The sequence below is a fragment of the Neopsephotus bourkii genome, unplaced genomic scaffold, assembly GCF_033783945.1.
Source record: "Neopsephotus bourkii isolate Nb327-2 ecotype Australia unplaced genomic scaffold, CSIRO-AGI_Nbou_v1 NB_316, whole genome shotgun sequence".
Lineage (NCBI taxonomy): Eukaryota > Metazoa > Chordata > Aves > Psittaciformes > Psittacidae > Neopsephotus > Neopsephotus bourkii.
The window spans coordinates 1-103,968 of NW_026900824.1; the positions used below are offsets into that span (position 1 = coordinate 1).

At 38.8% G+C, this 103,968-nt stretch overlaps 1 protein-coding gene across 1 annotated transcript; it reads right to left on the bottom strand.

Moving 5' to 3' along the window:
- Positions 1-16,439: 16,439 nt before the first annotated feature.
- On the bottom strand, positions 16,440-85,710 carry LOC133208976 (EGF-like repeat and discoidin I-like domain-containing protein 3; the record flags this gene model as incomplete). Its single annotated transcript, XM_061347266.1, has 5 exons — positions 85,560-85,710; positions 81,570-81,698; positions 55,302-55,331; positions 34,620-34,748; positions 16,440-16,566 (listed from the first exon to the last, which is right to left on the bottom strand). Coding segments are annotated over exons 1-5 (566 nt in total), but the record flags the coding sequence as incomplete, so codon positions are not given.
- Between the last annotated feature and the right edge of the window lie 18,258 nt (positions 85,711-103,968).

Below are 103,968 nucleotides of genomic sequence, written 5' to 3' on the forward strand. Positions count from 1 at the left end.
CAAAGCCTAAGTCCTCTACATTCGCTGTCACACATAGGCAGATCTTCACTTGAATGAATTCTAATGTGTGCAAGATCTGTGTATGGAACACTGACTTTTTACATTTTGTAACTGCAGATTTGCAATATTAATATCATTGACTAAAAGAGATGGTATAGATCCAATGTTCTGATCTGAGTGATACTGAGTAACTCAGTTGTAGCAACTCATCTTAATTGTTGTTCTGAAGACTAATCCTACTGGCAAGACCAAATCAATGTTTTCATTCCCACTGAAGGAATTTAATCAGCTCTTCCACTGAGACAAGGTAATAGATAATGTGTTTCTCTTTCTAGTCCATTGCAACACAAAATAAAACAACAAAATAGAATTTACAACCCCCCATTTTATTTTGCACTTCAGTAGACTTGCAGAACACATAATGTCAGTGATTATTTTGTATACATAAAAGATAAAAGTCACAGGTTTTATAATTTCAGGCTGACTCCTAATTAACTACACAAGGGAACAGAACATTTTTACCCAGCCCTGGTAAGTTTATAGAGCCATTCAGCCCTGAAATCAGAAGGCTTTTATCTCCATGTTTTCTTCACAGATTTAAACCAAAACAAAATGGATTTTCTTGACCTGTTAGCATTCTAATTATTATCGCTCTGATTTCTGAAGCGTGATTTCGAGTATGTTAGTAGACAGCGTGGTACTGAAGCACTGAGGTGAAGCATATGACTAATCTTGTTTCATGCCTTCACATAAAATACCGTATGTCAAAGGCAACATCTTTACTGATTTGCATCAGTAGCGGCTAATGAGCATGCAGACACTTTCAGAGAAGCGAACTTTTCAAATGATGTTTTGTGAAGCTTCAAGTCTCTAGGAAGTGACATGAAAATGAAGTGATTAGTTATGTTCCATGAAACAGAAGACAGCTTTTCAGACAGTAATGGGAAGAACTGCTACCTATTTGCTGATATGTCGAAAGAAATTAAATGCTTTTTATATGCTGATGTGGCATTTCAGCCAACAGCAGTACGTTATTCTGTTATAATACTGGTCAACATAGTTCATGTGTGTAAGCAATGGCTATCAGAAGTAACCAAATATAAAGAAATTGGACATTATGTTCTACTTCCCAACAGAGCCATTACTGCTAAGTGAGTATCTTGCACTTCCATTATCAAATCCTGTCCTTCATACTTTTATAGTATGGTTGTAAAACTCACTTTGGCCCTTACATGCTCTACGAGCTCCATGATGAGAACACAAACTGAAAATAAAGTTAGGCAACTCTCAGACAGTCTGTTTAAAAAAATGGAAGCAAAAGGATTTTAGAGTTCTTTCAGCACCTAATAATGACTTCCTTTTTTTACCAGTAATGTGATTTCATGACGTAGTATTTTTAAGAACTGTATCTAGATGAAAAAGCTGTATTTAGGGATTACAGAAGTACGCCAACAGATCAGTGCTCTTCTCCCATCTACAAAAAGCAGCTGTCGGGTGCACTGTGGGAACTACAGGAAGAGAAGTCTACTTCAACATCTTATAAGCTGCTAAGTCTATAATTAAGATCACCAAATACCTGGATAAAGATAACCTGTTGCGAAGACACCAACAGTCCTGTTTCATCTTGCTGAGCTCTTTAATGGTGACAATACACGTAGGGATAAAGGAAATATAGTTGAAACTGCACACTTGGATTTTTCAGAAAGCATTTAATAAGGGTCCATGTGAAAGGCTCTTGCCAGGCAGTAGGTAAAACGCCCTGCTACAGACAAGCTAATATAACTATATATATATATAGTTATATAAACTATATATGTAACATGCTATACAGAGAAGTCTAATTAATGAACAGGACGCAGCTTTTCAGGATGAAATGTCAGCAGTGGGATCCCCCAAGGATCATTGCTGGAGTCAGTTTTACTATCAGCGACCTGGAGGAAAGTATAAATGGGGAAATTGTCCATTTTTAAGCTACTAAGCTCTCTTGATCAAATACCACTCTATCAGCAGCTCCAGAAGGACATAGAAAACTGGAAGAATGATCAAAAAGGGGACAGATGAACCCCAATATACAGAAATGCATGCATGAAGAAAAAAAATGTGCATGCACACGTAGACTTGAAGGAGATAGGAGCGGAACAAATGACAGAAACTGTCCAAGCCTACATTCTCAAATGATGTTTGTCATTGCCACAGAGACATGATGCTTAGCCATCCAGACTGCTGAACTCCCTGAACTAAACTGATGGGGTTTTATGCTCTTAAGAAATAACCAATGAAATGGTAGTTAAATTTAGCTAAGAATCTATGATGTTATTAATGTAAATAGTCTATTTAAAAACAACTCCCCAGGGAAACACACTGCATACATATTAAGTATAGCTGTTCAATTAAGAACAAACTAGACTTAAAAAAGCTGGAGTTTTGAACTCATCTCCTTTAATACCATTTATAGGCTCTTTACTCAGTATTCTGTAGGAAACCTAATTATCCAGTAATTTAATATTATAAAGAAAAAAGTTTGTTAGGGGATTACCAAGAAGAGAATTGTATTTGTAAGCTGACACACTGAGAAATAATATCCCCTTTCCTGAAATTCCTCCTCCATAAACATGGTCAATGAAGCTATCAGCTGTGACTTTTTCATTCCAGTGCTTTATATAAGAGATGGAAGGTATTAGAGAGCACCATCAGCTGACCAAAATGCAAATCTTTTAGCATTTTTTCTTTGATAAATGATGCATAAATATTTTAATTTATTGTGGATAAAATCTTCTCACCTTATTTACCAAATTCCTAGATATTTGAAAAAAATTGATTTAGTAACTGTCACTTTCAACTATGTAAAGAGAACTATTCACAAAATGTTGTAACAAAAGGCAAATGGGAAGCTATCTGTCAGTAATAATGAATAAGCACAACTGTGTTTACACATTCATCTTGATGCATTAGACTCTGATAGCCGAGTAAGAGCCAGGAGACCCCACTGTGCTGATGTCTGTATTAAGAAATTCCAAATAAAGTTGCACATGGCAGAATTACAGTGCAATTAGCACAGTGAAGGTCTTTCTTTGATTGTTTTAATTCAATAAAGTACCAACAGAACTAAACTATGATTTATCCATATGAGTTCTGAAAATAACTTTATGTTATAAAAATTTACACATCTATTAAAATCCCCAATTATCCCTCAGTACCTGCACAGAAAGCTCACATGACCCTGGAAACTTCTTAATGTTTATCTTGTCTAAGTCTCCCTACCTAAGATTTCGTGTAACTTCAAATCCCTTTGGATTAACACAGACCATAATTTTGCAATGTGGGATGCTGATCTGCTAACTTAACTGCAGTAGCATTAGCAGAACAAGGGAATTTATCAACTTCTTGTCTTGCACAAGAGAGCTAATTCCAGCCAAACTCACAACAAGGAGGAAGGTGTGCACTGAACTACAGTATCTCTTCAGCAGGCATGCATCTACAAGTACCTAACAACATCAATAAGAATGAACTGCAGTCTGGAAAATGAAGCAGCTTGGTTTGGAGGTTTACATGTCTTTCAGAAATCATAAAATTTATGTGAACAAGACTAGTATCTACTTAGAATGAAATTCCTTCCTAATATGATTGAATTTAAAATCACGTTATTCATACCCCACAGAAGCCTACTGGTGTATAAGAATTATGGATTATGACTCTCACACAGTAGTCCACCTTCAGAAGACTTGCATGAGAATTGCATGAACAATGAGAGTTACACCAGAGACCAGGAATCTTTTTTAACTTAGGCCCTTTCTTTGGTCACAGAGCAGCAGGGTGGTATCTCTTCTTTCCCAAGAGAAAACACTCCTCTGCATTACATCCCTTACACATGGCCACTGCGGCCTGAAGCATTTTTGGCTGTCCACAAAATTTACAGTTTTCCTCAGCTTTTCATGTTGGCTAACTTATGCAACTCCCTAGCCAGTAACCAATCTTGGTGAACTCCCTAGGGTCAACTTACTGCTCTTTGCAGCATGGCAAAGGTAACACAAATTACACTAGGCCAGATGATGACCAACAATTAAGCTTTCCAAACTGAATCAAACCCCATTTCTAAAGTCTGTTAAGGTGTCACTCACTCAAATTCACACTTGTTGGAAAAGTTAAAGGCATTGTGAAATAAAAAGGTGGAATGACCAGGAGGTAAGAAGAGGAAGAGGTTTCAGTAATCACAAAACAATCCGTTTTCAGCTTCCTGTACAGTTGTGTTACTGCTATCCAGATGAGAAAAGACATGTTTTAGAAACACTGACGAAAAAGAAAGAATCTTATTTGCACACAGTGGATGCTAGGATTAAGATTTGCTTTCAGACTTGTAAGAATACCAGAGAATATTCCTCTCATTAATATTTGCTTTTATCTAACTTTAATTCAATGAATTACAACATGGCTACTTTTTATGCTGTGCCCAGGATAAAATTTCAAAACATGGATACGTAAAACTGAATTGCATAAAAATAGGAACACAGTAATCATTAAATTAGATTTCAGCAACAGGAGCATAAATGGAATTTGATATTATTAGAATAACAATAGATACAATGTTAAAAACTACACACTGAAACAGATCTTAACTGAAGGCATGCAGTACTACCATCAACTGCAGATTTGCCAGCAGAGGAAAATCATATTTATGGGTGAGCTCTATCAAACAGGTTTTGCTGGATCAGTAATCTGGATATTGCTGGATATTAATATGCCCATCAGTTTTAAAGGATAGTTTTGTATAGTATGTTTCTGCAAATTAAATTTTTAAGTAACTGCACCAAACCAAGAGCTGGCCAAATTAAATTTAGCATTAATACCAGAAAACAGTCAGTAACTGAACAGGACTTTGAGCAACTTGTTCTAGTGGAAGGTGTCCCTGCTCATGGCAGGAGGTTGGAACTGGATGAGCTTTAAGGTCCCTTCCAACCCAAACCATGATACAAAGAAAAAGGGCTTGAATTAAAAGAGTAATTCCATCAGCCTTTCCTGGCATCCATGCACGCATGTCATTTGCCTTTGGCTGACAGGCAGTGAATGACAGTCCCATGCTGAACTCTGAAAAGGCTAGAAAGCAGGTTGGGCTGTGACGAACATGCTGCTTCTCCTAGCACAACGATCAGATGCTTGAGATATTTGGAATTTCTTGTAAGATCATTTAATGGAAAACAACAAATGAGCGTGGTGTTGTTCAGGGACTAAAACAGATGTAACCTGTTAGCATCACTCACTGCCCCCCTACCTGTCTTACACAACACTGCACCAGTGCCTGGGACCTGAGTTTGCTGGACTCTCCGTCTGTCCAAAGCAGCAGGAGCTGTGGATCTCGCCCCCGTGGGAAGTTAACCACTGAACATATTCTATTTCCTTCTCCTTCTGAAAACTGCAGGTGAGAGCTGTGATGATCCTGGGGATTTTAGTTCATTTAGGGCTCATGTTACCACGTCTTGTCCTATTCTCTCTTTAGTTCATTGGATTTTCACAGCTTGGCTTGAGTTCCAAGTCCAAATGAATCTCCAAAATATGAATCAGCTTTCAAATCTCCAACTTTTGTAAGGTTTATCCCACACTTGACTGTAATTCTGCTTTCCTGGTTTGTTAACTACTGCAGACCTCAAGGAAGTTTCATTATGAGGAGTTTGTAAGGCTCTAAAGATGATTTTCCTCTCATTGCTCATTTTCACCAAAGGGTAGCAGCAGACTGGACCAGTCTGACTCAGATGGCAAGACACCCTCCATGCTTAGTCTATTTTGAAATAAATTCTGTATCTTAAACATACTAAGACCTGAAATAAAGCACTTTCCAACTGGACAAGTATGTGAAATATAAATATGGCCCTGTGATTTGCTACTGAGAACTTTGTTGAGCCCACTGCAGCTGTAAATGGTCCTTTTCTTAGATTTATAATCATTAGATTTATAATCATTTTATTGAAGGTTTTTTTCCATACTTTTAAGGGGTTTTTCTCATCTTAATAACTGGTGATTTGTTTTCAGCTTGCTTTTACTGGCTTTTAATTACTTTACAGTACCAAATATTTACCTGCAAATTATTTTCCATTTGTGTATGGTTGTAAAATAACAACGGGCATTATTGACCAGACCAGGAACTTAGGAACCATAGAGCCTACTTTCAGAACAACAGTAATTTTTCCGTTTTTTTCAGCTGTAATTTTTCTTCTAAGGCTTAAAAATGCTGAAATACAGACTGTAGGCTTTGCCATATATAAAAATGCACAAAAAAGTTCTTCCAACACAGGAACAGTAGAACATATTTACAAGTACTTTTTCTCCTCTACTTTTTCTGAATGTCTGATTCTATGCTTCTGAGAAAGTAGGGTCGTATCACTCACTTGCACAGAGAACTGCAGCCAATGGCTCAATGTCCAGCTGGAGACGAGTGGAGTCCTTCAGAAGCTGGTGTTGGGATGAATCCTGTTCAACATCTTTGTTGGACACATGGATCAAATTAAGTGGGATTGAGCAAGTTTGCTGATGACACCAAGCTATGTGGTATAGTGATGTGCTGGAGGGAAGGGATGCCATCCACAGGGACCTGGACACATTTGAGAGGTGGGACCATGCAAACTCCAGAGTGCAAGGTCCTACACCTGGGTTGGGACAAACCCAGGCACAGCTACAGGCTGGGCCAAGAAGAGATTCAGTGCAGCCCTGCGGAGAAGGACGTCAGGGTGCTGGCTAATGAGCAAATGAACATGAGCCAGCTTCGGTGTGCGCTCGCAGCCCAGAAAGCCAACCGTATCCTGGGCTGCATCAAGAGAAGCGTGACCAGCAGGTCGAAGGAGGTGATCCTGGCCCTCTGCTCTGCTCTCATGAGACCTCACTTGGAGTATCATGTACAGTTCTGGTGTGCTCAACATAAAAAGACATGGAACTGTTGGAACAAATCCAGAGGAGGGCCACGAGGATGGTCAGGAGACTGGAGCACCTCCTGTATGAAGACAGGCTGAGAAAGTTGGGCCTGTTCATCCTGGAGAAGGCTGCGTGGAGACCTCATAGCAGCTTTCCAGCATCCGAAGGGGGCCTACAGGGATGCTGGGGAGAGGGACCCTTCATCAGGGACTGTAGTGATAGGAGAAGGGGTAATGAATTTAAATGTACATGGGTTAGGGCTAGGTTAGATTTAAGGAAGAAGTTCTTTACTGTGAGGGTGGTGAGGCACTGGCATAGGTTGCCCAAATAAGTGGCATATGCCCCATCCCTGGTGGTGTTCAAGGCCAGGCTGGACAGGGCTTTGGGTGGTGTGGTCTAGTGTGAGGCGTCCCTGCCTGCGGGAGGGGGGTTAGAACTAGATGATCTTAAGGTCCTTTTCAACCCTAACCATTCTATGATTCTGTGAATATAGGGTTGAGTTCATGCTCTAAGTATGGACACAACGCAAAAGCTGCTATAGCACTGTATGACTTAACTTTTAGTAAGAAGATGATTAAATGTGTAAAATATGCCTGTTGGGTCCTAAGGACTTACCTGAATATTTTACAATGAGTTTCTGTCAGGTGTCTGAGTATGGATTGTATCCTCTACTGCCTAATCAAAGTAAGATATTGAGAAATTAATTTTCAAAGGGAGACATTGCTGTAAAGTACAGCTGCAGCAAGACTAAAATGTACCCAAAGCCACAGGGCTCATGACTTCATTTTAACATCAAACACTGAGAGATAAGTCTCATTTTCCTACTGTGTTGAAAGGAGGAACTACAGTTCTGCTCTGTTTATCCCAATTTTGCACAATTTTGCATCTTACATGGGATGTCTGGACAAAGAAGGTCTGCAACAGAAGGGCCAGAGTGTGCTTCTGTTCTTTAAAGACTCAATATGAGAAATGTTAGAGTTTGATTAATATTTCTCACTAGGTCATCTAAATGCCTGGAAAACTTTTCAGTGTTAAATATGTGTTCTGTTATTTCTATAACATTTTCTCCCTCTTATGCTATTAAAACAACACACTACAAAGAAATGTTAGCCAGATAATATTTCCAGAACAGTGTAGCCTCAGCAAACCTTAATGGTTTCAGCAAGAGATTCAAGATAGATTTGCCCACTGCAAAAGTAGAAATTGTGTTCCATCCACAGTTAGCTGAAATAATAGTTAAAAATGCATATAACGCACCACTCTCTCTACTGATATATTAACCCTGTCTTTCAGCATTTATATAACATCTTTAATAATTTCTGGTTTTATTCTTACAGCATATTCAAAAAAGTAAAAAATTAACAAGACTGAATTAAATTGCACAGATTAAAGTTGCATTTAACACGTAAAAGTTTTCCCTGTTTCATTTTCAAAATAAGTTTGCAGTATGTTTTTGTTTCAAGATTTTTCTGTAATCCATGGAGGTCATAAATCTAGTGTTACCATTAACTTTACATTAAATTGATATATTGCTTTTAGGCATTTTTTTTCCATTCTTCCTTTTGATTGAGGTTTAACCACACATTATTCCTAAATCAGCAAGGACATCATAGGAATGATTTGTGATATGAATCTACCCTAAGTGGATTAGAAACTGAAATTATTTCTCTAAGGGTAATATTTGTGTGTGTGTGTATATATATGTATATATGTGCCTACCTATATACACACACACATATATATATATACACAATATACATACACACACATACCTATAAAATCTCTTTTTTTTTTTCCCCATGCAAGTCCTGAACTTATTATCTAAATAATGACAAACAGGACTATGCATATTTACTGAATATTTATTCATTGTATCCTTGACAAATTATTTGAGGATTCTAGCTCTTAAATCTTATGATCTTTGAAAAAAAACAAACCAAGAGGTGTATAAAAATTAAAAGAAGTTCTTATCTTGGCTGCCCTGCCTTAAACATGAATTAAAAAAACAGTTTCTACTCTCTTGATTAACATTCTCAACTGGTGTTAGGTCTTGATTTCATGGCCAGGCTCTATTCCCTGCCATTCCTCTATACCAGCCCAGTAGTTGTGCAGCTGTAAATTTCACCAGATCAAAGAACTGATATGGTTCATTAATTACCTTTTTCATTTCCTGGGTCAGGTTTTGCTGAGACAATGAGGTACATGGGTAAAATGGCAGCAAGAATGAGCAGCCGCAAAAGCAGCAAGACAGGTAAAGAAAAGCTGAAGCAGGTCTCCTTCAAGCAGCAATTGGGCTGGTTTATGTGTTTTCAAGGAATTATTACTCTACAGTGTGATGAAGTGAAAAACAGGGGTGAGGGCTTTCTGTCCCAATTCACTGACAAAAATAGAAAATCTGCTGGGAAATTTCTGGAATTTGAAGGCTTCAAGGCTTATAAGAGCTTACTTATTTAATAAATTGGAAAGAGAGTGACAAGCAACCTGTCTTGATTCAGGTGAAGTTCATAACTTACAGGTCATCTAGAAACCCCTCAGGTTTAGCACATGCCTTAACAGACTTTCAGTACATACTGGCAACATGAATGAAAATGGAGCAGAAAATGTAATATAAAGAAATAAATTATTTTTGTACCAGTGAATGTGTATCTTCCACTCTTGCACATGGCTATAATACCCTTAGACTGTATTTCTAGAAATTTCAAGTAATTCTGTAGTTCATTTTTTTTCCCTAATGAAAGCTGAAAACCTGAACCAATTGACTGAATATGAAAGGTTGGAAAATATCTATATGAATTATGATATGAATCTATGATTGACACCATGAACTATAGAGCAATTTCAAGAATGCAGAAGAGAAATTTGCATGTTTGGCCAGTTTTAACAAAATTTTGCTACATTTTATATATCACCAGTATTTTAGGTCATAAACCTGTCAGATTTTCAAAACAATCAAGAATATGCTTGCAACCACACTTCATATTGATTATTCACAGAATTAGTCAAGCTGATATTTTAAGCTGTAAAGAAAGTTCTCCTAAATCTCAGTCAATGAGATCTTAACAGTAATCAGTACTTTAGGAAACTTCAAGTCCATATTGAATCTTACCAAGTAAAGTGTTTAACAGTGGCTCACTACAAGGTTTAAGCCACAACTTGCTGCTAACTAGAGGTGCACAAAAAATCTCATGCTTTCAAACCTAAGTTCCCCAGCAGTTAATCTGGAAATGAGGTATGGTTCTAATGGGATCATGTTTACCATTTAACAACAGTCCACCGCTTAAGAGGATCATTTTTACAGTGCACTTTTATGTGCTGAATTCACAAGAAAGACTTACCATGTTTATTAACTTAAGAAAATGGTTAAGCTCTGATTCCTATTCATATTTTTAAAACACAGACTTCACAGGAGACAAATTTTAGCTAGAAGTAAAGCTTCCCCATAAAAACATAGCTTTTAACTGTTTCATAAATTGTGGTGAGGTGTTTTGGTTTTTTTTGTTTGTTTGTTTGTTTGTTTGTTTTTTTCCTTGGGCAGTTTTTATGATCTCATCCTGTGATGTTTCTTTCTGATAGCATTTTTCTGAACCTAAGAATGGAGCCTTTCTGAACCCTGAGCCCTCCTAAGCCAGGGCTGGCAAGAGTTGGATGTCAGAAAGACAGACATACCCAAGACTCACTGAAGACAATGACCATCAAACAGAAAAGTTCAAAGGACAAGCACCTGAAGCCAAAAAGTCATAAAATCACAGAATAGTTTAGATTGGAAGGAACCTTAAAGCTCATCCAGCTCCAACTCCTGCCATGGGCAGGGAAACCTTCCACGGGCAGGGACACCTTCCACTAGACCAGGTTGCTCCAAGCCCCATCCAACATGGCCTTGAACACTGCCAGGGATGGGGCAGCCACAGCTTCTCTGGGCAACCTGTGCCAGGGCCTCACCACCCTCACAGGGAAGAACTTCTGCCTAAGAGCTCATCGCAATCTCCCCTCTGCCAGTTTAAAGACATTTCCCCTTGTCCTGCTACTAAATGCCCTTGTCAGAAGTCCCTCTCCAGCTTTTTTGTCAGTCTCTTGAAGTCCCAGGAGGCTGTTAAAAGTTGGAATGATTGAGGACACTGCCGTGAAAAAAAACACTTTAAAGTGAAATACAGAAGACACCAAAAAAAGCAGTATAGTCTCTTAAAAAAAACTACCCCAAACTGTGAGACTAGTTATTTCTCCTGTGCTACAAATCATTAAAGTCGCAGGTGTCCTGTATTCTTGGGAACAATTTCGAAAAAATCTCTAAAATCACAGTGCATCAGGATGCTTTTCAATGACACCATTTAGCCTGGGAGTATAAGGCTGCATGTAAGCAGAAGTCTTGAAAGACTCTTTTAAGCCTGGAACTGTCAGATCGCTAGGTAATTTTTAAGTAAAAATGACACTGAAAGAAGAGGTGTTTCCATTTAAATGAAAAAAATGTCACTTTGAGTTCCACAGAGAGGAATGCAGAAGGTGACCAAGTGCAGTACAAACATTACAGAACTAAAGCATCAAGCACAGGAAACAAATGAAAATACTGTGAAGGTGCACTGCTTATCAGGATTTCTGACATGCTAGACAAACTGAATTGGTGCATTTGCTCTGAAATCAGTCCTCCTACATATGGGCTTGTCGAATATACAGAAAAGGGGGTGAACGGGCCACAGCATATGTAAACATATTTACAGTGATTAATCCAATCTGTAGCTTTAAAGAAAGAGCATGAGAAAATATGCCATATGCTTTAATGGCAGCAACTCTTGGCAATCAGCAAAATACAGCTTGGAAATGCACACTCGTGAAATTATAACATGTCCACTGCATAGCACCATCTTCTAGATAAAGAAACAACCAAATAGTGATCAAAAATTACCTGTGGAACTATTCAGAAATTACTGCAATTCAGAATCCAAGCTGCTCATGGGAGATTTTAACAATACAGATTTGTACTGAATAATGCAAACAGCCTGACACTGATGTAAGTGGCTCCCTGGTGCCTGGAGGAGAATTTTGTGATCCAGAAAGTAAAACCTTCAACCCCACGAGAATCTGTGTGGGAAGCAGTACTTATTTATAGAGACTCTGACACTAAGGAAAGCTGTAATGAAGGTAATCATAACTGATAGCTAGAATTCAGCACAGAAGCAAGAAATGGGCTCACAGAGTGCAAGAACAGAAGGAGATGCAGCTGCATCAAGGAAATGCTGGGGCCTTAACTGAAAAGTAATATGGAAATAATACAACTTAGGTTTTGCTTTCAGAGGATGGGAAAAGGTGCTCTCTTTCCATTATGTGTTTACTAAACATCTGCAGACAAACTTTGTAAATATCAGATGCTCAGTGAAGCATCTCTTAACAGATCGATACGCCTATTCCATAACAACTGAGCTCTTGGGCTCAACATCACTCTGACTTTGCTCAATCTGTGCTTTCCAGCAGTGAGAAGCAGCTTGTTTACGTATTATTTATGCCTGAACAGCTAAAGATAGCAGTAAGGTATGATGAAAGAAAGGTTTAATTAAAGCATTTCCAGATGAAAACTAAGAGGTCAGGCCAATGCTTCAAAATGAGAAGGGTATGTAAATAAAACACAAGGAAAGCCCAAAGAAGGAGAAGGATTGTTAGGATGTGAAGCACATTGGCTGGCTAAGGAAATAATCTCCGTGTCTTCTGACAATTTTACATCATGGTTGAGACCTTACAAAGCATTTCCATACCTCATACATGCCAGAAGGAGATTCAGAAGATAATCAAGGTGATACAAATACAGTTCCAAGCCCATTAAGCATTTTAGTGCTATTTTCATACTCAGTTCTAGACGAGCCTTTCCCCCTCACTTCAGCTGCACTAGTTATTAGCAAAGGGTCTTGGGACTAGTCAGGAGGATTTTGGGTGGGTGTCCCACAAGGCTTGCAGGACCTGGGTGTAATACAAATCACACCTGGAAAGTACTACACATGAGATAAAATTTAAGGGAATTACTTAGGAGATTAAATATGGTGGAATTAAAAAGAGAGAAAAAACATAGATGGCGCATTAGGAAAAAAAAAGGCTGACGTAAACTACTTCAATCTGGTAAGTAACACGAAAAGTCATTATTACAAAGTACAGGTATTCAGGATATACCAAACTAGATATAATGTTAGAAAATACATCCTGGAAGAGCTTAATGGGCAGAAGAATAGACTGCATGGTGTATTTTTGCCTTTTTTGTTCCTGATCTAGACTATTTCATATATTCTGTGATGTGGATTTGCAATCTTTTGAGTTTTGCGAGGTAATTCTGAAATACAATCACTAATTTACATAATTAGCACAACAGTAATTATATGATTACTGTAAATATATGTAAAACTAATGGTGTAATTAGAATGTGTAATTACTACTTGTAATTACATAATTAGGTATGATGAAATAACTAAAACTCGTGAAAAAATGAAGATACTTACAAGCCCAGCTATAGAAACTGGTATAGTGCAGAATTACCCTGGTGTATAAAAACAAAATTTATTATTTTAATGCTCACTGTGTTAAAGTTAGCTCAAAAGTAAACGAAGGCTAAAAGTTTGTGAACTGTGCCATAGTAATAGAAGGATTTATTGACTTTCCTTAACGGGGTAGTTCAATGACTACAGGCAGTAATCAGACACACATTATTGCCACCCTTAATTATTTATTATTTAACAATAAATCTTCATATGCTTGAATTCATATGCCTGAATAACATGAGTATAAAAAGTAGTAGAACAAAAATATTCAAATATTGACTTTGTGTGGCATTTTGCAATTACTGATTTAAGCAATATACTACTTTCCTCCTAAGTCTTCAAACCATAGGTGTCTATATTCGCATTGCTATCCAGAGGAAGTACAGAATAGAAGCTTTTTACCACTGCACTCCAGTGCCATATTGCCGTGTCCCCCTCATTTACCACACTACAAAATCACAAAATGGTTTGGGTTGGAAGGGACTGTAAAGCTCATCTGGTTCCAACACCCTTCCATAGGCAGGGACAACTTCCACTAGACCAGGTTGCTCCAAGCCCTGTCCAGCCTGGCCTTGAACACTGCCAGGGATGGGGCAGCCACAGCTTCTCTGGGCAACCTGTGCCAGGGCCTCAGCACCCTCACAGGGAAGAACTTCTGCCTAAGAGCTCATCTCAGTCTCCTCCTCTGTCAGGTTAAAGCCATTCCCCTTGTCCTGTCCCTACAGACCCTTCTCTAAGGGGCAGCTGCTCTAAGGTCTCCCTCGCGCCTTCCCTTCTCCAGGCTGAACAAGCCCAGCGCTCTCAGACTGTACACACTTTGCAGCTGATGAACAGTTATTGCAAAGCTAACTCATTTTTTAAAGTTTTAAACTCACTGTCCTTGATCTCTACACCAAAACAATCTGATTGTTTTACAGAGGCTGATCATATTTATAAAAAATCTTTAATACTCAACATAATTATCCTTTGAAATAACTTAGTGTTCTTCTCTTGTTGATGAAGCCCTGGCTCACAGCTGTCAGTATTAATCTACAGAAGCACCTCCAGAAAGATCATGTGTCTACATGATTGGCTTACCAGTGTAAATCTCCTAAGTCTGACCCAGAAACACAGACTGTAGATACAGTTTGCAATTCAGTAACACTTTACTGACATAAGCAGAATTCTTTCACTATTTCAATATACTGGAAATATCTATTTTATCTTTTATATATATAGGTATGAAAAAGATATGTATACATATATATGTATTTATATATGTCTATGAATTTTTATATATATACAAAAATATATATACACACATAAAATAAAATCCAATATAACACACAATATATGCAACTTCACACACAAAGATTATTTTTATACACAATTATATATATATGTCTATAAAATGGAAAGAAATATGAAGTTTCTGAACCACAATGTGCAATGATTACTTCCAGTAATAGCTTTGACTATCCCATTTCTAGCTAAACAGGAAATTGGTTTTATGTGATCTATAATACACGCAATGTTCATGATGTAGCCAAAAAAACAGAAGGGATGAACTCTGAAGAAATGGATGAGATTCCTGGTAGAATTTCAAATGGTAATTCAATTGCACGCTATGAAGAAATACACCAAGTAATTCACCAGCAACTTTTACAGAATAATAGATGCTCATGTTTTACAACTTATTTCAGGCTGCCATATAGCCTGTAAAATTTCTCAAAGTATTAAACTTTTACTTCTCTCTCTAATTATATACACATTATGTTGGATGCTCAAATCTTTTCCTTGCTGCATATACAAATCTAGTAATTTACTGAGGCTACTTAAAAAGAATCCCATTCTGTCATTTGTATTTGTTGGTCCATATTGTTTTCTTCTGCATTCTGCCCCATGCACTCACAATGTGAACACAAAAAAAGAATCATATTCTTCAGCTTTGCCATGGTTTCATTTATTTAGTATTTGACTTGCAACATTCTTTAAAATTTTTTTCTCCTACACATAGCAGATCTTCTTAGAACCAGAAATTCCCATTCTTCAGTGTGGGTGACTCCAGTATTTCAGATACTATTACACACTATTTTGAATGCAGTATCTAATATTACAAATGCTAATCCACAAATAGTTTCTTTTTTTCTCCTTAAGGCACCATATCATATACTGTAAATTATCTTGGGACTTTTATTAGCTTTTTGTAATTTTTCTTATTATATTTTAGTATTATATTTTATTATTATACATTCAATAGACATTCACCTTATAGTACATATATTATATAATTTATAGGTATTGCATATTATTTTATTTTGATATTTTTATTATATTAGCTTTTTCCACAAGACCTTCAGCATCCTTTGGCTAAAACACACTGGCTTTCTTCTCTGCAACACTGCAAATATATCAGCCTCTAATATCTGTTATTAACTGTTAATGCAAACTGCATTTCATACCATAGCAGTTTATTCTACTTTTGTTATTTTGGTCTTCAAGATTGCCTAGTCTTTCATAAATTAAGAACTCCTTTGTTAGCAACAACTTTAGAAATTAGATCTTTATAATGCATTTGTAGTTGTTATTGGTAAAATCATGGGAGACTGTTCCCAGGGCAGACGCTGGATCAACTCCACTAATGAATTCTCCAAACCAGTGGTCCTACTTTCAGAGGCTAGAAGTGTAGCCCCTGAAAGTTTATCATCTGTTTTTGCCCTGCTCTTCCACTTGTTGATATCTGTGAATAATTACTCTTTAAGGCGGGATGCTTAGGCAGATAAACCCCTACCCCGAATTGTTTATTGTATTTTTCTACTTTACAATATTTTGACTTGTTTGACTTTTACATAATAATTTTGCATTTTGCAATTTTTTTCATCATATCAGATGACAGATTTGGTCTTTTAGATTTCCTCCACCTTGAAAAGAATAAAATGGCTATTTTGAGCATTACGTATTTGTAGACTAGACAAGTATCTCCATATGTATTACAGTTGTTTCTGCAAAACAAGTATTTATCCTATTAAAAAGAAATATATATATAAAAACATGCAGTACTTACTCTGTTGGCAGTTCCTTCCCATAAATTCACCTGGACATTCACAGGAATAGTTGGCAACAAGATCTGTACAAATTCCACCATTCTTGCAAGGTTCAGCCTCACATTCATTTACATCTGCAAAAAACACACAAGATATTGTCAGAATTAGCAAACAGAAATTGTAAAAGCAATAACCACGTGTTTTTAAAGCACTAAACTACAATGTAGTTATGCAACTCACATTAGAAACAAACATGCTCTGCAAACCATGTGATTAGACAGGGCGTTCTTTAGGGAAAAACACAGCAATCTCATAAATGCAAATAGTTTCATATGCCTACTAAAATTTTGCTATGTCCTGTCATGCAACAGGATTTAAAGTCTTGCTGAGGGATTTTCACAGTAATGCCTTGAAAACATCAGGGCCACAAGTCACAATCTGGCCTTAAAGAAACAAATTCAAGTAGTTCTGACAAAGTACTCATCAGCGATCCTTGCAACTTCAACAAATGTGGCTAGTTCTTTATCAACAGATGCCAGCTAAGAATGTCTCTCAGTTCACCTTAATTCATTAAACATCTAACTGACAAGATTGTTTAACTGTCTAAAAAACTTTCTTTCTATGCATGAGCTAGCAGGCAAACTGAAACTAATAGCTTGATCCTGAAGACTGCAAATTTTATTAAAGTCAGAAGACAGAAAAGGTGGTTAATTTCATTTGCATTCCCCTTTTCAGGTACTCTTATTTCAAATGCTGTGAGAATAATACTCCCTAGCGTTTTTCAGGGCAATAACATGTAATATCAGATTCTTTTTCTCAAATGCAATATAGCATTTTTTAGTCATCTTAAATAGGCAGGTGAAGGATAACAGTATCTCCTAATTAAAATTCTCTATTTCTGCATTTATGTTTACTCTGTATGGAGTAGAAACATAATATGGATTGTATGCATCATTCTCAAAGGGATGCATGAATGCACACAGTTAAATATTCAAAAAACAGTAGCCCACAATAGCTTCATGAAGAACTGAAGTCCTGTTGCATTAGACACCGTAAACAGCAAACGGAAAAGCAGTCTTTAGCTTGTACTACCATTTTTCTTCACTCAGTTTTGCTTAAGTGCATATTCATTCTGGATACAGTTCCTGATAAAGCACATGTGCATAGCACAGAAGTAAGTTCAAATGATAAGACAGAGATGAACTAATTGCATCCACAAGTAGGCAAAATGTCTTATGAATTGAAGTAACACTCCTCACTTTTCTGCTCAATCTGCTTCTGTCCCCAAAATACCAACCTGCTTTGCGTTGTCATATACAGTCTAAAGGAAATGCTTCATAAATGCCTAAACCTGATGCAATAAGGCTGGTGCAGAAGAAGCAGAATTCAACTGTCAACAAAGCTGCTTTATTTCTAGTAGTTGAATATGTAATTTTTGTACTTTTAATTTGGATTTTCACATTTACTAAGAATCTACGTACAAAAAATCGATGTTTTAATACACAAGTTGCCTAGATCTGATTGATTTTGTGATGTCTCCAGGGAAGTTTGCACCTCCAAGTCGTCTCTGCAGAACTGAAGAGCTGTGTAGCTTTTAAACTATATGTGCAATGTACATGAGGTAGGTTGAAAACTGGTTGAATGGCTGGGCCCAGAAGATGGTATGTGGTCTGAAGTCTAGTGGGAGGCCACTATCACTGTACTTCTGGAGCCAATACTGCTCCGACCCTGTTCAACATTCTTTATTAATGATCTGGACAGTGGAGCAGTATGCATCCTCAGCAAGTTTGCTGCTGACAAAAAAAACTAGGAGGAGTTGCTGACATGACAGAGGGTTGTGCTGCCATCCAGAGGGACCTCAACAGGCTGGAGAAATGCGATGAGCAGAAACCTCATGAAGTTCAACAAGGTGAAGTGCTAAGTCCTCCCTCTGGGGAGGTACACTAGCAGGCACCCATACACTGGAGAAGGCTGCCCAGCAGGAAAGCATCTTGGCAGACAAGGGCCTGGGGATCCTGGAAGACAGCAAGTTGACCATGGGACAGCAATGCATCCTCACGGCAAAGAAGACCAACAGCCTCCTCGGCTGCATTAGGCAGAGCATTGTCATCAGGTCGAGGGATTTTCATCCTTGCCCTCTGCTCAGCACTTGCAAGGCTACACCGAGAGTATTGCATCTGCTTCTAGGGTCACCAGTATGAGAGAGACTAGGACATCCTGGAGACAGTTCATTAAAAGGCCACTTAGATAATTAAGAGACTGGAGCACCTTGCCTATGAAGAAAGCCTGAGAGAGTGAGAGAGGCACTGCTCAACTTAAAGAGGAGGGCTAGGAGGAAACTCAGCAATGTAAAAGACTACTTGATGGGATAACGTGAGCACATGTAGTCAGGCTATATTCAGTGGTGGGTAGCAACAGGAAAAGAAGCAGTTGGCACAAACTAAAGAACATTCTGTCGCAACATCAGACAACACTTTTTCACTGTGAGGGTTACTTTTTTTTTTTTACTGAGCAGTGGTGTAGGTTGCTCAGGATGTCTGCTGAGTATCCTTGGAGATACTCAAAACACCATTTTGAGTACTGTCCTGGGCAACCAGCTCTAGGTGGCCCTGCTTGAGCAGGAGGGGATTGGACCCGATGGCCTCCAGAAGTCCCTTTTACCCTCAAGCCTCCTATGATTGTGATAAATCTTCCCACTGCTGTGAACAGAAATGCAGGGACATATCTTCAGCTAAATGTGGAAGCTAGTTTCAGTTCCCTGAAGCAGAAAAAAATTAGATTTTTATACGGAAATTAGTTATGGTTACTGATCTCTGAGCTTCTTTTTAATCCTTCATGTAGTAGTGTTTGTTGCCTATAATAATACCACATACTGGACAAATAAATATTCACAGGTTTAGCTGAATTTCTGCCTATTAAAGAGAAAGAAGTAATAGCTTAGGGTACAAGAAATAAAACCTGCTAAGGGAAACAACCAAAGAACAGGCCTGCTCAATTCTAAATTAAATTCTTTATATGTATTTATAAAATTTAACAAGATTCTTCAGCTCTCTATTTGCCTTTTTAAGCTAAGCCCATTAACCTTATGTTTTCACCAGGTTATTCATTATTTTAATACAGGCTAACACGTTTGTGGGGATAAAATACTAAGGTCACTGTGATCTAAAAAGCATTAAGTGAATATATGAACTATCTCTTACTTGGTGAAATAAAGGTAGTAATTTATCCTCCTAAAAGCTTTTCTGTGTAAAGCTATTTTCTCAACGTATTTAATTTTTTCTAATTTGTCGTTCCTATTGAAATATGTCGGAAAAAATGCACAGCTTTCCAGAATATTTCATGTTGTCTATGCAGTGATGTAGAAAACAGACTGAACCTTAAGTACCAGACACCTCTAAAGCAATCCTCATATTCTGTCCCTATGGAGCAATTATCTATGATCAGTGCAGAAAATATGTAAATTCTTTATTATTATCTTTGTAACTTGTATCCCACAGTGATTTTTTTCCAGTAATTTGAGAACCTTTAGTCCCAGCAGTTCAAACAAACATGTCATATTTGATGAATGAAGAAATACTAGCTAATTGTGGCATCATATTTGATATTAGAACAGGTGTTTAGTTGGGAAGATAATGAACTGAAATGTGTTAAAGAAAGGAGCATAAGTTCTACAGAATTATTTAATTTATTATTATTTCATTTGATTGAATGTGAAGATGTAGAATATTTAATTAAAAGTAGTTCCTGCAAATTGTGGTCAGTTTTTATTCAAATTCCTACACATGCCAATTAAGATACTAAACTTTACACCAGCTAGTGTGGTTCTTTCTTCTCAAACACATATATTCCCTTTTAAACTTTGTTGTACCATCATGATTAGAAATAACTTCAAATAGAATTTTAAAATTACATTTTCTGGAGTAGCTGCTCCTAAAGGCAATAAAGACTCCTAAAGAAAACCTCTGTATGTTGCCAGATACAAATTCTTCACTGACTATGCAATATACCTACTTATGTGGGAAGAACATGCTTTTAAAGTAAATAAACTAATACAAAGTAAAATGACTGTAACTTACTCATTATTTTTCAGGTAAACTTATGTTTTGTGCCAGGTCAGATTTTGAAGTGCAATTCACATGAACAGTATTATGCATTGCAGTGGCTAAAATGCAGATACCTGGGTACTACAGAGAATTCAGTTACTCACAGAGGAAACTAGTAAGACTTAGACGCCAAGTGAAATGGACTTCTGAAGAGTTTGAAGTGCCAAACAATTTCTACAGTGTCCAGATTGGCTAAAAACCCCCAAATCCATATAAACCCCCCCAAGCCTTGAAAACCCAATCCTGTCTATGCCCAATCCCCCAATATTTCTCTACTGAAGATGGATTATTAAATGAATAGTGGTTCAGGAACAAGGAAACACTGACCATTTTTTAAAAAATAGCTTGTCCTTGAATACTAATAACTTGAAAGTCTAAGCCAGTTGATTAATAAAGAAAGGCTATGTGAAGGTTTCTTTTTATGATGAAGATGATTAAATTTACATTTCCTCCTCCTAAAATCAAAACAGAACTACAAAACTATTAAGCACACTTCTGTTTGAAACACAGTCATTGTGCACCCTGGCACAGAAGTATGCTGACAGAAACTGGGCAAGTAAAACAGAACTCTGCTATATTACATAGTGAGTTGCAGAATCCATCATGAGGGCTTTTCCCTTTGTTGAATTATATATATATTTAAATCCTTCAAGTATTTAACAAACACGAATGAAAACTAGTACTGTCCTTGCAAAGACAATATAATGAAATATACATAATTCTCATTTTGGACTTTACCTAAATAGAGTCACATCTGTTTTCCTGAAAAATCACCCCAGATTAAATGGATATATAAATTATTTAACTGTTAGAACAAAAAAAATTAAAAAAATTCCAGTAATTTGAGTTCTTCAGGAAGCTACTTGTTGTAAACCTGACTTTCTGTGATGAAGGAACTGATAAGCTTGATCAGTTGCTTTTGCCAATACAGCTTGTGTTTTGGCTGCAAATGCACACCATTATCTTGCTCCTGTTCCCTGCTTAGTTGTTCATTACGTAGCTAAAATTCCTGGTTCCTGCCGTCTGAACCCTTGTTTCTGATCCAGAACTATCTTTTGCATTAGTGGCTTCCTGAAGTTCCCTCCTGCTGACAAGCACACTCTTTCCTTATCCTTTGATTTCATACACATTTTGGCTTTCTGATTACACTTGGTCTGCTCATGTCATCTCAACTCTTAAGTCATGCTTTTAACCAGTCTTCTGTCTTCAGAATGGCTGGCCTATAGGTTCAAGTGTTCATTATGGAAGACTGCTTGGCCTTTATTACGAGCATTGATTAGACAGGATCCTGTTATGCCTTACTAATATTGCTAATGTGCTTTTTTTTTCTCCCTAAGAAAGCCAATTCAGTATATAGAAAACAGACAGGAGGAGAAGATCAATTGGTTATAAACTATGCATCATAGTCAGCTTCCTTGAAGACCCAAAGCCCTACACTGCATAAAGATTCTATTTATGGCAGCTGGCCCATACAATGTCACCTTTGCTTGATGATCCAAATAGGTTTATGCATTTTCCACAACTATGTTTAGCAGTTTAGGAATTGCCTTCTAGTCTATACATATTATCTGTATCACAACTTAGGGCCTTGGGTGGCACAATGCCTTTAAAAGATTCCTGTATTTGCTGAGAAATAGCAGGAGTTTCTCTCTCTGTTAGAGTTCTGAAATAATGAAGTCAGACTGTAAACTCTGAATTTTACGTTCAGGCAAAGGTTCTTTTCACCTTTCACTTTTTTCCTAAATTTGGGGTATATCTCCTGCAATATTATTCTGAAGGTCCCTTAAATATTAAGTATGGCTGACAAAGAAAATGGAAAGGATGAGAAAAGAGCAGACTGATTTCTTTCTAGCAATGAAAAGTACTGGTATGGAAGAGAATATTGCTTCTAAATAAACTCTATGAACTACATGAGAGTAATGACTACATAGATAAACAGCTCTGCTAGATACACAAAAGGATCACATTGAATACATTTTCAGAACCAGATGCTTTGCTGACTTGTGTAGAGGATAAAATGAAATCTGACAATATTACAAATCCTGTGTACTATTTGCAGGTGAATAGCTATTTAAATTCTCTTTTATGGGGTAATGTGTACATATCTGGACCACGGAAAAATTACTGCTAATGTTTTGTTGCAAAAGGGGCAATTTCTGAATGCTATCATTTTTACTTATTCATGGCCAAGCACAGACCCCAGCAGAAGCCCTTCTGAGATGATAAGCAACTACTAAGCTCTGTGCATCTGAGCAAAAAAGTACTGCAGTAAGAACTAATAAGCTCTTCTAGAAAGGCTTAGGAGTATGTATGTCTTTATTAACAGTAGTTATTGAAGGGGGTTTATCACTTTCAGCATTGTATCTCACCTGCTGGGAATGCAGAACTCGGTTCTACCTTTATATCCCTCTGGATGCTCCTGCCTCTCTACTTCTCAGGACTTAGTACTAGGTACATTAGGTGACTTGATCCCACTAAAAATCCCTTCTTGTGGTTTAGTCTGTACACTTTCAGACCAGCCGGGTCTGAAAGACCATTCAGACTGAAGTTTGATGGGATATATTCTCAGGAAGGATGGACATTTTGGCAGTATCAGGTAATCATACTAGAGGATTAAACAAAATTCAGGCCAGATCATAAGACTTTAGAAAACCACGTGCCTCTTATGATGTCAGACATTAGTAAGTCATAAGAAAAAGAAGATAACCAAGATCTATTCATTGTTTTCAGTGTACTTGGAGAAAAACATAGGCGAAACCAGGTTACAGTACAGGGGCAGGATCACCTCCTTCGACCTGCTGGTCACACTCCTTTTGATGCAGCCCAGGATACAGTTGGCTTTGTGGGCTGCGAGCACACACTGAAGCTGGCTCATGTCCATTTTCTCACCAGCCAACACCCCAAGTCCTTCTGGGCAAGGCTGCTCTGAATCTCTTCTCTGCCCAACCTGTAGCTGTATCTGGGATTGCTCCGACCTTGCACTTGTCATGGTGAAACTTCATAAGGTTGGCATCAGCCCAGCTCACAAGCGTGTCAAGGACCCTCTGGATGGCATTCCTTCCCTCCAGCGTATCAACCGAACCACACAGATTGGTGTCATTGGCAAACTTGCTGAGGGTGCACTCAGTCCATGTCACCAACAAAGATGTTGAACAAGACTGGTCCCAACATCGATCCCTGAGGGATGCCACTCAGGGATGCTTTCTCTGTTCTAGGCTGGTGGGTAGATGGAATGCCCAGTGTGTACACAAGGAATTTTAACTACCAGATAAATTTATTTTAGATTTTTTATCTCAAAGGGATCTAGTTCTTGTTCTCTGAGACTGCTGTCACATGAAGCAAAGAACAGTAAGTAGTGATGATCCAAGAGGTTTTTTTTAAAAATGTAATCTTGATTCAAACTAAAACACTCATCCAGATGCCTTACAGAAATAATGGTATGTTATTTAACACATCAGAATAAATGCAGGTGAGAAGAATATCCTGCATATTCATTTGCAAATGTGACAGCACTGAGTTTTGCTTGAGATATTTTATGAACACAAAGGGAATACATTTGTAATGCAGACTGATATACACAATTAGACTATTATCTCATTATGTTGAGCTTCAATCCAAATCCTGTCTTCTTAAGGTTTGCACGTGTAAGTGATGAGTCTGATGCTACGTCTTCCTTCTCATTCTCAGCATACTGCTTACTTACAAATAAACCCACTGATCTCCTAAGTGTATACACATGAATAAATTTCAGAAGAGTTGCTACACTATTGAATATGGTATTGGATCTTCCCTTTAAAATGTTCTTTGACTTCTTCAGATTGTTCACTGGCTCTGCAATATAAAAAAACCACACCTGATTACTAAATTTTTTTCTTTAATTTTTAGAAAAACTGCCATGTGAACTGTTCAAGTTCCAAAGATTGAAGTCAGTCATGCAATATTCAACTTGTTCAATGAACAATGGAAATACTAATATTCTGTATACTAATACGGAACTGCAGAGCCATGTGCCAGCATGGGTTCCTAAACCAAACAGAATATTTTGATTCTGCATCCTTGACACACCTACACACAGATGGTCGAGCACAGTCGTTTCCATGGCAGCAGAACAATAAAAATTAAAAAAAAAATAAATCTAAATTACAAAGCCCATCTTTTTTTCTAACAGCTGCCTCCTACACAGATTAGAATTTGCCACTGTGTGACAAATTCTAATGATAAGTTTTGTCTCATTAAATAATGAGATTTCATATAAAGATTTCATTTATCTTAATTATCTTCCTCACAGAAATGTTCTGGTGTATCTGCAATGAATCTGTGAGTGCAACAAAGACTAAAAGCAGTAATTTCCTTAAAACTGTGATGTGGCTGTGCTGATCCTAAACCATCACAATGGCTGAGCCTACCCAAATGAGCATAAAAAGCGGGGAAAGGGAACAAAGAACAAATTCTTCATTCAGCTCCAGTTTTCCTGTGTTCATCCTCTAGCTGACCATAATTCTACAGTGGTTCATTGACTGTTCTCTTGCGTGAGACTGAGTGCACCTTCAGCAAGTTTGCAGTTTCTCCTGGAGAAACTGGCTGCTCATGGCTCCTGCACAGTATACCGTTCACTGTGTAAAAAAACTGTCTGGATGGCCAGGCCCAGAGTGATGGGGAACAGAGTTAAACCCAGTTGGTGTCAATACATAAGTGGTTTCTCCAGGGCTCAGTATTAGGTCCAGTTTTGTTTAATATCTTTATTAATGATCTGGATCTGGAGATCGAGGGCACCGACAGTTTTCAGATGACACCAAATTAAGCAGAAGTGTTAATCTACTTGAGGGCAGAAAGGCTCTGCAGAAGCAGGTCAGGCTGCATGGATGGGCTGTGGCCAGTGGTATGAGGTTCAACAAGGCAAAGTGCCAGGTCCTGCATTTGGGCTGCAACAGCCCCATGAAACTAAATGATTTAGGATTCTATGAAGCCAACTGAGTGGTGTAGTTGACATTCTTGAGGGAAGAGATACCATCCAGAGGGATCTTGAAGGGCTGGAAGAGTGGGCCAATGTGAATCACATGAAGGTCACCAAGACCAAGTGCAAAGTAATGCACCTGTGTTTGGGCAATCCCCCATAACAATACAGATTGGTGCATAAATGGATTAAGAAAAGCGCTGCAGAGAAGAACTGGGAATTCTAGTGGATGAAAAACTGGACATGAGCCAGCAACGTATGATGACAGATGACAAAGCCAGACACATCCTTTGCTGCATAAACATAGCCAGCAGGTCAAGGAAGGAGATTCTCTTCCTCCACTCTTGTGAGACCCCACCTGGAGTACATGAACATGTTAAAAGTGGATTCTCCTCCACAGCACAGCTATGAGAGCAGTCAGAGGGCTGGAACACTTCTCCCATAGAAAAAGCCTGGGTGAGTTGTGGCTGTTCAGCCTGGAAAAGAGAAGGCTACCGGGAGAGCTTAGAGCAGCCTTTCAATGTAAAAAGGGGGCTTGTAAGACGTATGGAGAGAGAGTTTTTACAAGGGCCCATAGTGACAGGACAAAGGGCAACAGTTTTAACCTGAAAAAGGGTAGATTTAGATTAGATATTAATTACAAATCATTTACAATGAAGATGGTGAGGTGCAGGTACAGGTTGCACAGAGAAGCTGGGTCTGCCCCGTCCCTCGCAGTATTCAAGGCCAGGTTGGAAGGGCTTGGACCAACCTGGTCTAGTGGAAGGTGTCCGTGCCCATGTCAGGAGGGTTGGAACTGGATGAGCTTTAAGGTCCCTTCCAACCTATTCTATGATTCTATGATTCTATTATTCCAACCCGATTCTATGATTCTACAATCTACATCATCTATCAGGTCAGAGCTGCAAGTATCAACACATTCAACAATAGTAATTCCATACTGATGCAATAATCGGGTTACACACTATCTTAAAGAGTTTCTGCTTGATGCATTTTCTTGAAGTTACATTGTGTAAGTGATAATTTGGAAACACCTCAATATTAAGCCACTTAGCATCACAAGACTATGTCAAAGAAACTCATGTTCAAAGCTTTAAGGAAAAGGCTTATGACTGTACATAAACCTAATGATATCTCTCTCAATAAAAAGCATTCTTTGACAATTGGAAAAATGGAGTCATATAAAGAGATGAAAAGCAGGCTTATTCATAAAGTTCATTGCTTGTCAACTGACAAACGTGAAGGTAAAATTTTATAACAGAAAACAGTTAGGACCAGTAACACTATTTAAAAGACCACACTACCAAGCAAGGCGAGTTTAGTTTTTTCCATCGCTGTTACTCAATTTAAAGTCTCTTTCTTTGCAGAGCCTTTTTTGTGCTAAATCATTGCTACGATAGCATTGAGAGCATTTCCACAGAATAAGCTAAGACTGAAGAAAAAGAATATGCACAGTCATCACACTTCTGGAAAGCTGCCAAAATGAGAATATTGAACTTGGAAAATGAAATACAGAGCACAAAACAGTAAGAAATGCTTATTTTCTCAACTCAAGTTCTGAAATGGAAGGGAAGAATAGCACTTAATGTCACAAAATTTCCAGTGAAGAAAACAATCCTGTACTGCTTTTCATAACAGAACTGAAATGAACACATACTTTTCTGTAAGTATGAAAGGTAAGTATGAAACCTGCAAAAGGAGAAAACAAAAGAATAAAATGACACTGAGGTTCTAGATAGCAGTTTTTGTTTGTTTGAATGCATAATCTTGAAGAAAATGAAAAATACTTATATAGTAGATTCTGCATGGAATAATACAGTATTAAGTGACAAAGAATGAGTGTAAGAAATCAAGAGATGCTTAATTTATTGCTTCTGTTCTTATCCAAGGAAACTTTCTACTAATGTAGACTCAAGTTTGAATGACTACTGTGATTATCATGTATATACTTGAAATATCCTGTTTATCTGTTTTAACTTAGATAAGTATGAGATAGATGAATCATAGTGTTAATTTCCCTGTCTGTTACAGAATAACCTCCATCATTTTCTTGCAAGATTTATCTGTTCCAAAATTACTTTAACAGTATAATCAATATATTCACCCACATTCTCCTTTCACAAAGCCACGTAAGACCATTTACATGTTGCTTTCAAAAAAGCAGTCTACTTGTTGAACCTCTAAAAGGCAGTATTTGTGGTTTTTTTTTGGTAAAAGTGTTTTCATTCATAAATGTAATATTTGCAAGAGTTTTTGCTAGTAGTTTTGTGTAACGTAGTCAGAAATATAAACAGTTATTCTCACTCTGAGGAAACCCACTGAAAAGGCACATTACAATATTTACATTATAAAAGAGAGAATGTGTGATGTCATTGCAATGGGATAACTATTATTGAACTAGAAGAGATAATTTTTCACTCAGTATTCATTACTCATTCAAATATAAAAAGGAATTTGCATGTTGAGCAACACATTTCCATATATTATCTTTTCAATGCAGAATATCAACAAATCTAACCTCTTTCACAATCAAAAAGCAATCCATGCATTTTTGGAATAGCAATTTCTTCCCACAGTAAAATAATACTAATCCATAAGAAAGACAGTAATTATAGGAACAGAATTTACTCTCCTACAAAAGATGTTTATAATGTATGTCTATTGACAACTTGGGTGACTTTGATACTACAGAAACACACGCCTTCTTAAAAGTACCATCCACTGTATAGTTCAGTCAGTGTACAGGTTGCAAGAAATCCACTCCTCTGTTCAATATCCCCATAAAACCTAAATGCAGTCAGAAAGATCTATTTCCTTCCACTATGACATCTTCTGGAAGAAAAGAAGACAGCTTAATAAAAGCCTTAGCTCAACATGCAGTTCTGGTTAAAACAGGAAGAATCAAAAAGAACCTTCAAACAAAATGATGCAATAAGTATACAGAAAGCATTGGTAAGGATCTTCTACCAAAGAAATGGTGCAGCTTTGTATCCCATATAGGTCACTGTCGCAGTAAGCTATTATCACAGAACAACAAAGGTTTTGAGACAGCCACTGAGAAACTGTCTACAAGTCCTGGAAAAACTCTCATGTGAAACTGTAAAGGAAACAATTTTAAAACTGTTTGCACAGGAAAAATAAGACAGAGCATGACAAATGTATGCAAAATAGTAAGTGGCATACTGAAGGCACTCAAAAGCCCTTCTTCTGGACACAGAATACACAAAGAAATAGTTAAAGATGCTGGAAGACGGCAGGTTTGAAACTGAAAAAAATGATTTTTTTCAATATAAAGTATAATGAGACTATGAAACTTCATCAGGAAACTGTTACAGTCAGTAATTCAAGAAAAAAATGCTATTGGAAGTGTCTATGAATGAAAAGAATAAATAAAACTGTATAAGCAAATGCTAACAAGAGTGAAACAAAATAGGAGAGGATATTATGCATCCTACCTGGGATTCTAAGCCCATCTCTGGCTATTACGAATGAAATAAAATCTTTAAGTGGAAGGCAAGTTATGCTTGGTGTTTTCATGGCAAAGGTGTGACCCCTTCTGAGGAGCTTGCAGTGTTGGCCTATTACTTGATATTTAACGCGTTTTCTCTCTGGGCTTCATGTAGTCTTAGCTCAGTCACCTACTGCTTTAACTAAGATATTTGTTTGGATTTTAAGGAAAACAATCCCCTACTTCCAATAGCCCCAAAATTGTTGTCACTATTTTTCAGCCTCACTTAGTACTTACTTGCATGTGTAATTTGCTACTGTACTATGTAACTCATTACTACTTCATTACTACTACAGAACTTATTGCTAGTATAATTTGTTAAAACTATTAAATTAGACTGCTAATTTAAAGGAAAACTAACCCCCATCAAAGTAAAAACTAGTAACCTGGGTTAGATTTAGCGCTCCTCAAATAGATCTCATCCTTTAAAGAGAAACTAAGGAAAGATTCTGGCTGTTTATCAGCATGGGATTAACATTTGCTATGGTGCAATTGTATGTATCCCACTATATTAAATTTGCCCACCTGGCTAGAGGGATTGCTGGCTTGGAACAAACTGCATCTGTGTGAGATACAGTTGGTTCTGGCCTCCAAAACAACATAGCTGCATGAGAACCACCTGGGGGGGGAATGGTTTCTGGAATGCTCTACCACCAAACTACAGCCAGGAATGGTTTAGCAAAAGCACTCCCTCATTTTAACACACAAAATCCATGCCACAGGATGGTCTACACTTTCCTCACAAGTACTTCTTCCCAGTAGCTAGAGAAGTCATTAGGATTTGAATTTGCTGGTAGAGCTGAAGCTGTTTATCATGCATCATGTCAACTGGCCAGAAATGCATGGCCACTGGCCTTTCCACTTGCAGATCCACAGTTAAAAGTCACTGTCCTTACATCCATATCAAGCAGATAAGTGAATGACTTTTAGAAACAGAGAAGTATTTAAAGAACATACTGATCTTGGCTATCACCACAAAAATCTGCCCAGGTTTCTACGTGTGGTAGACTTTCTTTTCCAGACAACTGGCTGGGTAACACTGAAATGGGAAATTCCTTTTTTGTACTGGGAAATCACAATCTTTTTAGGTTTGAAAATTAAGATCAGTTTTGAAATAAATACATTATCAGTGAAATCACTAATTAGCTTATTTATAATTTTAATATTAATTACTTACATGGGTAAAAGGTCAAGGAATATTAGAAATACTGACAGGATGTCTGCTGATGCATATAACAGAATACCAGCTTTGGGAATGTACCCTGACTGCAAAATCAATCACCTTGATTAATTTATTCAGGAACAGAATATCAGACATGAAAGAAACTCAAGATAAAAAACCCTGTACAAAAGAAGTATAATAAGATTTTTGGAAATCTAAGCAGTTTAAAGATATGTGTCTTTCAAGAGGTAATTTTAATTTACCTTTTTATGAGGGAACTACTTTGACAGACTTTTCACTCAGTTTATAGAATTGAATTGCTAAACTTTATGCAACAGAGGAATTTGTATCAAAGGAACTTTGAGCTATCATATAAAAGAGTTTTATTAAGTTCACCACTGGAAGTCCCATACTTCTTCCTGAATGCGGAGACCTCATCTGCTGCTTCTCATAGCTGACATTCTTAAGAGATCTTCTGAACACCCATGTGTTGTGTATGATTTATTATCACATCTTAAATCAGATTATCTGAAAAGAACAGAATTTCATTCTCCCCCAAAAGAGTAACTGTTCACATAAACTTGTCTCTTCTTAAATCACTTTAGCTCTCTTCCTGGGTTCTAGTCTCCCCACAGTGGATCTGAATCATCCGTGTGAAAGCTCTACTTTATTCTGCGTTTGGTATAAATACACACTGTGCTGATTAGCAGGATCATAATATTGCCTACTCTCTTGGTCTTGAGACTCTTGAACTACTTAAAGGCTGGCAACAACTACCCTCTGCCTTCAGGACTGCACCATGAACTCAGTCCCCTCTCTTGACTGCCTGCTCTAATGAAATACGACCATTAAACCAAAAGGAATTCAGTGTGACTGTTGCCGTCAGTCAGCTCCACTGGATAGCCAGCCCCAGAATCAGGGCTACATGGAAGAGAAGCCAAAGGAGTCAAAAATATGAAACTTTTCCATGTGGCTAGTGGAAGAGGTAGTCATAATTTAACTAGAGTAAGTTAGTGGGGCTGCCTATGTTATCTATGCAATTGAAAGAAAGAGCATGGTCACAGTTAATGAAACTGAACATCTGTATTTTAAGGTGTTTGAAGACACCTTCCAATCAGTACATAAATGACAGAATGAATGTAAGTAGTCATTTGAGCAGGACTGCGTTGTCTCCTGACACTTCAAATTATAGACAAGCATCTAAATGGAGCACTTAATTAAGGCAGATTGGATTCAGTGCTTACCCACTCTGATTTGAATGAGTGGATTTACTTTTTATGTGCAAATGGAACTGGATCCATGACTGTTTCAGTTTTTAACCTTCTAACTCAGTAGCAGTTGGCTTCCAAATGCAACAATAACATGAGATTTTAAGAAACGTACTGTGCGCTTTATTGCACAAAATAAAACACAAATTTAGCACACGAGTTTCTCCTTAGGCAAGCACATTTCCTAAATGAGTTTGATATAAAAAAACCCCAAACCAAGCAAACCAAAAACCAAAAACCAAACCAGCTTCTATTTAAGTGCAAACACATAATGCAAATCATCCGCGAGTCCTGAAAGAGCTGGCGAATGAAGTTGCTAAGCCACTGTTAATCATGTTTGAAAAATCACGGCAGTCAGGTGAAGTTTCTGATGACTGGTGTCATAGTTTAAATCCAGCCAGAACAAAACATCGGTGTTATCAGCGCTGTTCCCAGGCCAAAAGTCAAAACGCAGCACTGCACCAGCTACCAAGAAAGAGAAAAATGACTGCTACTGCTGAACCCACGACATTATCCACCCCTTATTCCATATCATTCACATCATGCTCAGATCCCACTTTTTCAATATACCATCGCTCTTATCTCAGTGCACTCTTATCTTAGTGCATGGACCAGTCCCTATAAAGCTGCTGAGTCCATCTGGTCCATGACGTCAGGCTCCATCTCTTGTAACAGTCTTTCAGAGCAGAAGAGGCTGTGTGCAGTGTTCACACTCATGAAACACCTGGTCAATAGTGTCCATTGCTAAGTCCATCCCTTCCATCTCTATGCTGCATCTCTGCCCTGATGGCCTGAAGTATCATGGGCCTACCAGGCTCAAAATAACTCACCGTCCCCTTCAGCAATTTCTGCAGCTTGTTGCTGGGGCCTCCATACAGCTGCCTTCCATCTCCGATGCTTCCAGAGAACTGGAGGGGCCCACTGACCTAGATACTTGCCCATACTGTCCCACACACCCTGCCACTCATGGCTGTCCAGCCTGGGGGGAAATCTCCTGGTCCTCCCATATCGTCGTCTAACCCCAGACAAGACCCAAACACAACTCTGCTTAACTTTTTAGATCAGACAAAATGGTGATGGGTAAAACACAGTCTGTATGTGTGCCAACATGCTGATCCCCATCACAGTCAGCAGGCAGGTCCCAAGGTTACACAAAGGCCATCCAAAACCTTCAGAACTCTCAAACGATGCTGCTGTACTTGTCACTGGGGCTGGTGTAGCTGCTGTGCTTGCCGGCTCTCCCACCACCAGCTTCTCTTTTTCTGAGTCCAGCTCTTCCTCCTCTGCCAGGCTGGGAAATGCTGCGGGGTCTCCTGCATCCTCCTGGTGCTCGGTGGGCAGCTTCCGGGGAATCCTCTCAGCCGTTGAGGAGCTCGGCTCCTCCACAGGGCTCAGCTCCTCTGCGGGGCTCGGCTCCTCCGCCGCCTTCTTCCACTGGTCGGCAGCCGCTTCCACTCCTTGACCACCCCGACCTCCTCCACCAGCAGCCGCTCCCTGCCAGCCTCCAGACCCACTCCCGCTACTGCTTTGTCGCCAGGGCCGCTCTCCTGGGCCTCTTCGGCAGCCACTGGCTCCCAGGACCACTCCCCCTCGTCTCCCCATGGCCTCACGCAGATAGAGGCAAGGACAAGGGCCAGCATGGTGAGCAGCAGACCGCCAGGTACCAGTCCACGGCCTGCCCTGCTTCTGGAGCCCGCCCGTATTACAAGTGATTGCCATAAAGTACAGTGAGACAGGAACCTTAGCCCAAGCCCCACACTTGATAAATACTAACACAGCAAATACCGGCTCTAAGTAAGTTACAACATTCTGAAACTGTGAGGTCAAGAGAAACCAGTTTAAGAGGCAGTAAATCAGCATTGTGATGAGTGACTATTAATCCAGTCAGATCTGTCGTTATCTCAATCCCTCATGCCCCATGTTGGGAGCCAAAAAGAACTGTTGTGGTTTAAACCCAGCCAGACCAAAACATCACTGTTATCAGCTCTGTTCCCAGGCCGAAAGTCAAAACACAGCACTGCACCAGCTACCAAGAAGAAGAAAAATGACTGCTACTGATTAACCCAGTACAACTGGAAAATGGGAAATATAACCCTCACTTCCAAGAAGGGGAAAATGGATGACCTCATCTACCTGGACTTGTGCAATGTGTTCGACACTGTCCCACACAACATCCTTGCCTCTAAACTGGAGAGCCATCAATTTGATGAATGGACCACTTGGTGAATAAAGAACTAGCTGGATGGCCAAACGCAAATAGTTGTGGTCAATGGCTCAATGTCCAGCTGGAGACCAGTAACAAGGGGTGTTCCTCAGGGATCACTGTTGGGACCGGTCTTGTTTAACATCTTCGTTGCTAACATGGACAGTGGGATTGAGTGCGCCCTCAGCAAGTTTGCCAATGACACCAAGCGGCGGGGTTTGGTTGATATGCTGGAAGGAGGGAATGGCATCCAGAGGGACCTCAACATGCTTGTGAGGTGGGCTAATGCCAATTGTAAGATCCTACACCTGGGTCAGAGCAATCCCAGACACAACTATAGGTGGGCAGAGAAGAGATTCAGAGCAGCCTTGCCCAGAAGGACTTGGGGTGTTGGCTGAGGAGAAAACGAACATGAGCCAGCTTCAGTGTGTGCTCGCAGCCCACAAAGCCAACTGTATCCTGGGCTGCATCAAAAGGAGTGTGACCAGGAGGTCGAAGGTGGTGATCCTGCCCCTCTACTCTACTCTCATGAGACCTCACTTGGAGTATTGTGTGCAGTTCTGGTGTCCTCAACATAAAAAGGACGTGGAACTGTTGGAACAAGTCCAGAGGAGGGCCACAAGGATGATCAGGGGACTGGAACACCTCCCGTATGAACGTAGGCCGAGAAAGTTGGGGCTGTTCAGCCTGGAGAAGGCTGCGTGGAGACCTCACAGCAGCCTTCCAGTATCTGAAGGGGGCCTTTAAGGATGCTGGAGAGGGACTCTTCATTAGGGACTGTAGTGATAGGACAAGGGGTAATGGGTTAAAACTTAAACAGGGCAAGTTTAAGTAAGTATTAGCTTACTCATAATATAAAATGCCACACAATACAAAGGCCAAAGACTCATATTCTTTAAAAAAACAGATCCAATATCAATCCTCAACATTGCAAGCAATAAAAAACCTGCTATTTATAAATACAGTGAAAGTTACTGTGTGGAACTTACTGTGCTGGCAGTGAATCCCATTAAATCCCTGTGGACAATTACACACATATCCTTTGAATGTGTCACCTCGGTATGCTTCACTAATTTCACAGATCCCACCATTATGACACGGATTAGGAAGGCAGGGTCCTAAAAAAAAGAGAAGTGTATATATATATATATCTATCTATCTATCTATCTCTCTCTATATATATATTTATCTACAACAACAATAATAATTTCAGTCATTTACATACTTTCATTAAAGAAATAAAATCCCCGATGTAGACTTCCATATTCTACCAACCTGCTAAGAAACGCCATTCACTTATTTCGGATAGCTTGCCAGCAAGGATTTTTTGTGAACAAGAAAAAATATGAAGCATGTCACCACTCATTAATCATAATATTACTTTTTAATACAAGAGAAGACAGGAGACAGAGAAGCTAAATTTTGCTCTCTTATTAAAGATAACAAGCATTCTAAATTCTATACCACTGAGGAAATATGTATTAATAAAATGTGCCTATCATGTACAGTGTGACATGTACAATATGCCTGAATAATCACTACGTGTCAAGTTAGTATTCTGAAGACATCTTTGCTATGTCTTTGGGTGACTTTCTGAACAAAAGCTTTTTTTATCTGGGCCAGCAGTTAGCAGCTACTAAAATAACTATTCCATTTCCATTGAGTGCCTTTTTAGCATACTCACTTCAAACTGACTTCAAAAAAGGTTGTCTTACTTCTTTTTTTTTAGCTAACTATGTGCTAGGATACCAAAAATTTCAGTAGGAAGATCTAATTTGATAGGTTTGAAATGACCATACATACCTTTAAGTAATAGCAGGTTTTGAATTGAGATCTAATGAGATCTAAAGTTTACTCATTTAGTGCCATGTATATTAAAGCCTTTTACATCTTATTATCTTACTAATATTACCTGTAACATACCTTAGTATTTTTATGATTTTTCTTTTTCAATCTCACTTTAAAGAACAGGTGATCACTGACTGGAAAGCCTCATGTGCAAGTTTGTGTGCGAAAAGATTTATGAATTCAGCAGAAAGTATGTTATTTGCAACCTCTGCCATGTACAAAGAATATTCTTCTTTGCTTACTGAAATGCAATGTCATAATTATTCACTCATTTAAAACTAAATTAAAAAAAAAACAAAACAAAACCAAAACAAAACCCCACAAACAAACAAAAAAACCCCAACAGAAAGTAACTTCTTTCCACAGCAAAATTTATGGAAAATCAGCACTGGGAACTGAATGATTTAAACTTAAAATAGCTATAAGTTTAATGTTTCTGAGGCTCGCCTATTAGTTTGTTTTCAGTTACAAACCCAAGCTTTGACAGATGTTCAGGGCAACAGCATTCAGAACACCACATTAGTGAAAGCTGCACTCTCTAAGAAAATATTAATTTGAAAAACATAAAAATTAACAGAATGACAAGGATGTCAGAACACATTCCCTAGTTATAATTGCCCGTGTGGTTATAGCAATTTGATAAACTATCCATGTCTACATTTCTATTAAAACTTATGCCATCAGTCTATTTCAGGACACAATCCCGCAGAATTTATGCTTCTGTACATTATTAAATGTAGGATATGTCTCAATGAATGCAATAAACAAAAGACGTGAATATACAGCAGCTTATTCTAAATGCAATTAGTAGTGAAAAATTAAAAAATCAGGAAGATGAAATGCAGGGGTGTCTTTCCCCATCCACATTCTGCACTACACTTTAAACGTAATGACACAGTACTTTCTTAATTCCAACAACATGTATCTCTCCTTTAACAGGTCTAGTAACACTCATGGCTTCCAAGTTATCAGCTGCTCTTTATGGTATTCCTTATCTGTAATATTTTGGGAAGAAATATGTTTAATAACTTGCACTTTTGGTCTCCCAGTGAATATAAGCTGTATTGTTTTCCAAGTCTCTATTATAGTGCTGCAGTTTGAGAAGTACCTGCAGGTAGCCTTCCTTATATGTTAATTATTTCTATGCAAGTGCATTTCTGATTTTCCAAGAATAAATCTTTAAATAACTAGCTTCTCATTTTGCTTGCTGCTTTCTCTGTATGGCTTGTTAAGCACATGTTCAGCATACTTTCACTGATTTTCTTTAGATTTTGTATTTTCTCAGACCAGTCCAAACTACAAAGGCTTAAAAGGTCATCTGAGGTGCACAGTACTAATATACCAGTGCATGCCAGTATTTCTAATTAATCTTAGCCTTCTGCAATGCCTTCCTACTGAAAAAAAACAAAACAACACACCAACAATAGGAACACCTTTTTTGACTGATTCTAGTTGTCTTTCTGGTGACATACAACAGCAGCATTTAACCTGAATGTTGAGTAATTATACTTTATTATTATTATTATTAATAGAAAATGGTAGATTAAAAACTATATTCAGAGCAATGAAACATTCAAAATAAATGTGCTGAAGCTACTAAAAAAAAATCTAATTTTCATTAGTTAGCATTAATTTCCTAAAACAGGACATCAGTTAGACTAATCCGCATTCTAAAATAATGAAACTTTAAAAAGCATGTATTATCATGCCTTGTTTCTCCTAGTTCTCCAGAAGACCATACTCAGAGTTCACACATCTTCAGGACATTTAAATTGCATGAACCTTCAAGCATATGATTCCGTTTTTTCACCTTTTTTACTGAGTCTACCGGATCCCTGATTCAAACTATAAACATTTGAGTGTCTTGAAGGATTTGGGCCCTAATCCTGCTGTCATAATATTTAAGAATAAAAAATAGTATGTAACATCTGATGCTCTTGCCAGACGATGAAAGGTCCCAACTAACTTCCATAGGCATGTTTAAATAACATTGCATCGAATGCTGGATAATTAATTTCCTGACAATCTGATTAATATTCTCATTGCTCAGATCTATAGCAGCAAGTTTAAAACCATCCTTATAAAAAAAAATAAAAGCCCAAACTTGTAAACCAGTTTTCAAAAAACAATGGTTTTCAGGAATTGCTTTTCTAAATCAATAGCACTGTAATACTTTTGTAGGTAATCTTTCAGTGGCTTCTAACACAAAGAGAACAGCAACATTTGATCAATATTAATGAGCAGTAAAATTCAATGGCATACTTTCCAGCCATTTTTACCCATGCTCATATAAAATAATGTCAAAAAGATTAATTGTGTATTCCCAGTAATAGATCTACTCCTTTTGCTGTCTTTTTCAGTTCTTTGTGCAGTTACAGTCGTATTAGCCAATATAATCAGTATAGTCCAAAACATGTCATTCTATTATTCAACTGTAATCCTATGCTGGTTTTGAAAAACATATTGAAGATTAACTCAAAGCGTAGCAGGTTTTAATTTGTTTAAATGCTTTTGCTAAAGATCTTGGAGACTTCATAGATGGAGGAGTCAAAAAAATGCATCCTCAGTAGAGCTGCAGAGGGGCTCAAGGCAGAACCATGTTATCAGTTTACTTCATTGATAACTGAAGTGAAACTTCACAAAAATAAAATCTTGTATAGTGAAATTCTGAAGTTGTAATTAAATATTTGCAAGAAACATTAGTTTGCCTATAGCAAGAAAAGCCAGGAAAGCAAAGCATCATTTCATCAATAACAATGTAATTTCTGCTTCTGTTTGTATCTGTGCATGTGAGGTATGGCATTAATTACTTTCCCCTCTAAGTGTCCAGGATGCATTAGAATTTAAAAAAAAACCCCAAAAAAACAAAACCACAAAAGCACCCACAAAAAAAAACCAAACAACAAAACAAAACAAAACAAAACAAAACAAAAAAAAAAAACCCACCCCCCAAACCCCAACAAACAGTGTAAGTAGGTTTTTTTCCAAATATAAAATCTGCAGATGCTTTGCTGGGAAAGACATCAAAAAATATGAGGCAGTTAAAAATGATGTAGTTAAACACAAACTCTACATCAGTCACATCTTCCTCAAAGTCTGATTCCTCAGACTAAAAAGTATGCTTGCTTCTCTGCTGAAAGAAGACGATAAAAAATCAAAGCCCATAATTTCATAATAAAACAAGATTAAATGAGGAATACGAAAAATGTAAAGCAAGGAAAAAAGAAAAATGTACTCCACTGGAGTGACACACGCCAAATAATCACATTTGCAAAACATAAAATCAAAGATGGTGCAATATGAATGTTAGCACTTTTGATGGTATCTATCTCTCTATCCATCTTCTCTTCATGTAGAAATAATGCGATTTTAATGAAAAATTCTGAATTAGATATTGACCTTGAAATACATCAAGATACTGTTAGCTACAAAGTTAATTGCTTCATTTATTTTGTGGAGTATTACTGAAGTAGGACTAATAGATAATAATACTCTGATGACACAGTAAGCTCCAAATCACATCAAAATAAAGACTGGAGTTAACAGCAAACTAATAAAAAGTATAAAATTATTCTATATTTCATTGTAAAAGTAAAATAACCCCTAGGTGCTTGCCTTCACATCACTAGCTTTTCTTAAGTACCTCTTGGCTCTACATGAATATCAGTTGAATACAATGTTTTTCCTCTCTGGTATGTTGGAAACTTCATCAGAGATCACTCGCACAGTTTCAACATCAGGAGTTTGAAGTCCTCCCTCCACCTATGTTTGGATAATACATAATACTTTTGACACGTTCTTTGTCAAAGCAAAGTCTTCAAAATAAGCTGTGACAGAGCTCATTTAGCAAGAGCTTTTATATTTTGAAATGAGTATGTGTAGAAGAAGACAGTGGCACATATGACTTCTTTCAGCTTTACAGGAAGAATTAATATCCTTGCTGATGGAGCCAGCAGAATATACAAGCTTCCTATGATGAAGGAGGTGAGCTTACAGTTTTCAAAGTCTGACATAAAAAAATCCAAAGTAAAATATAATTCTATTTGAAAGAGACTGTCTTCCATAAGAGACACACAAACAAGCATTCAAACCCAGCAGGAATGCTCCTGCAGGTTCTGACAGAAAGCTGGTTTATTGCACAAAAAGGGCAGGAATATGACCAAAGCTTCTGAAGGTCTCTGATGTTCCTCACATTTACTACTTTGCCTATTAATTTGACTGTGCAGGGCTCACCTGCCAGAGAGGCTGGTTTTGAATGCCCCTATCTGTGTGTCTGTCTGGGATACTTCAGAGACCATTTTAACAATCTTGACAGAAACAATCCTGCATTTGCAGAGTTCTGGGGATCATTAAATCATACCAAAATGCATGCTCATATCTTGGCCTAACTATAGGTTCAAGCACACAAGTATGACATACCCATTCCAGCAATGCAGGGTAGGGGGTCGGGTCTCACTAGTACACCTACTTGGAGCTATGCACCCCCTTTGTGGCTAAGGTTGAACTCAAGTATTTTGTAGATTTCACCTGTATTTAGAAGAAAACTACCATTTCCCAAGAACACTTGATGCAGTTGGGTCCAAATGAAATTTGGACAAAGCATGTTTGTTGAGTACTTGAAACTACAGCTACTTCTCAGCTGCCTGCTTTTCATTGCACTGTTTGAGGACATCTGAAGATAGCTATTGCAGCATATGTGCTATTGACCTTTTGCCACAAGGGGCTGTAACAATGACAACGGTGTTGGCTAGTCAATATATTCATTCGGCACCTAAGCACGAAGCATCTTCTGTAAAGAATGAATGCAAAGTAGTTCTGCATTTGCTCTTTCTTACTCATATTTTCCATCCCCCTTAAATGTCACTCTCTATTCAAAATCTTCATAAAAGAATCATAAAATTCCAGACTGGTTTGTGTTGGAAGGGACCTTAAAGTTCACTCAGTTCCAACCCCTGCCATGGGCAGCGACACCTTCCACTAGACCAGGTTGCTCCAAGCCCCGTCCAACCTGGTCTTGAGCACTGCCAGGGATGAGGCAGCCACAGCTTCTCTGGGCAACCTGTGCCAGGGCCTCACCACTCTCACAGGGAATAATATTTTCTCAACATTTTAGGGTTCAAACCCCATTATAATGGCGCATCATGATAAGGCTCAAAATGAATAAAGGAGTCACTTAGTTTAACCAATACCCACAGAAGTCAATGTTTTTTGAACTACATCATCCTTCAAGTCTTCCAAAGCGTAAGAAGAAATTCTTACTTGCCCAGCATACTTCATTATTTGTAGAGGAGAAAAAAAAAAACAAAAACACAAACCAAACCAAAATAGCACCTACAGACTAATAAATTTCATATAAATTCCTTTTTTAATTTGCCACTGTTGATAATATTTTGCTGTTAGGATACAAATGAATTTTGTAAGAACAAATATTTATTATACCTCCATCTTGGTATTGATTTGAATAGTTTAAACAAAGAACAGTCATTGAAGAACATCATTCACAGTTTATGTGGAATACTGATAATAGTAACCAATTGTTATATATTATTCCAGTTAATGAGCAAAAGTAGTAAAAATAATTAGTTACACACACCTTCTTCTCATTAACATTCTCAAAATATCAGCTTTAAAAAAATAAATCTGTTCAGCCTGGCTCATAAGTGAATTAGTACTGTATTAGATTCTATCTAACTTTATTTCATTATAAACTAATGGCACTGATCCAGACTTAATTGCACAGTGATTAAATATTTACCGTGTTTTTAATGCAGCAAATGGAGCGTGCTGATGATAATGATCAAGGTGTCTCCAGCTGGATGCAGCACAAGATAGATTCACCCCTTGACTTCAAAATGCTTAAGGTTATTTCTGTACATTTCCTTCTAATTCTATTCCATGGATTTCTTTTACAGAAAAGAAATGCAAACTGTTTCTCCAGCCATCTCCTAACCTCTTTCTAACTAAAGAACTAGAGTATTTTCTGAGTAGGTTCTATTTAAACTTGATGACTATAGAGTGCCTTTCTTTAATACAGTCTTAAGCTTCCCCTTACCTCAACTGTGAACGACAGATTATACTCCAATCTGAGGCACAGCCAGTGTAATAGGCAATGTAGTGATGCTATACAGGGTGAGACCTCAAAATGCTCCAGAAGCCAAAGAAACTGTTCAGTGTACTACAGGACATTTCCCCCAAGTTCTCTCCCATCATTACTCCTCATACTCCTCAGTTTCCAAGCCCGAGTATTTTCTTTCTTCATTTTCAATGCAGTTACACTTATTTCCATTAGCAGATAATTCCATTACATGTCAGTTTTAACACTTCCTGAGCTTTGATGCACTCAAATCTACTGCAATGTAATGGTATTGTGCACATTGATGATGTTGATGGATAAAATACTGCTGTTTCAGACATTAAGCACTCACTTGTCTGACTGCCTGTCAGTTGATGAAAATCATTGATGAAATCATTGATCAGCCTGTTCAATAAAATATGCTACCCGTATGTACAAACCTTTCCTTGTTATAGTCTTCCTGCAACCTGTGTACCTATATAAGAAAACAATCCTCAGCATCACATCTTCCCCTGATTATAAAATGGGTCACACAGGAACCTGAATTTAACAGAATTATCATATTGCCTCAGCTCAGCCATGCTCTATGTTGCTTCACCACCTGCCAGAGAGCTTTCCTTGGCAATTCCTCCTTACTTGCTTTAGCAGCTATCCAACCTGCTTAAGCTTAGGCACAACTGCACATTCTTTAAATGCCTGATATAATAGAATATGAATTACTGAAATGGTAGGACAAGAATTCTGGTTGTGAAAACACCTTTTTTTGTTCTGCAAGATGGCAATCAGAGTAGATTTTTTGTTCATTTCCTTGCATTTTAAAACAAGAGCTATGGATAAAAAAAGAAAATGTTTATTTAAGAACAAGAGATACGAAGTCATAAGAAAAGTTACTAGAACAACTGTACAAGGCACATGATTGAATCTATCATTAAAGGTTTTCCTTGGCCGTTTAGCATGTCAGCCAATTTGTGAAATTACAGATTATTCTATACAGTCATTCCAACAGAGTTATTAGAAGGGGATATTCCCCATTTATCCTGCTGTTAAACACTGCAACATGGGGAGCAATAACAATAACATACAGGAGATTTTTTCTTGGTTTTAATCTTACAATATTCTTTTTTGCTTCTCTTACATCTCTTGGTCGTTGCTCTCAACAACCCTAGGACTGGACACCGCACAGTATGAGCTTGCAATACTTACACCTTTCCATTCCTTTGCAACCCGATTAATTTTTCTATTGTTTATTTATCTATTTCTTTTATTATATTCTCAACGTAAGGCTTTTCTGGCACCCTTCTTCCAACATGATACTGTAGCACTACAGTCATATCAATGGGACAGGGTACTTTTCAAGGTGCACATTGCTTAATTTTGCTCAGAATCTACAAATGTTGTGTTGAAGTAATCAGCACCAAGAGTGTACAGCTTCCACCTGAAAGATCATTAGATTTCAGGAAACCTCATTATAGCCACTTTTATTTATATATTTATAAATATAATTATATGCAGCCTAATCTCAGAAACTTGCATCAGTACAGCTATACATGGATGTAGCTTTTTGTAGGCTCCAGATCTTTGAAGCCCAAAACATTTAATGTGCTAAATGTGTATCCTGAAAGGATGAGTATGAAGATTCTAAACATATATAAACAAATTATAAACATAACAAATCATCAGCTTTATTAAAGTCAAGCTCTTAAAAACCTCAGGGAAAAATCATAAACATACGCATACTCATATGTGCATACACAGCATACTAGCTACAAAATTTCGATATCCACTTCTGGGTCCTTCCTGCATAAACAGAAATAGCAATTTACGTAAACTCAGAGTTTCTTCCTAAGTGATATTAACCATGTGCACTGTTTTTGTATTAAGTAGAGAATAACTGCTGTCCTTGCTTTAAACATCTGATTTTCTGGGATGACTTGTCTTCTACAGGTTTGTGTTTCTTTTCTGACTGCAAAGACCAACCTAGGTTGGACTCCTGATGCGGCAACCAGGATGAGATTACATCTGCCCATACTGTCCAAAAAGACTGCTGTCCAAGAAAACTACTGTCCAAACAGTCTTGTCAAAATATACTGCCAAATGCACAACTGCTACCAGTGAGAATTTCAAATTCACATCTATGCAAGAAATGGCATCATAATGTGTACCACTCCCCGAAAACCCTGCCCTAACAAATATTATGTGGGTTAGAATGTCTATCATGGAAGGGTCTGTCCATGTAAATCTACTTAGCATCTTTAAGAGCACACTTACTTTATAGTCCTTAACTTCGCCATCATGCACTAGCCATTCTGCAAATAGGTCATTATTCAGTACTTCTTTAGCGTCCTAAATGAATGTGTAACTAAAACCCACTTAAATCTGCACTGAACAGAAAATGAGTAAAATTTCTTCCTCTGTACTTTTATGCTTTTACAGTCAATCCAATGCTTTAAAGATGGTTATAAGACAGTTTAAAACCAAAATGAGAACAAAATAACCCTCTTCCTGATAACCCCCTTTTTGAACAGAGTCCTTTTTTTTCTTCAGGCTTGCTAAGCTGCTTCCAAATCCTCACCTAACCACTACACCTGCTTGTTTTGCTTTCATTCGTATGTGGCGAATTTCACTCCTTTCCACACATCAATACCTGTATGGGAATCTTTGACTGCTATCATCCAATTTAATTACAGTGTCTCACCAAAGACGATTGCTGTAGCTTTCACTACCTGTTTCCACCTATTAGTGGGTGAACAATCCAACACTTGGTGAATTCTGCTTCACAATGATAGGAAGAGCCGACACTGAAGGATCAAAAACCGACGTCGCTATGAACGCTTGGCTGCCACAAACCAGTTATCCCTGTGGTAACATTTTGTGAGACAGGTTAGTTTTACCCTACTGATGATGTGTTGTTGCAATAGTAATCCTTATCAGTATGAGAGGAACCGCAGACCCCTGGTGCATGCGCTTGGCTGAAGAGCCACTGGCGCGAGGCTACCATCTGTGGGCTTATGACTGAATGCCTCTAAGAACCTGCATAGGCACTTGTTGTGCTATTGTGTCATTGTTGCTTGTGATTGACCCAGGTGATGACAGTCTTGTCCAGAATGCATAGCTAAAGGTCTTCCCGAATCTTCATTAGCGAAGTCAGGACTTCCTCATAGGAGAAGGAAAACTCCTATCTTCAAACCTGGGCTGATGGAGCTCATCTAGCCTTGCATCAGAGAAGGTCTTCCATCAGAGAAGGACACTCTTACAAAGCCTATGACCTGTGGACTTCGCTGACACCGTCCTAGATAACTAGAATGTGTCAGCTGAACCTCAGGTTTAAAGGGTGGGGCCAGTTCTGCACAAGCTGCACCTCACCTAAAAAATCCACTGCGCAGGCTGGAAGGGCTTACTCTCACTTGTCTCTATAGACGAGCGAGGGTCAAAACGGTAGGTGACAAGGTGCATGGGAAGCTGCAAGATCCAAAGTTGCATGCGGGCAGACCAGCGCATGGGCAGCTCAAGTTGGCTCAGGAGTCCAGAGTCATGATTGGACACTTCCTGATTGCCTCAGCACCCTTTTTCCCAGATTTGCATATCCCACTTGCCCTTAGTCATTGTGCTTGTAGTAAGCGTGGTTAAAGCCCTTCCCAAATATTCGCTCGCGAAGCCAAGCCATCAGTCAAACCTGTTTCCACCAACTTCCCTTTCCCACTGACAGCACAGTTTGCCACTCCATGGCAAGTGAGATCATGAAGCAGAAACAAATGTACACAAACTCTATCAGGGAAATTGCATCAGGGAAGAGGCTACTTCCAGCTGCAACAGCCACCTGCAAAACAGCACGTATCTGTACAGTTGCTAGCACAAGTGTAAAGGAAAGCATGAGTAGGCTGGAAGAAGGAATCAGAAACAAATGGCCTGCATGAAGGAAACAACTCTTCCAGCAGCAGCCAACCCAACGCAGGTCATCCCCACTGCAGCCTTTCCCTCTGTATGCATGTGTAGACCCACCTATTCTGTGCCAATGTGCAATTCATTAAGCTCATTTCTTTGCCTGCCAACTAACTTCTCCCTCAGCAATTTTTCAACTCCGTTTCGCTTCTAATGTGAAATTCTGCCTGGTCTAATAGGAGAGGATTTTGTCATCTGTTCTCTACCATGCTTACCCTTTTGCCATACTTTCTCCTATGCCTCTGCACTACTTCTTGGAAGCACAGAGATCTCAAAGAGCAACAGAGTTGACCAAGATCCTTGGAGCAACAAGAACAAGAAGCTTGTTCTTCCTCATCTTGTTTGTTCTTGCTTCATCTTCCGAGGATGAAGCAATCTAACTGGAAGAGAGGAGACTGAGATGAGATCTTAAGCAGACATTCTTCCCTGTGAGGGTGGTGAGGCCCTGGTACAGGTTGCCCAGAGAAGCTCTGGCTGTCCCATCCCTGGCAGTGTTCAAGGCCAGGCTGGACAGAGCTTGGAGCAACCTGGTATAGTGGAAGATGTTTCTGCCCATGGCATGGGAGAGGAACTGGATGAGTTTTAAGTTTCCTTCCAATCCAAATCATTCTGTGATTCTATAATAATAATAATCCTTGACTGTTTTACTCAAATGACCCTGTCTTAACTCCTAGTCCTGCTCTTTGTATCTGTCCAAGAAAGGTCTAGCCATTTGCAAAGCCTCTCGGGGAATATTGCTTCTCAGATAGAAAAGCACTTAAGTAAAGCTACCCTAGTTACAGACCTGGTACCAATACTGCGCTGGTAACGCTTGCAGCCCGAGACAAAGGTGTTGCGTTTCCCTCCCAGAACAACATCTCCATCTGTTCTGCTCTCTGCTCTTCTTGCTACAGACATGCACTGGTAGTTGCATTTGTAGTTGCAATGGTATCTATTCAGTGATACGCACTGATGGTTTCCCTGTAGTAGACTTCTCAACTCCTCTTAAGTTAGGAGCTGCCTCTGCTAATTGAGCGTGAACTAAGCCTACTTCCTTGGCTGACTCTGTGGACTTTTCCATGGCAGTAATAAAAGCAACCTCTGACACTACACTGTGAAATTGCATGTCCCAGCTCCAAAGTACTGGAGCAGAAAGGTTTCTCAGTAGCACAGCTTTGAGAATCAAAAGGGGGAGCAACACACCTTTTTTTCTTAACCTCTTTCAAAGAAGCAGTGAAACAGTTTGAGCTGAGTTCAGCCTGAGGTAGACTCCTGGGTGGAAAACTTCTGTCTCAAAGTTCAAGTGAGAAAGTGGAAAGCAGCCAAAACGTCTGTGATGTAAAGCAATAGCTAGCTTAGGGGACAGTACAGAGTCAGAGAACGGTTTGGGCTGGATAGGACCTCGAGATCATCTAGTTCCAAGTCCCCCCACCATAGGCAGGGGCACCTTTCACTAGACCAGGTTGCTTCAAGCCCCATTCAACCTGGCCTTGAACACCACCAGGGAAGGAGCACTAAGAACTTCCTGGGCAATGAATTCCAGTGCTTCACCGCCCTCACAGTAAAGAATTTGTTCCTTATATCTAACCTAAGTCTCCCCTGCTCAAGTTTGAACCCATTGCCCCTTGTATTACCGCTGCAGTCCCTCATGAAGAGTCCCTCTCTGGCATCACTGTAGGCCCTTTTATCTGTAGTCTGGGGTGAATTTTGCATACTGAGGGCAAAAATCACTCTCTAAAACCACGCAGACTATGGAAAAATGCACATGTATGAGTTTCTCAGTTTCCAGCACTGCAGGCTAGTCTCAACCTCCTAGCACCCTTTTTGTCTAATCCTGAAAAGAAGTGAGTGATTTTGCCAAAATTAGTTATTTTTATGATATATATGGACAAACATTCATTAAGTGATAGGGTGAAGATACTAATTTTCACTTACTTTAATCTTTGATCCAAGCAACGTTTCTGCTTTTAAATATGACAGCCTACTGTGATAGCCTTCAATGCCAAATAGCATATACGTGTATTTTTATTGCGTAAGCCTAATTTCCACCAGAATAGTTCAGTATAACCTTTATATAATGTTCTGATATGGTCTATACTTTGCTTGGAATATATGGGAAAGCAATTAACAAGTTAGCTTCAGGAACTTAAAAACAGAATATGCATTTCAAAAAGAAAATGAAAAGGAATTGTTACAGATGCATAATCCAAGTTAAGCAAGAGAGTCATAAACCCTGGGAGAATGGCAAATCCTTTCCCTTAGAATAATATGAAAAGACACTTTTCCTCTTAGAAATCTGTGAAACAGAATAGCTTTGTGTACTACAGCAAAATTATTGTGCCCCAAAAGATAGCTGAGAGGATCCTGTCACAAAACTGCACTACTCTGGATGTTGCTGTACAGCAGGCAATAAATTGAAGACCTTGCGACTAGACCCAGTGCAGCTTTCAGGTTCTGAGGTTGACAGAGTAAGCAGATTAAATATCTCATGAATGCTTTGGAAAGTTTAATTTCAGTAAGCTGGGTAGATTTTTCCCTTTCTGACTCATCAAAGCAGTTACAATTTCACTTTTTTCAATCTGTAGAAGGCCAAAAGGGCATCATTTTCAGGAAAAGATCCCCTTTGCGAAATCCAATTTCGTATCTACGATCAGTTAAGTATTCTTAAGGCAAACAGAATACAGTTAGTATATAAGGATATTTCTTATGTAAATATTAATCTCAGTAAGACAATGTAGCTGCCTATACATGTACAGACTGTGCCACAAGGTTGTTGTAGGGATTACTTTTCACTAATGTCTTTGAAGAAGAAATTCCTGTATACTGAGTCTCTTCAACTACTAAATTTCATTAAAACAATATCAAATTCAAACTGTAAAAGAGCTTTTATTTTCATGAAAGTCTGTATTTTATAGAGATGGAACCTGGAGACACAAACACCAGTTACCTAAAATGCTAGGCTTAAAAACCTGCCATCAGTGGCAAAGGCAAGAAATGGCTTCAGTTAAGGATATCGAAGGGCACATATTTATTATACCTGTCAAAGTCACAGTGTAAAGACAAGTGAACAAGTGACACATTATGCTGTACTCTGCCTCATCATGTCTCTGAAGAACTATCCTTTGATAACTTTAGAAATTATTCCAGACTTCTTGAGGAAAGCAAATGGAGTACATAAAGTCATGGGGAAACATTTCTGAAGATCCAAAGGTTCAAAAAGCAGGATACCCAACAGAAGCTGACAGATCGATCTTTAACCCAATTTGCAACAATTTCCTCCTAGTTCCATAACAAGCTTCAGAAGACTCACACCACATGTGTAGATGGGGTAAGAAACATGGAAATAAGTCTTCAAGACAGCCGTCCAGAGACATTCATAGCTTGCTTTAACAGGTTGCTTGAGCTTCTGGTAAAACCATTTAACTGATCAGAAACTCAAAATAAATGGATAGGCAGAAATGGTTCAAAAGTGAGTGTTTAGATGTCAACGACAGCATAAAATTGTATGTATTTAAGTGCAATGGAAAAAGAGATCTAAATCAATGCTTATCCAGAAGTAGCTTCCTTGTTGAAACTTGAAGGACCATTCGAAAAACTCCTTAGTTTAACTCCAGATAAAAAGCATGCAAAAATTAAGGATGCCTTGTCCTATATGAAATATGCTTACTGAGTTATAATTACAATTCATTCGACTAAAGCATTCTGAAAATGAAGGAACCCGCATGAAACACCATTTCTATACAGAAATACTCAAAGGGCATTTATTATTTCAGGATAATTCATCCTCAACCTAGTGGTTATAAAGAGTAAAATTTTAGTGATTTCACATCTGAGATTACTCACAGAAAGCATTGATAGAGAAGCTAGAATCTATCTCAAAGAGCAGAGCATGGGAAATAGTGTTGTTTTATCAGTTGAACAGAAAAAGAAATTCTAGTTTTCATCCTGATCACAGGTTAATTAGAAGTTTATAATGTTCATAAAACATTCAAGTTGTGTTTATGGCCTTCATAACATTAACATATTAGCTGCAGTTTAGGCCACCTATTATTCTACCTATTGGCTAGGGATGCTAAAGATAACAGGAAGGGATTCTATACGTACATTGCAAATAAAAGACAGAGGAGGGACAACGTGGACCCCCTCTGGAAGCTATCAGGAGAACTAGCTATCCTGGATTTGGAGAAGGCTGAGGTTCTCAATGACTTCTTTGCCTCAGTCTTCACTGGAAAAGGCTCTAACCACACCATGCAAGTCATGGAAGGCAGATGCAGGGACTGTGAGAATAAAGACCTTGGGCCCACAGCAGGAGAGGATGAGGTTTGAGACCAACTTAAGAACCTGAATGTACACAAGCCCATGGGACCTGATGAAATACACCTGCGGGTCCTGAAGGAGCTGGTAAATGAAGTTGCTAAGCCGCTGGCCATCATATTTGAAAAATCATGGCAGTCAGGTGAAGTTCCCAGCGACTGGAAAAAGGGAAATACAACCCCCATTTTCAAGAAGGGGAAAATGGATGACCCAGAGAATTACAGACCAGTCAGTCTCACCTCTGTGGCTGGCAAAATCTTGGAGCAGATTCTCCTGGAAGGCACGCTAAGGAACATGAAAATCAACAAGGTGCTTGGTAACAGCCAGCATGGCTTCACTAAGGGGAAATCCTGCCTGACCTATTTGGTGGCCTTCTATGATGGGGCTAAAGAACTGATGGACAGCGGTAGAGCAGTTGATGTCACCTACCTGGACTTGTGTAAAGCGTATGACACTGTCCCACACAACATCCTGCTGTCTAAACTGGAGAGACATCAATTTGATACGGGGACCACTTGGCGAATAAAGAAGTGGCTGGATGGCCACAATCAAAGAGTTGTGGTCAATGGCTCAATGTCCAGCTGGAGACCAGTAATGAGTGGTGTCCTTCAGGGATCTGTGTTGGGACCAGTCTTGTTCAACATCCTTGACAGTGACATGGACAGTGGGATTGAGTGCGCCCTCAGCAAGTTCGTCAATGACACCAAGTGGCGGGGTTCAGTTGATACGCTGGAGGAAAGGACTGTCATCCAGTGGGACCTTGACATGCTTGTGAGGTGGGCTGATGCCAACCTCATGAAGTTTAATTTAACCATGACAAGTGCAAGGTCCTACACTTGGGTCGGAGCAGTCCCAGGCACAGCTACGGATTGGGCAAAGAAGAGATTCAGAGCAGCCCTGCGGAGAAGGACTCTGAGGTGTTGGTCAATGAGAAAATGAACAAGAGCCAGCTTCAGTGTGTGCTCGCAGCCCACAAAGCCAACCGTATCCTGGGCTGCATCAAAAGCAGCATGACCAGCAGGTCGAAGGAGGTGATCCTGCCCCTTTAATCTGCTCTCATGAGACCTCAACTGGAGTATTATGTGCAGTTCTGGTGTCCTCAACATAAAAAGGACATGGAACTGTTGGAACAAGTCCAGCGGAGGGCCACGAGGATGATCAGGGGACTGGAGCACCTCCCATATGAAGACAGGCTGAGAAAGTTGGGGCTGTTCAGCCTGGAGAAGGCTGCGTGGAAACTTCATAGCAGCCTTCCAGTATCCAAAGGGGGCCTCTAAGGATGCTGGGGAGAGACTCTTCGTTAGGGACTGTACTGATAGGACAAGGGGTAATGGGTTAAAACTTAAAACAGGGGAAGTTTAGATTGGATATAAGGAAGAAATTCTTTACTGTGAAGGTGGTGAGGCACTGCTCAAGGCCACTTTGGATAGAGTCTTGTGTGACACGGTTTAATGTGAGGTGTTCCTGTCCATGGCAGGGGGGTTGGAACTAGATGATCTTAAGGTCCTTTTCAACCCTAACCATTCTATGATTCTACTTCATATTCTTTAATACATATTGTTTGGATAATTACTACATTGCCCTCCAATGTCTCTTCTTTCCCACCCCGCAACTGCTACACTAAATGCAGTCTCTTATCTCAAAGTGCTCAGAAGACAATGATAATATACTTCTAATGATTTTGAATGTTAAGAGGTGTCTTTTGGGCCTTGGAGCTGAAAGTGTGTGCATACCTCCTCCCCAACACTATCAGATAAGCACTAGAATAAGGAGGTTATTTACGCTCCACTAAGATAAATGTCACAAACTGGAGGAAGCCTGCTGCTTTTTTTTGGAAAAGAGCAAAATCTTGTAGCTGGTAGAATTTGCTTTCTGTCTATGCAAGGCACATCCCACTGAAATTACTGTGAAAGGCTCTATTTAACTGCATGGGGCTTTGGATGCAGTTTCTATTTATTTCTCAGCACCTCTGCATCTCTCAAATGGTGTGACTGTCTTCCCACTCTGAGGAAGAAGTATCTGTTTTAAGCAGAACTCACACTTTGTGAATGTAAGTACAAGCTGAGAGAACAGTTGCATTGAAACAATCCCATAAGAATGCACTAACCTGCTACTCTCAAAACAACATCTGGTCGCATCTTAAGGCAAAATCAATAGGAAGTATAAATTATAAAGCATCTGAAAAGACAGTATCACTGTTGAGATTTTACAATATAAATTAATGTTAGGTAAAGAACAAGTGTACTTTACTAAAAGATTTCCCTCTGGAAAGGCTAGAGCATTAGTATCTTTATAACAAAGGTTATAAAAATAACTTCATTTTTACATGCATACCCTTCATCACTAAACCCAAAACTTTTTTTTGTGTGCTCTTAATGCAACAATCTGGTTTTGATTTTGACTCCCCCAGGAGCAAGGTAGGGCACTTTATTGTTAAAATTTATATTGTGCTTCTGGGCTGCACTTTCACTGCACCTAATTTAAGCTCCAATCTAACAAACATGTGCTTAAACACATGCTCGCAAAGACAATAGATCTACTATGCTCAGACTATTCAACTACTAACTAGGTACTTCACTGCTGAGGAAGACACAAAATAATCTGTGTGCAAAAAATTACTCTTTCATTTTTTGGAATTTCTAAGAAATGGTGTCTGTACTTACATACAGATCATTTTGATCACAGTCACATTTCATGCAAATGTAGAGCTAGGTTATGCTCTATTAATATCCAGCAGAAGAAGATCCAAAGTTTACTGCTTAAGGCAGAGGCTAGAATTGTTTTCCCAAAGGTGGAAATTTTCATTTTAATAGCAAAAAAAAAAAAAAAAAAAAAAAAAAAAGAAGAGTTCTGTGCCTGAAGAAGTTTAGTCAAATTAATTCCTGCAAAAAGCTTTAACCAAAACTGTTCCCAAGAAAATAATTGTTTCAAAAGTAATTCCCAAAGACTCTAATCATGTGAAGTATCAATGTCCCAGAACCAGATTAAATAACAGAAAGTATTACTGTTACATTAATTCACTTGCTTTTGTGGGTATTTAGTCATGTTTCCTTGTACCATAATTTCTGAGCATTCGAGATTTATCTGCACAAATATTTACAAATACTTGTTTGGTCTTGTATTCTAAATCTACCATGTACCATTTATGCCAAAGGCATTTGTTCATCTGTACAAATCAAAGAGCAAAAACATTCTGGTTTTGTACTTCTAGCTGTTGCTTTGTCTGTGTGAGAATATCTATCTGCATTGCTGTATCAGTTGAACTCCCAAATGTATATTCTTAATGCAAACAGCATCCTTTTATGGAATAACCAAGAAGAAAAAATCACCAGTTGTTCCATTAAGAGCTTCCACACAGAAAGTTACACTGCATAAATAATTGTGGCACATTTTCAGATACCAACAAACCCTGAAGCACTAAATCCATGTCAGAAAAAGTAATGAAATGAGGTGCAGCTCATTCAACCAACCACAAATAAGTAAATTACTCAAGTTGGAAATATATCTGTTCATGTATTGAGGGAAAATATTTTAAAAAATACTGCTATTAAAATATGTTATTGATAATAGGTGATTTCAAGGAAAGGGTGAACATTTAGGAATATTCTGTGATGGAGCAAAGCTTAAAAGACATTCATCATAAACTACTGGTTGAACTTTGTTGAACACAAGAATTATGCTGAGAAGTAAAGTAGTGACACTAGGGCAGAGTCAAACAAAGCAGTCAGAAGTGACTAAACCCAGTATATTTAAATGAATAGAAGAGCAAACAAACAATGTCATCTGGCACTCCAAAAGGCAAGGGCTTCTGAGGAACTGAATACAGAATCTGGAGGCTTTTGTAAAACTACTGGAATTTCAGCTGGTAACAGAAGTCTGTAGAGGAGCCCATGTGGCTGGCTTATAAATTCCACTTCCCTCCTTTTATACATTTTCAGCTGATTTATCTGGTTAGCTTGTCCAGCTCACAGTTACAAGCTGTCACAAAAATGGCAATGATGCTCAAAATGCAAAGAGGAAGGCCACATCTTCATGAGATACTCCACTGGTTGTGACAGGAATGATGGCTTTACAATGCACAACCACAGCAAGGTTGACTTGAACATTGCAGCAATGTATTCATATATGCCTCTAATCTCTACATAATTTGTATACTTAGACCAATTCCATAAAAGGAAAAAGGGGTGCTTTTTTTACTTTCCTATGTAAAAAAACATTCCTCTTGCAACTGACATTTCTGTTGAACAGCTTCAATAGGCTTCTTTTAAGCTATTTTCCATGAAAATTTAAAGACTGACAGATCTCTCAAGAAATGGATAGTTGAAGGCTGATTAATAATTATCATATATACTCCTCATAGGTGTGTTAGTGTTCTACAGCTTTTTCCCAAACTCTTCCTTTCTCTGTTTCAGAGTGTTTTTTCTCATCTCAGTCATGCTTTCTGCCTATTCTACTACTGTCTTCATGTTAAAAGCTCCCTTTTGCTTCTTTCTCTATTCAGTGACAGTCTTAGCCATTCTCTCTCCCTTACATTTGGATTTGTTCTCCATCCTTTAATTTATTATTCTCAACTGTACCCTAATAATTTATATTGCTTGCAAGCTGTAGGTTGGTGCTGTAAACAGTCCTTCCTTGCTATCTTCCTTTCTTTGTTCACTTTCCCTGTTTTTTCTCCTCTCGTCCTCTGGAGGCCTTTACTTCTTTTAATAAGCCACTATAAAGTTACTCCCTATTTATCTGCTGTTTTAACTCAATGAGTTTATGCAATTCAATGCCATTTCAAATACGTTAAGCCATTCAGTGCCATTCTTCTTTGGCACATTGTCTTCTTTTTCTTAAATACTCCTAAGCTAATGAATTGACAATTAATTAGAAATAGTTAATCTTTGCAACAGAATAAACACTACATGTTTAGTTTAGCTCCTGGGAAGCTCCTAAACTAATTTTTATGACTGTGTTGCTAACCATTCTCACTACTTGGCAGTCTTGTCAATGGAAATAGAAGTTCACTGAGCACATACACATGTCATAATTTGCAGAATGTTTTCTTTGAGGAGGATGCTTCTGCACCTGCTGCCCTTCTTTTCCTCCACTGCTGTTCTGAGGCTGCACAGCCTTTATGGACACTAGTTCTGTGGGTCATGCATATGGCTGAGCTTCACTAGCATAAAGACAGGTAAAGAACTAGCACAAACAGATTGAGATTCTGATTGGTTCTGTCCCAACTGCTTGTGTGAACCCTGGTGTGCCAGCTTAACAAAGGAGGAAGCAAAAAGGATGGAAAATGTGGCAAAGAAGATTTTTTAACTACTAGTGAATACTACTATATTTCCTACTGACTCCAAATTGAGGGAAAAAAAGACAATAGGAAGAGAAGCAGACAGAAAAGAACCCATCACTGATACGGCTATTTTGTGTGTATTATACACAAAATAAACCTGGTTAAAATGATCTTTTAAAAGGGTAGTTCTCAAGAAATGATTACCATGATGCATATGTAATCATAAAGTATTCATACCTGCTGAATTTGCTTCCTCTTCAATGGAGGCTGTGCAAAAAGGTGGTGGGGATAGGGTGAAGGTAGGGGTGGGGATAGGAAAAGGGAAGGGAAGAGAAAGGAGAGAAAAATACAGATGAAGAAATCTATACAGTCATTGTTATTTACATTCTCTTAATACACAAGCAATAAGACATCATGAAAAACTTCATATCATTTGATGAACTTGAGTAACAGATGCTTCACCTTAGTGGAGAACTAAGCTAAAATGAGTTAGGATTTTCACTTGCATTTGTAATATTACATTCTTAACCTTCCCCTCTAATTTAGCTAGTAGGATAGGGCCAATAAGACGATTAACAATGATCGACAGAGGAGTTTCATACAACTTCCCTGCAGTCAAATTCACAGCCAGAACTATCTGCTGCAGTACCACACAGGAGCTGCTCTGAAGGTAAAGCCTTCTAAAAAATCAAATGCTGGACCCAGCTATTTGGTGAACTAATGAAGGCTGCTGTCTGATGACACAACTAAGCCAGCTGCTGATTAGCAATTAATGAGAGGCATGGTGCACACTTTTTTTTCCCCCCTTTCTCCATCCTCCACCCCTTCTGTTCCCTTCAGTTGCTTCACAACTTGGTGCTGGCAGTAATGAATTAATGATACTGAAATTAAGTGGTAAAGTAGAAAATGCAGTTTTGGGGTTTGGTTTTGGGTAGGACTGGGGTGGGAGCAGTTGCCCACTGGACTTTCTATTCCAGATATTTATTGTTTCAGGAAAGCAATAAAAATCTTTATCCTAGAACCTTTCTCTTTTGGTGACAGATAACCATTAAATCACCTTTAGCTAACATCAGAAAGTGCCTCTCACTGTAGACTATCTATTGCCTGTACATTCAAAAGAAACAAAGAGATGTATGCATAGTAAAACTATATTTTAAAGGTACATCAGTGACTTAGCTCTTTTTCTCCTTCCAGTTAGTATGTTTTATATACACATGCATCATAAAAATGGTCTTCTCACAGTCCTGCAATGTTTTCAATGACAAAAAACACAGCTATGAAGAGTTTCTCATCTGGATACTGTGAAAGCACTTAGAAGTATTAGAGGACTCTACACAGATGTGATGTAGAGACCCTTTTAAGATATTAAACACACGTATCCATACTTCTATTTTTTCTCTTTTTGGGAGTCTTTTCCACCAGCTGAAATTGAAGCTGCTGTTTGACTTCTTGTAGAATCAGTTCATGTTTGCCGTGCTGTTAAGCAGTGATGGCATCAGAGTTTGCACTTGGCATGGATGAAGATTTCAAATATTTTCTCAAAGATCAGTGCTTGGTGAGTTGACTTCTTTGCCTTAACTATCACCTCCATGTATTATGTTGGGAGAAATTAGGGAAGCAAAAGGATGATCTTTCCTCTTTTTAGTGAAAGTCTGTCAGACACCAACTGCATGTGAGACCATGTACAGACCTTGACTAACTCAGTACAATATTCTATATGCAACTGTATGTGACAATTAACATGGACACATCAGTTATTCCTAACTGCAGAGTAGTATGGTGTCGTTTTGGGGCTGTCAGATCCAACAGATAGAAAAAGATGAATTACTGCTTGAAGTATCAGTCAAGCATCTTGTCTCTAACTAAAGTTTACAGAGGCAAATAGGTAACTTTTATTTCTACAACTTCATGTTCAGATAAACACTTAAGAAGGTTACATTATGCAATTAATTATCTAAAATGGCCTAAACAAGTACTTAACTGGCTAAACCTTCCCTTTTGTAACTCTTCATTTAGTGTCTAGATGTGTATTATGAACCTAGCTTGATCAATTTTGAGGTGAATACACCTAGAGATCACGTCAAGCTTTTAGTTTACAGTAACAGAAGGCTGTGCTGCCATACAGCGAGACCTGGATAGGCTGGAGTTGGGCAGGGAATAACTTGATGAATTATAACAAGGGAAAGTGTAGAGTCCTGCATCTGGGCAGGAACAACCCCAGGTTCCAGTATAGGCTGGGAACGACCTGTTAGAGAGCAGTGTAGGGGAGAGGGACCTGGGGGTCCTAGTGGACGACAGGATGACCATGAGCCAACACTGGGCCCTTGTGGCCAAGAAAGCCAATGGCATCCTGGGGTGTATTAGAAGGGGGGTGGTTAGTAGGTCGAGAGAGGTCCTCCTTCCCCTCTACTCTGTCCTGGTGAGACCTCATCTGGAATATTGTGCCCAGTTCTGGGCCCCTCAGTTCAAGAAGGACAGGGACCTGCTGGAGAGAGTCCAGCGCAGGGCAACTAAGATGATTAAGGGAGTGGAGCATCTCCCTTATGAGGAAAGACTGAGGGAGCTGGCTCTCTATAGTTCGGAGAAGACGAGACTGAGGGGTGACGTTATTAGTGTATATAAATATATAAAGGTGGAGTGTCACGAGGATGGAGCCAGGCTCTTCTCAGTGGCAAACAATGATAGGACAAGGGGCAATGGGTACAAACTGGAACACAAGAGGTTCCACTTAAGCTTGAGAAGAAACTTCTTCTCAGTGAGGGTGACAGAACACTGGAACAGGCTGCCCAGGGAGGTTGTGGAGTCTCCTCTGGAGACATTTCCTGGTTAAACTTATCTAGGTGTTCCTGCTCCGGCAGCGGGATTGGACTAGATGATCTTTTGAGGTCCCTTCCAATCTCTAGCATACTATGATACTGTGATACTGTATAATTACCAGATTTAAGTAAAATGTATTTGAAACAGTAGAGAATTTCAAGGCAATGAAAGAAAGAAGGGAAAATACCATCCTATTGTTTTTAAATTTAACTAATCAGATCCATCATTAGTTCAATAACAACATGACAGCTAATTCCACAAAAAAGGATCTACTTAAATCTTAAGAACAGTATCAGAAGTAAATCAGAAGCATGCTGTAGTTTCTCAAAGTACCAGTAACAGAGAGAACTATGCCAACAGAACAGAACATGAAAGTTAGTTAGAAGAGTCATTAAATTTTACAAATACCCAAAACCTCTATTAACTGCCAAGCTCAAATGCTGCTTGCTGCTTGAGCAACAGATAATTAAAGTACTACTGACTGTACATTGAGATTGGTTTATCAAAATTGTCCAATTATACAAAGAATACTCATTCCAGGAACAGGGTCTTTTTTTTCTGACTGCAATTTGAATAATAACCTTAATTATTGGAATGAATACTAACATCAGCAATTTACAACTGGATTATGTCATCACTCTAACCATGGTTGTTCCAGTGGGACCACTCTGCACTTAGGTACACATCTAAATAAAAGAGAATAGCTGAAGCTCTGCTGAAACAAATCATTCAAGTTGCAAGACAGCTATGTCAATAATGTTAGTTTTATGTTAATCTAATTGATTTTGACTATTCAATTGCTGATTTACGCTCTTTCAGGAATAGACTGTGTTAATTTTTTGTCTGAGTTAGAGTTACTGAGAACTGCTTCTGCAAAATGCAGAAGAGCTAGTTCTACTTCTCAATACTCTATTTCTTAACCCTGAACAGAAATTAAAGATTCATATTAAAAATAAATTTGAAAATGAAATTATAAATGTTTGTACTTTATGCAATTTAAAAAAAAAAAATCAAATTAACTTAATCTCTTACTATATGTGCCAGGTCTGCTTTCATCCACCGTAGCTTGATAAACCATGTTTAAAAATAAAGCCTTCCCTAAGCAACTGAATACACAAAGCATAAACTATTTTTGCTTTATCATAGTGGCTCAAATGCAATGTCAGCACTCTGCTTTCCACTTATTGAGCAAATGCACACCAAAAATTTCTTACACAATTTTTCTCCATCAGCAGTGATTTAAACTTGAAGTTATTTTAAAAGGCTATTTATACAGTGACCCATCTCCATGGCAATTATCTGTAATTCACTCTTTACTTATTTCAGAGGGGTCGAGAGGGTATAAACTGAAATTGCCTTTCTTAACTGAGCTAGCACAAGCTGGTGACTCACTACCCTGGGTGGTGGTTTACCATTAGCCTGACTTTCTCATTCTGATTCCAGAGTGGTGAGACTTGCACAGAGGAGCCAGGAATTTGACAAAAAAGCCTCCCAAACAGTCACGAACATCCCTGAGTCATGATGTGATAACAGTACTGCATGACCTTAAACTGTAATCTACTCTGCAGCTTTAAAGCATTTACAAAATGTTTTTCTACCCCCTTTAATGCATCATTGACAAAATATAAGAAGACATATGGCAGCCCAAATGTTAGTTTTTATCTTCTTAGAGAATATCTGATATTCACTTGAGAAAACTTAATCATGTTTTCCTTGGAGGTGAATAACGCTGTGTGACATTAGTGGTGAAAAAAAAAAAAAACAATCAAGACATGGGAAGTTTTGGAAACCATATTCCAGGATACATGTTGTCCAACATGTATCAGCTGAAGAATGTAAGGCAATGTTTGGATAGCATATGAACACCTAATGTCAGACCTCTGATCATTTCTGTTACAATGGTAGAAGCCTTAAAAGGTCTGGGAAAAATTTGACCTTTGAAGCATAGGTAACTTGAGGGAGGCAGATTCAGTGGAACATTAGTTTTGTGTTTATATTAAGGCATGTGTTACTTTCATATTAATGTGAAAGACATTTTCCTTAATATTCAAATAAAATGTAAGACTCTTTTATATGGAATAAACTTGAATATATGGCATTATCTCTAATGAAAAAGCTATGCAAGAGCTCTACAAAATCATCCAAATAAACTACTTGCAAACAGTAGGATACAAGAGCAGATAACATTTTTCTGAATGTAAGGTCAAAAATGAATTATATTCTGCTCAGCATCAAATCTCAGGATCTCAGAGGGCCTGCATGCTACGAAGACTGACTTTCAAAAAACTCAGCATCAGTCATTAGGAATGTGATTTTAATGCTATAGAACTTTAACTGAAAATATGTCCTTAGTCTGTCTTTTCACCTGCTACCCTGTCTTACAGAATTTAGTTCATTTCTCAATAAACTGGCTCTGTCTTTGGTTCTCAGCATGGCCCTTTGCACAGTATTGCCATGCGTGATGAGGCAACCCACCACTAAGTGGAGGGCTGAATCAAACCTTGTTTCCACCAAAGACCCCCTTGCATTCTGCCTTGCCCTGTCCCATTCTGTCAGGTTAAATGTGCTAAAGACACCTCCAAGCCCCAGCTCAGCTAATTAACAGTTTGTCACCAACTTCTAACAATTAACCAACTCAACCAGCTGCAACAACTGGTATAAACTATTATTATCCCTAGCTATAGAGGAACAAACCTAGAGAAAAACATTGTTTTCAAGTTACATGTACCTGATGAATCTGGAAAACGCACTTGTTATGCCAGTTGGTCAAAGATACATCTATCAGGGTGAGTTAGAGATTTTTATCTTGCAGTCCTACAGTTAGGTCAGGTTGTTCTGTTAGTGTGTTTAATTTTAACTGTAGTACTGGGATACCAGCACATCTCTCACCATTTACAGGCCCCTGAGAATAGAAGAGCCTCCTTCTAGCCTCAGCTAAAGTTGTGTTTGCAGCCAGTACTGAAAAAAATAAATTAAAAAACTCTGAAAAACAAGAAAAGAAGAAAGACATCAGGCAACTCACTAGTGCATGTCAGAGATAACTCACTATGAACTGATAAAACCCTGCTTGGATGACAGATGTTAAACAGAAACCAAAGTCATTAATTAAGAAACCCTAGGAACAGCCTGTGCCACTCCTCATAGGTTTATATCCACTTAAAAACTTAAAGCCTATAAAAAACTTACTGTTTCTTCCTTTCATTATTTTGTTTTAAGAAAAAAAAATTCTAACCAAAAATTGGTATCAGAGCAAAACTTCAGGTATTATCAAAGTCCAGAATGCTAGTGTCTTAAAGTGACAGTGTTAGAAATGCCAATAAATGTGGCTAATTAATTTCATTCTCACTAGCCTTCCCTTTTTTTTTTGTCTCCCTAAGTATCAGAACTGGTGCTGAATGACAACATGTTTAAATATGAAATAAAAGATTTATTTAGGTGAAATTACACATTTTGCAAAAGACAAGATTAGATAATTACTTTTGTGGTTAGTGCCTTCACATTTACAACTCCCTAGAACAAGGCAGTCAGTGGAGTGCCCATCGAGCCTAGCATTTGGCACGATGTTCTTCTTAAGAAAAACAGTGTAAAAAGATTTAGTTTTAAAACAATTATTCAGTTTTTAGTCTGCTGCTGTTCTTGCCAAGGTTTCAAGTGCTTCCAAAGGCACAGGAGTACTTTAAGCTGTAAGTCTGAAACCAGGAGTCGTCTGCCATGACTTGAAGCATCACACAGTTTTACTTGCACATGCACACATGCTGCCATAAGCAGTTTTGAGAAGAGGTGTATGCTCCAAAAGAGCAGAGAATGTAATCAGAAAATATACTAGCGCTTTTTTGTACCAAACCAACTGCCCTCAAACAGTTAAGTGACTAAGATCGTAGTGCTGGGTTTGAAGTTGGACAGGAGGCTGGGTTAGCTCTCCCACTGCAGATGTGCAGCCAGTACTCAATCCAGGACAAAATAAAGGTACCTGGGTGCCAAGCCAGGTATACCATTCCTTTGTATTATGGGCTGATAATCTGTTCCATCTTAACTCACAGATGCTAGAGATTGACTGAGTGGGAAGTTTGACCTGGTTTTGAAGAACAGTTTGCTCAAAGCTGGTAAAATGCTGGCACTTGCTCTCTGTGAAATGGTGGAGAGAGGAAGGCTTTCTCTAAGGTACAAAAATTCAGGCTGGAACAAAATGGGACTGAGATAAACCTGTTCAGGTTCTGAGCTTCACCAGCTTTTCTGCCAGAAATAAGAAGCTAAAATTACTACCATGCTTCTTAGCAATATCCAGCATCCAACAGAATGAGGAAAGATTCAAAAGACAACAAAACCTGCTCAAAACAGAACAGAAAACAGTAATTAAGACAAATAAACCCCAGCTCTAAATGGTCCAGTAACAGCAGATATTAGCTTCAATTAATTTTCTGCATACCATTGTGCATTTTCTTACCCCAGACTAACCTGTGGGGTCTCACCTAGTCTGCTGCCACCAAATTACAGCCAGACTGACCAGCTTGCCTTACTGAAATACATAGTAGGAAGTTCAATGAACACACAGGAAAACCTAACAACTTTCAAACCCTAAAATTTCAAATATAAATATGTATCCTGCAGGTTTCTCAAATACTTTGTGGGTTTTGGTAAATATTCTAATATGCCAGTTGCAAAACTTGTTCTGCTAACCCTTCTGGGGAATGAAGCTGTATAAACCAATAAACAGGCAACAGTTTTTTCATCAGATGAAAAGTCTTTAGATTGCACAAAGACAAAATGAAAAGTATTCAATAGCCACTGTTTTCTTAGAAAATACTCTGCAACATTTTAAGCAAAAATGCACAGGGCGAGGGGCATTCAGCTCTCAGTTCAAACACCTTGTTTGGTCCCTGCAGAAGAATTTCTTTTTCTTTTTTTTTTTTTTCCTCTTTTTTTAGTCCGAATTTACAGTACTCTTTTCAGCATGACTGAGGGCCAGCACACTGCTTTACCAAGAGAATTTTCATGCAACACAATCTTCACCATGGAAAATTTGAGCTACAAATTGTACAATATCCCAAGAGGAGAATTCAAAGCAGCAGATGGCAGCCAAAATGAAGGATGCGGCATTAAGAGGAGTCCCATGCAGGGAGACACATTGCTTTAGTGTGGTATGTATTTTTAACGATTTTTTAGTAACTTCAGAACAGGAAATACCCCACTATAAAGCTACATGGCATGAATACAAGTATAGAAAAAAAAAAAAGACATGAGTCTTGATGCAAGAAAAGCAAAGCATGTATTTCTAAATTAATAAAAAGGTATTTTTATTGTGCAGGTAAATTTTGCAGACTGGAATATAGGCTTAAGGAATGGTTGACATACCAGTATTCACTTCTAACTTCTTTGACTAGGTAGAAATAAAAGAAGATCCTATTATCTTTGTAACTAATATTGGCTTTACATTTAACTTCAGTATAACTGGGGGAAAAAAAAATTAAATATATCTGAATCCGTTATTGTTTAATATTGAAAAACATATGTTGAAAAATACGTATGACATAAACTGTGGAAAAATGTCAATAATCCCCAGCTTCAATCACACACTGCTCTAGAAAAAATGAATTTATCTAACGGTATCTGCAGGGGCCATATTGAACCTGGATCATTTCAAACTGAACACATCTGTTCTGCACTAAAATACAAGTGACAAGGAACCTTTATTTTAAACCTGGCACAGTATGAGCAAATTACTGTGACCTAGACTGAGCACGCAAAGTACTCTGCTGACAACTGTATTTCAAAGAACAGAAATGCCAAAAGAGAAACGTGCTTAAATATAAGTGTAAAACAAGATGATTCTCTGTCTCTCTGACACTAACACATCACTTTGCTACATGCAGCAAAACAAGGCACACAGAGAACTCTGGAATATGAGTAAAACAATACAGCTGGTGAGAAATTTCTTTATTCTCAGAAATTCTATAGTTTTTCCTTAATTTGTCATTGATACACTATTCTTAATTTTTCAGAAAATAATTGAAACTTGAGTAGTCAAGGCTTTTTCTCATGAGTAAGTGAAGATAATGTACACTGATTTTTCTTTTCATCAATAAAGCCACTAGAAGTCGTAAGTTTATCAGCCTCTCGAAATTCACCCCTGTAAGAAGCATCTTCACAGCAGCCATCCGTTAGCATTCTGGTGCTCCTCCACACCTCTCAGTTTTCATTAGTGTAGGAGTTAGGCCTATTGATTTTGAGCTGTGAGGGTTTTTTTAAGATTTTATTCTTTTTACATCCCAAGTACATGAATTTTCTGAAACCCACCTCAGCCCTACTTTCCCATATGCTCCTAAGGGCAGATGTACTCATTTTCTGTGCACTCTCCATCTGACTCAGAGTTCTGCATTTTCTTATAGAGGATGCTTAGCACCCTCTCCAGTGGCTGCATTTCAAAAGCAATCCCAACCAGCACCTCCTGCCGTGAGAAGTAAGAGCTGTTGGGCTCTGGCGAACTGTGTTGAAAATCTGTCCTTCATCCCTTTTGATATCCCCTCTTTTGTGCTGCAAACAGATGGCAAAACCCCTCCTTGCATTACCCCCATCCACTTCATGTTTGATGGACTCTAAAGCAGTTCTACACACTCCCATCCCCATTGCACACCACAGGCCATCACAAGAATGAGGATTATTATACATATAATCGGTTCTCCTTGGCACTTGAGATGTTGCAAATGCTTTCTACTTGGTTCAGGTCAGAATAACGTAAGTCAATACTTTGATCCTTGCTTTCGAATTCAGTAATGCCTTTGTGTTCTTCGTAAAAAAAGGGATACAAAAATGCAGAGTGCACAGACTGCTGTATGGTGCTCTGAACTAGTGAGTACAAGATCTGTTATCTTACCTGCTGATGTGGCACTTATGTTTGGGCTGTCAAAGCGCTCACCATTCTGGATTACAGACACTGGACAACATGTAAGTTTTTTATATTTGTCTTACAGGACCAGAGATGTTGTGGAGTTTCTCTCCCTGGAGCTACCCAAAAGCCATTTTGACATGGTCCTGAGCAACCAGCTCTAGGTGGCCTTGCTTGACAAGGTGGGGCTGGAGCACAGGACTTCCAGAAGTCCCTTTACATCTCAACCCTACTGTGATTCTGTGAATCACAATGCATTTAAAGAACAATTAACAGAAGGGCTTTGAAATGGGAGAGAAAAAATTGTATTTCTACAGTTACCCAATTTTTTCCTCTAAGTATTTCCCACCTTGTGATCTCTTTAAATAGCTATCCAACATGCATTTCATCACGTTGACTGTCATACTACCATAATTAAAATACACTACAATTAAAGGACTAATTACAATGACAGTGATGGAAAAAAATCCCTACAGCTTCCATAGTATTCATCTCTACTGTTCAGGATAAATACATTCATATGCTCTAAGTGTATACTTCTGGGATCTAGCAAAATGACTGGCAGATACATACATAACTCAAGAGGAACTACTGAGAAAACCTTGAGCGGAATGTGATTGATTTTCATTACAGTTAAGTGCGCAAAGGAAAAAGAGATTACTAGCTTGTATTCTCCATCATTAGATGCTTTCTTCAGGATAGAACTTGGAGAATAATCTTTTGTTGTGTGTTGGTTTTCTCATTTGGTTGTGGTTTTTTTTTCATATTCCCACCTAATGAAAACCTGTTAGTATATATTAAGCAGAAGTGAAAAGCTTTATATTTGGGTCATCCTGAAACTTTCACACTTCTACTGCAGTATCTCATCTTAATTTCAACCCTTTTAAAAGACAAAAAATAAAAACCAAACAATTCTAAAACATGCAGAATATTTTTTAAATTTTTCAAAATGAGATATAAACAAACACTGTTTCACAAAAGTTAATTAAATTCATTAATATATTTTCGTTATTATTTTCCCAAGTACTTAGGTCAAACTTTTTTCCATTAGTTTTTAGGTAAAATATATAGGTGTTAGTTTTTAAAGAAAATATTCCTTCTGAATTTAACTCACATTCATGAATAATTCACATGGCCCCCATGGCATTTTCCAGTTAATATTCATACAAAAAAAAATTAAATCACATTCTAAAGATGGTCAATCTGAATGCCTATAATGCTAACAGATGCAGCTTTGATGCACTGACAATTGCTCAAATTTATACATCATTAATGTCAATGCAAAACATTACCTAATACCAGTACCTAATTAACAAATAACAAAGTAAACTCTAAATAATTTCAATTGAAATAATTTGAAATAACATGAAAGACCAAAATCAATTCCACAATATTTTGTCAAACAAAACTCATTTTTTTTCCCTCCAACTCTTTTTTTTTCACTAGGAATTCTATGACTTCACTATCAGAAAACAAACCTCTTCACAAAATTTCCTAGTATATTAAATCTGAAATTAAACCACGTATTTTAAAGTCTACGCTAATTACTACATACTGCATTCTATGAGAAGTTTCTACATCAAAGATTATTATGACTAAATACAAGATATATTCAAGAAATAGATAAAAAAATAGTGGGCATGAAATATTCATCTGGTGAGCAAAGTATTTAGCTTCATAAATATTCCGTGTTTTAACCTAGTGAATTTTAGCCATGACTCTGCATTAAAAGGATAAAATGACACATTATATATGTAAAAAAATGCACACATACATATATACCTACATACATATATGCGTTCCTACTGCAGGCTGATAGATCAAAACACCCAGTTGCTATCTCTAGTACAGTCAACATTTGAATTTCCTTCACTTATGTGTCATATTGATTCTTTGCACCACACAAAGGTCTTTACATGAGATCCATTTTACAAATGTGGAATAAAGCAATTAAATACACATCTGCATTACCTTCCACTGGCTGTGCCTCTTATTACTGTACTACCTTGCATTTTGAGAATTTTTTAAATGGCTCCACACATCAGTGAGGGACAATTCAGACTTGTACAACACAGACAGAAATTTCACTGAAATCACTGGAGTGTAGTCTAGCCAGAACAAAATCTAAGTTTACACCTTCAGGATAATTAATTCCTCTGTAATTAGGTCAAGCTTTCTCAACAGAAAGAGATCATGGAAATTTTGCTACCATTTTGCCATGGCAAACGCATACCTCAGTGAGTGAAGAGCTTCCTGAGGTTCTGTTTTCCAAAATACATTATAGTGCAAAAATCTTCAGCCTTAACTCCATGTGGCCTCACAAGTCCATGGAAGGTCAGTGGTTGCACATGTTTGTGGCTGTGGTGGATCAAGGTGGTCAATGGGGTAACAGGAGAGGGACTATTTTTTTCTTTATTTTTCATACTGGCACAAGATTCTGTGTCCCTCAAGACAACTTAAGGAGCCTTCTTTTCCTTCAGGTAGTCTGATACCTGATTCATCAGGCAACTTTATAAAGTGACAATCACTTTGGTGGATAGAGCAACTTGGTAAAAACTAAGGAATTGCAAACTTTGCTTCCTAACAACATTAAAGAGGAAATATGCTAATGGTAAATCCATGTTATCCGTAACAACTGAATGTAAACTGAACACTGTTTTCCATACAGTTTGGTTCTGCACTGCAATAGGGATGTTGGGTTTTCTACTTTAAAGTCAAAAGAGCTTTTCAAAAACACTGCTGACGGAAAATCCTGCAGATTTAATTATTTTTTTTTACTTGATATAAACTTGTTTCATTTTTTTCTATGTGTTGTGCACATCTTCAAACATGATAATCCATGAATATCCCAAACCATTTGGATTACCACTGTGGCTTGGGGTTTTGTTTCCAACCTATGATACTAGTGGCACTAACTTTTTAGTTTGTTCATGTATCAAGCTTTTCCCAGCTCTCCAAAACATGATGATGAACAAGTTTCTCATGAGCCTTTCAAAAGAATATCCCATACATGTCCTGTGGTCTGCATCACCTCTTTCAAGTATGAGACTGTTATCTACTGCTCTTCAGTAAATTACCTTTACAGGTTGCCACCAACTCGTATAATTACCATAGGTTGCTTTTTCCATTATTCAGTAAGAATGCGATTGCCATAATGCCAGTTGTACACAGTGTTACGTTACCAAGGATACATCTGGACTCACAGAGTTCGTGTTCAGGGCACACTTCCCAAAAATGTTTTGAAGATGGCCACAACAACCCAAAAGAACTTACTGGTTTTGTTCAAGGCACACTTATGTGAACAGGCAGTATTAGTATTTGTTTTTAAATAACTACTGTAGTTGTCCAGGATAAAAAGCAGAACCCTCATCTTACCTCTGACACTAAAATGCCGATCAGTTCTGGTGTATTTCAAAACACAATGGGGTTTCATAATTCTCGCCCTTTCACTCATCAACTTTCTTACTGGAATATTTTTAAGAAATACTATTTCTATATTCAGCTTCATTCTGTGTGCTCATCGCACTGAATTACACAATCTTACACACAGTTTAAATGTACACACCCTCACTCTCCTCCTCTTTCAAGTCAGGACCACTGCTGATACTATGCCTTGTACACCTTGCTGTATTGCAATTGCATATATGACAATGATTCTGCTGCATGACTGCATGCCAGACTAACACCTTTCCTTGCTCCATCCTTTCTCATCAGCAATCTGTATTTACCCACTGATCAAATAATTATTTTGCTGTGTGCCATACAGCCCATTTTCTATAATCTCACCCAATACTTTTTTAATATTAGGAGTAAATATTACAGTAAATGAGACTCCTGGATATAAAGAAATTAAAAAAAACCTTCAAAAAAACTGTCATGGTTTAACCCCAGCCAGACAGCTTTTCACTCACTCCCCCCCCTTTTTGCCCTCCCCCTATTCCCGGAGGGTCGGAGAGGAGAATCAAAAAGAATGCAACTCCCATGGGTTGAGATAAGAACAGTTTATTAACTAAGGTATAACACAAATCACCACCGCTACCACCAATAATAATAACAATAAAGGAAATAACAAGGGAAGAGAATACAACACCTCATCACCAGGTGACAGATAACTCACCCCCCCAGCCCGACCGAGCACCGACCAATACGTCCTCCAACCCTGCAGTCCATTTAGCCCTTCCAGGTAACTCCCAGTTATATCCTGGGCATGACGTGCTGTGGTATGGAATACCTCTTTGGTCAGTTTGGGTCAGGTGTCCTGTCTCTGCTTCCTCCCAGCTTCCCTCCTCCCTAGTAGAGCATGAGGCTCACAAAATCCTTGGCGAAACCAAAACATCATTTTTATCAGCTCTGTTCCCAGCCCGAAAGTCAAAACACAGCACTGCACCAGCTACCAAGAAAGAAAACATGACTGCTACTGCTAAACCACGACAAAAACTTAGTTTGATTCTTCTTGTAACACTGCTTATAACACTACTTAAAACACAGCTTAAACAGATTAGGATTAAAGTATCCAGTTCTTTTGTCTACATTTCAGCAAAGATTTAAAAATACCAAAGAAATGTTACCAGAACAAGAAACACTGGAAATAGTCAGAAATAAGACTTAGAATATTCAGTTACTTGGGTGATGGAAACACGGGGAGCACCTGACTACTATTTACGTATTGAGAATAAATCTGATGCTGAAGATTTAACTATATATTGTACCACAATGGCAGTCAAGTAAACAGGAAAAAAAATGACCCTGAAATATGCATAATCAAAGCAATAGCATTTTCCAGCTACTCCTAGCGAAGAGACTGCCAACTACATCAGCTGGGTTTCTGTCACCTCATCAAATTCCATAATCTAAATTCCACTCTTCACATTTGAAAGCTTCCTGAAAAATACAAGCCTTTAGCATGACTCTTTGGACTTCATGCAGCAATATTTGGGAGTGATTACACACCATGATATAGGAGGTCACACTGTATTTCTTAATGGTCTGTTCTGGTCCAAACATTGAAAAATCCTCAGAAACAAAAAAAACCTGAACTTAAAAGTACTGTGAATGCTCTTCAGTCCTTTGGAAAATGATCAAATCAGCTGCTAAATGCACTAAGTGCAGTTACACAAATCATGTATCATGTTTTTCTCGTACAATCCCATAAGCTGAGCACATTTTCCTACATTCCTTGAAGAACGGCACCTGTATTCTCAGTTTCTCTGTCTCCAATCTGACCTGACAAAGGGTCTGAGGACCCTTCTCCAAGTTATCTGATACCGTCTGAACTGCCAAACAGTGTAAATGTGTAGCCCTACAGATGATACAGTTCTACAGATTACACATGCTATTTAGTAATCAGCAAAATTCAGTTTTCCTGAAGTCTCACTTGAACTATGGAATCAATTTCTTCCCCTTCTCTTGTGCTTCTCAGCTGCTTTGCTAGACTGCTATGATTCCTTGATTTAATCAAGCTCCCTTCATTGCTTTGCTCTCACCAGGTAGGCTCTTGTCATTGTGTCACTCTTGTTTTCTACTAATAACACTTTCTTTGCTGATCTAATTCTCACCAGACAGGCCACTTTGAGTTCCACACTCTGGGTAATGACATGAAAAAAATTGATGTTTTATAAAGCTAAACTGTCTCCTTCCTATGCAAATACAGTAGTGAAGACTATAAAATAAAGGTACAAATAAACTAAACTTTCTAAGTCACGCCTTCAAGTCCTATCTCCTTTCCCACTGAACCAGCAGATTCCAGGAGTACCTGTCCCACCAAGCTAAAAGATTTCCGTATAGAAAAGGTAGCTTTCTCCTTAGGAGGGCCAAAGTCATTTGGTAACATCACGTTTCACAGGACAATCAGCCCTATAGAGCTGAAGAAGAAAACTTTGAAAAGGAAGGCAAATGGTAGGCAACAAACAGGGCTGTGATTTAGGGATGACAAGTCGAAGAAGAACAGTGGAGCTACAATGGAACATTCTTGAATGCACATGGCTCCTGAAAAACACGGATACAATAATGTTTGTTACAAAGTACAAAATTAGATTCAGTGGCAAAATGAAGTATAAAAAAAAAATTACCATTTAATTAAATTCTGATTAAGCAGATTATTGCAGTTTTAATACTTATTTTTCTAAACAAAGGTCAGGTACTTCTCTAAAAGTATTACTATCAGTTTGACTTCAGCAAAGCCAGACAAGACCTGTGTAATTTAATTCTTTCTTTATTTAACTGTGAGATCCATGAAAGAAATGCTTAGCACATCCCAATTCTAAATGGTATCAAGACTCATAACCTGCTAGTTTAATATTCATATTCCTTATTTAGGAAACTTTATTCCATGGTCTTTGGAAAGTCATATATTCAGATACAATACTTGAAACATAATTAATCTATTTCATTTTGGATTGCTCAGGTCTCTTCTTCCACCCTGACAGAGTAAGTGATGAACATACTGATATTTTGAAAGTATCCACAACTTGGATTTAGACTGATATACTTAATGGCTTTGTTTATTCCACATTGATCATGGTCTGTTGTTTCAATATAACCAAGACTGATCCCAATGACACCGCTAGTGAGGAAAAAGTTAATCCACTACTTACTTTTGTTGCTGACTTAGGCTAATGTATTGTAAAGGCGAGCTTATGACTTCTGCAGATGTTTCTTATTTCATGCCAGCAAAAGCAGAAGCTGAAATTAAATATTTTCTTTTTATGACCATTATAGTTCCCCTTACAAATTATAGCCCATTCAGTAATATTTTTGAATAAATCAAATGACACTGACAATGCAGTTTTCCTATCTGCACAAATTAATCATAGAAGACTAAATTCCAGCCTCATTAGACTGTTCATAATGAGTAACATAACTCACGATTAAAAAGTTGACCTAAAAGAGAGATGAAAGTAGTAAGAATTTCTAACCAAGACATCTCTCTCTCTCTCAGCTAGAGTACATTTGTACTTAAAGGCATGTCTGTGTCTTCATATTATTTCAGAGCCTTACTGTCCTCCATCTCACACATGGAGAAACACAAGGCTGCAACAACTTCTAAGGACCTTTGCTCAGGCATATCTATGTAGTTAATAATCCATACTAATGATGATAACTGTCTTTGCCACAGTAGGAATGTTATTAGTTCATACTATCTCAACAGCAGAAAGTAGCGGAAGGACTCATTTACCACGAAAACATTGGTTTTATGAGCAGAACTAAACATAAAAAGTGGTTTTCAATATCTGAAGGTGATGTGGTTTGGGTTTTATGATGCTTTTTAAATAACATTAATAATTAGACAAGTATCTACTACACTGATCTCCAAAATACTGGTATTTGTACTCAATGTACAAATACCAGTATTTGTTCTCACTGAGAATCTCATTTTCATCTTAATTAAATGCAACTTGTTGGTTTGTTCATAAGCATATTGAACTGAACATTTCACCCTTCCAAAACCTCTAAGCACTGCAACAAGTGAATAAAATAAAAAATAAGCACTTTTTAATGAATGCATATATTACTATAAAGTTGGAGAAGAACTGAACATAAAAGATCTCAGTTCTCCTGTTCTGGTACATTTCTAATGATGTATTACCTTTTCCTTAGGTGCACCCCTTCTTGGCACTAACCTTTCATTGCATCTCATGGCACGCCATTTCTGGGATCAACGTTTCTGTGTCTTTGTCCATCTGACACACTGTCAAAACTCGATACTTTCACCACATCTTGGTGAAAAAACCTGGTGACACTTACTAGCAAAACACTCAATGGTAAACAGTAGTTGGATGTTGCAACTCAGTAACTTTGCAGACACTTTCTTTGGCCTCCCCAGTGCAAACACGAAGTGTCCCTCTTCTGTCATTTCTCAAGAAATGGGACAATGTGTCAACTTGTCAGAGACCACAAGACCAGTAGCTAACATAGTCTAATTCTGCTTACAACTTTAATCCTTATGAGTTACAGCAAGAAATACAAGTATTTCATAGAATCACAGAATCATAGAATGGTTAGGGCTGGAACGGACCTTACGATCATCTAGATCCAAATCCCCTGCCAACACAATAGCAGCAACACCCTACACTAGACCATGTCACCCAAAGTTCTGTAACTCTAGTTCCAACCTGGCCTTGAACACTGCCAGGGATGGCCATTTACCACTTCTTTGGGCAACCTATTTCCAGTGCCTCACCATCCTTACAGTAAAGAACTTCTTCCTTAAATCTAACATGAACTTCCCTGTTTAACTCGTCACTCCTTGTCCTGTCACTACAGTCCCTAAGGAAGAGTCCATCCCCAGCATCCCTATAAGCCCCCTTCAGATACTGGAAGGCTGCTATGAGGTCTCCAAACAGCTTCTCTTCTCCAGGCTGAACAGCCTGAACTTTCTCAGCCTATCTTCATACAGGAGGTGCTCCAGTCCCCTGATCATCCTCGTGGCCCTCCCCTGGACTTGTTCCAACAGTTCCGTGTCCTTTTTATGTTGAGGACACCACATATACTTGAAGTACACACAATATTCCAAGTGAGGTCTCATGAGAGCACAGTAGGGGGCAGGATCACCTCCTGTGACCTGATGGTCACGCTCCTTTTGATGCAACCCAGAATAGGGTTGGCTTTGTGGGCTGTGAGAGCACACTGAAGCCGGCTTATGTTAATTTTCTCATCAACCAGCACCCCCAAGTCCTTCTGGGCAAGGCTGCTCTGAATCTCTTCTCTGCCCAACCTGTAGCTGTGCCTCGAATTGCTCTGACCCACGTGTAGGACCTTGCACTTGGCATGGTTAAACTTCATGAGGTTGGCATCAGCCCACCTCACAAGCGTGTCAAGGTCCCTCTGGATGGCATTCCTTCCCTCCAGCGTATCAACCGAACTACACAGCTTCGTGTCATCGGCAAACTTGCTGAGGGGGCACTTAATCCCACTGTTCATTTCAGCGACCAAGATGTTGAACAAGACCGGTCCCAACACCAATCCCTGAGGGACACCACTCGTTACTGGTCTCCAGCCGGATACTGAGCCATTGACCACCACTCTTTGTGTGCGGCCATCCAGCCAGTTCTTTATCTACCGAGTGGTCCATCCATCAAACTGATGTTTCTCCAATTCGGAGACAAGGATGTCGTGTGGGACAGTGTCGAATGCTTGACACAAGTCCAGGTAGATGACATCAACTGCTCTACCCCTGTCCATCAGTTCTGCAGCCCCACCACAGAAGGCCACCAAATAGGTCAGGCAGGATTTCCCCTTAGTGAAGCCATGCTGGCTGTCACCAAGCACCTTGTTGTCATTTCTCATGATAGCTTCCTGAGGGGGCCTACATTCTCCCTAGTCTGTCTTTTATTCACTATGTACCTATAGAATCCTTTCCTGTTATCCTTAACATCCCTAGCCAGGTTTAACTCTAACTGGGCCTTAGCTTTCCTAACATGGTCCATAGTTTCCGAGCCAACATCCCTGTACTCTTCCCAGGCCGCCTGCCCTTGCTTCCACCTTTTATAAGCTTCTTTTTTCCTTCAAATTTTCCTCAGCAGCTCCTTATCCACCCAAGGAGGTCTCCTAGCCCTCCTGCTGCACTTCCTTCTAGTTGGGATGCAACACCCCTGAGCTTGCAGAAGGTGATCCTCGAATATCAACCAAGAGTCTTGGGCCCCCCTGCCCTCCAGGGCTATATCCCATTAAGAGAAACTTAATTTCTGTCCTATTTCTATTTGCCCCATAAAAGGCACCAGACTGTGTTAAGTAAGTTTAGAAGAAAAATCAACTTTAAGGCAGTTACCAAAGCAGCAGCTTTTCGTTCCTCTCTAGTTTTTCCTACATCTGCAGCTACAAAGACTTGTTGAGAAAGCACGGTTAACAGAAGCCAAATAGTTATTGCTGTTCAAAAGTCATGAGGAACTACAAAACATGTTGGCTGGAACTTAGGGAAAAGATCAGCACATACATCATGATCATACAATCACATCCTGGTTTGTGTTGGACGGGATCTTAAAGCTCATCCAGTTCCAACCCCCTGCACAGGCAGGGACACCTTCCACTAGACCACGTTGCTCCAAGCCCCATCCAACATGGCCTTGAACACTGCCAGGGATGGGGCAGCCACAGCTTCTCTGGGCAACTTGGGCCAGGGCCTCACCACCCTCACAGGGAAGAACTTCTGCCTAAGAGCTCATCTCTATCTCCCTTCTGTCAGGTTAAAGCCATTCACCTTTGTCCTGTCCCTACAGGCCCTTGTCAAAAGCCCCTCTCCAGATTTCTTGTAGGAGGTGATCTGGGCTGTAAAAGCAACTGCTCTGTATTAGTAACTACAGATAGCTGAGATGGATGGAACTATCAACTGACTAGCAGCAAGAGGGAACACCAAAGCAAACTTACAAGCATTTAACAATCCCTCTTCTGCTTAATAGCCATAGTTCAGTGACCTTGTGTTGAAGGTAAACTCTTTAGAATCAAAGAATCATGTAATGTTTTCATTTGGAAAGGACCTTAAAGATTGTCTGGTTCCAACCCCACTGCCATGGCCAAGGACACTTTCCACTAGACGAAGTTGCTCAAAGCCCTGTCCAACCTGGCCTTGAACACTGCCAGGGAAGGGGCAGCCACAGCTTCTCTGGGCAACCTGTGCCAGGGTCTCACCACCCTCACAGGGAAGAGCTGCCTAAGATCTAGCATCTTGGACTTTCCTTCTGGAACACAGAAATTGCTCTTGATACTGTCTTCCTGAGCAAGGGATGTTACACAGCATAAATAGCTGCAACCTGTACTTCTTTTTGGTGGGTAAAAAGGAGTAAGAAATGCATTATCCAGGTGACAGTTACACATCTCTCTGCTATGTGTTATACTATGTATTTTTGTGGATGCACTGATGGAGCCACATCATGATGAGGGAAGAAGTGTACACAAATTAAATGTGCAAGGCCAGGTTGGATGGGGCTTGGAACAACCTGATCTAGTGGAAGTTGTCCCTGCCCATGGCAGGGGGATTGGAAGTAGATGAGCTTTAAGGCCCCTTTCACCCAAACCACTCAATGATTCTATGATTCCATGAAATGCAGTATGTGAAGCATCTCCACGCAGACTGGAAGTCAGAACATATGTGCCCCATTTTCTATGTATAAAATGCTTCTGTGGCAAAATTCCAGGCTATTCTGAGCACCCAACCAGTCTGTTAGGAAGAAAGAAGGGAGTTAAGCATAGGATATTAGAGTTTTATACATATGTAGAGATAAACAAAGAAAATGATATATGCATGTCTTGTACCCATTCATTTGATAAAAACAATAAAACCTTACATACTTCCATGCACATCTGAATTAGGTATTTGTCAGAAGCACAGAGTAGGAGAGTGCAACTATGCATATTTGCACCAATTACGCGTGAAGAGATGCAGAAGCTGAACAGCATCATAAACACTTAGGAAGCTGAAGTGTGGCTTCTCCAAATCATGTAGCTTGAATTCTGCTTCTCCCTTTCTAGTTTCAGAGACAAACAAAGTCAAGATCATGTCCAAGTAAAGCCCTTTGTACATGCTTTTCTAGACTTCAGAACTGCCTGGTTTACAGTGGAATCAGTCCAGTGCGTAATTCAAAATGAAGATTGTATGAATGACAGGAGAGTTTGTACCCCAAATTAGTATTCTAGTATTGTAACCAGAGAGGACCAGCTGAAAATATTAATATCTTCTTCTGTAACATAGGAAATAATAAATTGACTGTCGTAACTCATGGTACAATGGCAATTCTCAGGCAGGTGTTCAGCTCAAGTAATACATCTGAAATATTAATTCTGCAACCTTAATTCAGCAAGGAATCTCATGCCTTAATCGTTTTGATCATTAATATTATATCATAAATATGACTTAATTATTATTAATCATTTTATATCATCACTAAATTGAGAAACTTGTACACCTATAATACAACATGAAAAACTCCCAGCTTCATATAGGCAGCATTTCACTTAATTCTTAAATCCATTCTGGGGCCAAAGCAAAAAGAAAAATGATGCCCAACTTGTCCTGCCATTAAATACCTGAGGCATGAAACTGCTCCTGAGTAACACCCAGTGCTACACTGAAATGGCTGTAATTTTCCCCATGTTGTGCCAAGATCCAACACCTGTCTGTGCAGGTAGGGTCTTCTTACCCCCCAGAACAACGATCCCAGATAATTCACCAGGTAAATGAAGGAAGAGGAGAGGAACCAGTCGGTGCCCTTCAGCCTGGTTATTAACAGCTGACCTGAGCTTGTACAGCTCAGGCATGTCCAGCTAAATAGCAACAGATCCAAACAAAAAGCTGACCTTACCGTGACACGAGGTGAGGATGGTGAGACACCCTTCAGATGGCTGTTTGTGAGCCGACTGGAGTTGGGATACAGCAGTAACATTTCAGTTCATTCATCATCCAGATTACCCCAATAGCTCATTAACTTACACCTAAGAGTTATCAAATGAAGTGTTTCTCTGATAACGGATAGGCCATTTTTCTTCACCTTATTTTCACTGCTAATTTTCATGGAAGTTCAATAATGAACTTCGGTATTTGAAAATCTGATTCCCATTTTATTGGATTATCTAGGATAATTCCCCTGTTTTCTTTACTTCTTGCAATAACACCTGCATTTATTTAGTGTCCTAATACGAAAAACTCTCAACCATAAACTTAGTATGAAGCGCCTGTAATTACATCTATATTGAAAAACAGCACCAATAAAAAAAAACAAAAAGAACCTAAACCAACAATAAACCAAAACAATTAAGAGCTAAAACATACAGTAATTCCCCTTACCCAGGTAAAATTATATTCTATCAGTGCTGAGAAGAGTAACATTAACATCTCATGTGGTGTATACCACCACATTTCTTCTGGATTGAGTTGTGCCCACTTCCACCAACAGTTGTCAGCCTCTAACATGCTTAAGAACAAAGTATAATTGCTTCAGACAATGCTAGCTGTATCTATTCCAGTTTAAAATCTTAACAAGTTCATTTAGAATTCTGGAACTGCACAGAGAAAATGGTAAGAGAGTGGAGCAGATACATTATTCCACACTGTTTAAACATTTTAGAGATTTTTGCATCTGGAATGGAGTGCTGAACAGCAAAAAACAGATATTGCACCCTTAAGCAAATACCTTAAGAGAGATTTTAAATAAAAAGGCAATAAACATATAAATGCATCAGATCACAAAGAATTACAGAGTGAAAAATTTGTCAGCTATGAAGAGCAACTTTTCCCAGTTAGAAGGATTAAATTCATCCAGAGGAACATTTGGGCACATTTCTACTTTTGAGCATAAGTATATTTATTACTGAAGAAAAAGGGTTTATGAACTGAAACTCTTCCCAGTATCAAAAAACCCACCCAAATTAATTATTTTAAATACAAGTAAAACATACAAAGGGAGAAAAATGTAATTCTAAATAATAATCAATTCTGCTCTGTTTAATATAAAGTTTTGAAAAAAAATCTGGAAAATAACTTAGAAGGGGAAATAAAAACAGTAATGTCCATCTGTCTCTGGGTTTCAATATTCACTTTTTTTTTTCTTTCTTTTACTCTGGAACTGCACTGCATTTAGAACTTGCATTAACCAGAACACCACCAGGTTTTCAAACTGATTGTTTTTGCTTAAGAAGTCCAAAGTCTTCTAATCTGAATTTCTTAGGATTCCAGAATCATCATCTCATAAAAGACCAATTTGTCTTTTCAACTAAAGAATCAGCTTCCTTCTGGCATTTTTATTTTAGTAAGCTGTTTCCATACTGCTGAGTCACATCCTTCTGCATAAAAATTCAGGAGCACACAATATTCTATGAAACGGGAACACGAATAGGAGCATTACTTTGAGAACATTTATTTCTTAAGTCTAAATTTCATGAGAAATTAGGCTGTCTGGTCTCTTCAAAAACTTCAAACTACTCAACATTATCCAAGAAGCTAAAGGAATAAGGAGTCTGTAAAGCTATCACCCCATTTTAAGCAAAAGAGTTATCAACTCATGAACCTTACTAATAATTCTTAATGATCGGTATACATTAAAAGTTTAACAAGTTCTGCAATTCTTCATTTCGTAAGAATCAGAAACGAACATACAGATCTCTGATTTTATATTTGGCAAAGTGTCCTGGGTTCAGCAGTAGCAGTCATCTTTCTCCTTCTTAGTAGCTAGTGCACTGCTGTGGTTTTGACTTTCAGCCTGGGAACAACACTGACAACATCAATGTTTTTAGTTGCTGCTCAAATGTTTAGTCTGACCAAGGACTTTATGAGTCTCATGCTCTGCCAGGGAGGAGGGGAAGCCAGAAGGAAGCAGAGACAGGACACCTGACACAAACTAGCCAAAGATGTATTCCATACCACAGCACGTCATGCCCAGGATGTAAACTGGGAGCTACCCGGAAGGGCTAGTTCACTGCTCAGTCAGGCTGGGTATCAATGGGTGGTATTGTAGTCTCTTCCCTTGTTATTTCCCTTATCATTATTATTATTGGTGGTAGCAGCAGTGATCTGTACTATACTTTAGTTACTGGACTGTTCTTACCTCAATTTGTGGGAATTATATTCTTTCGATTCTCCTCCCTGTCCCTCCAGGAGTGGAGGAAGCGGGGGGAGTCAGCGAGCGGGCTGCAGGGGTCTGAGTTACTGACTGCACTTAAACCACAACACAAAGATAATGGCTGTATGCAAAAATTATTCAATACAAGGAACTCTCCTCAGGGTACTAACAATCTACTGCAATTTAAAAAATAAGGTATGTATGGTTTACACGTTTTTTAAAACACAATTAAAAATAAAGGTTTTTAACAAAAAGAAAAAAAGTGGTAACATATGTATTTTTAACACTTAGCTCTTCAAGGTTATATAGAACCAAGGAGTCCAGGACAGGGACACTGAATAACAAAGCTAACATAATGCAGGATTAAATAATATTATATTCAATTCTAACTGTAATTAATTGTATAATATTCATGCTAAACAACTTAGGAGCAATGTCAGCAAGTCTCACAGGCACCTGGCCTACTTCAGAGGTACTAATGAATGTGAAATGTGTATAAAGTTTATTCCATTTAGGGGCTGCATATCGGTGTAGGATCATTCAGACCCTTCAACCATGCATAAATGGTAGAGAAAGGGACGGAAAACAGGATCTTGAGCCAGTGTCTTCCAGCTTCTTGGGTGGCTGCACCAAGGGAACAAGCAGTTTCTTGGACAACTCAGATGTTTATTAATAACCAGAGGCTGACATTTTACAGCCAGGAAACAATGACAGCACAAAGACAGTTGGTGTCTGTCACGTTGTGCAGCATTCTGTCACAGGAAAAATTCATTTGTCTGCAGAAAAGTTACCATCAGTGAAATAAAATTTAATCCAAAGTCCCTTAAAATTGCATTGTTGAGACTTAGCATTCACTCCCAGAACAATGACAGCAGCATCTTCAGAAAAGGAAAATGGAAAACAAACCAACCTTAGCATCCTGAACTAGTTCTGCTAACCTTATCTCATGACAAAGAAACATACTTAGCCCCCAGAACAGCATTTTCAGGTTATGCCACTGTAGCCTTTACTTATTTATCAACAAACCAAAAAGCATGCAGATTTAGGCTGTAACAGTTTCAATGAGACATCTGCAGCAGCAAGGCCGCTGGCATTGCCCCTCTGCATGAGGTTGTTGTCCTGCAGTACAGCTGGCAGAAGCAACATGTGTGAGCACTACTCAGCTGTCACAGACTGAAGGTTGTCAGCGTAACCCAGGTTGATGAAACACAGACATGGATGTATGATATGAAGTACCTGGAGGGTCATAGTGCTTTCAAGTACTTTGGCTGTCAGCAGAAATGCAGACAGAGCCTTCAGATAAGAGGTGCTGTTACAAGAACCTCCAATTTTTGTGTATTGTCCTGACTGAACAGAACACTGCCATCTCTTCTCTAAGTCAGTGCTTTTCTGTATCTTTTACATTCCTGTTCTAACTGCAGCAACTCCCAAGTAAGAGATAGAAAATGTACCTATTTCAGCAGCAGTGTCTATTGTTTTGCTCTACCACACACACTTTTATACCTTCTTTGGGATAATGTAAGAGCTTGATCACCTTGCAGGTCTTCTGCTTCATCAAAAACAATGGGATGGCCTGTGACAAAATGAGCTCTCTATCAGCTTTTCCTCTGCACTTTGATTTTACCCTTAAGTTTTCTTAAGATGAAGTCTTGACCTGACCTGACCTTTTGAAACTACGACTCATATTTACGTTTACTCTGAGCCAAATGCACATCACAAAACTTCACTACATTTGACTTGCACTATATGTACTCATATGAATAATTGCAACCTCCAGCTGGATATTTGTTTTAAAATTCAAACACATGACTACTATGTGTTACTCTGGTTTGTCCTATGCTGTTTATATAATTTCACTTGTTTAAGTAATTACTCCATAGTCTGGACCTCAGCATACAACTATGAGAAACCAAAGTTTAAATAGTCATTGATCAGCAGGATATATAGAAATATCCAATTACATTGATCTTTGAGAAATGTTGGTAATTTTAAGCACAACTATGATCTTTCCTTTTTGTGACGTACAGCACTGAACTTTTCTGCGTGACTATGTTCTGCAGATACACTTGTCAGATACTGGTTTAACTGTTAATTATGACACAGATATCTATGATGCAGAGAGAAGGTTAAGAAACCAACAATGAACAAAGCAATGACCACAGCACTACACAAAATGTTGCAGACACAGTCACTGGTTGGCCTGCCACAGACTATCAGGATACTCAGGCAATTATTTCAGCATTTAAAGTTTGCACTTACCGGCCTCCACAACGTTAGAGCAATTGGGGTCTGAGAAGCCTTCAGGACACTCGCATGAGTAGAAGTCATCATTCAGCCCTGACAGACAGATGCCACCATTTTTGCATGGGTTGGAGTCACACACATCCCCTGTGGAGTGAAAGAAAAAGAGAGATCCTTTACAAAACTCTCAAAAAGTTATGCGCAAGCTACAAGTATGGCAAATGGCTGATAACCAAGAACAGAAAGGAATGACTAGCTCTATGCCTTTTAGATACCTTTTGGCTAATTCCATTTTGTATTTATTTAACAGCAAACCTCTGTGTAATCATCTTCCACTAGCCCTTTATTTAATAAAATACAAAACTTTCAGATGCACTGACAACTATTTACTTGAAAAGTAAAACCTAACAAAAAATAATTTTTTGCTTTCTCTCATTTGAAATTATTCAGGATATAAACTTGGAAAGGTATTTCTCCGCGATTTGAAAAACTGAATGGTGGTTTCAGTTCAGGCTACTGACTTACCACCTAGGCTGTAAGCAGAGAACTGTGGCTGTGGTTACATCATCATGTGCTCCAGACTTAGGCACTCTTAAATCACTAGGTGGCACAGATCTGATCCAGACCAGCCACTGGCATGCAGCTATATTTCTGCTGAACATAGAGGATGGCGTTCAGGCCAGCAGTGTGCTTATGTGTTGGCTTTACGTCATTCACACAAAGACCAATTATGTGTGATCCCAGGATGAAGTTTGATGGTACAAAGTAAAGCCACTTAAAGTCTCTTGAGCAATTTTATTTTACCCAATCAACGATATTCGATCTGGAACCCTTTAACTGGAGCTGCTGTATGTTCACACAGTGCCTGAGGGAAGCTTCCACTATGACTTGTGACCCACCAACTCCATGGCAGGGATGACTGAAGGACTTGAGTAGCCACAGTCCCTCCAGTGCTCCTTGACAGTCTCCTTCCTGTTCCAAGGAAGTATATAAAAGTCTCCCATAACTCATTTTGATTGCTGAATCAGAACAAATGAGTTAGAAACAGAGCCATGCTTCACTTCAAAACTATACTATGAACTAGCTATGCTTCAAAACTCGCTTCAATAAAGGGCAAGCATTGGCAGAGTGGGTAACATCAGCCTGCCTGAACAAGCAGATTTCGCTCATTTTTCAGTTGCTCTTCAGTGATTTCACCCTACTCAGCTAACTAGCATCAAGGTGATCAACAGCAGAAACAGGCAAGGTCTGAAAGATGCTCTACAGGGCTGCTTGATATGGCCAGAATTTGAACGAGCCGCCAACATTACCAGCGTGTACAACACAGTATTGTGATTTCCTATCTAGGATTATTCAAAACCAGCCTTCAGGACAAGATATATGAGAGAACAGAGCGTCTGTTCAACTCTTGGAATTCCTCAGTTTTAATGCTTTTAAAGAACCCCTCCTTATCACAGTTCTGTAGATACAAAGAAATACAAGATTGTATCATGTCCCCAGCAGAAAAACTGGAAGCAATTCTAAAGAATGTCCTAGGCTTTGGTCAGCTTCAATTTAGTATTCTTCTCTCAGCTAATTAAAGACGTATTTCTCTGCATTTTTATTTAACTCAAGCTTTACCTTATAAGATGGATCTGTGCAGTACTGGTTTTAAAATCAGTTTGCATAGTACAGTTTTGTTTTGCACAATTTTTGCATCTGCAAAACATCTGCAGGTAGGTAAATATTAAGAAATTAGTACCTTTTTGTGCGTGCGTCATTTTTAAATTGAAAAGTTGCCAGCCTTTTGCCATGTAATTGTAAAGAGTCACAGAAATCCACTTGTTTATGTCAGACATTATGATACATTTTTTACTACAGTGTTGGTAATGGACCTCAAATTGTTTTAAATGCCTTTCTGGTGGATAGACTTCAGAGTAGTGCCTGCTGTGATAACTGCAATCTAACAACCACTTAAGAAATTTAACGGATATTTTTATTTAATTTTACACTTCAGATTGAAGCTGCTTTCACGACACAAAGAATTGTCATGTGTCCAAATACTTGGTTTTAACAGTTTGGTCTTGAAGACTGTCCAGCTGACAGAGAAGTTGAGCTATTTGAAAAGAGTCAATGACACAAGGTACTATCTATCTAATAACTCGACATTATCTGTCTTCCTAGCTGAATCTAAATAAGTAAAGACTTTTCATTTTCAGTGCCTGTTGCCTTTTTGGGGTAGCAAAGGATGCTTGATTTCTTACTTCATGGGTCTTAGGCATTTGGTTGTAAAAGAACAACTACTATTAACTGAATGCTCCAACAACCGCATTCCCATACTTTACATTAATTTTACAAATTACACAGCACCTGCAGTAGGAACACTTCTTGCGCAAACCCATACGGGTATTTTTAAACTGAAAAGGGACATTTTTGTTACCTGTTTTTGGATTCAGTGTTCTTCTGGTTTCAATTACACAACAGAAGAAAGAAAAAGCAAAACAAAAAGGCAAAATACTGATTTCATTTGTAAGCTTTGTATTGACTGACAAGGGGAACCATCCCCAGTTTTCCATTATGTTTCTAGAAACTGTAATCTCCTACTATAACTAAACTGTGTGATTTTCATTTGTCTGAAAAATCATGTTGGCTTTTTCAGTCTGAATTAAAGTGACCTGACCTACAGTTTGGGACTATTAAAGCAGATGCTGTCCTCTAGCAGTAATCATTTATTTCCATGTTCAGCGAATAGCTGCATTAAGTGCTCTCCTGACCCACCACTTTGGTTCAAATTCTACTACCAGTCACTGGTTTATACTTCTAGTTGTCATTATATGGCATCACAGAAATAAAATTACTACAGCATACCTCTGAGGAAAATGGGACACAACAAAAAAAAAACAACCAAACAAACAAGGAAAACCCCAAAACAAAAATCAAAAAAAGCAAACATAAATAAAAAACCACAAAAAACTCTTAACAAAACCAAATCAAACCAAACAACAACAAAAAAAAAAACATACCAAACAACAGAGAAAAAAAATCAAAAACATCCTAGCCTGTTTCATTCATGCAATGATAAAGAGGGTTAAAAAGGGAAACTCTATACTTTAAACTTGAACAATGGTTAAAATAATACTGTAGTATGATGGCAAGTATGATGCAGTCAGAGAAATAAGCAACTGCACAGACACAAGCGAGCAATAATTCTGCCTATAACCAGACATCAGACTGTGCAAATTTGCATACTTAAATTAGTAAAACTCACTTAAAATGTTAGTACCATTGTTTATGGCTTAGTGTCTGTGAAATTGTGCATAACAAAAAAAAAAAAAATCACCTTTGAATCAACAATATTTCCCTCAATTTATATTTTGTTCCACTCCAGAAGCCGTTCACGTTGAAATACTGAAGTCTAATTTGTTACACATTCTAGTGAGTTTGATGAACAGAATTATATTTTAAAGGCTCTGTTCCTAATAACAAAAACTCATATGTGCGCATTTTGTCTTAACACAACTGATTAAGGGATTTGTTATCATTCAAATACTTAAAGGTATTTTAATGATAACTTTGTTATCATTAAAAGACACAACTTTTAAACACAACAGTAGTTTTAGAATTTAACCTTAGAGTCATGGTGAATGGAACAGTAAAATAAACCCAGAGAAAGAACTGAAGCCTCTACAATAACTTACAGAATGCTGCTCTGTGCTGTAGACTTCCAATAGTGGTAGTTTGTAATCGACTGTGTTTGTGCAACAGAGTGTGCAATTTGACAAACTTCTATAAATTAAACAGACTTTCTAAAAGGAACTCCATTATGCAAAAAGTACCAACAAAGGCCACTTAAAATTATAATTTATTAAATGTTCTGAAAGGGGTCCAGTAAAAATGAAAGTGTCAGGTAAAAACAGTAATTCATGGTCTTCTTTACTATGTCTGATTAACCTTGCATTTTTTATTGTGTGGCTACCCAAACATTAAAGTATGCCTCAAGACTGGATATAAAATAGGTACTACAAATACAGCTGTCTTTCAGATGTATTTCATTCTCAGGAAAATCCTGGACAGCAGAATCTTCCTGCATCAAGCTACTGAGATTTGGTGAAAGGATCTGTGAAACAGAATCAGCGAAGGGTACGCTCACATGCTGCTCCCCCCAGCTGGCAGAACTCATGACCGCTTTCCATTTACCTCAGATTTTTAAGTCATGTTATACAATTGTACATATATATAATTTTACATATATATGTGATTTTACATTATATATGATTTTATACATATATATAAATATATATATATATATATACACGTATGTATTTCCTCCTTTTATCATGAAATCATACATGGAAGAGTTAAGGCAGAAATGTAATCCACATTATCCCAATCCAGACTGTATTGAGGAGCAGACAAAAGACTTACGTGACTTATATCTGGGTCGGAGCAATCCCAGGCACAGCTATAGGTTGGGCAGAGAAGAGATTCAGAGCAGCCTTGCCCAGAAGGACTTGGGGGTGTTGGCTGATGAGAAAATTAACATGAGCTGGCTTCAGTGGGCGCTCACAGCCCAGAAAGCCAACTGTATCCTGGGCTGCATCAAATGGAGCATGACCAGCAGGTCGAAGGAGGTGATCCTGCCCCTCTACTCTGCTCTCACGAGACCTCACCTGGAGTATTGTGTGCAGTTCTGGTGTCCTCAACATAAAAAGGACATGGAACTGTTGGAACAAGTCCAGAGGAGGGCCACGAGGATTATCAGGGGGAGCACTTCCCGTATGAAGACAGGCTGAGAAAGTTGGGGCTGTTCAGCCTAGAGAAGGCAAGACTGTGGAAATCTCATAGCAGCCTTCCAGTATCTGAAGGGGGCCTACAAGGATGTTGGGGAGGGACTCTTCTCTAGGGACTGTAGTTACAGGACAAGGGGTAATGGGTTAAAACTTAAACAGGGGAAGTTTAGATTGGATATAAGGAAGAAGTTCTTTACTCTAAGGGTGGGGAGGCACTGGAATGGAAGTTGTGAATGCTCCATGTCTTGCAGCACTCAAGGCCAGTTTGGATAGAGCCTTGGGTGACATGGTTTAGTGTGAGGTGTTCCTGTCCATGGCAGGGAGGTTGGAATTTGAGGATGTTAAGGTCCTTTCCAACCTTAACTATTCTATGTTTCTGTGATTAGAGAATACTACATATGGGGGATTTTTTTTTTTTTTTTCCTCACGTCTTTATATTGTTTGGAGCATTATTAAGTCAAATAACCATTTGAGTGCATTGTCCATCATTGGAAACACTTGCATACTCAAAATTTAATTAGCAACCCCACATACTTTTCCAAAATCAGAAAAAAATACATCGGAAAAATCAAATAAAATGGTGAGTCTAGTAACCAGTCTAGTAAAATCAGGCTTTTTTTTTTAAGGCTACGGCAGCTTTTGTCCATAGTGAATAACTCAATCAGTGAACCTGGGTCGCTTTTATTAGAAGCACTTGGAGATGAACTGTTCTGTACATCCATCATGCTCCATGATGTACCTTCTCAAAACCACTCCTATGCCACATTCCTTTTCAACCAATTACTGAATGTACAACTACTCTTTCTTTCTATAAGCCTGGTGGAAAGGAGGGCAAAAACTGTAAAACCACTCTTTGTCAAACTTTATACTTCTATATAGCATACTTTTTGATCTTATAAAACCCCACAAAATGTTATATGATTCTTGACTGAAGAGCACAGTACTTGACAGCACTTGACAGCACTTAACTTGACAGCAAAGGACATCCTGAAAAAAAGGAACTCAACTGCTGCGTATAAATAATGCAGCACACCATGATGGTAAGAGTTAGCCCATCAATCCTTGTCAAGAACAGAAATCCACAGGTTATGAAAACAATTTTTGTGATATGACAGCTAAAGAAGATGCACTGTGCAAACAGGAAAGTGCTACCCACAACCACGTGCACACACTAATACTAATACTACTACAACTACCCTTTGTTGTAAAATCACATAAACTAGCCAGCAACCATTACAATATGCAAATCAATTTGTAGCTCACTAATTTTCTTCAGTGGAAAAAAGAAAAATAATTACTTAGTCCAACATTTTTACTCTCTAACATTATAGCTCCTGCAATAGGAAAACCTGCCAAAAGCTTAGGGATGGTACTCTGAATTAGGCGTGTGAGAAGTATTTCAGTTCCCACACACAAAATCATTAGACTGACATGAACACAGTTTCCCTCAACTATCTTATAACACCTAGAATGATAACAGTTGTGATTTCTGGCAAAAGTTTTACTGTAAGAAACATCTGTTCAGATAATGAAATGATAACAAAGACAGAAACATGACATGGAATTTCAGAACTAGAAGGAAAAAAGTGGTAGAAGAAAGATGATTCAGGTGTTTGGGCACATTTTCTTCCGTAATTTAAGAAGAGAGCATACTCCATGAAACAGAAGGTGTGAATAGAAAAAGTCAACCTTCTTTATTCTTTACATATGTATACTAAATATAAATATGAACACATTTAATATGCATTACATACTGATGCACCTAAATGTACAGAAGCTGATACTGAGGTGAACATACTGATACTGCAGGAGTCCAAGGAGACACTGAGAGCCACTGAAACAAAAGGCGTGACAAAATTTGCAAGTAAACAGGTGCAAAATTATGAGTTCAGGGTGCTAGCCACACTCTATACTGGTATGCTATACAGTGGGTGTTTTGTAGCTCAAGCACATCACCACTGATAGGAAGTAGTAGACCATCACTTCTACCTAAAGAAGCAGCTATGCATTTATTCAATTTCCTATATTGCTACATATGGCTTATTTTAAAAGCTCTTTCTAAAGAAATAAAATTAATAGCTATTTCCTTTCATAAGAATACAAATTGTTGAAAAGAAGAAATCCCCAACTGGTACCAAATAATAAGCAGCACTGAAAATAGACATTTGGTATGGGGATAGTAAGAACGAACTTCAGTTCTGAAAGCCCAGAAAAGCAACTAAACTTTAGAGGAGGACTGAGAAAGTACTTGCTACCAGTAGCAGTTTCACATTAAAATCATTTTCAGAAAATGAGTTTTAATAGTTTTCTGATTTACGGAATCATCTGTAAAGTGTCAAAGTTCAAATCCATTTCTCCACAGCTGAACCACTACTGAGAAGCAGAACTATAAATCATATTGAAGACAAACCTGTGCAGATGCAAAATGGGAACATGAGAAAAAAAGAGCTCTGCACTTCTTCCAAGAAAACTATAAGCTGTTTTTCAGATTTAATGTTGAAGCAGACAATTTGTTTTTCCTAAGGTAAAAGGACAGTTGAATAATTAACTTGTATCCCTTTTTATTTGAAATGGAAACTTACGTTTCTAGGCACCAATAGTTCATCTACATCCTTCTGTTGTTTTCTAGCCTGATTTGCCTACTATGCAGGTAGGAGGTTCAGCTAACTTTTTAGTTAGAACATTCATGGCAGGCTGTTTAAATGGTTTTAGAAAATGGATAAACTGATGCCATCAACTCTAAATATCTGCGTATGAATTGGATGGGAAAGCTTACAGGAGAACATAAATCTCACAATACTAAACTCATGATTTTACCAGAGATCTCATGAAAACAGAGGTAGCTCCTTTGACTAAAACCCTCTGGGATCAAGAGATTGCATGCTCTTAAGCTGTGGCTTGTGCTTGTAGAGGACAACTGCAACATACTCATGTAAACCAGATGTAAGCATTTCTTTAGATTTAACTCTTTCCAGTCTTGTAATCTGGGGAGATGTAGCAGCTGATTTCTGAAGACCTGAGATGGTATTACGAAAAGAAAATCAGATTATTCTAAGCAAAGAACTAGTATCACTCTGGGACTGGACTAAACATTAATCCTGGGTGAAGATGAAGTAGTGACTTAAGCTTTGGATTTAGTCTAGCAGCACAATGCTGTAAAAGTGTGTCACTATTTTCAGGGTTAGAATAGAGCCCTAAAGTAATGTCTGCAGAGATTAATTTCTACCATAATAAATCCCCTTCTGCCTTAAAAAAATTATAATCTCTTCCCTTTCTAAAGGTCTACAGTATGAGCTACTTTATTCATTTGAATATGAAAGAGCAGTAGGTCACTGTACTTCAGCCTCCTGTGTTACACACTGTTTAAGCATCTGATGTTTGACAATATGAAATATATGCAGGAACAGGAAACAGCTTAAAAAGAAAACCCTTCTCTCTTTCACCAGTCACAGACAGTTCATTTCTAGGTCAACTGGCTCTGCAGAGGAAAAAGACTAACTATTCCTGTGATTAAAGGAGGAATATGCTTTATGTAATGCACTTCCGAATATTTTTACAACCTGTGGAAAATTCTTCATGCACACACGGACCCGAGGGTTTGGGGAAAGTTGCCATCAGTTTAAGACATTGCTTCATCAAAGACGATGTGCTGTCTCAAATTGATCAGCTGAAAGTACAGGTGCACCATTCCTAGCACCCAACCTCAGCTAACAGCAGGGACGCTTCCTGCATCATTGGAAGAAAGATAGTTAATAGACCCCTTTAATGAAGACATCCTAATCCATACCAGCACAACCTTCTACAGCATCTTTTCTCTTTACACGCTCAACAAAGCTGGTAAAAAATACCTATGCATTCCTTGCACGTGCTCATTTGACTGTAACTGTCATTCATGTCAGCTGTGTTTATACAATTATTTGCCACTTGCTAACACATGTGAATCAACTTGTATTTCTGCACTTGTTCAGATCCACAGGGTGAGAGAGGTTTATGAAAAGGGAAATAATAAGAGCTTAAATTGAGTCTTCCTGTACAAGGCACTTAGGCTAAACTTGTCTATCCATTAAGTTGTTTTGTTCAATTAAAACTTTCAGAGAGATATCAAGCCATGACAGGAATACACTATCATTTCCAGTGACTTGTCCTTTGTTTTCAAAGGTGATCAGGAGATTTTCAATGGTATATTTACTTGGAATTTCTCAGTAAGTAAAATATTCACATTTCCTGCTAGAAAATACTGTTCTGCGTATCCCCTGACAAAACTTCACTGATTCCTCTCAAAGTCAGCTGGGCTCCTGCAGGCTTCTCCACTGACTGCTAGTAGTCTCCACTTATATATATCCCTGACCATCAGATGGTCAATACATGGATGCATATTTCTCATTTGACTCAACCTACATTGAGCTTTTAATAATTAGCTCTTCCTAGATCTTTCTTAAAAACATTCATGGTTCCCAAGGCTCTGGAAATGCCTCACAGTCCAGATTAGGAAACAACTTAGACACGCAGAAGCTTGTCTCTTGCCAATCCCCTGCTCTCCATGGAGAGAAAATCCATGTACATAATCAAATCGGGAGCAGAGTTCAAAGGGTAGCCTTTAAAATAAACAGTCACATAAGTCTTTTCGACGTTATCTAGACAGGTAACATCTTCATTCTCCTCCCTAAGGACTGAGAGCATTCAGGTACATACAATCTTACTGATCTTGACAGCTACCTTTCCAGTTTCTACTTTCACTTAGAATCATAGAATCACAGAAAAGTTAGGGCTGGAAAGCAACTTAAGATCATCTAGTTCCAACCCCCCTGCCATGGACAGGAACACCTCGCACTAAACTGTATTACCCAAGGTCTTGTCCAACATGGCCTTAAACACTGCCAGGGAAGGAGCATTCACAACTTCGCTGGGCAACCCATTCCAGTGCCTCACCACCCTCCCAATAAAGAACTTCCTCCTTATATCCAATCTAAACTTCCCCTCTTTAAGTTTTAACCCATTACCCCTTGTCCTACCCCTACAGTCCCTAATGAAGAGTCCATCCCCAGCATCCCTATATGCCCCCTTCAGATACTGGAAGGCTGCTATGAGGTCTCCAAACAGCCTTCTCTTCTCCAGGCTGAACAGCCCCAACTTTCTCAGCCTATGTTCATACGGGAGGTGTTCCAGTCCCCTGATCATCCTTGTGGCCCTCCTCTGGACTTGATCCAACAGATCCATGTCCTTTTTATGTTGAGGACACCAGAACTGCACACAAGACTCCAAGTGAGGTCTCACAAAAGCAGAATAAAGGGGCAGGATCACCTCCTTCGACCTGCTGGTCACGCTCCTTTTGATGCACCCCAGGATACAGTTGGCTTTCTGGACTGTGACAGCACACTGCCAGCTCATGTTAATTTTCTCATCAACCAACACCCCCAAGTCCTTCTGGGCAAGGCTGCTCTGAATCTCTGCCCAGCCTGTAGCTGTGCCTGGGATTGCTCCGACCCAAGTGTAGGACCTTGCACTTGCCATGGCTAAAATTCATCAGGTTGGCATCAGCCCACCTCACAAACATGTCAAGGTCCCTCTGGATGGCATTCCTTCCCTCCAGCGTATCAACCGAACTACACAGCTTCGTGTCATTGGCAAACTTGCTGAGGGCGCACTCAATCCCACTGTCCATGTCAGCGATGAAGATGTTGAACATGACCGGTCCCAACACAGATCCCTGAGGGACACCACTCGTTACTGGTCTCCAGCCAAACATTGAGCCATTGACCACCACTCTTTGTGTCTGGCCATCCAGCCAGTTCTTTATCTACCGAGCAGTCCACCTATCAAATTGATGTCTCTCCAATTTAGAGAGCAGAATGTCGTGTGGGACAGTGTCAAACGCTTTACACAAATCCGGGTAGATGACATCAACTGCTCTACCCCTGTCCATCAGTTCTGTAGCCCCATCATAGAAGGCCACCAAATTGGTCAGGCAGGATTTCCCCTTAGTGAAGCCATGCTGGCTGTTGCCAAGCACCTTGTTGATTTTCATGTTCCTTAGCATGCCTTCGAGGAGAATCTGCTCCAAGATTTTGCCAGCCACAGAGGTGAGACTGACTGGTCTGTAATTGCCCACGTCATCCATTTTCCATTTTTTTTTCTTGAAAATGAGGGTTATATTTCCCTTTTCCAGTCATCGGGATATTCACCTGACTACATGATTTTTCAAATACGATGGCCAGCGGCTTAGCAACTGCATTTGCCAGCTCCTTCAGGACCCACGGATGGATTTCATCAGGACCCATGGAGTTGTGCACGTTCAGGTTTTTACGATGGCCTCAAACCGGATCCTCTCCTAGAACGGGCCCAAGAACTTCATTCTCACAGTTCCTCTGTCTGCCATCCAAGACTTGGGTGGTGTGGCCAGAGCCTTTGCCAGTGAAGACCAAGGCAAAGAAGTCATTCAGAATCTCAGCCTTCTCCAAATCCTGTGTAACTAGCTCACCTGAGAGCTTCCTGAGGCGGGCTATGTTCTCCCTAGTCTGCTTTTTATTTGCTATATAACTGTAGAATCCCTTCCTGTTATCCTTAATATCCCTAGCCAAGTTTAATTCTAACTGGGCCTTAGCTTTCCTAACCTAGTCCCTAGCTTCCTGGACAACATCCCTGTACTCTCCCAGGCCGCCTGTCCTTGCTTCCACCTTTTATAAGCTTCTTTTTTCGTTTGAATTCTCCTCATCAGCTCTGTATCCATCCAAGGAGGTCTCCTGGCCCTCCTGCTCCACTTCCTTCTAGTTGGGATGCAACACTCCTGAGCTTGTAGCAGGTGATCCTTGAATATCAAGCAACAGTCTTGGGCCACCCTGCCTTCTAGGGCTATATCCCATGGAAGCTTCCTAAGCAGGTTCCTAAAGAGGCCAAATTCTGCTCTCTTGAAGTCCAGGGCAGTGAGCTTGCTGCACGCTCTTCTCACTGTCCTGAGGATCTCAAATTCGACCATCTCATGATCACTGCATCCAAGGCTGCTCTGGAGAGTCACATTTCCAACAAGCCCTTCCCTGTTGGTGAGCACAAGGTCAAGCATAGCACTTCTCCTTGTCATTTCCTATATTACTTGCAGAAGGAAGTTGTCTTCCACACAATCGAGGAACCTCCTGGATTGCTTGTGCTGGGCAGTACCGTCATTCCAACAGATGTCAGGGTGGTTGAAGTCACCCATGAGAATGAGGGCCTGTGAGCGTGAGGCTTTTCCTATCTGCCTATAGAGTACTTCATCCACAGGTTCTCCTTGATCAGGTGGTCTGTAACAGGTCCCCACAGTAATGTCTCCCATTGTTGTTTTCTCTTTGACGCTGACCCACAAACTCTGTTAACTGCTCACCTGTCCCCAGACAGAGTTCCATATTCTCCAGCCTATCCCTAACATAAAGGGCAACTCCCTCTCCCCGCCTGCCAGGCCTTTCCTTTCTAAAGAGTCAGAAGCCAGAGAGTTGTAGTCTATGGGGCGGAGTCTAGTTGGAGGCCTGTGTCTAGTGGAGTGCCTCAAGGGTCAGTACTAGTCCCAGTATTGTTTAATATATTCGTCAATGATTTAGATGAGGGAATTGTGTGTACTATCAGCAAGTTTGCTGATGACACGAAGCTGGGAGGAGTGGCCGACACACCAGAAGGCTGTGCTGCCATCCAGCGAGACCTGGACAGGCTAGAGAGTTGGGCAGGGAATTACTTGATGAAATATAACAAGGGAAAGTGTAGAGTCCTGCATCTGGGCAGGAACAACCCCAGGTTCCAGTATAGATTGGGGAACAACCTGTTAGAGAGCAGTGTAGGGGAGAGGGACCTGGGGTCCTAGTGGACGACAGGGTGACCATGAGCCAACACTGGGCCCTTGTGGCCAAGAAGGCCAATGGCATCCTGGGGTGTATTAAAAGGGGGGTGGTTAGTAGGTCGAGAGAGGTCCTCCTTCCCCTCTACTCTGCCCTGGTGAGACCTCATCTGGAATATTGTGTCCAGTTCTGGGCCCCTCAGTTCAAGAAGGACAGGGACCTGCTGGAGAGAGTCCAGCGCAGGGCAACTAAGATGATTAAGGGAGTGGAGCATCTCCCTTATGAGGAAAGTCTGAGGGAGCTGGCTCTCTTATAGGTTTGAGAAGACGAGACTGAGGGGTGACGTTATTAGTGTATATAAATATATAAAGGGGGAGTGTCAGGAGGATGGAGCCAGGCTCTTCTCAGTGGAAAACAATGATAGGACAAGGGGCAATGGGTGCAAACTGGAACACAAGAGGTTCCACTTGAATTTGAGAAGAAACTTCTCAGTGAGGGTGACAAAACACTGGAACAGCCTGCCCAGGGAGGTTGTGGAGTCTCCTTCTCTGGAGACATTCAAAACCCACCTGGACACATTCCTGTGTAAACTCATCTAGGTGTTCCTGCTCCGGCAGGGGGATTGGACTAGATGATCTTTTGAGGTCCTTTCCAATCTCTAGCATTCTGTGATACTGTGATACTGTGAACCTTCCATTCCAACACTCCAGTCATAGGAGCCATCCCACCATCTTTCTGCAATGCCTATTATATCATACCCCTATAGACGTGCACACATATCTATTACCTTTTCTTTGTTCCCCGTGCTATAGGCATTTGTATAGAGGCATCTGAGCCGAGCTCCAAATGAAGCTGGCTCATTGGCTGGAGCAGCTGGAATATCTCTACATTGCTCCGAGCATTTATTATAGGTGCTGGCAACTGACTGGTTGTGTTGTGATGGAATGATGCCCCCTTCCCCCAACACATCTAGTTTAAAGCCTTTCATTGAAGTGGAGCAAGTTATTTAAAAAAAAAAAAAAAAAAAAAAAGGAATTATCACTTTTGATTAAATATTATAAATTTTCATCACCCTGTACATCTCAGTTTAACCTTCCCATTTCTCTTTTTTAAGTTCTGCAGATTTTCAGATCAGCATTTTCGAAGCACCAGAATATGTGTCTATGTGTACAGACAAACATACATATGTATTTAGTTCTATACTTATATATTCATACCTACTTTGTAACTATGGAAATGAAAGAGTTTTGTTCTCCCTTTGTATGTCCTATATTACATATATTCACTTACTGTTTGCTAGGTAATTATTAATCTCAGCACTGTTGAATTTATCTTTTCCCATCCTAAGTAAATCCAAATTTGAAAGCTGAGCCATTAAAAAGGCATCATTAGTAGCTTTTAAAACCCCATTCACGTTTCATTATATCCTCCTATCTTCACCAAAATGAAGTATCTTAAAAAAGTATGAATTCTAAACATATTACACTTTTTTCCTCATTACTTACACTGAAAAGTATTCATTAATCACTAGTTACTTCTATTTTTGGATACCCACTTCTTGAACGTTGGAAGACAGGTTGGATGGGGCTTTGAGCAACTTGTCCAAGTGGGAAGTGTCCCTTCCCATAGCAAGGAGTTGAAACTGGATGAGCTTTTAATGTCCCTTCAAATCCAACCAGCCTATGTTTCTATGATTCCATGAAATACATTATTTGGTCACATTTTTTACAAGAGGCATCAACACTAATGAAGGAATGGGCAGCACTTAATGTCCCAAGTTACATATCTAAAATAAGGAACATACAAAATTTATAGCTCACTTTTCAAAATTCTGAAAAATCATAAGTATCAATTGCATTCCATAAAAACCCTTAAATGTGTCCACATACACACAAAAAAATAGATTCATATATATAAAAAAACCATTCACCTCCATCATACTGAAAATGAAGGAGTATTTTCTGCTTTCAAACAATATTCCAAAATGTAAGCCATATTTGAAGTACTCTGTGTGAAGCAGCCAGCATTGGTTACGTCTAAATTAGAAAACATCCTGGTTCAACAGATGAACAGATCAGTACTTAAAAGCATGCAGCTCTCATGTCTCTACAGGAACTCAGGATACAATGTCTGTGGATTCTGTTTCAACTCTGATCTCTTCCCTCTGTGATGTAAAGGTGCCCACATGACTAGTCAGCGTTTCAGACCCTTAAGTAACTAATAGAGTCTCCACTACAATCTAGTCCAACAACCTTAGGAACGAATTCAGATCACACACATCAAAACCCCTCTACAGGCAGACGCAAAGTGAGTGTAGGCTGTGGTGGCAATCAAGGGATTCACTTCCAAAGCCCACTGGCACACTGGTGACCATTTTAAGTGACATGACAGCACAAAATACTCCTTCCTACATCAACGTACTCTGCAATGAGCTCCTCTATTATATCAAACCCTGCAGCTAAAGAGAATAAAGCAGAATATTCTGTAAGTTTCCACTGTTATAACTACCTCACCTCACTGCATTCATTTCATGCATTTTTGGCCACATAGGTATTTAAAACTATTGCCACAAAAATTCCATCACCATCAAAAAAGACGTGTCACCTGAGGAGATACACCAGCATTGCTGGTTTTCATCATTTCCTTTCTGACTTTACAGGAGGGTGATGTTACTTATCAGAATAATAATTACTGATCAGAATAATAATTAGGTAATGAAGGTATGCATCTCTCCTGTGCAAGATATGAAATAAGGGTATTACAGCTATCAGCTACAATAAGGAAGTGACTTTATTTTGGATGATGCAGCTGGCAGTAACATGAAAGTTCTGTGGATGAATGATGTAAACTCTTCAGGTAATTTCTGCTAAGAGTCTCTAGAAACGTAAACAGATGACATTTTTACCTGATTTCTTTAAACTTGTTCAGAAACAAAATAAAATCTGAAACTTCTGAAACTTCTGCACATGTAATGACTCCTATACAGATTGTACAGCATACTGTGAAAGAGGTTTCTTCTAGGCTAGATCCTCTCCAAATACTATATAAAATTAGATGAAACAACATACCTACCAGGCACATTTTAACTAAAGGTATCAGGCAAGAACTGAGTGTGAATCTCTGAGAGCCCTTGTTCCATGCAGCAGCTTGCAACACAAACACATCTAAAACAAGGGCTTAGCCAAGATGGTAAATTAGATTACAGTGAAATCGTTTGATGGCCCCAGTTGCTTCACACACATGCATGCTCTACTCACTTATGCAGCTTAGCCCTGACCTCAACCAACCACTTAGTCTCACTGCTCTGCAGCTTTCTGCAGCTTTCCTTTCACTGTGGTCATCCAAGCACTCAAAGTCATGCTGCAAGGACTCAGTGTAAAAGCTACTTTATTATATGATGGTTTACAGGAACACTAAGTAAGAAAAAAGGTTTTGTATGTCAAAACCTTGTCTCAGTATGACCTACACTGCACTAACAAACTGTATTCCTGCCAGTGATTTTTAATTTATTTTTATTTTCTAGTATAATTTGTAAACCAAATATAAGCAAAGATGGGTAGCAGTCTGAATGTGCTTGCTGTTTATGGATTGGTATGGAGTAAGATTTTAAAATGAAGACCTGGGAACAGTAAGTGAAAAAGGGTAATAAAAAAAAAAGTTTGTCACAGAACAGTATAAATGAATTATACAAATGCAGTGATTGAGAAATGCAGTGCTTTTAGCACACCCTGGTGTAAGAGGGACCTAAACTGTTATTTTAATAATGGTACATAGAAACCTTGACTATTAAGCTAAATAACTGCTCTGTTTCAGCTTCAGAACACAGATGAATGTTCCTACAAAAACCAGTTTCTTGACTGGCATTGCAAAGCAAACAAAATACCTGATCTGGAGAGATGAAGTGCACTATAATTGCTTCTACTCTCAAGGCCAAATCATTGACCTTCCCTTCAACACCCCAGATATATCCCAGGTTCAACAGCATGGCTTACATGGGCCTAAAAATAAAGCTGGTCTCCCACTCTGGCTTAACTACAAGGAAAAACAAAGTATGGCATGCCTAACTGGCCTGGCTATTATTTTGTTGTTGTTGTTGTTGATCTGCAGCTTTCCTTTATTAACTGCATCAACATAATGTTAACATGCTTAATTATGTACAGGATGGCCAAGATGTACTGTTTGAAATGTAGCTGCTGTTCTTTGGCTCTTAGCAGCATCCTGAGTCTGCATGTATAGCATGTAATAGTAAAAACACAGGACTAAGCAGAGAGTAAGTACAAAAGGAAGAAAAAAAAACACACTGAAAAGGAGCTGAAAATACTGGATATTATGAATGTATTTATAATGAATAATCCATAAAAACCAAATTAATGCTTTTTTTTTCAGCAAGTGTAGAGGAACAAAGGGACGAAAATGATTACAGTTTAATAGGTACAATTAAAGTCATAAACTGCTGTCACTGTATATCAGTGGCTTGTGATCTATTTCCACTTTCCACAAGCCTACCATTAGTAAACATGGGATGCCAGACTATTTTGTTTACAGTAAGAATGAGGTCTTTATATGGTTTTGTATGGTGCTACCACTACACCAATATGTGTATTATGCATACATACATACATATATATATGCATATAAAGTACATAGAAGTATGTCATATGTGAAGTGTACAAAATAAAATTCCAGATCATTACTATCTACAGAAACAAATAAAGAATATAGAATGAAAAACACTTATGGACATATTTTTTCTCTCAAAGGAAAAAAAAAATCATGGAAAATTCACATGGCTCTGCAAAACCTCAGAGCCCTTCAAGTTCAAAAGATGAAAGAATGATGATTTTACTTCTCAATTAAGTCTGAGATAAAAGTAGGTTAAATGTATTGCATTTAAAAACGAAGCATTAGGATACAACTGTGTAAAGCTGCTCGAGCTATGGGACTGTCATAGCACTGGTAATATATTTAAAAAGTATAATTCAGACTGAAATAATTTGTTTAAATTCTAAGGGTATAGATGCTATCTCTGGGTTGGTTTCTTATCATCACTGAAGGATTTTTAAACATTCAGCATACAGAAATGGCTTTATTTGAAAGAGCTTGAGGGGCTTTAACATTTTCAAATAAACAATTCACAACTGTATTAGATTTTATTGTGGTGATTATTTATGGTAATTTCTGCGGTTGGACATTGAAGTGGTTGATCCTACTGAATTTGTTCTTTTTAAAAAAGATTACTCTGAAAATTAAGATTATTAAGAAAAAAATCAGCACACTTTGTGTGAAACACAGCTGAGTTTCTGATACTGATAACAAAACACTTCCTAGTCAAAACTGAAGTATTACATGTCTACAAAGCCTTCCAGTTCAACAGTTGCTGACACAAAAAATGTTTTGTGGAATACTTCTGAAAAGTAAAGCCTGCCTTCTAATGAGAGCAGCTGCTCTTTCTTACATGCCATCTCTATTATATGGAATATACCTAAAAATACTCTCTTCCAATTCAACGTAAATTCTTCTGCCAGGACGCCTACAGAAAAATAGCAGATAAAGCTTTGCATAAGGCTTTAATTGGACACTTTGGCGGTCTGGATGCATTTTTGTACACAGGTGTAGAACTCTAGGGGACTTAATGCAGCTTGGTTTGCTTTTTTTTTTTTTTTTTCTTTTTTTTGATGATCCACAGTGACTGGCAAGATAAATACTGGTCACCTACTTCTTTCTGTCCTTGCTTATTTTCAAATTAATTGTCCAATGCAAACCATTTCCTAACTCCAGTCCCATGCTCTGATTTACGAAAGCTATTTTTTACTGTTTGCTGTTGGTATCCAGTAATTTATGTCAAAAAAAAAAAAAAAAGAACAGTAGTATAGCACAAGCAGGTGATTAGAGAAGCCTCGTTATTCACCAACAGAAGATATAAGAGTTATTGTGGGTAGACAAACAGATAGCTAATGCCCCATCTGACAAAGGGACTACTATAAAAAAGATGGATAAACAGAATACAGGAGTGGAGTCTGAGATCCAGCGTATTTCCTCTCAAATTCCTTCCTTCTTCTCCTCTACTTGTGGGCCTCATTAAAGGAACCACTCATTATTTTGTGCCTCCTCTAGTTGTGTGATAATTTTTTATTATTTTTTTCTTTTAATCCCCCCCCTTTTTTTTCCTACCTAGAACAGGCTTTGATTTTTGTTTGTTTTGGATTTTTTGGGGGACGGAGGGTTTCTTTAGTTTGGTTTTCTTAACAGCTCTTGATTCCTACTTATCTCAAATGACAATGATTTGAGTCTGGGGAGGGATGTCAGTCACTAGCCCTATGCATGCCTCTGCATTACCTAGGGAGCCATGCCGGGGACTGAATTGCAACAGGTTAACTGCTTCCATTTCCTTTTTTTTTGATCTTGACCTCAAACTAACTTTCTAGGAATTTTACTAAGCTGACCCAGACCACCACCTGCCAAAAGGCAGTTACATCCACAAGTAGATACCACTATGGCACTGGGACATTCTCTCTGCTTCAAATTAGGTTTTCTCCCCACCAGAGATGAAGGCAGAGCTGATGGTTTTGCAGATGCCTTGCTGTTAGGGCACAGGTAGCTCTCCTCCTGATTATACTGCTTGATTACAGGCAAGGAGTACATAATAGGGCTGAACAACCTGAATGATAAAAGCATTATTTGCATAACACTTTGCGCTCCTGCAGGTTTAAGGCTTAATAAATCTCCCAGGGAAGTTGAAAGCAGAACTCTTCCAAAAAGCTGGATCAGACCCCCTGTGATCAAGAACTCTGTGTCAGGAGCAGTTATACAACAACTTCTAACAGGATCAGCAGAATCGGTTTAAATCCAAATGCTGTTTGCATCACTCTTGTGCTAGTCCAAGGTAACTTCATTAAGTTGATGGTATTACCCCCATTTGATATTGTCAACAGAAGCAATGTCTGAATCATTTTCTCCATTGCTTTATTATATTGTATCACCAAAACCATTTCTAAGACAATTTCTTAGGATTTTATTTCCTCATAGTACTGCTTCTATCCTTTCCTCTAATCTCCCATCCCATTTATTAATCCATCAATGCTTAAATCACATCTTTATTCCTGTCATGTTTCTGGTAAGTTTTTCCTTTTTTAGCCCAATTTATTTTTATTTGAACTTCATTCACTTGGTAGTGTTTGCTTTTCAATTTATGTATGGTCTTTAATGATTTTCAACTTGTTTTTTACCTGCTATAATTTTCTTGCTAAATAGTTTAAAACTGTTATTTTAAGAAGTGTCTAGAAACTTCTGAGCCCTGTAGTGGCACATCAGTACTGTCTCAGTAGTATTTCTGACTGCTAGGTTAATAAACCAAAAATGGCTGCAAACAGCTCCTGCTAGTCTTGCTTAAAAATATACAGGATATATGGAACACAATTTAGATAAATTAAAAAAAAAATATTTATCCTCCATTTGCATTTCTGTTATACAAAAAAGCCTAAAAGGGGTCAGACATTTATTACTCTGGACAAAGGTATTTGCTGAAGTCTCCTGGTATACTATTCAGAAATAAAGTGATTTAGGCTATGAAAACTGCATTTAAAGTAGTAAGATATTGCATACAGCTCTAGACAAGCCACTTTGAACAACGATTTCAGCATTTTGCAACCTGATGCTTCCTTATACATCCACCCTGGTAAGCGACTGAAAGGAAGACAGTGAGTATTTTCCTTGCAGCAGCTGCCAAGAAAGCCTAACAGCATTGTCCAAAAAGCTTAACTATTGAAAGCTGTCTAGAAGGCATCACAATAGCATCTTGAATAATTGTAGATAAAAGCCAGACACTTACTTTCTTGAAACACGATGTAAACAAATAAAAGTGAGAGTGAAGTAAGCTTGGTAGGTTTCAGTGACAGAAGTTCAATGAAGACAACAGGTCTTTTCAGAGAAAACATTAGCACGTAAATTAAGAGTAAAAACCATGATCACAAAATAGCCAAAAGAAAGTACAAACAGAAAGCACAGCGTTTATCAGTGCTCTCTGTTAATCTTTAAAACTGTGTTAATCTTCAAAATCACTGGTTGAAAATCATAGCCATAAGCCATAAATAGCTATAGCATGAAATATAAGTTGCATGAACTTTTATTTCCTGGGGTACCGTACCGCTTCTATTTTTAATAGGAAAATTATCACTTCATCCATAATCATCTACTTCCTCATAAACACATCAGATACCCAGTCCTAAAGAAAAAAAGGTATTTTCTAATAGATCAGGTACAGGGGTTATTGATTAGATTTTTCTAAGAAATCTTGCTCTTGCTGTAATACAAATTTGCCTAAACAGAACAAAACACAAATCATTACAAATGGTGTCTGGAACCAACAGTCAGATCTTTCCCTATGGCCAACTTAAAGCAAAAAAAACCCACAAAATAAGAACACAAAAAAATTACAAAGCCCATAACTCTCTCCTCATAGGTGACTCTGACACCAGGTCTTCAAATACCACATCCCCCACACTGTACCAAGCATGATTCTCAAAGCTACACCAAAAATCAAGAGTAGAGGCTGCTTTGGATTGTTTTATGATGATGTGATGTAGATTTTGCAGATGTCAAAAATCCCCTTTCCTCTGATATCAGCATCTGAACAATCAGACTATTTCATCAGAAGAACAGAGGAAACAGAGAACTTCTTACAGAATCACAGAATGGTTAGGGCAGGAAAGGACCTTGAGATCATCAAGTTCCAACCCCCCTGCCATAGGCAGGGACACCTCACACTAAACCATGCCACCCAAGGCTCTATTCAAACTGGCCTTGAATTCTTCCAGGGATGGAGCATTCACAGCTTCCCTGGGCAACCCATTTCAGTGCCTCACCAGTCTTGCAGTAAAGAACTTCTTATAGCCAATCTGAACTTCCCCTCTTGGAAGTTAAAACTTATTAACCCATTACCCCTTGTCCTGTCACTACAGTCCCCAGTTAAGATTCCCTCTCCAGCATCCTCAGAGGCCCCCTTCAGATACTGGAAGGCTGCTATGAGGTCTCTATGCAGCCTTTTCTTTTTGAGGCCGAACAGACCCAACTTTCTCAGCCGATCTTCATATGGGAGGTGCTCCAGTCCCTTGATCATCCCCATGGCCCTCCTCTGGACTTGTTCCAACAGTACCATGTCCTTTTTATGTTGAGGATACCAGAACTGCACACAAGACTCCAAGTGAGGTCTCACAAAAGCAGAATAAAGGGGCAGGATCACCTCCTTCGACCTGCTGGTCATGCTCCTTTTGATGCAGCCCAGGATACAGTTGGCTTTCTGGGCTGCAAGCACACACTGAAGATGGCTCATGTTAAGTTTCTCATTGATCAACCAGCACCCCCAAGTCCTTCTCCGCAGGGCTGCTCTGAATCTCTTCTCTGCCCAGCCTGTAGCTGTGCCTGGGATTGCTCCGACCCAAGTGTAGGACCTTGCACTTGCCATGGTTAAACTTCATCAGGTTGGCATCAGCCCACCTCACAAACATGTCAAGGTCCCTCTGGATGGCATTCCTTCCCTCCAGCGTATCAACCGAACTACACAGCTTCGTGTCATTGGCAAACTTGCTGAGGGCGCACTCAATCCCACTGTCCATGTCAGCAACGAAGACGCTGAACAAGACCGGTCCCAACACAGACCCCTGAGGGACACCACTCGTTACTGGTCTCCAGCCAAACATTGAGCCATTGACCACCACTCTTTGTGTCTGGCCATTCAGCCAGTTCTTTATCCACCAAGTGGTCCATCCATCAATTGATGTCTCTCCAATTTAGAGAGCAGAATGTCGTGTGGGACAGTGTCAAACGCTTTACACAAATCCGGGTAGATGACAT